The 144179-nt window shown below is 42.4% G+C and overlaps 1 protein-coding gene across 1 annotated transcript; it reads left to right on the top strand.

The window, feature by feature from the left end:
* The first annotated feature begins 67081 nt into the window (after positions 1 to 67081).
* On the top strand, positions 67082 to 136260 carry NOX3 (NADPH oxidase 3). The gene is given in 14 exon segments (XM_004601096.2): positions 67082 to 67126; positions 67762 to 67857; positions 67971 to 68081; positions 70034 to 70118; positions 81384 to 81529; positions 84352 to 84533; positions 88824 to 88953; positions 95976 to 96068; positions 101159 to 101412; positions 107012 to 107171; positions 122041 to 122187; positions 126109 to 126183; positions 126185 to 126234; positions 136134 to 136260. Coding segments are annotated over 14 exon segments (1701 nt in total).
* Positions 136261 to 144179: the final 7919 nt, after the last annotated feature.

Raw genomic sequence — 144179 nt, 5'->3', positions numbered from 1 at the left:
TTTCCTCCTTCCAGAGAGATCTCCCAACTGAGGGGAAAGCATGGAAAATAATCCCATCCTCTTCTTCCAAGGTCAGAGAAAAATCTGAAAGTTTTCCCAAAGCAAATGAGCTGGAAATGGACCTGTGACCTGAGCCAGTTCAACACTCCCCCCCCCACACACCCTGTTCTCCATGGGACTAGCCTGGGAATGTTTGTCAGCCCAGTTACCTCCATTGGTTTCTGCCCTCAGCCTCAGATGAGGTCAGACCTCAGCGACTGTTCTAGAAGTGATTACTCCATTCCATCTGGATTGCCCTTTCCCTTTCTCCTCAAAATATATCATAGATTCACTTTCAAGACCAAGAAGATTTAATTGTTTAAACCAAAGAGGTTTATTTACTAAAAGTTATAAATATCACTAAACACTGCTTTTGCTACATACCACCAATATTAATATAAATGGCATGTCAAAACTGAAGAGGCAGTTCAACTGATTGAGCACCTGCTTAGCATGTGTGAGTTCTGGGCCTGATCCCCGGCACCACATGGTCCTCTGAGCACTGCTGGGAACAATCCCCAAGCACAGAGCTGGAAGAAATTCTTGAGAGCCATCCATGCATTCACACAATCAAAATTTAAAAATTCCCAAAATCCCCTTTAAGAATTTGCACGATTTGATAAGCTGATTCTGAAATGTGTATGAAATTGCAAAATCCTTTGAGTAGCAAAGTCAATTTTGAAATGAAATAATAAACTAAAAAAGTGCATTGACTTTAAAATGTATTATCAATACACAGTACTAAAGCCAGTGGATTGGGGGAGCAGAGACATAATAAAGTGAGAAGGGCAATTGCCTTGCACGCAGCCTTTCTGGATTCTATCTCTGGAACTCAAATGGTCCCACGAATCCTGTTAGCAGTGATCCCTTAGCACGGAGCCAGAAGTAAGCCCTGAGCACTGCTTGGTGTGAGCCAAACAGCCACTGTCAAAAAAATAAGACAGTGTGGCATAGGCATAAGGATAAATATATAAAACTACATAATAAAAGAGTCCAGAAATAGTTCTTATAGTTTGTCAATTGATTTTTCAATACATGTGGCAAGATAAGTCAACAAAACATGGTTAACTTTTAAGCAAACGTATATACACACATATGTATATAATTGTTGCTCACATTTGATGGGAACTTATTTCCATAATTTCTAAAGAACTCATAGTTTGATAGAAGAAAATCTACTGGAGATTGACCAAAGCATGTGACACCTCCTTTTAGAGAGATATACAACTGGTAAGTATGTAGATATTCATTAGAGCTAGCCATTCAGGAAATACAAATGATACTACATTCCAACTATGTTGGCAAAAATTATAAAAGATGAACAGTACAAAATTTTCTGTTACTCCAGTGTATAAAAAAAGCTAGCCATATTTCAAACACCGTTTGAGGATCGTTTCAAATGCAAGAACATACACTTAATCATGCCATCCCAAAACCCTTCTTCTCTGTAGCAGTGAAGAAGTGTTTCTGAGCACCAGAAAATATCAAGAATATTCTGGATAGCATGAAAATATTAAGAGAATTTAAAATCAATTTTATGCTAAAACATCTCTAAAGATTAAAAAAATATTCATATTAACCCCAAACTAGAAACCAACTGTGCACCAAGAGGTGAGTAAAAGGGGGTGGGAGGGGGGAGGGAAATGGTAAAACCATCTGAAGGTAAACCGCTAAGTCATTGAAAATGTCCTACAATTAGCCTCAAAGCGCCGCTGAGGGGCCAGGAGGACTAGTCAAAGGTTGGAACCTTACCACGAGTGTGTTGGGGGCAAAGGGCAGTTAGACAGATAAGAGACCAGTTTGATAATAGTAGGTGGAAATGATCACTCTAGACAAAAACTGAGTGTTAAAAGTAGGTAAAAGAGGGGCTGGAGCAATAGTACAGCGGGTAGGGCATTTGCCTTGCATGCGGCAGACCCAGGTTTGATTCCTAGCATCCCATATGGTCCCCCAAGCACCGCCAGGAGTGATTCCTGAGTATATGAGCCAGGAGTAACCCCTGTGCATTGCCGGGTGTGACCCCCCCCAAAAAAAGCAAAAAAACAAAAGTAGGTAAAGGAATATACAGGGATATACATGATAACCTTTCGGTATCTGTGTTGCAAACCATAATGCCCAAAAGAAGAGAGAGAGAGTGAGAGTCAGTGAGTGAGCAAGTGAGCAAGCAAGCGAGAGCAAGAGAGCAAGAGAGCAAGAGAGAGAGAGAGAGAGAGAGAGAGAGAGAGAGAGAGAGAGAGAGAACTGTCTGCCACAGAGGCAGACAAGAGGGAAGAATGGGAACATCAGTGGTGGGAAAAGTACACTGAGAATGCACAGGCGTTGGAACATCGTATGACCAAAACCCCATAATGACTAAACTTTGCAACTGTGTATCTCTTACTGTGATTCAATCAAAACAAATTTGATTAATTTAAAAAAGAAAAAATTTTAAAAAGCACTTCTGATGCTCAAAGGAATCAAAGGAATTATGTAACTGAATGCATGCAGCCAGCCATGGAGCACCACAAACTGTAGGACAAAGACGGACAGTCGTGGCAGAGAGAGCAGCAGCTTCCAAGGTTCAAAGCGAAGGATGGAATTAATGCAAAAAAAACCCATAGGGGAAGTTTTCTAAAATATACATTTTAGAAAAGTGTATATTTTTGTTATGATTATTCTTAGCTACTTGCATTTGTCTAACAAGTCTCACAATGGAGATGTTACTGGTGCCCGCTCAAGCAAATCGATGAACAATCGGATGACAGTGTTTACAGTGCCACAGTGCTTGCATTGTCAAAATTATACAAAAACAATATCGGTCCCATTGTATATTATTCTATCAATGATGCTTTTTTTAAAAAGGGGTTGGAAAGAGCCAGTCGTCATTTATAAGAAATTTTGCATAGAGGAAATTGCTCTTGTTTTCTGACCTTTTGCCTGCTGCTCTGTCAGCCCCAGTAAATCTTGCGTCAGGCTAATCCCACTGGGCCTGTTTTGGAATAGGTGACAGAACCGCTCACCACCAGGTGGGTCGCAGCAGCCTCCAGATCCCCTGGTGCCATATTAAAGGTTCCTGAAGCATGTCGCCATCTATGCAACTCTTGACATAGCCCCTCAACAGATCATCTGCTGCTCAGACATTCTTGTCTTTCTGTGAGGACAGGCAGAGAAGACAGAGAGCGACCTCCAGCTTAAGATCGCTCAGTGTCTTCCAGGGCGGTAACTCTATGGACTTCTCCACCACCACCACCACCCCGCCCAGTACAACAAGAAAACTAGAAAATCAGTGAGAAAAACACATTGGAGAAAAGCTCGCCAAGTTGATAAGTGAAAACAATATCACAGAAGAACTGAAGACATGAACAACAGCAGCAAATCCTCAGACAGTGTCTTGAGTGACTCTATGATGAGGCTGTTCAATGAGTTCAAAGAAAGATAGCATAGGTTGTAAAAAACTAAAGCACGCCGAGGGGCGCGCGCACTCGCGGGCTCTCCAGGAGGCTCTCTCTCACCGCCCGAGCTCGGTGCCCTGGAACCACTGTGTGTGGCTGTCAGTCAAGGGCAGGCGACGGGAGGAAGAAGGCAAAACTAACTGGTTGCTCGATCAGTTTATTTCATTCTCTCTCCCTGCTTCTCTCCCGGCTCTCGGTCTCTCTCTGGATCTGTGGATCTGGCCCCCCAACCCACTCTTACAGCCTAGTTAAATCTCCTCAGCATGAGGGGTTTGGGGCGTACACATAGGTGTGGTCACAATCAATAGGGTAAGGTTCCTTTCCCTCAGCGGATGCTTCTCCTAGGACTTAATTCTCTTTCAGCAGGAGGATCCACCCAAGGGCGGAGTCCCATGAGTGTGTTTCTCTTCTCCTCAGCCAGCAAACATATAAGAATTCATAATATTGATCATTTTGTATGGACACAATAAGAGATGCATTAAAGCTTATAGAATTGCTCTCCTGGGGCCATCTCAATCTCAGACTACAGTGCTCAGGCCAGATCAGTCTTTTCTATCCCTAGAAGGATCCTAATCTCGTCATTACTTTTGGATCATGACAGCATTTGTCTATGATCAAGCTCTTAACTTATAGTTAAGAATTAGGCACTTTAGCCAGGCCTATCTCGATGCCAGGGTAGCACATAACTCACCGCTTGCCCTGGATCCGTCCCGTCCCTCGTCGGGACCCTGCTTTTGGGGTGCTAGGAACTGAGGGCAATTTAGGCTTAAGTGGAGAAAGCAGATGCCCGGGAGGGAATAATATTCGAGGCCAATTAAGTCCCAAGTTACAAAAGCATAATATTGTCTTCTCGTGTCCATACAAAAAGGACATTACTTTAAAGTAAATTACTCAAAAGGCACAAGAAGAGGAGAAAGGCAATATTAACTTATATAATATAAATTCAGTATCCTAGGAAGGTCTGACCTTACAAATTAGCAGAGTCAGATTAAGGGAAAGCCTCGGATTAACGGTTTTGGGGAAGAGAGCATGGAGAAGTGATTACAGCTAAACAAAGGGATGGGAGAGATTTGGGAACACCTTGATGGGTGAGACTGGGTTAAGCCTAAACTCTGGGAAAAACCGGGACAAGCTACTCATGGCAAGGAAGGGGGGAGAGGACAAAGTAATGTCATCCAACAATAGGTGGTCAGTGAAGCGCAAGAAAGTTTAAGAGTTGAAACGAAAAAACTGCTCTAGTCAGAAAAGACAAAATGGAAGACCATGAAACCATGATAGGTAATATGGGAAATTCAACAGAAGCTGTGAATAGCAGAATAACAGAAGTTGAGCAAAAGATCAAGGAGCTCCAAGTTGAGAAAGAGGAAACCACTAGGAAACAGCAAAAGGTGGGAATAGTCTGAAAAGAAAATTAAGCACATAACAGAGAAGTAAGGAATGAGTTCAAGAGAAATAATATAAGAATCACGGAGTCCCTGAAGAACAGGAAGGCAAATGTAATGAAGAAACAATAGTTAAAGAAATCATTGATACGAATTTACCAGAGTTGAGAATTACAGGCACCATGATCCAAGAGGCTCAAAAGGTCCCAGTGAAAATAAGACCCCAGTTAGGAAAAATCTGAAACTTCTATTCAAAATAAAAAAATTCAAAGATAGAAACAGAATATTGAATACATCAAAAATGGAACTGACATACAAAAGAAAGCTTGTAAGATGTACAGCAGATGTATCAAATGAACCCCATGAGCAAAAAAATACATGGAAGGATATAGTACAAAACTTCAATGAAATGAACACCGCACCAAGAATACTCTACCCAACTAGATTATCATTCAGATTTGAAGGAACTATACAGAGCTTCATGTACAGGCAATGGCTTAGCTAATGGGGTATATAGTTGTCCTCTACTAAATCAAGAAAGATAAAATCATGTGGAAATTAGCAGTGTAGTACTGACTGTAGCACTGTCAGCCCATTGTTCATCGATTTGCTTGAGCGGGCACCAGTAACGTCTCCATTGTGAGACTTGTTACTGTTTTTGGCATATCAAATATACCACGGTAGCTTGCCAGGCTCTCAGTAGCTTGCCGGGCTCTCCCCGAGATGAACAGAGGAATCGAACCCGGGTCGGCCGCGTGCAAGGCAAACTCCTTACCCACTGTGCTATCGCTCCAGCCCATGTGGAAATTAATCATGAAAACTCTACTTTTATTGATGTATTTTCTGATAATTTTACTCCATTCCTTTAAGTTTTATTGGACCAAGTGACTTAAAATAAATTTGTCATGTGTTTGTCCAGGGGACAGTTGGCAGGTGGGAAGGGCCCTGGGGATTTAATGGAGGAAAGGGGATATTGGTGGTGGGACTGGGGGTGGAATATTGTATGCCTGAAACAGCTCTTATGAAACTTTGTAGACCACAGTGTCTCAATAAACATTCCTGGAAAAAAAGAAGTTATAAACAGTTGAGCTATAGAAAAAAATTATTTTAATTGCTCTAGTTTCTATCTATTAGTCTGTGTTCTGAAATGCAATTTATCTTTTATTGAACAGGGAACATCAAGTTATTTAAGGCAGAAGTTAATTATGTGGAAATACCTACAAATTATATAAATAAATGTTACAATTAGAGTACTTTTCAGTAACTGGTAGTTTTTTAAGATACATTTCCAATGTACATAGAGTATTAATGGATGCTTTTCTTTGTTGTCATTTATTAGGTAGTTTAATGTAGCTACACAAATGTCAATATTTCTACTTATAATTCAAATTCATTTGAATTATAACTTCACTTAGAGCATCCTAATTTTTAGAATCAATAAGTCATTGCTTTTTATATGTAATTATTATTAAAATAACATTGGGATACTCCCATGTTTACTCTTGTACAGTTTTACTTCTAGAAAATTACATCAAAATTGAAAATTACTTTCAAATGTTCAGAATTGAAAAACAAATTTACTGATAGTAGATTTACGGGATAGTTCAGTGGATAAGGCCTTGCATGCAGCTGACCTGAATTCAATCCCACATATGGTCCACTGATCCCTGCCAGGAGAGATCCATGACCACAGAACCCGAAGTAAGCATGAAGCACTTCCATGTGTAGCCCAAACTCTTTCCCCTGCAAAATTTTTTAAAAACTCAAGATAGATAGGTAATTTAGACAACATAGATTAGATAGATTTTTTTCTGTTTTGCTTTTAAATTCATTGTGATCAACCCTTAATTTTAAGCACATTTTCTTCTTGGCATGAATGCTAAATTTCAGTGATTGATCTTATAAACAGATGAGAGAAAGTAAAAGGACACTGAGATAAGCTGATGACATTTCCAGATAATCAAGCCTAATATAAAAGTAACATTTGAATGGCAAATGCAGAAGGAATCAAATTCAAAGGTAAAGTCCAAGACTTCCAATAGCCTGCACTGAATCTGAAAAGAGAAACTTGGTAAATCTTGATAAACCTGAAATTTGACAATTATTAAACATGGTCAGCCAAAAAGACAAGCATGGAAAATACATGCATGCACGTAAATACACACACATACACAACACACACACACACAGCACACATATGCGCATGCACTAGTTTGTTATCAGGTTAATTACAGTAATACTGAATTAAGCTAAATAAAACCAGTTTTTCCTTGTAACAAGACTTCCCAGACCATACCAATCTGCATTGTAATCCTTCTTTTAAAAGCACACCCTAAGTTTTGAGTATGAGTGCTTTTATTATGCATTAGTTACCAAAATGTAAAACAATCCATTTGAACACTGTCTTAAAATAGTATCTATTTTCCTTGGAAAACCCTTCCTTAAATAGGTGAGCAAATTTCTCTAATCCACATCCCATTTAATCTTTTTTTATTTTTTCACTTTGCACTCAGGAAGTACTCCTGGTAGTGCTCGGGACACCATGTGGGAAGCTGGGAATCAAACCGGGGTCAGTTGCATGAAAGGCAATCGCCCTACCCACTGCGCTATCGCTCCAGTCCCCCATTTAATCTTTTAATAGGTATGTAGTTCATTTGTTCTGCTCAGTGAACGTCAGAAATAAATTAAATATTACACTGCTTGTTTTTTGAAATAGCCTTTTGGAAAGTGTTTCTTTAATACATGTATATGTGAAATTCACTTTCAACAAGTAAATAATTATAAAGTATATGCATAGAATTTATCTGATTCTGAATGACTGTCCTTTTTTTTCTAAGCCTAGGCAAAGCTAGTTCGATTTAGATCAAACAGACACTCCTGTCTCTCTACAAATGGACACGTTTTTTATCCAGAAGCAGTTGTTAGAAGACAATTCTCTGTGGGTCTCTTGAATTCCTGAACAGCTTATGACCAAGGCATCGGTAACATTTACTAACACTTGTCTTTTGAAGCACATTCCCATAGCAAACAGCCTTGAAAGATAGCTTCTTCCCGGCGGCCCCAGGGCTTCAGTCAAAAGCTGGACAAATTTGCTAACAATCCCCTTCAAAAGATCAAATCCTTTCAAAAATTGATTCTTATGCTCCTTTTAAAAGGCTGTGGATTTGGGGGCCAGAAAGATAGTACAGCCTTGCAGGTAGCCAACTCTGCCACACAAGATCCCTTTAGTACCACTGGGTGTGGCCCCAACTCAAAACCTATCTAAGTAAATCGAATCTCAAGGATTCTCAATCATGAGACAAAGACACAACCTGAGCGCCTCACAGGCTGCTCTACCTCATGCCCGTGGTTCTCAGGGTGCAGTGGGATTCCTGTGACCATCGTATTCCAGAGCCAAGAGTAGTCTCCTGCCTTATCTCGAGGCCGGGACGCTCCAACCTGCACGCATCCCTGACACTGCTACCTTATTAGCTTGGACGTAGGTTTAAAAATCTCAGACTTCATCATTCTTGGCACACGCCACATTTATAGTAGGTGACGTTTTCAGGTGAACGCCTTCCCATTTAATCGCAGGAAAGGTTTAAAGATATCTGCGAAGGGTTGAGCAATGCATCATGGGGGAAGTGGAGGAAGCATTTCTCTATTTTTAAAGAACCGAATAGAGTATTGGATCCCAGGGACAACCAACATAAGACACAGTGACAAAATCTGAAAGAATATGATAGACGTAAAATTCAGAACAAGGGCCCAGCTGTGCCCTTTAAATTGTTTATGGAGTTTACAAACAGACGAGCTTGGCAGGAAGCCAGAGTCTGGGAGCGTCTGGGCAAACATATCCTATAGGTCTGCAGAATAAGAATCTAGAAAAAAAAACCAGTTTTGTGTATTTTTAGTAAACTTTGTTTCCATTGCCCTGGTGTGATCAGAATACATCCTGAACACTTGCAATTTCATGATAAAAGAATCTGACAGGTATTGTGTAGGGAAAAATTGAAAACCACAACATTTCAGAAAAAAAAATGTCCTGCAATTAGAGAAATTTAGTAGCACCATCTACGGTCAAGAGTTACCACTTAATAAGATATAGCTATTTTTTCTTCCTTTCGTTTATTTTATTCTTTAATGACAAAGCAAAAATCTCAAAATTTTGAACTATATTATTATTATTCAGTGGGTGGCAAGCAGAACAATAGCCCATAAAATATCCATGCCTTAATCCTCAGAACCTATCATTAAACTCAATGCGGCAGACCCACAGATAATGTAATTTCATTCAATGTCATTTTCTTGTAACGTGGATGAGAAGAAAAAAATTCGGTGATACTGAACAAATTGACAAGATGGCATCATTTGAGAACCTGCCTTCCTCAGGTGTGTTAAATTCAGTTCCCAAGGACCGATGGAGCCAGCAAGTGAAGCCCTCCTGTGCGTGCTGGGGCACACCTACAGGTGTAAGAAGGTGACAATCATTAAAATAGGAAGATTACTCTGGGTTATTTGGTCAGACCAGTCTCATCATACAGTCTTTAAAAACAGAAAACTTTCAAGGACCCGCAATATAGCTGAGCAGTAGAGGTACCTTCTCTGCGAAGGGTCCTAGGTTTGATTCCTGGCATTGCAAAAGCAAACAAAATGATATGGAAACCAAACCAGAACAGGGTGGGGAAGGGAGGGAAGGGAGAAGGAGAAGCAGGGGAGGCAGTGGCAGGGGAGGGTGGGGAGGGGGGACACTCAGGGAGGGGAGGGCAGGGAATGGCAGGAGTGTGAAGGGGAAGAAGAGGGGATGGGGGAGAGGCAGGGGGAGGGAGGGGAGGGGAGTAAGAGGGGAGAGAATGGTAGAGGAGTGGAAAGGAGGGAGAAGACAAGGAGGGGGAGGGAGAGGAAGGGCGGGGTGGGGGAGGAGAAGGGAGAGATGTAGAAGGAAGGGAAGGAGAAGGGAGGGGAGGGGAGAAGGAAAGGGAAAGAAGAGAGGAAAGAAGGGAGGGAGGAACAGAGGGAGGGAAGGACCAATCTCTCCCAGCTAGAGGCCGTGAGGATGTATTGAAGGGAGCCAGGGAAGTGTGAAGGGGATCACTCACCTTTGATTGCTGGAGAGGCACCTGTGTCAGGAAGTGCATTTTTCCCTGCAGCCTCTAGCAAAGAGTGTCACCCCACCACAGTGTCCATTTCCACCTCTGAGATGAAACAGAAGACAGCTCTAAACTGAGCTGCCCCCCACCCCAGACAGACAGACTGCAAAACTACAGAATTGTGAAGCAAAGCGTGATGCTCCTTTAATTGCTAAATGGGTGGCACTTCGTGATAGTAGAAGCAGAAGCCGAGTGCGAACACCCGCTTCCCGATCAAACTGCTGATGGACAAGTTGCCGGACGCCTTCATATTTCAGGATTCATGCAGAGGTGACCCAACGTGCCGAAGTACGGAGATGTTGCCAGTTTTTAATTTAAGTGTCATTTATTTGCCTACAGACATTTGTCTAGCAAATGAAATAATCTGATGAATAATTAAAATGTTGCTATTTGATACCTTTTCAATTATTCAATAACAGGAGAGAATAAAAATATCATCAACTGAGAGTTTAAATAAATACCTCTGCTGAATTTGTTTAACTTACACCACGACCACAGTGTTGAGGCTGTGGCCCTACAAGTGGAGACTGGAAACTTCCCTTTGAGCCATTCTTTGAGGCCTTACACATGAAAGAGGCCTTTGTAGGATAGCAAAGTGAGTATTTGAGATAGGTGAGTATTTGCAGCTTGCCCTGCAGATAAGCAAATCCTTCTAGAAGGATCTTTCTTGATACATTCCAACAAAGGAAGCTGTTTTTGGAAAATACAAAATTTTCATAATGTAAAAGGGGGATTAGAATATTGCAACCTGTGTTTTAAGGAGATGATATACATGCACATGTGTATATATGCTTACATATACATGCATCATTAGTCATTCATAGCAAGATTATTAACAAACTGCAAGAATAGTTCTAAAGAATCTCAATAAGAGCTTATCTCTAAGGAAGAGTAAGAGATTTAGGAAAATGGCATGTATCTATCTGGTAACCCTGAGTCAATACTTAGCTCAGGAAACATTTCAGAGATATTAATAAAGTTTTCACTCTGTGATTTCTCGCCCAGAGCAATGACCAGTTGTGATGGTCCCCACTTACCTTCATCCAAATGGAGAAGCAGAGTTGTCTTTGCCTGTTTTCAGTCTTTTGACATCATCAACAGCAACTTGAACAGAAAAACTAGTTGTAAATGGTTGTAACTCCCTAGAAAATGTCCGACTGTGGTAGAACCAACAAGAGCCATGCCTCCTCCCAGGAACACTTCCGCTCTGATGACACACCCTGTAACTCACTTATGGCAGAACTTCCAGGGAACTAATGAGAAAACTCATAGAGTCATTTTTTTTTAATCGACAGTTCATTTTTTTTTTAGATATACCTGGACAGTGATAGAAGTAAGTCAAGGCAGAATGTAACACCAAAGGCCAAGTCCTTTTCAAGAAGGCAACATAAAAACCAAGACAAAAAAGACTTCATACTTGAAAAGTCTTTCAGATCACAGTTCCTTTGACCTTATCTTAGAGTTATTTCCAATGGAGTTTGTCTAGACTCTTGTAAGATTTTTTAAGAGCTTAGATTTCCCTTGGGGAAAGGACTGATGGGGTGACTGAGCCATACTCAGCAGCACTCAGAGGACCATGCAGTGCTGGGATGTAGGAATTGGCCCGATCGCAATGCAAGTGCCTTAACCCTGTAGTCTGTGGTCTAAGGTTTATGGCCCTCTTGCTCAGTCCCTTATACTCTGCATGTGGGTGGGTACTGGGAACCTTGGGATAATGGTGGAGGCATCCTGGCGCTCTGGTGGTAGCGTCGTGTAGCAACATAACAACTAGAAAACAGTAACATTGGTATGTGTGTGCACAATAACCCAAACATTTTTCACTGTCATCCCGTTGCTCATCAATTTGTTCGAGCAGGCACCAGTAACATCTCTCATTGTGAGACTTATTGTTATTGTTTTTGGCATATCCAATATGCCACGAGTAGTTTGCCAGGCTCTGCCCTGTGGGCTCAATACTCTCGGTAGCTTGCCGGGCTCTCCCAGAGGGGTGGAGGAATCGAACACGGGTCGGCTGCGTGAAAGGCGAACGCTCTACCGCTGGGACAGAGGTGGAGGGTCTTTGGCACTTTAGGGATGGAGAAGAAAGTACAGTAAGAGTAACCCGTAAAGGTTAACACTATGGTACCCACGTTACCCAAATTACATTGCGTTTTGTTTTGTTTTGTTTGGGGGCACCAGCAGTGCTCAAGCTCTACTCCTGCCTCTGAACTCAGTGGTCATTCATAAGGGGACTTGGGGGGTCATAGGCATGCTAGGGATTGAACTCCAGTTCACCACATGCAAGGCAAGTAAAGTGCTCTGACCACAGTACCATTACTCCAGTCCCCCAAACTACTTTTATCACTTGTATCACTTGTCATCCTAATCGATTTGCTTGAGTGGGCAGGTGCCAGTAATGTCTCCATTCATCCCTGTCGCATACTAGTGTAGCCCAATGGCGTCTGCTCACTCCAGGAACACAAAGAGCCTCAAATCGTTCGCACAGGATCTTGACAAAGAAGTCTGACCATCTCGTAGGTGGGCGGCCAGGAGTTCTTTTGACGTCCTGTGGAATCCAGTGAAATCATGCCTCCTGCATGGCAGAGCCTGGCGAGCTATCCATAATGTATACGATATCCAAAAAACAGTAACAAAAATGGGCATCATTCCCCTGGATTCCCAAAACGACATTGTTAAGCAATTCAGAAAGGAGAGTTTTAATGTAATATGGCAATTCTTATTAACATAGCACTTTTGAACAATATTTTTATAAAAATATAACTCATCTGTTGAAGTCTGCTTAAAATACCATTCAATAAATATTTATTATGCAAGTAACAGCACCTCATTCTTTTATTTGAAGAGCTTTATTAAGACATAATTCACATATCAAAAAAATTACCCATCTAAAGTGCTTCTAAAGTAATCTTAGAATATTTTGAGAGTTCCATACCACCAGTTTGTCTAGAAAGTTTGCATTATTACAAAAAGAAACCTGTTAATAATCACTCCACTGTTCTCCCTTCCCAAATCCCTAAACTTATAAACTGCTTTCTACTTCTGTGAATTTGCCAATTTTAATATATGATATATGATACATGTATACATACATATTCATAAACACATACATATATGGAACCATACAAGAGATGCTTTTATAACTTACCTTTATATTTAACAAACATTTTGAGATTCATCCATGTTGTACTATGTATCCTTATGTCAACCCTTTTCATAGATTAGTAATTATCTATTGTGTGGCAATAGATTACCATGTCATGGCAATGGATTTTTTACCTTTTCTCAATTAATTGGCATTTAGGTTATTTCAACTTTTGGTCATCATGCATGATGCTGCTACTATGATCATTCATCACACAAGTTTTTGTGAGGCTATGTGTTTTAATTCCTCTTAAATGTACACTAGGAGTGGAATTGATGGGTGTAATAGTAGGGTTAACACTTTGAGGTGCTTCTAATGTTTCCAAAGTGACTGAATGATGTTGCATTAGTACCAGAATTGCCCCACTCATCTTCATTATATGTGAGATTATATCTTTTCTAGTGATGCCATCCTAGAAGACATAAAATGGCATTGATGTGGATTTAATTTTTATTTTTATAATTAACAATTACATTGATCATTTCTTCATGTTCTTATTACCATTTCCATATGTTGAGGTTCTATTCAAGTCATTTATTTATTGTGTTATCTATCTATTCAATTATTGAACCACAAGAGTTTTTTATATACTCTGAATATAAGTACCTTACAAGATAATCTGCATTTCCTCCATTCTGTGCAATATTATTTCACTCTTTTGATATCTTATTGAAAAAAGCATTTTGCTTTCTATTGAATTATCTTGACTTATCTTGTCAAAAATCAATTCATCATAAATATAGTGGTTTACTTCTCAACTCACTTCTATTCCACTGATCTATATGTTGATTATTGTTTTTACCTGCTAGCTATTTAATAATTCTTAATGAGATCCATGAATTTTATTGCTTTTTTAAAGATACTGAACATCTGATGTCTTTTGCATTCACTTATATATAACTTTTTCAACTATATTATATAGTTTTTCAGTGCATGGACTTTACCCCTTCACTCTATATTGCTTCCATTCTGTTTATCATTTAAAGGTTACTTATTATTTCATAGAATGACCTTTTAAATGATTACTTTCATAATTGTATTGTCACTGATAATTGTATTGTCACTCTGACTTTTTGACCAGTTAATTCAAATTATTATGCAGAAAAATTCCTTAAAGATATTGTTTTTACTTTGACTGCTAATATATTACAGTACCCAAAGTATTGAGTACTCTATAGACAAGTAATTTGTAAATGTTGGATGAATAAATTTTACTGATGATTAATTTATTGTAGATTATGAGAACTGACTGACTGACCATCAATATTAATTCAAAATGACAAGAGATGTTGAGAAAGTCACCTAAGGAGAAGTTGCTGAAGACTTAAAATATTTATTCCCTGACTTACAAACAACCTTTAGTTGTATAGCCAATACTGTAGCTTATCAATTGATTTTTCCCCTCCAGAAACTAGACATTCATAGCTGTCAGCAGCATAGATATAAATGGTCCCTTAAACCACAACAAAAATTAGCAATTCTTTCTGTGCAAATCACACAGCAAACATTTCAGATAGTTTTTCTCTGTTACAGCTACTCAATTCTGCATATTATCCAACAAAAGTAGCCACTGACAATACATAAACAAATGAGCGTGCCTGTATTGCAACAAACCATTGTTTATAGAAGTTTCAGGTTTGGTCAATAAACTGTAGTTCATCTACCACTGTTCTACCATGACCTGCCTAGAACACAGTGCTCTCCCTCCAGACTTGTAGCACTAAACCAAAACAAAATCTCTTTTCCTTATTACTACCTAGAGTAGCCAGAGTTCATCTCTTTTAGACCTTCAGTTGAACAAAAGGAAAGCAGACTCAGCTAACTTTGTCTTTGCCAAGCTTAAGAGTACCAGACTCAGCCAACTCTACCTTTGGTGAAGTTTGACTCCTGGGGAAGCTGGGTTTATATGACCTGAGGCTGAGATCCTAACTAAGTTCTGCTAAAGCTACTGTCTCATGATGGAGCAGAGTTCTATAAACTTGGAGCTTCAAGAATAGGAATTCATTCTCTCACAATTCTGAAGATTAAACTTGCTGAGACCAAGGTGTCATCAGAATTCATCTCTTCTGAGACCTTTCTCTATGACTTGAAGACACAATCTTCCTGTACATTATTGTGTGTGTGTGTGTGTGTGTGTGCGCGCGCGCGCGCGCATCCCTGAGATGTGTGTGCGAGTGTGGAAAGGTCGGACTGCAGCTGAATCTCACGTTCCATTTGCTCTCAATGGAACCGACATCTCCGAATGCAGCAGCTCTGTGTACCTGGGTCAAGAACTCAACATGAGGAACAACTTGGTGCCAGAACTGCGCAGGAGGAAGAGAGCAGCCTGGAATGCCTTCAATAACATTTGAGAAGTGGTTAAGAGGACAAAGAACCTCCGGCTCCAGGCACATATTTCCGACTCCATCATTCTTCCTGCACTAACATATGCCTCAGAGACCTGGGCCCTATGCAAACAGCATGAGAACACTATTCGGGTACCCCAAAGAGGAATCAAAGAGCTATGCTAAGAGTATCATGTCTCACTCAAGTGAGAAACGAATCCAGAGTTCCGACCTCCATCGACAGTCAAGAATCAGGGATGCTGTCTCGTTTGCCAAGACATCAAAAATCAGGGCCGAACACGTAATGCGATTCAGAGACAACCGCTGGACTAGAGCTATTAACAGCTGGATTCCACGGGACGTCAAAAGACCGTGTGGCAGCCCACCTAAAAGATGGTCAGATTTCTTCATCAAAATCCTGAATGAATGGTTTGAGGCTCTTCCTGTTCCTGGAGAGAGCAGATATCATTGGGCTACACTAGCATGCGACAGGGACAAATGGAGACGTTACTGGCACCCACCCGAGCAAATAGAAGATCAACGAAATGACAAATGATACAAGTGATATATGCGCGTGTGCATGTGCACACACACATTGGAATCATCATAGGATTTTTTAAATTCTATCCATTTCTTTTACAAATCCAAGCTCAAATACAGTCACTTTCTGAAGGAGTAAAAGGTGGAACCTCAACATATGACTTTGGACTGGACACAATTTAATCCATTATACCTTCTTCAAAAGAAACCCAGGATGTTAAAATCTAAAATATGCCCCTAAATTACCATTTTCCTTTTGATCACTCATCTTTCCATCTTTACTGGCCAATTCTCTTCTCAGGCCCAAATTACCTGGGTAAAATATGAATTTTTTCCTATCCTTATCTATCAGAACAACATGCTCACTCTCTCAGTTTCTTCTGAATTTCTCTATCCTCAAAAAATATATTCATAAAAATGAAGAGCTTTAGAGTCTAAAGTGGCATCTAATGAATATTTTTTTATAATTTAGGTCCTATTTGGAGTAATTTACACTTGGAGTGGTCACTCTATGTACAACAGGCCAAAAATTTGTCTGTTTTACTGTTAGGAATAGTAACACATTAACATAGAGCTTTACCCTTAGAACAAAGATATATCATTGCTTTTGATCCCCCAGTAGTCTGTGAGTAATATAAGACATGACCAACTTTAAAATAAAGATACATACCTTAAATTTCCATAATTTGCCAAGTCATCAGGACTCCATTACCATCAGAAAGATCCCATCTCTGATTCTTGATATTGCTCAGATGGCCTGATCTTCCTTGTATATGATGAAAGTTAAAAGTATGACACTTAAGACTGAGAAAATAAAAATAAGGTGAGAGTGGAGGATGGATTTGACTAAGGAGTCATAAACATGTTCTGTCTTAGGTGAACAAAGAACAGATAAGGAAGGTAGGCTGCAAAAGTCAGTAAGTGCCCAACTCCAAACAGGAGTTGGAAAGGCATACTTCCTTTCCACTCCCTGTAACTATTTCTACTTGACTGATGGTCACCAGACAAAATCTTGAATAGCATCTTAGGGGAATAGCTGAAAAAGAATATCTACAGAGTTTCCTAAACTTGTCCAAAGCCATTCATTGTGAGGAAATACGGAAAAAGTTCACCCAAAGATCTTATTGCCCCTATAACCCGGGCGAAGGAGGCTTAGACAGCTAATCCAGATGCACCCCACTCCTGTACTTAACATGAGTCCACAAATATCAAGCACATGGGATTCTGGGTCATCCTACAGCCAGTTTGTAGATGAGACCATCTATGGGAGGTAGACCTAAGAAGAAATCTTCACATCAGAACAGCGTATTGAAAAGAAATTGTTACAATAATTCACCTACTCCGTATTTCCAGGAAAGGATTTTTTTCCCAAAAGGGCACAATACTTAAATTGTTCCAACCCAGTCTCTGCCCTTGGGACATGGTGCCAGACCACATTAGATTGTGAAGCTCTAATTTGAAAAAATGTTTCTAATTCAGATCCTACAATTCCCTTTAGCAAATTTCTTGATATTATTTCTCATTATACTTCTGCTTGACACTATATATGATCCTACCCTTCCTTTTACCCTTCAGATGGCATTCAAGATTTATTATATCTCTTCAATTCATCACTTAGCTAGGACATATAAGCATATTGAGTCATCTTGAGCACCTTTTTCAGGCTTAAGTCCTCAATATGATCTCTTTAGCACTCTTTAGCACTCTTTCCATGAAAGAACTCAAAGATCAGAAGAATGTTATTGGTATATTGGAGGAGAAACAGGAGACAACAAGGACTTAGCCCAGGGCCCTGTATATATATATATATATATATATATATATATATATATATATATATATATATTTTATATTGCATTTATTCTACCACTGAGATATTTTCCCATTCCCGGGATGAATTTTACAGATCACTTAGTATAAACACTAGCTGATGTCTAAATCCCATTTACCCAGCAGGCCAATGAAAAGAACTCTAAATTACTACTCAGCCCCCAGATAATTTACTGTTTTGCAAGTCAGCCCTTCCTTAATTTGGACAGTGTAGATGTGTTTCACTGTGTTTAATTTTTGTTGTGTTATGTGCAGGGGAGAAAGCATGGTTTCTAGCCACTGTTTTATGGTTTGAAAATCAAACAGAAAACTACCTTCTATCCATACAGCCAGCCAATTATTGCTATCCTCAAGCTCATTAAATACCCTGTAAGACTCTTGCTGGATGATCCGGAGCCGCGGCATGAGAAGCAGACCCTCCGCGCCTAAAGACTGTGATCCTGAGGTCTCCTAACCCATTTTGGCACCAGAGCGGCTTCTTGCAACCATGCATTTTGATTGTGAACTGAACGGCCGCTCGGACTCAGTCTTCACTCTCAGCAATGAAGAGAAATTATTAGATGATGCCTATTCAGCAGGCCTGATTGTAGGGGAAAATTTCCAAACAATAATAGTGAGTTCTGTATGGAAACATGGAATGTACTCAAAGTATATAGAGAATAAAGGGAATATCATTAGCTACTTAGGTGGGGTGGGAGGGGGGTGTATTGGGGTTCTTGGTGGTGGAACATGTGCACTGGTGAAGGGATGGGGGTTTAGTCAGTATTTGACTGTGACTTAAACCTGAAAGCTTTGTAATTTTTTTTCATGGTGATTCAATAAAATATTTATTTAAAAAAAAAAGACTCTTGCTAAAGAGAGAAAGTAAGGGCATGCACTGGGTTTCACTAGGAAACAGCAACTTGCTACTTCTCCCTCACCAGTTTCAACAGAACACATAACAAAACATCAAAGATCCATTTCCAAAAATTTCATTCTCTCAAATCTTCCAGTCATTTCCAAGTTTGTTCTTCCAGGAGAACCTATATTTTGCTTTTTCTCTATGATTTACCTATCATAGTTCCCTTAAGTCCCTACTAAGTGATGTTTAGAAATGTGGCTTGTAAATTTGGACAAAGTGAATGTCAGAATGAGTTAATCCTTCCTAACAACATCCTATAGTTTACCAGAGACCATCAGTAACCAACAGGATTAAGTACCTGATGGTACAAGCATCAAATAACCTAGTAGTTGAAAGGATTAACACTTTGAGATCTGAAAAGTGGTTTTAACTCTTTTAAACTAAAACTTTTTTTACTTAAGGTCCCATGCTGAAGAATAATAGCAATATGTCTTAGATTCTTGAATAAACCTTTATTTCAATGTTGAAGTCATTCCTTATATGTCATTTGTTTTGGGAGAAGACTGGCATAAGCTACACATCAGCTGGCTAACTTGTCTTTGCATCTGGAAAGTAGGAGATTTATCCTAAGCGTTCTCCTATGATTATTCATATTCAAGGGGGAAAAACTCTTCAGTAATTCTCTAAGCTTATTACTAGAAGTAGCTTTAGTCTTTTGATTGAGAGACTTATTAACTCAGCTACCTACCAACACAGAACTTCTCAATCCACCCTGACTGATCAGATATGAAAGATCTTTCAGGAAGAAAATGCCAGTCTTAACTAGGTACCCTCACCAATGTAGCATTTACAAAAGATGATTTCTTCTCTGTTGGTCACTATGATTTCAAACCCACTTCTAGCCTCTTCCTAGTCTTCCCATCATGGCATATAAAATACCATGGCAATTCATACAATCCCAGATCTGATCTTAGCACCCTACTCTTTCCTCCTGATCTTGCTGGATTCTTCTTTCCAAAACCAGTGCTTACCAGCTCAAAGAGCCCCAAAGGTTCTATTTGCTTCCAGAACGTAAGTGAAAATGTCCCCTGGCAATCAAAAGTCTTCTCAAATCACTTTATCCTTCCTTAACTGATCTGTCCTTCCCCAAAGTTCTTGATGAATCTTCCCATTCAGACAAAGCTAACCATTGTACTCATCTCCCAGACATATTTTTCACTCTAGCTTTTAAAAATGCATTTCTAATGTGGTAACATTATTTTTAATTTTATATGTTTCATGTGTATAGCACTAGAATTCAGCATCTATATTCATTACATCATAACTGTCACTAAGAGTCTAGTTTTCAACCATTACCGTGTAATTGATTCCCTCTAGTTTTTTGACCCATCCATCCCAATCCCTTTCCCTCATGTAACTACTATTACATTATCTACAAACAAGTTTATTTTATTTCATGTATTAATTTGCTTTATGTCTTAGTAGGCTACATGTGACTTTTGTGGACTATGTCTTTCTCTTTTCAACTTATTTCCCTGAACATGGTATCTTCAAGTCCCACCATGAGGTCACAAATGGTGCACTTTCAGCTCTTGATGTCCTTTCTGCCTGGAATGTTCTTTACCACTTCTTTCTGCAGAGCGTAAGACAGATACTTCCACAAAGAGTTCATTGATGCTCATTTGTTGATTTCTCCATCTGACGTATCAGCAAAGCTGCCTTTTCCTTATGATATTTCTCTTGTCAGGCTTGTCTTATTTTACCTTATCCTACCTGATTGCAATACCCCGCTAGAACTCCGAGTCCAATATTTCTCAATAAATGCCTCTCTGATGGCTTCAACGTTAGCAGTGAGGATGGATGCTAAGCTCAAAAAGCCAAAGAAAGGAGCCAAGAAAGAATAAATGTTCGATGGCATACTTGTATGTTCTTTTTAGAGCAAATGTCAAACTTTTTAGATCTTGACCTTAGGCAGTTCACCAAGAGACTTCTGTATCACCATATCCTTTGTATAACATACATGTTGCTGTAAAAAGAAACACTTTTTTTTATTATTTTTATTTTTTTATAAAACGTGTTTGCTCAAGTTTTGAGATAAGTAAACGGTTCTGGTCATTTAATATTTCACTTATCGCAGAGTCTCTCCCAACTTCTACTGGGGCTCTTGCATTCCTAAAAACATTTAGGTGCTGTTCTCTTAAAGTTCTTGGGGATGGTTGTTACAGAATATCAGTTTGCCCTTGAGGGAAATGGGAGTATTCATGTCCTACCAAGAGAACTCTGGGTAAAGTTCCTTTCCTGCTAATTCCCAGAAGACACACACACACAAACACACACACACATACACACACACACACACATTCACACACAATATTGACATGGTACTTCCAGGAAGAATTCTATTGTTCCTGATGCCTTCTCAGTAACGACAGAGGAGCAGAGGAAACACAAAGAAGCTCCAAAAGTTAATGATGGTGCTGCTATCCAGGGTGGCAATAATTGAGTTTTAATGTCCTGAGCTGGTGCTTGTCATAAATCCTTTATATGTAAAACTGGAGCCTCTGCAAAGCAAGATTAATGGTTTCAGTGTATATAATATTTATTAAACCTCTTTTTATGTTGCTTGGCAATCTGTGCTTCCATCAAACAAGTTGAAATAATTGACATTTAGCACATCAACCTGCTTTTGACTGAGAAGCATGACATTCATGTAGATAGTAAACATTTGGCAATTGCTGTAAATGTCTCCAAATTTAACGTCATGACCTTTTCTCAGGTAAATGTTTTTGGATAAAATGTAAATAATGATTCACTGTATGTCAAATACCACAGTAGGTCAAATACTGTGCAATGTCAAGTTTATCGTCTTGTTACCCTCTAGAGGTTCATAGATTGGTTGACCTGTTGCATCCTCCAGTAAGTTTATAATAAAACTCACTAGTGTTTAGTATAACTCATTGGCTTTCCAAACTTACACACACACACACACACACACACACACACACACACACAGGCACACGCAAGCACACACACAGAGTGTTTCTGATTTAGAAGCAGTACAGTTTGGTTTTGTTGTTTCATTAAATGAAACTTGGCATTTAAAAAAAAAATTCCATGCTCTTTTCTCGGAAAATTAATGCTATTTCAGATATCTCTCAACACAATGGTATGGACATGCCTTAGAATCTCTGAGAGTATGTTGTGACTTCAAATGATCAAATAGGAAATAGGACTAGTGGATTCAAAGGGCCTCATTCTTTTACCTTATAATAGCTGTGGGCTCATCTCCAACCACATAACAAATGCTAATGATATCAAAGCGTAATGTAACTGCTACGGATCACATGTCTCTGTAAAATTCATTTTCATTTATCAACAAGGAAAGAATCACTCATATTAATAGTCCAATAGTTTCTTCCTACTGCACTACCATATTTACTTTCCCAAAGAGGGGATAGACTTTTCAAGTGATCGCTTCATACAAATGAAGCACAAATTTTTTTCACACATTTTGCCTGCCTTTAATTTAAGAAACTAGCCTGACTGGAGCATTTTGTAACCATTGAAGTAATTCAATTTTTTTTAAATTTTGAAACCATTTATCTTTGCAAAATATATTTCTAAAACATTATGTATGTAAGTTAGAAATAACATTTTCAAAACATCCCCAATTTTTTTAATACAGTTAAATCCAACATGAGTTATTTTTTCTTTTTTTTTTAAGAATTTATCTTTTCTATAATTTATTGAATTTTTAATTAGTGAGTCACAGTGAGGGTACAGTTACAGATTCACACATTTTTGTGCTTGTTTTACCCTCATGCAATGTTCGAGAGCCCATCCCTCCACCAGTGTCCATTCTCCACCACCCATGAACCCAGTATCCCTCCCACCCCCTATCCTATCCCCCCCACCCCACTCCGCCTCTGTGGCAGAGCATTCCAATTTGTTCCCTCTCTCTCCTTTTGGGTGTCATGGTTTGCAATAGGGGTATTGAGTGACCATCATGTACAGTCTCCAGTCTACTTTCAGCATGCATCTCCCTCCCCGCTCAGGATTTCCAATCACATTTTACTTGGTGTTCCCTTCTCTATCTGGGATGACTTTCCCCCAGCGTGTGAGGCTAGCTTCCAAGCCATGGAGACAACCTCCTGGTATTATAAACTACTACTCTTGGGTATTAGTCTCCTACTCTGCCATTTTATGTTCCACAGATGAATGCAATCTTTCTATGTCTGTCCCTCTCTTTCTGGGTCATTTCACTTAGCATGATACTTTCCATGTTGATCCACTTGTATGCAAAGTTCATGACTTCATTTTTACTAACAGCTGCATAGTATTCCATTGTATATATGTACCGAAGTTTCTTTATTTTTTTTTAAGAAATATTTTATTGAACCACCGTGAAAACAAGAAAAAAAATACAAAGCTTTCAGGTTTAAGTCACAGTCAAATACTGATTAAACCACCATCCCTTCACCAGTGCACCCGTTCCACCACCAAGAACCCCAATACACCCCCCTCCCACTCCACCCCCCATCTAAGTAGCTAATGATATTCCCATTATTCTCTCTATATATTGAGTACATTCCATATTTCCATATAGAACTCACTATTATTGATTGGAAATTTTCCCCAACAATCAGGCCTGCTGAATAGGCATCATCTAATAATTTCTCTTCATTGCTAAGAGTGAAGACTTTGAGTCTGCGCGGCCGCTATTGCGGCCGCGCGGTTTTGGGTTTCTAATATTTTAGCTCAGTTCACAGTCAAAATGGATGGCTGCAAGCATCCGCTCTGGTGCCAAAATGGGTTAGGAGACCTCAAGATCACAGTCAATAGGTGCCACGAGAAGCAGACCCTCCGCGCCTATTGACTGTGATCCTGAGGTCTCCTAACCCATTTTGGCACCAGAGCGGATGCTTGAGCCATGCATTTTGACTGTGAACTGAGCTACAACCTCGTGCAGCCCAGGGAGGGATTATTTTCCCTCTCCACCCCATTTTTCTGAGCGAAAATGGTGGCAGCGGCAGCAGCCACGCAGTGAGAGCCACCCTCTAAGACCCCTCCACCAGGAGGTAGGACTTTCTTTAGTGACGCAGCCTGTAGGTGGTCCTGGGAGGGGGGGCGTTCCCGGCGCGCCTTCCGCCCAGAGATGAACCGCGAGCTGCGCCACGAGAAGCAGACCCTCCACGCCTACCAAAGTTTCTTTAACCAGTCATCTGTTCTTGGGCACTCAGGTTTTTTCCAGATTCTGGCTATTGTAAACAGTGCTGCGATGAACATATAAGTGCAGATGTCATTTCAACCGTACATTTTTGCCTCTCCAGGTTATATTCCCAGGATATATTCCCAGAAGTAGTATTGCTGGATCAAATGGACGCTCAATTTCTAAATTTTCTAGAAGTGTCCATATTGTTTTTGAAAGGGGCTGGACCAGTCAGCATTCCCACCAGCAGTGGAGAAGGGTCCCCTTCTCTCCACATCCTCTCCAACAGCGGTTGCTTTTGTTCTTTTGGATGTGTGCCATTCTCTGTGGTGTTAGGTGGTATCTCATAGTTGTTTTGATCTGCATCTCCCTGACGATTAGTGATGCAGAGCATTTTTTCATGTACCTTTTAGTCATTCGTATCTCTTTCTTGGAAAAGTTTCTGTTCTTTTCTTCGGCCCATTTTCTGATGAGGTTGGATGTTTTCTTCTTATAGAGTTCAACTAGTGTTTTGTAAACCTTTGATATCAATCCTTTATCGGATGGGTATTGAGTGAATATCCTTTCCCACTCTGTAGATTGCCTTTGTATTCTGGTCCCTATGTCTTTTGCGGTGCAGAAACTTCTTAGTTTAATGTAGTCCCATTTGTTTATCTCTGTTTTCTGAAGTAATTCAGTTAATATATTTTCATGGGATGATAGAAATAGTTATAAATTTATGTTTTAAAAATAAAATTAAATCTATTTGAAAGTTTTGATGCTTAGAAATAATAAATGGTCAAACTTTTAGAAAGGATTCTGCAGGGATCCTTTGAACAATCAGTAAAAAATAATAATAATAGTAACGGTATGGCAACACCCTAAAGGAGAGAGAGAGTAAACAGGGAATCTGCCTGCCACAGATGTGGGGGTGGGGGGAAAGGGAGGGAGTGGGGAGAAGTGGCAGGGATGCTGGGATCATCGGTGGTGGAGAATGGGCACTGGTGGAGGGATGGGTACTCCATCATTGTATGACAGAGGCATAAGCACAAAAGTTTGTAAGTCTGTAAGTGTATCTCACAGTGATTCATTAAACTAAAATAATAATAATAATAAAATAGTAACGATATAAAGATTCATTTCATTTTCTTATTTTCATAATACCAGATCACAGTGAAAACTGTTGAAAGCTCAAAGACCACTTCTTACAATTTGCTTGGTTTAATCCATGGCGAGCTTTATTCCTAGAATTTCTCTACAACATGTTCAAACACTTGTCCCTGATAGTACAGAATAAAATAAGAATCAAGTTCTCCTGCCACTGAGAGATTCTGATTCTCCCACCCTCTTCACAATTCATTTTAATTTAAATTATAATATGTCACCTCAAACAATAGCCTGATAAAAAAATTATCTAATTCTCATGTAATTATCAATGCCTAAAAACAAAACATACCTTGCATATATATTAGGTATCTTATGGGAATACTAAGACATTTGATTTAAAATTATGATGATGAGGCTGGGTAGATGTCTCAAAAGACTAGAGTGCCCTTTTGCATGTAGGAACCCAGGTTTGATCCCCGGCACCACATAGTCCCCAGTATTATTGGGTATAGCCCTAAAACCAAAAACACAAAAATAATACTCTGTCAAGCTCTTCTATCCCCGTTTATTCCAATCATACTCTGAAATGTTTTTTACTTGTAAGCATCTTTGATCTCCATAACACTATGAGGCATCCATTATTAATTCCTTTTAACAGAGGAAAAAATTGAAGCAGAGAAGTCAATAAATTTGCTTAGATTAAAAGCTGTTGTTGAATACAATCATTAAAAGGATTAAACTTATAAGCACATTGACAATATAAAGTTCCATGGTAAAATTCTAAGTAAAATATGCATTTATATGTGTATAAATAAATACACATGTGTGTGTCCATTGCTAAGATCTTTTTACGTGCTAATCACCAAAGCACTTTGTTGAAATATACTTCTTATGGTTCTGACCCTAATCTGTCCAATCAAGATATGCCTGGGCAGGGTCATGGACTCATCAATAGGTAGTTCCTATGAACACTCTGGGTTAAGATTATCTTTAGTGTAACAGAATATTTCAGGGAAGTGATGCCCTGATTAATGAGCATAAGGTATTAAAATATAAAACCAAGTAACCTAAAATTTTTCAAGATATAGTGATTGTTTTCGCAAATAAAATTCTAACCTTTGCACACTTGGGCATCTTTGAAATCTTTCTTGTCACCAATATGCCAGAAAGAGAGGTTCTGAATTTCCACTGTTAATTCCTGATTTAGACCATTGAACTGCAATGCCCTTTGAGGTTAAACTAAATTTTAAATTCAATTCACTTGAAGGAGTTCATTGATGACCTTTGAGAAATCAATTGTATCGTAACTGAGGGAAAAACAAAAGATGGTCTTGCTTTCCTATAAACTGATGACCTTAAAGGGAATATGCTATCCTCCCAATTTTTGGCAGACACCACCTTCAGGCACTGGTCTGACAACAGTGTACCTCAAACTTCATCTACGGTTGGAGATCCTTTCAGTTAGAAACTCTTAGTCTCTCCAAGGGTGTCATGAATGAATGCTGAAAGATGACTGTGTCTTTGGTACTCCACCAAAACATTTTTCATCCAGCTGGAGTGATAGTACAGTGAATAGGGCATTTACCTTGCATGTGGCCAACCCTGGTTAGATTCCCACCATCCCATACAGTCCCCTGAGCACTGCAAGAAATAATTCCTGAGTGCAAAGCCAGAAGCAAGCAACCCTGTGCATCACCGGGTATGACCCAAAAAGCAATATATTTATATATATATATGTACATATATATATACACACATACATACATATATATGTGTGTATGTGTGTAGTACACATATATACATATATACCCATATGTATGTATATTCACATACATATATATTGCATGTTTTTGCTTGTTTCTTTTTATTTTGGGGGTTTTTATTTTGGCTTGTTTGTTTGTTCGGGGGTCACACCCAATGGTACTCAGGACTAGCATCTGGCTCTGCATTCAAAAATTACTTCTTCTGGCAGTGCTCTGGGGATCAAGTGGGATACTGGGATTCTAACCCAGGATGGCCACATGCAAAGCAAGCACTCTACCCACTGTACTATCTCTCTGGCACAAATTTTGCATTTTTTAAAAAAATTTTGCCTCACCCGTTCACTGCTTTAACTTACTGGATACAAACTAACATGACTTTTTAATTGAAGTCTTGGTGCTTACAACCCAAGTTTGATCCCCAGCAACACACGGCATCCAGAATCACACTGGTGTTAGCCTGGAAGGCCCCAGTGCCCTGCCAGGATGGCCCCGGGGTCTTGACACCACCAGGCCCAAGCAACAGTACATCCTCCGGCCTTACCTTGAACCACATGCTTGACTCCAGGCCCCTTAAACACCACGTGGGAGATTCTTCCCATCTGTATTTTTAAATCATTTTTTAAAGGGGTAAAAGTAGTTTGCATGGACACAAACTTTAGTAGAGGTAGTCATGGAAATAATTCTTGGAGGTAGAGATAGTAGCTGTCAATGAACTACGCAGCTGCACAACGGTTACAATGGTCAGATCTTGGTCTATTCCTGGACGTACTGACCTGGTTTCCATTACGTTTCTTGTCCATTCCCATGGGCCACCGGCATGGCACACTGCCCATGCTGAGAGCCGCCTCCCCGGAGATCCCTGTTCCCAAGTACATCCGGTCTCATAGACCCAAACCCGGTTGCATCAGTGAACTACAGACGATGGTGGTCCTTTCCTATCACTTGCAATTGATTGTAACCCCCAGCTCCCAACATTCGCAGCGTTTATGAGTTTAATAAATCCACCAGTGGGTCCAAGAGTAGAGTGGAAAGTTTAGAGGGAACAAAGAGATAACTTTGATTTTGTGAGCTCAGCATGAACTTGGGGGGAAAAAAAGAACACTGGTCCAGGAAAAAACACCAGGAGTGTTCGATAAAGGCGCCTTTCCTGTGTTTTCAAGGTTTGTCTGCGACCCTCTAACTCCTGTGGTCAGAGTCGTAAACAACGACTCCTGTGGTTCTGACTTCTGTCTGCGTAGCCAGCTGAGTCAAACACTGCTCCTCAGGATAGCCTTATATAAATAAGTGATGGCCAATATATTGCCAGCTTCTGCCACCTAATAACATCATGTATTTTTTATGTATTGTTGGGATTCCTAAGTTGGAGACATTTCCATTGAGATGGATAACGGTGGTGCTCTTTTATTTTATGCACTTAGCCCCTTCTTATTGAGAACTTCATTCATCTTGTGTTTTATAACGGTAAATGCCAAAGAGGTGTCTCTCTCTCTCTCTCTCTCTCTCTGTTTAAAAAAAAATCTTGTTTGGCTTCTAATGTACTTGCTACTTCTATTTATCCCCTGCTTAGACATTTTTATTAGGATAATTGTTTGGGGAGAATAAACCAAAAACTGGAATCCAAGTGGGCCCACGGGCCTGTGGAGTAGATTTATGAGCCAATATGAAAAATATGTACTTTGAAATGCAGTCCCCAAAGTCAAAAAGGATTTGATGTCAGAATGTTTTTAAATCATTTTCTAGAGGAGATCTGATACAAGTGCCTGGAGACTCGAAGGTTCCAACAAATGGAGTGAAATTTCAGATTAATTTGCATTGATAGCAAGGAGTATTAGGTGATTTAACCATCATTAGTTTCAAATTGTTGTACAGATTAGAGCGCTATTTTATCCTAAATGCAAACACAATGGCACAACACAGAACTGTTAGTTAATTGTTTTAAATAGGCTGTAATTTTGAATATTTCTAGCATGACAGATTTTCTCCAACCTTCTGAAGTAAGCCAGGCTGCCAGCATTGAGAGTACGTACCCGTCAGAGTAGTCACACAATTACACACAGTGTGGGAAAGAAGTGGGTTTTCTGCAGTCGTAAAGATGCGTTGACATTCTAAAATGTTTTCTAGCTTACTGGCCATCAGAGACAGAAGGACACTGAAGGAAATGTGGTCTGGCACCTTTCTTTCATACTGGACAAATTGGACTCTGTTAGTGGCTTCTCGAGCATGGCTTGTGGCTAAGGCTCCGGAGGTCTTTGGCTGCCAGGACCTCTGCTCGGGGCGGGAAGGGAAGCTGGAGCCCACCCCTCCGAGGGGCCCCAGGGAAGGCAGCCAGGCATGTGGGCAAGACTCTCTGCATAGCTCTCTTCAGGGAGCTTGGTTTTAAGTCTTGTTGTTGGCCATTAGTGGGATTACCCGACTTCGGAGGCAGTCCCTGGCTGTGACTGCCTAGCTACTGGAAAATGGGGAATCTGGGTGGAGGAGGCCCAGTCCAAATCCAAGCAGGGTTGGAGGTCTCAGCCCCGGGTCCCACACACCTGGCTTCCTCTGCCGGTACCTTCATGCGTGAGGCTCATCCAAATGTGTGGAGAGGTGCCTTGAGCATGGCTGAGAGGACCAATGGGATGATGATGATGATGATGATGATGATGATGATGATGATGATGATGATGATGATGATGATGATGATGATGATAGTGGCTTCTCATGTGGTGCAGATGATCTAAGATAGCAGGCCTCTGTCTCCCACTGCAGTGAGCTTTCCACCAGACTGCGTCACCGCGACATGGCCATTGTAAAGCAGAGACTTCAGGTCTACACAAAATTACTTTGAGGGACAGTTAAAGAATACATCAGTACTTAAAGGAAGGTGATGTTCATACTGTTTCAAATGAAGCTAGATATAAACCAAATTTCTTCTGTGTATTCCTAGCACTTATACTAAGTGCTCTTTATTTATATGTGTTATTATGTGTTTGTCAGTAGTGTGTGGAACTTATTTGTATTTTTTTCTCTCAAAAAAGAAACTATTATGATTTCGGTAGCATGATTAAAATAGTGTTAAAGTTTATGTCATCTATGTACTACACCCCACCATGACTAAAATGCCCAAGACCCTCCACCATTGACCCTATGTCACCCAGAATCCACTTCTTCACCCCCCTCCCCCACCCCAAAGCCTCCCTCACTGTTTCATGAGCCAAGTTTTGCCATCTAATGCCGAGTGTCTGTCATTTTCAAAACTATGTTTTAGGAGGTATTAATTTTGATCTTTGTAAATTTCTTTCACTTCAAGTGTAGCCATTTGAATATTTTGTTGAAATGTGGAAAGGAAGATTTTTATCATTTGATAAAACTTATTTTGCCGTGGCTTACTCCATTAAATCTACACATTTCATATTAAACCGAAGAATGTGATGAAGACTACCAGAATATGGATCTAAAAGGACAAAATGATTCAACATGCTTAAACCATTAACAAGAGTTGAAATATCTTACAGTTGCTAAACTTTAATGAGCACTTACTCTGTGCCAGATCCTCATGAAGAATTTTATACATTTTTTTCCCATTGAATCCACAGCATAAAAACACAAGGTGACTATTGCTTCGATGTACAGTTGAAGACAGAGAAATACAGACAGGACCTGGTTGAGGTCATTTTGGTAGTTAGTGATTGGAGGCAAGCTTTGACCATTATAGTCGTATTCCAGACTCTCTTATTAACCTTTCTGCTCTATCTACTATGGAATATTTCTTGTCCTAAATTCTGCTGCCTGTAATTGGTGATTCAATCCTGATCAAAATAAATGCCAGCAAATCTGACTCAGAAAACAATATAATCAAAAAATGTGATTTTACTGAAAGCATTCAAAAGCAACTCATTAAAAGCTCCACTTGGAACAGATTTTGGGCCAGTCCATCTTCAACTATGCAAATAACAACTCCATGAGATTTGAAAGCTCTTTTTTCCAATATCCTCAATCAATCGCCTTCAAATTCTTATGCAAATGAATTTACAGCTATGTAAATGCCAACTCACAGCAGAAATGCAAACCTGATAAATCTGTAATGAATGCAACCCTTATTAACGGGTCTGTGGTTCCAATGAGAAATCTTGTAATTTATAGCAATGGCTTAATTATTCCATTTCTCGTATCTGGCTACCATAGTGACATCAAGTTTGTACTTTGTCACATGGGTGACAGCACAAGTACTCATAGAGCTGTTCATTTTTAATTCATTTGTACTTGGAGATACACTGATGGGTATTCTCTTGCAATAACATTATGGAATATAGTTATGAATCACCGGGGCATTTACTTAATGACACAAATAAAAACATTAAAAAGAAATAAATAAGGTAGACAATGAAATACAGCATACAAATAAACAAAATGTTCTTATCTATTTGTAATCTTTGCCTTGTTGCCTATATATTTATCCAATTGTAACGCTTTTTTAGTTCATATCAGAGTAACAAATGCCATCACAAGTACTCCATACATGATAAGGTCATTGTGAAGGGGGAATGATAAACCTGAAATTAAGCAGAGTAATAAGCATGCCTGGAAATTTCTTCAGAGTTCCCTTTTGAAACATGTGTATTAAATACCAAAGAATGGCTTCATTTTCTAGTGTTATTATTTCAAGTAAACTTTTCAATGCTTTACTTCAAAATCTAAAATAATGATAATAAGGTGCTTTATAGAGTGGTAGCCGTAAGTTCTTACCTTTGCTGTATCTTGAAGGGTTGCTTGGTTTTATAGATTTTTAAGGACACTGGTTTCAAGTACCTGTGTACTGTATAACACGAAATCATATTTATTATGCCAGAAGAGAAAAAGATGTTCCCATCTAATTTGATCTACATCTTCTAAACTCAAGGCCACAATAATGTAGAGGTTTCTTTCACTTTAACTTATTATGCTCAAAGAGTTACATCTTAGATACCTCCAGCATAACAGGAAATGTATAAATGTATCTTAGCTTATCAGTCTTCATGTTTGCCCCCATAATACCATGAGTATTGTTCCATCTTATTGCCTGTAATTGTCTACTTATTGCTTTATGCCCTCTCTTAAATTATAAACTCTTAGAGATGGTGATTGCATTTTCTTCTTATTAAATCTTTACATTTCTTTTGGAACCTTAATGCCTTGAATAGAGTAAACATGCAATTTCCATTTGTGGGAAAAGAGAAAGAAGGAGGGAGGGTGGGAGGAAGGGTGGGAGAGAGGGAAAGAACAAGAGGAGGAGAGCGAGTAAAGAAGGAAGAGGGGAGAGAAGGAAAGGGAGAGAGGAGGAAGAAATTCTGATGACTCTTCATAAACTAAGAGACTTGTAATCCTAGCAATGGCAGACAATAAAGGAAATATGAAAATTCTAGATTAAGGTAGTATTCACCAAGAAAAGACACAGTGTGTTGTTGTTATGGAATCTAGAAACAATTACTCTGATTACAGTGTACTTGGAGTTACATTCAATTAATTGAATCAAGCATGAGATCAAACCAATCTTCTTAAATAATAATTTTAATTATCTTAATAATAACTTAAAACACTCAAGTAGATGTCTAGTATGGATTCAAAATTAAAATTCCCCTGAAGAGATAGTATAGTGGTAAAGGCACTTGCTTTGCCCACAGCTGACCTTGATTTGACCCCTCAAACCTCATCTACTTCCCCAGCACTACCATAAGTGATCTGTGAGCACAGAACCAGGAGTAACCCCTGAGCACTGATGTGTGGCCCAAAGAAAAGCAAAAGAAGTTGTGAGACCACCCATTCATTCCTCTTCATTGAGGAAATTTTCAGAATTTTTCCAGATCTGTTAAACACTTTCCCTCCTCTTGAAATAATTGCATTGTTCACAGGAGCCAAAACCTGAAAGTATAAAACAGACCCTCATGAGTACACTAAATACAAGCATTTAATAATATAGGTAATATTATCCATCACTTAGTAACACTTATTATGTATAAATCAATGTGGTGTTATATGTGCATTATTTTACTTAATACTCACTGTACATTAAACTCATCATTAAAATTCCCATTTTATAGCTGAAAGAGGCTCAGCTCAAAACAACTGAAAAACATGCCCAAATTATTAACTGAAAACTTGAGCCAGCAGTCTTTCTGGCTCAAAGTTGTTTTATGACCTTATACATTGTTTTTCTCAGCTTCCTTTGACTGCCTGGTTGATATTTTGCTTTTGCTCTAATTTGGGAATTTAAACCCAGACCATACATATCTCAGGTTCTACACCCTGCTTAGCATTGAGTCATAGCCTCAGTTTCTTTCTTAATCTTTTCAGTACATTTCACTGGTTGCAAACTTTATGCCTGGAGCCATCCGAAGGCGTACCTAAACACTGATTTGTTTTGTTTTTAATTTGTCTCCATATTATTTAGAAACAGGATGAGAGGGTCAAATGGTAAAGATGATTATCTGGTGAAATAAAGTTAACAATCAATTTTAAACAATAGGGTCGTTTCAGATAAAATTATTTTCAGCGTTTCGTGGAAGAGACAAAAGTGGAAAAAGTGAGTTGTTTTGTGTGCTTGTTTTTGTTTGTGTTCTCAGGTCACACCCAGTACTGCTGCTTTGGGCTCCTGGCTGAAGGTTGCTCCCAGAAGTGCGGTGGGAGGTGGTGGGGGGCTTGTGGGGGGGTTAAATCATACCCAGGCCTTCTATATGCAGAACCAAGCCCATAGTACTACCTCTCTGGCCCAGAGATGCCAGTTTTGGAATGCTGGCATGACTGGATATTTATTTGAATAAATAAAAGAATTCATAACATTAAGGTAAAGTCCTTAGTTACTACTTTACTTACGTATTCATGTGAATGAGTACAAGATGATGTACATAGGAGCAGGCAAGAGACTAAAATGGGAGCTTCCGGTTTAGTTTTTTTTTTATTTACCTTTAATGGAATCACGGTGAATTGCAAAGTCAGAGTCATTCATGATTGAGTTTTGTGCACACGGTGCTCCAATACCAATACCTTTGCCAGTGCCCACTTCCCTCCACCACTGTCCCCAGATTCCCCTCCCGGGCCCCCACCTTCTGCCCACTGCTCACTGCCTTTACGGTAGGCACTTTCTTCTTTCTCTCCCCCACCTGCCACTGCCTTTTTGCCATTTAGGCACTTTGGTTTACAATACTGTTACTGATAGGGGAATCATACATATCCCTTGACCTTTAAGCATCCATCCCTCTCCAGGGTGTCCACTTCTTTTGACCATTGTCATAGTGACCCCTTCTTGACCTATCCCTTCTCCCCCTGTTGGCGAACTTCCTACTGAAGATCAGTTCTTGCTTTCTATAACAGAGTGTATTTCCTTTTTGTTCTTCTATTGCATTTCCTTGTATCCCACATATAAGAGAGATCATCCTGTGTTTGCTCCTCTCACTCTGACTCTCTTCACTCAGCATGATAACTTTCCAGACCCATCCTTGTAGCAGAAAATTGTTTGACTTCATCTTTTCTTATGACTGAATATATTCCATTGTGTATGAGAATGTCTTTTTCTGATTATCTCTTCTTGAGCACCTGGGTTCTTCCCAGATTTGGGCTACTGTGAACAGTGTGAAATGGAAACTTTGTCCTGTAGGCTGTGCAGACCAATGGAAAGACCCAGAATGGCCACCTAGAGTTCATGAGCTACCATCACCACCTTCCTGGTCACTTCTTATGACAAGATTAGAAGTTCTGTTCCTTTAACTTTGTATTGTTTGGCAGAGGGAGTTGCTGTTGTTTTTATTTTTGGCAAGCCCATATATGGAGTTACTCAGGAGTTACTCTTGGTTCTGAGCTCAGGAGTCACTCCTGACATTATTTAGGGGACCATAATTGGTGCCAGGATCTAACCAGGGATGGATACACCCAAGGTAACGTCCTAATGGTTGTATTATCCCTCTGGTCCTAATATTTTTTTCTTTTTGGGTCACACCCGATGATGCACAGGGTTACTCCTGGTTCATGCACTCAGGAATTACTCCTGGCGGTGCTCAGGGGACCATATGTGATGCTGGGAATTGAACCCAGGTCAGCCGCATGCAAGGCAAATGCCCTACCCACTGTGCTATCACTCCAGCCCGGTTCTTATTTCTTAAATGCTTGAATCCATTTTCTCCTCTCCACCTCAACCACAAAAACCTTAATTCAGGACCTCACAATTTCTTCCAGGAATTAGTGCTCCCTAACCCCCCTTGATTTTTATACCCAGATCACTAATTCTGTGTCTAATCTTCAGCTTTCCTGTCATGAACACTTCAGGATAATGAATTCTGCCTCACAGCTTAGCATATGCCTTTAGAGAAAAGACAGAGTTCAGCACATAGCATAACATAGGAAGAACTTAAACATTAGCTTTGCCAGGGCCTTTCTTGAAGTTTTATGAGCTAACAACATGTTTTCATCTCCCAAACTATGACAAGAGTTAATCTTTTCAAAAATGCACATTTCATCGATTCAGTCTGGTTCTTTAGAATTTTTTAGTGATGGGGCCTGAGAGATAGTGCAGTGTGTACGAGCCATGCCAGGCACACAGCTGGCCCCAGCTTGATCCCCAACACTTCATGATCCCCTGACATCAGAAGATTCAATTATGGGGGTCTCCCAGCACCACCTGGGTGTGCTGGTTAGTCCTCAGAATTGCTGGGATGAGGGAGCACCACATAAACCCCCAGTCCAGGTGACCAAACATTGCTGTGAGAAGTCCCTGGCCTCCTTAATACTGCTTGGGAGAAGGTCTTCTCAATTTATTTTCATCTGATGTCTTATTGTTCCCAAGACAAACTCCAAAATGCTCAGTCAGGTATTAGTTCCATGGGAAATACATGTGTTGATAGGTTAACTTAATTTTTTTAAATAAATAAGCCTCTCTAGTGTGCCTGAAACTATTCTAAATGTACAACAACAGATGGTAACAAAATCTGGAGCTCAAGATAAAATTTCAGGAGAAGAGATAGGGTTCAGACACAATCGTGGCCATGGTTTCAGATTTCTGATCAAGAACATGAATTGTGAGTGGGGGAAATGAGTCAAGAATGAAACCTTTGAAACCACCAACATTGAAAGGGCAGTAAATAAGTGAAGAAGCGTCCGTGAGGGAAATTGCAAAGGGAAAATTGGGAGAATTAAGATGGAATTAGTTGAGGTAACCATTCAAGTCAAGGGCAGAGAAGGGAACACCAAGTAAAATGTGGTTGGGGACCCCGCGTGAGAAGAGAGATGCGTGCTGAAAGCAGACTAGAGACTGAACACAATGGCCACTCAATACCCCTATCACAAACCACAACACCCAAAAGGAGAGAGAACAAAATGGAATACCCTGCCACAGAGGCAAGGTGGGGTTGGGGGGGGACGGGATTGGAGGGTGGGAGGGATACTGGGTTCATTGGTGGTGGAGAATGGACACAGAGTAGGAGACTAACACCCAAGAATAGTAGTATATAATACAAGGAGGTTGGCTCCATGGCTTGGAAGCTGGCCTCACATGCTGGGGGAAAGGCAGCCCGGATAGATAAGGGAGCTTTATTTTATAGTCTCTGGATCTTGGCCATTGAGATTACATGGTGCGGGGTGGAGGTGGAGGAGGGGGTGGGTGCAGATTGTGGGTGTGACTGCCAAGCTACTGGAAAACTGGGGATCTGCGTGGAGGAAACCCAGTCCCGATCCTAGCAGGCTTGGAGATCTCAGCCATGGGTCCTGCATACCTGGGTTCCTCTGTCAGTTTCTTCATGGGTGAGGCTCGTCTGAGCGTGACATCACTTCAAGTTATGTTAAAAAGTAAATCTGTCAAGGCCAAAAAACAGAAATTTTTTCTTTTAATTGTTTTGTTTTGGGATACACCTGTCAGTGCTCAGGGATTACTCCTGGCACACTTGAGAGACCATTTGTGGTGTCAGAGGTTGAACAAGATTTGGCATGTGCAAGGCAAGCACCCTTACCTCACTATCTCTGCAACCTCAAGACCAGCAATTCTTACTCAATTGATTTTGGCATAAATCTTACATTGATGCCTTTTAATTTTTATTTATTTAATTTTAATGTTACCCACTTTATTGTCATACATTAACCAAAACCACTATATCATAAATGAGAATCTACAAACAATATAAAATACTGGTATGTGAATTTTTTAAATGATAAAAGACCTATATTTTGTATATATTCTTGTGAAGTTGGCTTTCTTTATTCAACCTTATATTTGTTTTTCCCCATTCGTTTATTTTTAATTGGATCACAGTGATTTACACATTAACAAAGTTGTTCATAATTGTATTTCAGTTATATAATGTTCCAATACCCATCCCTTCAACAGTGAACTTTTCCCACTACTAATGGTCCCAGTTTCCCTCCCATCCTCCTCCCAACCTTCAAACATCTATCTGCCACTGAAGCAGGCACTTTTATTCTCTCTCTCTCACTTCCTCCCTCCCTCTCTCTCTCACTTTCTCTCTCTTTCCCTCTCTCTCTCTTTCCCTCTCTCTCTCCCTCTCTCTCTCACTTTCTCTCTCTCTTTCCCTCTCTCTCTCCCTCTCTCTCTCTTTCTCTCTCTCTCTCTCTCCTTGGGTCTTATGGTTTGCAATACAGATAATGAAAGGTTATCAGGTATATCCCTTTACCTGTGCCTTTCACCCCACACGCACTCTTGTGGCAAGCTTCCAACCATTCTATACCTCTCCCTCTCCTTCTGACTCATTTCACTCAACAGAATACTCTCCATGTTCATCCATTGATAACTGATGCTTTTTTGTAGCTTCAAATGTGATTCTGATTTACAGCCAGGTTTGCCAACCACTGTCAAAGAAGGAAAGAAAGAAACCAAGCATGGGTTTTCAAAGTCACTAAAGAAAATCATAGTACTTGTTGCATCTGGAGACTTTTAGTGACATGTTTGCTGCATGTACACTGCCCCGTGCCCAGGAGCTGAAGTATATCATCTTACTGTAGCCTTTTAATATTAAAATATATCATACAAAATATGCGTAAGTGCTAAAATGAAAACAAATAGTATGTTACCTTTTATCCCCATTACACAGCTATGAAAAAACAAGTCTCAGAAAAGTTAGTATTTTAACCAAACTAACAAACTGGTAACAACAAAGTCAAAATTCACAAGAACCAGGTTCAGTCTCCAGTTGATTATATGCCTAAATCCACTGCCTCGCATTTAAAATCATCAATTGCACCAAAAAAGCACTATGACTCACATCACAGAAAAATCAGACCATTCTTTCTCACGACTATGCAGACAAAAAACTGGAAGTGAAAATTTCAATCTCTTACAAAGCTAAAGTGCAGACTTTACTAGAATATTCAGCACGTTGTTCATTTCCAGAGAAATTTATATTGGACTAACTATGTGCTGTGGACATTTTGTTACCAGATCCGGCACAATCCAGATACTTCACTTACTTCACAAGACAGACAATTAATTCTGCTTAAGCTAACCCTGAACCTGAATGGCATCTCTATTCTACCTTTCCAAGTGACCCAAAACTGAGTGGCTATAATGACATAAACCTAAATAATGATTTAGTAGCACAATTACCAAAAGTGTAAATTGTTTCCCTAAATTATCTGCATGATAAAAAGTCTTAAATTTGCATCTAAGAGAAAATTTGTCAATGGTTCAGGACAGGTGAGCAGAAGAGTAACCACCCATTGCCCTAAATTGTTATGCATTAAAAATAGAACAACTAAAATTCTTTACATTGCACAATCATGCACACACGTGTACACATGCATGTACACATGTCATGGCTGTCCTCTACCAGCAGACAGAATCTCAGTACAAGGAAGAGCTGAGAGTTGCCAGGATCTGCCAAGATAACCACAGCATCAGAGTCTAAATAAACAATGAATGGATACTGTTTTTAATTTGTAAGTGACAGGATGAAGAATATTGTGGATTTTCCCCACCAGACTGTAACAATATTAAGGTAAATCAAATTTTGCACCTCATTTATTTAACAATGTCGTTTTTCACTTGCTCTAAGGTTTTTCAGTCTCACTGAATACAAGACTAAGCAAATCTCCCAGAACTTATTTTTGAGAAGAAAAAAAAAAATGGTTAGCTCTTGAACACTTAATTATAATTGGCTACGCTTCTTTTCTTTTATTAAGTGATAATTTATGAAAGACTACTTCAAGATCATCGAAAATGCTGCCTTTGGAAAGACTGAAGCGAGGAAATATGTAATCACTATGTCATGTAATCAGAATATTTAATTAACGTGTAATCATAAAAGAAGAAAACAATCTCATAGCTTTAGAGCCCCAGCATCAACAGGACTCTACTTTAAAGGCTATAGGTGCTTTTAAAATGTTTTTTAGTAGTGATGACATGTTTTCTAGTAAAATATTTGCTCCGTCATTATTTGATTGCAATAGGAAAATTTAAACCACGGCCGAGAATTTAGGACTGAAAGAATCCTGCATCTGGTTTTCGGATCAGTCACACCCCCCTCACAGTGTCCTCACTTCCCACGCAGCCCCTGTCACTCTCCATCCCAAATGTTCCACGAGTCACAGCCTCCTCCACCCACCCGTGAATCCCCACTTTCTCGTGACTCTTGTGTTGCTATTTAAGATTATCCTTCCAAACCAAGTCTCTGTAATTTTCAGTTTCTGGTTATAGTTTTCCTATAGAATCCCAAAAACACATAGAAATGCTGTCTTAGAAACTCACCAGGGAAGGTGTATGTATAAATTTTGTTTATCAAATAACGATAAAACCCCAATCAAGAGAGGAATTGAATATACAGTCATAGAGATTGAGGCTAGAGAGATAGTGCAGTGGATAAGGCAGCTGCCTTGCATTGTCACCAACCCAGGTGAATTCCCCAGCACAGTATATGGTCCCCCATTCACTGCCTGGAGTAATTCTTGAGCACAGAGTCAGGAGGAAGTCATGAGCACTGCCATATGTGCCGAGAGAGAGACAGACAGAGACAGAGATACAGAGAAAGACAGAAACAGAGAGAGAAATCATAGAGATAATACCCAGAATTAAAACAGCAAGCATAATTCAGAATTAAGTTACGTGTGTGTGTGTGTGTGTATTTTCCTATTCATGAATATAAAGTGCTTTTGTTTGTTTTTTATTGAATCACTGTGAGGTACACAATTATAAAGCTTCTCTTGGTTGGGTTTCAGTCATACAACGTTCTGACACACATCCCTCCATCAGTGCACGTTTCCCACCACCCAAATCCCCAGTTTGCCTTCCACCCCCTCCCACATCACCCAACCCCACATGCCTCTATGGCAGGAACTTTTTCCTCTCTCTCTCTCTCTCTCTCTCTCTCTCTCTCTCTCTCTCTCTCTCTCTCTCTCTCTCTCTCTCTCTCTCTCTCTCCTTTGGCTTTGGGCATTATGGTTTGCAATACAGGTATACTGTGAGGTTATCAGAACACAGGTGGTTAAAATCTCCTTGGATTCCTGGATGGAGATTCTTTGAGAGCAGGTCCCTAGGATGATTGCCAGATGATCGAGCATATTTTCATCAAATGACTAAGAAAGAGAATATTGCCTTCTCTTTGTGCTGATTCATTTGATTTCCTTCTCTTAGCACTGTCCAGTTTCAAGTGACTAGTTTTCTAGAGAGTTCTTTGCCTCTTTTTTTTATGAATTTTTAGTACTTTCTTGTATTAAGTATACAAATCCTTTCAGTTATACTAGTTAATTTGTCTTTGAATTTCACATTAACCACAAAACATTGATTATTATATCACTATATCACTGTCATCCCATTGTTCATTGATTTACTCGAGCGGGCACCAGTAACGTCTCCATTTGTCCCAGCCCTGAGATTTTAGCAGCCTCTCCTTACTCGTCTTTCCCAATGAGTGGAGGCTCTTTCAGGGTCAGGGGAATGAGATCTATCATTACTGTATTTGGCATATTGAATACACCATGGAGAGCTTGCCAGGCACTGCCATGCAGGCGGGATACTCTCAGTAGCTTGCCAGGCTCTCTGAGAGGTAATTTCCTTTTATGATGGTGTGTCCTGTGGCCACTTTTCGGGCCGCGCGGCCCAGGAATATGTACACTCGTGCATGAGGCTCGGCCTGATCGTGTGAAAAGCGGCCCGGAGCATGGCGGCGGTTGGGTGGTGGAGGTTAGCTGCCAGGACTGGGTCCCTTGGGGCGGAGAGGTCTCTCACCCGACCGCCCTCTGATGACTTAGATGAAGAGACAAATGGCTTTGAAACAAAACTCACAAAGAAAATGTGGTAAGAATATTACTATCAGTACAGTCAAATTTATAAATTCTATGTTGTAGGGTTGTGGATTTATCCATTGCTTAAAATTTGTTTTTCTATTTGCAGTTGAAAATTGTGTCTTCTGTACTTTGTTTTTTGATGTTTTGTTTTGGGGACACATTTATGGTGCTCATGATCTATTTTGGGTACTGTCCTCTGGGATCACTCCTGGCAATGATGAGAAGTTATATGCAGAGCTGGAAATTAAACCAGGTTCAGCCCCATGAAAGGCAAGAGTCTTACCTCCTGTACTGTATCACTCCAAGCCCTACCTTCTGTATTTTTTTCTAGTAGGTTTAATATCTTGTTTTTCACTTTCAGGCACTTAACTCATACAAAATTTGTTTATATCTGATGAAAAGATACCTAATTCCATTTATTCTCATACATAAAGTTGTTTTTCTCTTTTTCATATATTAACTAGTACATTTTCTGCCCATTGAGCTGCAATGACATCAATAAGACAAGTCTGCTTCTAGACACTATATATGTACTATTCAACAATTTGCTCTTACTCCAAAACCACATAATTTTATATTGTTTCATACGACATCATACGTATATTTAATTTTTTAAATAATTTTGATAGAACAATTGTTCTTTCTTTGCTTATGTCAATTCTTCTAATTTTTTAATGTCCTAGATACTAGGAGATCTTTTATTCATTTCAATTTTTCTCAAATTCAAAAAGCAATCTTGTTTTTCTTGTTTTGGGTTTTTTTTTCAGTTACATTGAACTTAAAGATTGATTCGTAGAAAATGATATCATCATTACTATGATTTCTCATTCATGGAAAAAGGATACCTTTATATTAATTGAAGCCCATTTCAATGTTCTTCAGTGAAGTTTTTGTCTCCTTGAAATCTATCACTTCTTTTGATAAATTCTGTAGTAACTTTAGTAAATAGTAAATATTTAGTAAATAAATAATAAGTAGGTTTGCAACGTATTGTAGCAGCTATGATAGCTTGTCATTTGGTTCAGTCATTTATGTAGCTGATCATTTTCTGTCTACTTTTCTCATCACAAGTCTATATATTGTGGTGCTATTAAAATTGTTTAAGTTCAGGAGAAAAAATTTAAAAAATTATTGGATGATTATAACAGACTTTTTCCATGTATTTTTAATAGAAATGTTTTTTAATTTTATCATGAAGTGTAAGATGTGCTGTGACTTTGACAGATTTTCTTCTTTAGTTTCAGTTTTGTGCCAGAGAGATAATAAATATGAAGTTAAAGCACTTAATGTGATGGACCCTGGATTGATCCCCAACACAGGGTCTCCGAAGCACGGCCAGGGGTCAACGGCTGAGCACAGAGCCAGGAGTAGCCCCAAGTGTGGCTGGAAAAACTAAAAAAAAGAAAAATGAATTCCGTTTTCTTCCTACTCCTAGCTTAATAAAATCTTTATCATAAACGATTATTGACCTTTATAGAGTGACTTTTCTCCAGCTATGGAGATGATTACATGGATTTTATCTGAATTCACTAATGTAGTGAGCAAGATTCAGAGATTTTTTTCTTATCTCAAAGAAAAAGTCCTTGCTTTTCTAAAATGAACACAGGCTTGGTCCTAATAAATTTATTAACCACCCTTATGTAATATTTGCTATTATATTTCCTGCAAGTTCTATATCAGTTTGAAAATTGCAATTTTAATTATAATGCCTGCAATTTTAAAGTTTGATTATCAAGATTATACTGGTATGGAATCATTTTTATAAGATAGAGATCACTTCCATAGATCCCATAATTTTTTAAAATATTCTGAGCTTATTGTCTTATTAACATTTTAGACAGGGTAGAATTTTTGTTCTGTTAATTCATTCCTTTGATCATTGAATTCTTTTTTATTTCTCCCTAATTAAACTGCACTAATTCATGGAGGTTTTTTTAAATTCTATATTTTAGCAATTTTTTCCAAAATTTTATAGAACTGTTCATGATCTACTCGTGTTTAAAAATTCTCAAAGTGGGACTGGAGAGAGAGTAGAGAGGATAAAGAGATTTCTTTGAATGGTTTTGTTTTGATCCGCAGCATCACATATGGCCCCAAGTACCACCAGGAGTGATCCTTGAGCACAAAGCCAGGACTTACTTATGAGTACTGCTGCCTGTGACCCAAACCTTATCCCCCACAATTTTCTATGCTGATGAACTAGTGGCTTTTTATTTTGCTTGTATCACTATTGTTATATAATTTTACGTAATTATTTAATGGACTGGAGCGATAGCACAGTGGGTAGGGCGTTTTGCCTTGCACCCGGCCAACCCAGGTTCGATTCCTCTGTCCCCTCAGAGAGCCCGGCAAGCTACCAAGAGTATCCCACCCTCACAGAAGAGCCTGGTAAGCTACCCGTGGCATATACGATATGCCAAAACAGTAACAAGTCTCACAATAGAGATCTTACTGGTGCCTGCTCGAGCAAATCGATGAACAATGGGACAACAGTGCTACAGTGCAGTGCAATTATTTAATGACTATTTTTCTCTTAACTCTGAATATTTTAGTAGCATTTACTCAAATCTCTCAGCTTTCTCTGTTTTTTTCTGGAACTATTCATTGTGTTGAATATTAGAGAGGATTATTGTATATAATCCCACGAGTCCCAGATTTGAAAATAATGGACTTGACCAATCTTTATTTATTTTAATCCTTATATAACCCTTATCTTCGTTCTTCTACCCCTTCATTATTTTTAAGCAAATCTGTCTTACCAGTGCATCCATACATATTTCAATATGTATCTCTAAAGATAAGCATTCTTAAAACTATAACCATAGCAACCTTTTTTACCCTCCTCCCAAAACTGACCTACTTCGTTCAATTTTTCTTAATATGTCATAGTTTTTGTAGTTTCATTTCCAATTAATTTTATTAATATATGTGCATTAAAATACTAAATGTATCTTATATTTCTTTTTCTTTCTTCATGTTTTTATACAAGTTAGCTCGTTTTTATTTTATTTAGACCTCATAAAGTGTGAAAAAGTTTCTTTTCTTCAACATTTGGTCTTTTTTGTGTGTGTGATAGCCATTTATATCAGTATGAAATAATTTCTTGGTTTTTTCTCTATTTTTCTAATACTAAAAAATTATTACCACTTTTTCATATGCCTATCGGCCATTTCAATTTCTTTGGAGAAGTGTCTGGCCATTTTTTTATTGTGCAAGTAAAAGTTTACTTATTGATCTTTATTAATTCTTTTGTATATTTTGGATATTGATCTCTTGTCATACATAATGTTATGCAAATATTTTCTCCCAGTCTTATCATTTTGATGCAATTTTCTTTTCTACACTTTTTAGTTTGATACACTTTTTATACTTTGAATAAATTGAATTCAATTACAAAATAATTCATTGTCTAGAGTTTGCTAAATGTATTCAAAAATATAAATAATCTTCTACACCAATTTCCTGAAAATCAGTTTTTAGATCTAGAAACCCAATCATATAAAGGTTAAATATTTTGTTTAGCAAAAGTGCTTCACAATGCTTTCTACAATAAAGAGATTATAATGTCTGATTGCTCTGTCTGTCTGTCTGTCTGTCTGTCTCTCTCTCTCTCTCTCTCTCTCTCTCTCTCTCAAGCTAGTCCTCAGCTAGAGATCAAAAATGAAATCTACCAAGTTGCCTAGGTCCACTAAGTTGAAATGATCTATGGCTAGTATTAAAGATTGTAAAACAATCATTTTAAGGTTTTACTATTTCCTTTGCCAATATACATCTAAAATTGGACTCTTAAAAAAGAACTTTCTCTTCATACATTATTTGGTTATTCTGGGACAGTTCAAACAGAAAAATTGAATAAAAATGTAAAATTATTTATGTTTCCTCTTCATTTTGCACTTTTCAAATAATGAGTTGGTATCCCAACAGTTTCCAAAAATGACAAATGAGGTGTGGTTTAGTCTTTTTCGGTATCCTTGTGAACTCCTGTTTTGTCAGTGGAGATTCCGTAGTAGCTTATTTAAAACGGGAAGGAGACAACAGCTGCCTCGAGAATGAAATCTACTGCTTTCTCTTTACCCACCTTTCACCCAGGGAACAGCTCCTGGGAGATTTAGGGTCCATGAAAGTCTGTGAAGAGTGAGTCTCTGCATGGCACTGAAGCTCATATTCTGCCAACCCCACAAGACGACCACCAAGCTGCCCCTGGACTTTGCCTGTTCTGCATGACATGGGGATGGTCTCAGCTGCCTGATTTCTCCATGAGCCATGGACTCAGGCTGGAAGGAGGAATTGATCTTTGCAGCAAAGAATTCAGGTCATGGAGGTTGTTGCCTTTCCCTCTCAGAAAAAAATTTCAAGAGGAGACAAATAGTAAAGTATAACAAGTTGACTGGAATATAAAGGGAGAGAAGGGAGGGGGTGAGTTTAAATACATCATCAAGAGAGAATATGGGTAGGCTGGAGCAATGGCACAGGGGATAGGGCGTTTGCCTTGCCACAGCTGACGTGGGTTCAATTCCCAGCATCCCAGGTGGTCATCCCGTGAGCACAGCCAGGGGTAATTCATGAGTGCAGAGCCAGGAATAACCCCCATGCGTTGCCAGGTGTGACCCGAAAAAGAGAGAGAGAGAATATGAGTAACTGTGTACCTCACGGTGATTCAATGAGAGAGAGAGAGAGAGAGAGAGAGAGAGAGAGAGAGAGAGAGAGAACATGGGCTTCTCCAGAAAGGAGAGAGCCAGTGCACAGCCCAGTATGAAAGTATGAAAGTCGACATCTCAACTGGGGCCAGGAGGGTGGAATGCTCAAGGCATCCCTGGGGAAGCACCATGAGTCCTCTGCTAAGTGTATATAGTTTCCCCAAACTGCCCCCCAGGACTCTGCTGAGGTTGCTAGGGTGATGACCAAGGGGAGAGCTAGGAGAGGTTGATGGTCTTCTCTGGATACTCTTTGCATGGCCTTTGATCCAGAGGTAGAGTCTGGCCTCCTGAGAGTTCAGCCACCTCTCCTCTTGAGCTGAAATTTTGCATCTCGATGGTTTTCTGAGGCTCCTGAGCCAAGTTCTCAGTGTCAAAGTCCTCCATGCCTGCAGGCCAGTTTTCACTGATATTACCAGGGGATGCCTGTCTTCCAGCCTGCAGCACATGCATGTAAAAATACTTCATAGGATTTTTTTTATTGATTCAGATTTTGCCCTTAATTTATTTTGAAGGAGTGAAAACTCTTTAGCAATTTGGGGTTTCCAGCCTTCTTGCCATATGTGGCCTTTGATTCTTTCTTTGCTTTCTGGGGTGATGAAAACTACAAACCCTTTCAAGCTTCTTGTTCACTCCTGGATCCTGCTATATCTCACCACAAGGAACCAAGGTTGTTCATTGCCCCTTAAGTTTCTTTTCAATTCTCCTAGACCCATTTTATGAACAGTACTGGAAAATAATCTTTTGGATAAATACACATTAAGGCTTAATTCTGATGCTTGAAGGTCAAATCCATAATTTCAGTTTAGTTTTATTGATCTCACATCTGTCATTTTTCTCTACATTGAAACATTGATTCCCAATGACAACAATATAAATTCTTATTCTCTTTCTCCTCCATGAACACAATAGTTCTCAGAATAATATTACCACTAAGAGAATGTCTTAGATCTTTCTGAGCCTAAGTATGTTCTTTAAAATGTCATGAAATTATTTTACAAAAATAGCTTAGAATAATTTCTTTCTGCATAGGTATTGTTCTTTTATTCCTAATAATTTGGATGGAAATTGTTCCATTTATTATCTGTGGGCCGTCTTTCTTCATACTGTATCTTGTAAGGATTCCTATTTGTATCTGTGTGGTCATATCTTGGTCTTCACCCCATTTTAAAGTTTTGCTTTCCCTGGGATATTTTCCAGAGCCTCTACCAAGCCCCAAGAAGTCCCATTGGTTAGGAACCATATTTACTCTCACTCATGGCTCCACCTTTCCATACTGGTTCCAACACTCAAGGTGATTTTTTTCCATCCATAGTATGGTATCTTGTTTTACAAGATTCAGAAATGGCTTACAAGCAATGCAATTTCTGTACTGTCTGAAGTTTCCATTTCTATTGAAAAGGAGGATCAAAGGACAGGGAGACTACCATTGGCAGAGATCCTGGTGCCCTCCATGGGGGAAGCTGGCATCTTCTCCAACGTGAAGGATCAGAGGTGAATTTCACCCTGGAACACAGTCTCATACCACTGCTCTCTGTATCCTCTTCATTGCATCTCCCAGAAGTTTTTCACTTCTCACCATATACCTGGTTATGTATTTCTTTTGAAACAATGAACCTAGGTATTGTGATTTACAATACTAGCCAGATTGAAGTAATGCAAATCTGCTACACCATACCTACCACCAGTTGAAACAAATTACAGGATTTCATATTTTCTTATAGCTGAATAATATTCCATTGCATATATATCATGGTTTCTTTATCCATTCCTCTTGGGCACTTGGGTTGTTTCCAGGTTTTGACTATTTTGAATAGTACTCTAACATAAGTACAAAGAAGGCAAAAAATTTTTAAATTGAATCATTGTGAGATACACAGGTACAAGGTTGTTCATGATTGGGTTTCAGTGATACAATGTTCCAACACTCATTCCTTCATCACCAATGTCCCCTGTTTCCCTCCTACAATTCTCCCCACTCATCTGCCTCTGTGGAAGGTACTCCACCTTTTTTCTCTCTCCTTCCCTGTCTCTCTCTCTGTATCTCTCTCTCTCCCTCTCTCTCAAGCATTTATACTATTTTCCGCACAGATTGACATTCCCAGCAACAGTAGGTAAGAGTTCCTTTTGTACCACATCCCTTCCAGCAGTATTTGTTCCCCATCTTTTTTATTTATGCCATTCTCATTGATTTGAAATAATATCTATTGTCATTTTTGTCTGCATTTCCTTAAAAAGAAATATGAATAATTTTTTGCATATCTATTGGCCATCTGTCTGTCTTCTTTGAGAAAGTGTCTGTTCAACAAGTTTCCCTTTTTAGATGGGGTTGTTTAAATTTTTGCTGTTAAGTTTATGAATGCTTTGGAAATATTAAATATTAGTTCTTTATCAGATGTGTGATAAAGGAATAGTTTTTCCTAGTCAGTAGGTTGACTTAATTCTAGTCATTGTTTCTTTCACAGTGCAAGGCCTTTTGTAGTGTGATAGAGTCCCATTTTCTTATTTTAGCTTCTGTTTTTTTAGCCAATGGCATTAAAATGTTGAAGATGCCTCTGAAGTCATTACCAGAGAGTCTATTACTGATGTTGTCCTCAATGTATTTTATAAATTCGGGTTTAATACTGAGGTGTTTGAATCATTTGTATTAACTTTTATGTGGGTGTGAGATAGAGATCCAGATTTCTTTTCCCAATGGGGTTACCTGTTTTCCCAGCATCATTTCTTAAAGAAGTTTTTCCGTTACATTATGCATGTAGGTTCTTTGTTGAAGATTAATTATCCGTATATCTGAGCATTTGTCACTGAGCACTCAATTCTATCCCAAGAGTTTGCCTTTGTTCCAACATCACGCAGTTTTGATTTCTCTAGCTTTTCAGTATAATTTAACATTGAAGAAATAAAATAAAAAGAATGTTCTTTATTCTCAGCATTTGTTTCATGCCCCTAAATTCCATGGGAATTCTTATGGAGACTGCATTGAATTTGAATAGTGTATTGGATAGGATGGTCATTTTAATAATGTTAGTTTTTCCAATCTATGAACAAGGAATTTGTCTTTACTTCCTTAGATAAACTTTCATTTCTTTTAACAATGCTTCATAATTTATTTTGTAAAAGTCTTTTACATCCTTTTATATATCAACCCAGGTACTTGTTTAAGAGGCACAATTTTGACTGGAATTGTTTTCTTAATTTCTTTCTCTTCTAGTTTGTTGTTTGCATATAAAAGTGCAATAGATTTCTACATATTGATTTTGCATCTTGACACTTTACAGCTTAGGTTTATTGTTTCTCGGAGTCTTTCAGTGGTGTCTTTCAGGTTATCGATGTATTACAAATAGTGGTAGTTTGACTTCCTTTTTTCAATTTGAATCACTTTCATATCTCTTTCTTGCCTTACTGTTATAGCAAGGGCTCCCAATACTTTGTTAAATCATAGCAGTAAAACTGGATGTTCCTGTTTTATGCCTGGCCTTAGAAGAAAAACTTTCTGTTTTTTGTCAATAAGTATGATGTTAGCTACTGGTTTGCCTTTACTGTATTAAGGAAAATTCCTTCAGTTCTCTTTTTTTTTTTTGACAGTTTTTATCAGTTGGGATTGCATCTTGTCAAATGCTCTCTCTGACCATATAATTTTTTATCTTTTCTATATATTAATGTGGTATCTTATATTTATTTGCACATATTGAACTACCCTATATCCCTGGAATAATTCTCATAGTAATCATGATGTATAATCCTTTTGATGCATTGTTGAATTCAGTTCTCTAAGAATTTGTTGAATATCTTTGTATCTATGGTTATCAAGAACATTGATCTGCAATCTCTTTCAGTGATGTCTCTGTGAGGTCTGATGCTTTCGGTAGCACTATAGCACTGCCTTCCCATTGTTTATCAGTTTGCTCGAGCGGGCACCAGTAATGTCTTCATTGTGAGACTTGTTGTTACTGTTTTGGGCACATCAAATACGCCAGGGGTAGCTTGCCAGGCTCTACCGTGGGTGTAGGATACTCTTGGTAGCTTGCCGGGCTCTCCGAGAGGGACAGAGGAATCGAACCCGGGTCAGCCGTGTGCAAGGCAAATGCCCTATCTGCTGTGCTATCACTCCAGTACTGCTTTTGGTATCAGTATAATATTAGTCTCATAGAAAGAGTTGAGAGAATTCCTGTTTCTACAACTTTCTGGAAGGGCGTGATAAGGATAATAAATAGTCTTCTTTGAAGGTTTGAAAAAAATTATTAATCAGCCCATTTAGCCCAAGGTTTTGTTTTGAAGGAGATGTTTAATTGCTGTTTTAATTTTTGTGTTAATAATTAGCCTGTTCAGGTGTTCTGCTTCCTCCTGTTTGTCTTGGGAATTTATTAGATTGCAAAATTTATCCATTTATTCTAAGTTCTCCAATTTTCTGGCAGAAGATCTCTTGTAAAACAACTTTGAAATTCAGTACCTGTTGGTTATGCATTTCTTGATATTTAAAAATCGTTGGCAGCACTTTTATAAATACAGTAAGAAGTATTGGGGGGGTCCCTGAATCTAGACAGGCAACAGACCTAGCCATAATTCTCAGAAATCAAGTTCATACAGATAAGTTTATACAAAACAGAAAATTTGGGTAAAATTTGAATGTTTTTCTCATCCAGATATTTGTTTACTTGTAATCACCTTTGTAATCTAAGCAATCTAAATTTTTATGTTGACATATATCCAGTTTAATGCAAGGTCATTGTTTCAAAAGAATTTTTCTTCTTAGCATGGACTGGAGCAATAGCACAGCGGGTAGGATGTTTGCCTTGCACACAGCCAACCCGGGTTCAATTCCTTCGTCCCTCTTGGAGATTCGGCAAGCTACCAAGAATACCCCGCCCACACAATAGAGCCTGGCAAGCTACCCGTGGTATATTTGATATGCCAAAAATAATAACAAGAAGTCTCACAATGGAGATGTTACTGGTGCCCACTCGAGCAAATCAATGAACAGGATGACAGTGCTACAGTATTTAATCCAAGTCTAGTATAATTTTGGTCTTATGGTTGATATTCATCTCTTAGTCATCAATAGGGATACTTCTTACTTTCTAGATCATGTGGTTTCAGCTGATATGTAAGTCCAACAGACCTATTCCATTGCATGTTTATCTGACACTACCTCAGAGTGCTACTTTTCCTAGTTCGTCCTTTAGTCAGTTGCTCTGAAGAAGAACCCTATTTATCTCAATTTTTCACCCCCAAACTTCTTAAGTGCTTGATTTTTTTTTAATTGAATCACCATGTGGAAAGTTACAAAGCTTTCAGGCTTCAGTCTCAGTTACACAATGCTCAAACACCCATCCCTTCACCAGTGCACATATTCCACCACCAAGAATCACGATATACCTGCCCCCTTCCCCCCACCTCCCCAGCCCCCCACCCCGCATGTGTAACTGGTAAATTTCACTTTACTTTCTCTTTACTTTGATTACATTCAAACAAACAAAAAACTCCAAACAATAATAGTGAGTTTTTTGTTTAAGTGCTTGATTTTTTAAAGCAGGAATGCTTATTAGTTTCTGATTATTTTCATTTTTTATTAAAGCACTATGATTTACAATGTTTTACATAATTGAGTTTCGGGTATACAATGTTTCGGCACCAATCCTACCCTCAGTGTCAGCTTCTCTCCACCAAGGTCTCCAGGTTCCCTCCCACCCCCAACACCTGCCTAATTGACAAAAGCATTTTTAAATTTGGCTGGTGTCGTTTGGAGCTCATGCTTTCAGTACTGTTGATTCTGTAGTTTGGATATAGAGCTGTCCCACCCTTCCAGTCCACCAATATACCTGAGGCCCTTGCCTATCTGCCTCTTTTAACATTATAACATTATCACTTAATTTCCTTATTTCCCTTTCCTTCTCCTTCCTATTCTCTGGGATCAAGGGTCATCTATGTAGCTCCCTCCACCCTTAACAGCTTGCATTCCCTCATCCAATTATTCTTTATACCACAGATAAGTGAGGTCATCCTGTGTTTGCCCTTCTTCTGATTTACTTCAGTTAATATGATAGCTTCCAGTCCCATTCAAGTAGCAACAAGTTGCATGATTTTGTCATTCCTTACAACTGCATGGTATTCCATTGTTTATATATATATACCACACCTTCATTATCCATTCATCTGTCATTGGACACTTAGGTTGACAATCATGTTTTTAGCACTTTCTTCTTCTATGTATGAAACATTTCATTTTTCAATTTTTAAGAGGCTGTTTAAAGCTAAATTTATCCCCTAACAATCTTATTTGTTAGCTAAGGAGAGCAAACTTTTACAAATATGATATTTTAAATAAATCATAATTTATTAGCTATGCAAATATAGCAAATACATTTAGATACATAGTTAGAGACTAATTACAGTTCAGAAAGGTTAGAAACTGTAATATTATTTCCTAGCTTGGCTAATATAATATTATAATTGGGGTTGCTTTGATCATGTGGAATGTCAGAGACAATAATTTCTCAAGCTTGACTGATTTTGAAATTCGATGTTGAGAGTATTAGCAGCTTCATATAAAATGTGGTGCTGTCCACAAAATTAAAGGAAATTATTTTTGTCACCATCAGTTATATTAATTTAATTAGGTGTATATTCAGCTTTTTTTTTCATTTAAAAGTAAAAGCAGAAGAGTCGTTGATAAAGATCCTAAAAAGAGAGAAAAAAACCACTTTGATATTTTCACTCCCTAGGGAGGAAGTGCTACTTTCTTGAATCTTATTCTCTCTTACATTGTAAAAATGTTTAAGGCTTTCTACTTTCTGGGGTTTCAGGGACTTGATTGTGCGTCCCAGGGTGTCAGTCCTTAAAAAAATTCTCCTGGGCTCTCTACTGCTCTGTTGCCAGAGGCTCCCACTTTGCCTCATGGACTTTTGGTCCTTCCCTGCAGCCCACCCTCGCCTGGTGTCAGGGGTCAACTTTTGATACTACTACCAGGACCCTGTGCCCCTGCGTATCCCGCTTTTACAGGACTTCTCACTCTCACAGTGACCCTCTAAACCAAGGGTCCATTAGAGCTTTCCCCTCAACAGATGTACTTTCTTTGCCCCAGATTGTGGCTCATGTCTTAGTTCTTGTTTTTCATTTAAATGTGTTTCCTAGTTTTTTTTTGTTTTCTTTTTTTGCTTTTTGGGTCACACCCGATGATGCACAGGGGTCACTCCTGGTTCTGCACTCAGGAATTATCCCTGGCGGTGCTCAGGGGACCACATGGGATGCTGGGAATCGAACCCGGGTCGGCCGAGTGCAAGGCAAACGCCCTACCCGCTGTCCTATTGCTCCAGCCCCGTTTCCTAGTTTTTTAATGGTCAATTTAAGGCAGCATTATCCTGGGGAACCCCCGAGCAGCATTACTGGAGCATTGAACTGTCCAAACTGAGTGACTACGTATTTCCAGGAGCCCCAAAGTATTGCTTACAAGAAGCCAAATATTTACATTAAAATAAATAATAGAGACCCGTAATTAAATCTCAAAAGAGATCAGCTAGCCAGAAAAAAAATTCTCGGGTATACCAGTCCAGAGCTGAGACTTTGGGTGTGATCCGGGGAGAGGGGATGTTCCCACCCTTCCAAAGCCCCAGCTGCCACGTTCACACCCAATATGAGGCCGTGCCTAAGGCCAGAATCCACTGCCTCACGGATGGGCTCCACAGAGATGCTGTCGACAAAAATTTCAGGAGCACTATTGGGGGTTGGGGGGGTTGGTTGAAAACTCAGGGCCTTTTCAGAGACACACCTCCTTACTTCTGGAAGCCCTGGCAGCCACCCACATTCCACTGCAACTGCCATGTCAGCTCACTGCCCAGTTAAATACTCTGTATCTTCTGGAGCCAAACTCTACAATGCTAACATCCCAGCAGGAGGACGCCAGGTTGGACGGGAATGTGATGTAGAAGCCAACGAAACTCAATGAACAAAATCACCAATACAGAAGGCCCAGCTAGCAGCAGCGGCTCAGTCAAGCCTCAGACAAAGGCTTAAGGACTTCATGGTGAGACACAAAAGATTTTCACTAACTTTCTTGCACCGAAGTATTTTTGTTCATTCCATGAGCTATTTCGTGGTAACAAGCAATATAAAATAAATGGTTGAGGGCCTGCTATGGCGGCAGGCTTGAGGGGGTGTTGGGGAAATGAGACAATGGTGGAGGGAAGGTCACAGTGACGGCAGGATTGATGTTAGAATATTGAGTGCCTGGGGGCCGGAGCGATAGCACAGCGGGTAGGGCGTTCGCCTTGCACGCAGCCGACCTGGGTTGGATCCCCGGCATCCCATATGGTTCCCCAAGCACCGCCAAGAGTAATTCCTGAGTGCAAAGCCCCTGAGCATCGCTGGGTGTGACCCCCCCAAAAAAAAGCAAAAAAAAAAATATTGAGTGCCTGTAATAAATCGTGGCATATTCGATATGCCAAAAACAGTAACAACAAGTCTCACAATGGAGACGTTACTGGTGCCCGCTCGAGCAAATCAATGAACAATGGGATGACAGTGCTACAGTAACAAATGCATCATGAACAAATTTGTAAATGACGGTGTTTAAAGAAAGTGGAAAAGAAGAAAAGTAATAAATGTGGGGCTGGTGAGCTAGTACGATGGGACTCCATAGAGGTCATCGAGATGAGCACCTGGAGATAGACCGGGGATGACTCGGGAAGGATGTCAGCGCGACAGTGAGGGGCCTCATGAGGACAGGAAGGAGAAGGCATGTGGGCACACAGCGGAGGTGGAGGGAGAATCCTGCAGCCTCGGGCCAACGGAAGAAGAGCCAAGGTGCCCTCAGCCACAGGGAGTAGCAAGGAAGACGGAGTGGGGTTCGCCCTCAGAGCTCCTGGGAGATCTTGGCCAAGCCCACAGACATCTGAGCACCACCAGTGGACATGAGCAACACTTGGAGTTTTAGCTTCAGTTCGGTGGCCCCCGGGCATGGCAGTCCCCAAACAGGGGAGCAGGCCTTCAGGGACCGCCCCGTCCCCCGCTCCCTCCAGCATCCTCTCCTGTCTGTCCAGTCTTCACTCTTTTTTTTTTTTTTTTTTTTGCTTTTTGAGTCACACCCGGCGATGCACAGGGGTTACTCCTGGCTCTGCACTCAGGAATTACTCCTGGCGGTGCTCAGGGGACTATATGGGATGCTGGGAATTGAACCCGGGTCGACCGCGTGCAAGGCAAATGCCCTACCCGCTGTGCTATAGCTCCAGCCCCCAGTCTTCACTCTTGCAGTGTCCCACGATCTGCAGGGCACTGTGTAGTTTGGGGCGCTCTGTCGGTACCTGTGCTCCCATGTTTGAATAACTCTGAGAACTCTTTCTACGGGTCGAATTATCCTTTTGTTTAAGACCCCTCCCTTACACAGCTCCCTGGAAAACTCCCCCCACTTTAGGGAGTGGATGTCTACCCGTGCTAGCAACAGCTTCAGCGACAGCAGCTCCCCTCAGCACTGACCAAGCAAGGCTGAAGTCGCTCCTGGGTAAGACAGGTCACAGCTCACAAACACCTGGTGGGGAGCAAGGCTCATAAGGCTTGTGGGGGTTAGATGTTGACCACCACGTGCTGCCATAATCACCTGGTCAACACCATCTGAGACATTGCGGTGAAGGTGTTTCTTAGATTTAAGCAAAATTTGAATGAGTAAAGCATATCTCGCCCACACAGCAGAGCCTGGCAAGCTCCCCGTGGTGTATTCGATATGCCAGAAACAGTAACAAGTCTCACAATGGAGACATTACTGGTGCCCGCTCAGGCAAATCGATGAGCAACAGGATGACAGTGACAGTGACAAAACGTATCACCCTCTGTGATGTGGATGGGCCTTGTCCAATCAGTTAACGGCATGAGGAGCAACATGTGAAGGGCCTCTAAGGAGAAAGAATCCAGGGCCTGAGTGAAAGGAGAGCAGGTAAGGCATTTCTCTTGCATACACTCACTTCAGGTTCAATCCCCGGCACTCCATATGTTTTGCTGAGCACCTCTCATTGTGATCCCTGAGCACAGAGCCAGGAGTAATCAATGAGCACTGCTGAGTGTGACTCAAAAATAAACAAAATATTAGAAAGAATTACCAAGATCATGTCACTCTGATGGTGCACTAGCAGTGTAAGCGTAAAACAATAATATTAATAACATAGCAAACCATGATACTTCAAAACAAAATTGATTAGAGCTCAAAAGCCTGCCTCAGTTTCCAGCTTATTGTCCTGTGTGACACACACTAAGACTCTGACCCGCCTCTCCAACCTGCTAAGAGATCAGTGTTTTGTTTTTTTTATTTTTCTTTTTGGGTCACACCTGGCAATGCACAGGGGTTACTCCTGGCTTTGCACTCAGGATTTACTCCTGGCAGTGCTCAGGGGACTATATGGGATGCTGGGAATCGAACCTGGGTCAGCCGCATGTAAGGCAAACGCCCTACCCGCTGTGCTATGACTCCAGCCCCGAGACCAGTGTTTTATGTCTCTAGACCCCACAATTATCCGAGACATGCCCTAAAATGAATACTGTGTGTGGTGGGTGTATGTCCCATCAGATCTCTTTCTTGGGGGAATCCTAACACTTACAAGGCAGAAGGAAGAACTTTCTAGAAAGCAGGAATACATCGAGGTGTGACCAAGCAAGAATACATTGAGTCGTGGTGAAATTGGGTGAGGTTAACCCCCAGCGTGTGCGGGGACATACCGCGTGAGGAGCAGAGCTTCAGGCCAGCCTCCCCCAGAAGCGAAGAGACACGTCAGCAAAGGAAGAACAAAGCTCGGTCTGAGTCTCAGCCAAGCAGCCACTAGCCCGGCTGCAGATTGGGAGGGACATGAAATGACTAGGAGCAAACAGACTTGGGGGGCAGTGCAGCGCACTGAGATTTAATAAAGGCATGGAGCACGGCACCTAGGCGGACTGAAGGGCGTGTATGTGCATTGCGAACTCAGCCTCTGCCCTATTCATCTTTGGGGGGTTAGGGGACACACCCGCTGTGCTCAGAAATCACTTCCGTTGGGCTCAGCAGGGACCATATGTGGTGGATCAAACCCGGGTCTGCCACCTGCAAGGCAAGTGCCCTCCCCACTGTACTGTCTCTCCAGCCCCCGTCATTTATCTTGGCATTCCTGTGTCTAGCATGAGAAAGAGTAGTCAAAAAAAGTTGGTTGATTTAATGAATAATTTTAAGGATCTGCGGGGGGGGGGGGGGGTGTGGTCAGAGAATTAATGATAACCCTGATGTGTCTATATCGAAATGACTTTTTTTCTGCTTTTGGTCATTTTTCCGAGTTTTACACTTCTTCTCGCCCATAGTCATATCTCCCTGTGACTCTGGAGGGCCCAGCCCCGAACTATCAGGGCTGCATAGCTTCACCCGACATGTTTGGGAGACTCAAAAACAACTAAACAATAAAACAGCTCCTAGCATACCTTTCTCATTGACCTAGCATACCTTTCTCATTGACCGGTGAGGATCTAATAGCTTAGCGGAGAGAGGCTCAGTCCTGAGGGGCCTCCGGAAACAGCCACACTCCAAGCTCTTTAAGAGTGAGGTACCCAAGAGGCTGGAGCAATAGCACAGCGGGGAGGGCGTTTGTCTTTTTTTTTTTTTTTTAATTTATTAATTTTTAATTAGAGAATCACCGTGAGGGTACAGTTACAGATTTATACACTTTTGTGCTTATACTTCCCTCATACAAAGTTTGGAACCCATCCCTTCACCAGTGCCCATTCTCCACCACCCGTAAACCCAGTGTCCCTCCCACCCTCCCCAATCCCATCTCCCCCCCACCCCACCCTGCCACTGTGGCAAGGCATTCCCTTCTGTTTTCTCTCTCTAATTAGCTGTTGTGGTTTGCAATAAAGGTGTTGAGTGGCCGCTGTGCTCAGTCTCTAGCCCTCATTCAGCCCGCAACTCCCTTCCCCCACATGGCCTTCGACTACAATGTAGTTGGTGATCGCTTCTCTGAGTTGACCTTTCCCCGGAACGTGAGGCCAGCCTCGAAGCCATGGAGTCAACCTCCTGGTACTTATTTCTACAGTTCTTGAGTGTTAGTCTCCCACTCTGTTATTCTATATACCATAGATGAGTGCAATCTTTCTATGTCTGTCTCTCTCTTTCTGACTCATTTCACTCAGCATGAAACTTTTCATGCCCATCCACTTGACTACAAAATTCTTGACCTCCTTTTTTCTAACAGCTGCATAGTATTCCATTGTATAGATGTACCAAAGTTTCCTCAACCAGTCATCCGTTCTGGGGCATTCGGGTTTTTTCCAGATTCTGGCTATTGTAAACAGTGCTGCGATGAACATACATGTGCAGATGTTGTTTCGATTGTACTTTTTTGCCTCTCTGGGATATATTCCCAGCAGTGGTATTGCTGGGTCAAATGGGAATTCAATATCTAATTTTTTGAGAGTCGTCCAAATTGTTTTCCAGAAGGGCTGAACCAGTCGGCATTCCCACCAGCAGTGAAGAAGGGTCCCTTTCTCCCCACATCCTCTCCAACAGCGGTTGCTTTTGTTCTTTTGTCTTGCATGCGGCCAAGCCGGGTTCTAATCCCAGCATTCCATATGGTTATCTGAGCACCGCCAGGAGTAATTCCTGAGTGCATGAGCCAAGAGTAACCCCTGTGCATCACCGAGTGTGACCCAAAACAAACAAAAACAAAAAAAAAAGAGTGAGGTACCCTATAGTACAGTGGGTAGGGTGTTTACCTTGCATGTGGCAGACCCAGGTTCAATTCCTCCACCCCTCTCAGAGAGCCTGGCAAGGTATCTTGTCTGAATGGCAGAGCCTAGCAAGCTACCGGTGGCATATCCAATATGCCAAAAACAGTAACAACAAGTTCATAATGGAGACATTACTGGTGCCTGCTCGAGCAAATCAATGAGCAACAAGATGACAGTGATACAGTGATACTCCCTTTACCAATTCCAGACCCTCCATCATATAAAGCCCAGGCTTCTGGGGTCAGCTCTTAGGATAAGCTCTTGGCTAATTCTTTTATTTCTCTCACCAAAAACTTCAGAGCTGTGTAAGTGTCAGCGCAGTGAGTAACAGAAGGGGATGACCTTAAACACTTCATTTGGGGGCGGGGAAAGGTTGGGTCCTACCTGGCGGTGTACGGGAGATACTTTCGGCTCTGTACTCGGGGAGTAGCCCCTCGTGATGTTCAAGGAATCATATGTGGTGCCCGGGGTCAAACGGAGGTGGGCCCCGTGCAAGGGACATGCTTATCCCTTGAATTCTCCAGTCCTGAATTGCCCGTCTGTTTCTCCACTTGCCACTCATGTGACTTTAGTTTCACTCCTGGCCTCACCGGCTCTGTTCTCTTTGTAAAATGAAAGCACTTGTCATCCCCCAGGTGTCCCTCGGTCCTTGAGAATTAGGATTCTTCACAATGTGAAGTGAAAGGAAAAGGCTCTGCACCCCCTCTTCACAGTGTTTGTCTGATGATCCCCATGCCATCCCTGGCACGGCACAGACCTCTGTGTCCTGCCCCAAACCCCCGGCTCAAAGCTAGAAGCAGAGTAGCCACAGTGTGAGTAGCAACAATGTGACTCCAACATTGAGTAGCAACAGTGTGACTCCAACATTCCCCTCCAATGAATTAAACTTAGTTTATAAAGCAAAAAATTCATATGAAGGGCCTGCCTGTGCGTTTGGTGGGTGCAGGTCTGTGCAGTTGGAGGAGAACTAGGAGGAACGCTGAGGACGTCAACCCCAGTTTTGTCCGTTTCTTGTTAGCGCTGATTGAATTTTCATAGAAATCTTGTTAGGCACCAAGTAAACATACCTCCTTCCTAGACTTCCAGTGATTGCTTTTGCTTCCTTATTTTGGTAAATTGTGCATTGTTTTGGTTCAGCTTCCTAAGGCCCTTTGTCAGCAAAACGGATCTTCAGAGTTGTAAGAGTGCAAATATTGAGAGTTGAGCAGAATAATAACAAATTGCACACAGGATGACAAATGAGCTGCAAGTCGTTTCATGCTACAAGAGCCCGCTTGGAACCTGTTGAGTGACATCACCATCCTTCAGCACAGTAAGCAACGCCCGGTCCAGCTATTTCCATAGCTGATGGCTTTGTTTGTTGTTTTTCTTAAAAAAAAAAAATGACATAACCTTTGCTTGAGCTTTCTGTTCTTTCCTGAACTCTGATCAAACAGTCTGACCGCTTGGCAAACTACCTTGAAGGCTCTAGAAGACTCAAAAAGTAAATTTTCCAGCTTGTCTAAGAGGATCGTGAAAACAGAATATTTCAATAGATGTTCATTTGCTCTCCTATTTGCTCCCAGAAAAATTCATGACTGTTGCAGGAAATATTTATTTATAGGAAACTTGTTTTATGTGCTCTCACCCTCCCCTGTCTATTAAATCAAGCGGGTGTAATTCATTGTCTGATTCCTCAGACCTTCTCTGCAGCACAGAGCACACGGAGCACGCGGGGCAGGAGCAACACGGAAAGGCGGCTTTGAAGTGCTCTCCTCAACACAAATATGTGTCTTCAATATTTAGTTGTTGTGGCAGGAAAACGGCAACAAATACATGAACTGTAAACCATCTGGCTTGAAATATGTTCAAATATGGATGCTCATCTTGAAAAATGAAATCTATGGAATTCTGGCATCCACTTTGACTTTTGAGAGATGAACAGCTTGGCTATGCAAAGGAAGGATTCCTAGACTAGCCTTCTTCAACTTTAAATTTTCCCCAGCTCAGAAGTTTAAATGATTCATGGCAGAGACCAGGAAACTTCCCTCTGGCTTTGCAATTTGAAGGGGCTGTGGGCGTGGGGGGGGGGGGGGGTTGAAGCACCAATCGCCTAAAAGTCCTGCAAGTGTCTCTCTGTCAGGTTTTGTCCGGAATCATCTTAAAGTATTAAGAAACAGAGACGTGGAGGCATTTCTGCATTTATTATTTAACGTTTGGTAAATTCCAAGGTGCACCAGACAATCAAAAACATATCAAAGCCTGCTGATGCTAGCTTTCACCGGAATCCTAAATCAAAAAGTTCAAACTAGCGAACAGAAGACTTTGAACTGTGCCACTTAGTTTGAAGCCAGAAATGCTGAGCCAGCCGCTCTGCTCCCCTTTGAGCAATGGTCCCTGGGCGAGACAGCGTCGGACCCTGCAAAAAACAAAAACAACAACAAAAACAACTTCTCCAAATGCCTTTGAGAAGGGGATTGGAGAAGAAGAAATTGCTACAGAGAAGAAGAAATTGCCAATGCAGAAGGAGAAGGCAGAGGAGAAAGGGAACCAATCACAGCCTGAAGCCCGCAAGACCAGTGCAGATGTGACCACAGCAGAAAGAAGACCGGAGTTCAGGAGCTTAGCACAGTGAGACACTTAGAAACAGAGAACTTCAAACTCATGTTCCACCTCCTCTTCTTTCCCACGATGGAATTTTGGACAAAATCCAACTTGATCCATGTCCCCTGATGAATTTTCCCCAGAGTAAATGCTTCACCCAGGTCTCCCTTTGCCTCTCTAGTCCACCCCATGCTATGGACCCTTGGACACCTCCAGGAGGTGTTCACCATGAAGTGATTCTTTCCTTGTTGTGCATATGTTGGCCTCTCCCTTTTATACAATAAACTTCTAAGTAACAGAATCCGGGTCTCGATACCCACAAAGTCAAGCATTGTGCGATCCAGGTGGTGGCCTGAGATTGTGAAATTTTGGTGAGCAAAAGAAGCATGGACCATTGGACGTCCACCAAGTTTGTAATGAAAAGGTCCCTTTAGACAGCACATTTATTGAAATAAAAATAGGGTTACATAGCCCAGCAAAAGGTTGATTGGTGATACTTTATTGTTTTTTTTATTTTAATGTTTATGTTTTCTTGACTCATCTAAGTTGACTTTCCTTTGTAAAATGGAATATATTTAATATATGATTTCTTTCATTTTATTATATAATTATCACAACAATCTCCCCAAAACAACCATGTAAGAATTTTACATGATATGTGTTTGCATTCTTAAATGTATTTATTTCTTTCCACTTTAATATCCAGTCGTTTAAGGTGCTTTTAGGAAAAGGTGAAAGCATGTTTAATGCTTAAAATAGGGAAATTAGGCATGCTATTTTTATTCTCTATGAACTCCATTATATCTACAGGGAATTTAGATTCTAGTATGCAGCTGTAAAAACTACTAGATGATCAATCTTTCTCTTGAGGATCAAAGTCTTTCTTTGTTGGGCCAACTATTAAAATAAGAAATCACTGTATCACTATATCACTGCCATCCCATTGTTCGTCGATTTACTAGAGTGGGCACCAGTAAGGTCTCTATTACACTCAGCCCTGATATTTTAGCAGCCTCTCCTTACTCTTCTTTCCCAATGATTGGAGGCTCTTCCAGAGTCAGAGAAATGAGACCTATCATTACTGTTTTTGGCATATCGAATATGCCACGGGTAGCTTCCCAGGCTCTGCCGTGAGTGCAGGATACTCTTGGTAGCTTGCTGGGCTCTCTGAGAGGTATTAATATATCTGTAACTGTATTTGAGATATGAATACGCTGTGGGGAGCTTGTCAGGCTTCCCGAGCGGGCAATAGACCCTAGTTAGCTTGTCAGATTCTCCAAGAGGGAGAACTAGGCTATTAAATGTCTCGGGAGTTTGGTTTTATAGTCTCTGGATGTTGGCCGTTGATGGGATTACACAGCACCGGGGGCAGTTTCTAGGTGTGACTGCCTAGCTACTGGAAAATGGGGGATCTGGGTGGAAGATGCCCAGTCCTGATCCAGGCAGCCTTGGAGATCTCGGCCTTGGGTCCCGCACACCTGGGTTCCTCTGCCGGTTCCTTCATGCATGAGGCTTGTCTGAACATGTGGAGAGTGCCCTTGAGCATGGCCTGTGGCTGGGTTCAGGAGGTCTTCAGCTGTCGAGGCTCTACTTGGGGCAGGATGGGGAAACACATCCCATCCCCTCCGAGGGGCCCTGGTGGAGACAGCCAGGCGAGGGGGCAAGAGACTACATCATTCTCTTCTGGGAGCTTGGTTTTATAGTCTCTGGATGTTGACCATTGATGGGATTACATACCTGAGTTCCTCTGCCGGTTCCTTCATGCGTGTGGAGAGTATCCTTGAGCATGGCTCAAATAAGAAATAACAAAGAATTATAAATAGAGTGAATTCAGTCCAGGAATGGTATGTTGGTAGTGTAAAGTGTGTGATCATCTATACAAGCAGTGAGCCTGTTTTTTAAAACATGTTTATTTTTGTTTCTTCATATTTTTATTATAGAAAGCTTTTTGTTGGGGATTTTTAAATTTTATTTTATTTTTATAAAGTTGTTAACAATAATTTATTACATTCAATATTCCAACACCAATCCAACTACCACTATACCTTCCCGCCAGCATTATTTTGAATTTTCCCACCACCACTCAAGCCTACCCCCCAAAGAGGTCCTAAATAATTTAATTTGTATTGTATTGCTAAATAATTTATTTTGTATTGCTTGTATTTCATTTGCATTTCCCTAATGATTAGTGATATAGACTATTTTTTCAGAAACCTTTTGGTCTTTTGTATGTCTTCTTCAAGGAAGTCTCTCTTCATCTCTTCTCCCAATTTGTTATGGACACAGATGTTTTTTCTTGTAAAGTTCTACTGTTGCTTTATGTACTATGGATATCAGCCCTTTATCAGATGAGTGGTGGGCAAATATTTCCTCCAAGCCTGTGATGTGTCTTTGTCAGAATCCTCTCATATGATCTTTGAATACAAGAGAAATAAAAATCTTGACAAGTCCGACAAAAATGAGCTAGGAAGAAAAATGGTGAAGTTAAGCCATAACCTGTGCTCTATTAATACCACTACCCTCAAGTTTTATACAAATATATATACACAAATAATATCTGCGCTTTAACCTCATGCACATGTACATATTCAAAATGAGGAAATTTCAGAAATGTCACATCACACTTCAGAAATAAAGAGGGAGAATTCAAAGATGTGTTTTTAAACCTAAGCCTGTTCATTATATTTTTACTGTGGCACTAGAAGTAGATAAAATAATTTTCAACGAACAGTGACCACACATTATTATTCAACAATCTATGTCCCTCATTCTTAACACTGTAGAAAGGAGTACAGAAAATTTCAGCTCTTTCTCACACTCGTTGAATCTCAAATAGAAAAGACTATATAAAATTCTAGATGTATTCTCTCTGAATTAATTTTTAGAACCCAACAGAATAAGACCTGTAAGATATGTAAATCCTAAACACTTCAGAAAGAACAGATCATTTCATCATGGAAGATTATTGGCTAAAGGAAATGAATATGAAGACTTTATATCTTTCTATGACTCCTTGCTTAAGAAGCTACAGAAGATATTTTACTTACTCTGACCTCAGGTTAATGCTGCCCAAATATCTGTACTTTGATATATTCCAGAGAGGAAAATTGCTGGAAAATAATTTATTTTCCTAAAGAGAAGCACATTGGCTCCATTATTACTGACAAATCTAAGATTTCTCCCATAGAAATATAATTTCATAGACATGTGAGTGTGTGTATCTGTGTCAGGGGAACTGGAGGGAAGGCAAGAAGCAAATTGGAGATTTGAAGAGCTATGAAGATTAGTTCTTTTAAATGAATGTGGGAAACCTGCTCCCCCCCCCAAAAAAAAAGTTGAGACAGGCAGACTAGATGAGGAGTACAAAGCTTATCTAGTCACAAAATACTTAACCCAGGGTCTCACATATGCTAGGCCTGTGTTCTACCACTTGAGTTATATACCCAAACCCTGGCTCTACATGGTCCCCCGAGCACCACCAGATGTAGCCCTCAAGAATATCCAGGCAAGGGGCTGGAGCGATAGCACAACGGGTAGGTCAGTTGCCTTGCACGCGGCCGACCCAGGTTCGATTCCCAGCATCCCATATGGTCCCCTGAGCACCGCCAGGAGTAATTCCTGAGTGCAGAGCCAGGAGTAACCCCTGTGCATTGCCGGGTGTGACCCAAAAAGAAAAAAAAAAAAGAATATCCAGGCAATGTCCCAGAGACACAGCAGCGAATCCCGGAAGACACCATAGCTCCAAAGGTCTCTCCGGGCACCATACAGGGACAATTTCACTGGGGCACCCCAGATGGAGCAGGTGCAGTCTCTCGCCTACTCTAGATAGAATCCCAGCGACCAAGAGTTTTCACAAGCAAGGCCCAGATATGCGGGTTCCAGGACTAAATCTCCAGGCCACATGGCAGCAGAGGACCTGGGCTGCTCCTCCCCGGGTCCCCATCCATCCAGCTGACTGGCTATCCCACTCACAATTTGCCTCTGGGCACCATTTTAGAGCACTAACGGCCCTGGCCCAGAGATTCCCAATTGAATCCCCAAATGTATTACTGCCATACAGAGATGTCTCTGGAACCCAACCATTTACACTCTAGGTATTTACAATCGTGTCCATGCAAGTTCTCATGATATTCAAAATGAGCAACGGAAAATAAATTACCTAGCATCTGCCCGTTGCAGGTAGGTTTGAATGGTGGTAGGAAATTTCGAGCAAAACATAATGCCGAAAATTAGAGATGAGAGTATTGGGGATATTGTCTGCCATAGAGGCAGGGTGAGGACTGGGATGTGCATGGTAGAAAATGTGCACTGGTGGCGGGATGGGTGTTCCATCACTGTATGGCTAAATCTCAAACATGACAGCTTTGTAACTCTATCTCACAGTGATAAAATTTTAAAAAAGAAATTAATGTAGAGTTCATGCCCAATTCAATCAGCTTAATCAATGGCTGGGCAAATAGAAGTACTCCTGCATTATTAAAAAAGATGAAGAAGAAGAAGAAGAAGAAGAAGAAGAAGAAGAAGAAGAAGAAGAAGAAGAAGAAGAAGAAGAAGAAGAAGAAGAAGAAGAAGAAGAAGAAGAAGAAGAAGAAGAAGAAGAAGAAGGAGGAGGAGGAGGAGGAGGAGGAGGAGGAGGAGGAGGAGGAGGAGGAGGAGGAGAAGGAGGAGAAGGAGGAGGAGGAGGAGGAGGAGGAGGAGGAGGAGAAGGAGGAGAAGGAGGAGAAGAAGAAGAAGAAGAATGTCTAGGCAGTGGCACTAGCAAGCTGCCCAAGCACCACTTGGAATATCAAAAAAATAAATAATTAGATCATGTACCTCTTAAGAATCTAGATATTTTAGGGGCCAGGGATGTGACTCAAGTGATAGAGTGCATTCCTTGGGCAAGACCCTGGATTCAATCCCTGAGCCACATGGCTTCCTAGTACTACTGAACTGGTCCCACAAAAATAACTCATATGATGAAAATAAGATACAGGTTGTAGGTGTTTTTAAGTGATCAATATGGAGAAACCTACTTGAGAACAAAGTCTACTACTACCATTTGTAGTCAGGACCACTTACGAAAGCACTGAGCTCGTCAGGAAACAGACGGAGCAAGGGAACTCAAGGGTCCTAGTCTATCTCCTCTGTGGGAAAGAAAGAGTGAGATGGGATAAGAAAGTGAAAGGGAGTAGATTAGGTAGCTTGAATCATTTTAATAAGCTCTGACTGCCAGTATGGTCCTAGTCCATTACCTGGCCCTGGGGTGACACGGGGCTGAGAGGAAGTTAGATTGATGTGTGAGGATTTCCTAAAGGAAATGTCCTGGAGGCTGGGCTCTGGACTATTTGGTTTGTTTCCATTGATACAACAGTGCCTACCAGAGTGGTCCCAGTCACTGTAACATCTGGAGCTTATCTAAAATCCGCATGGCAAAGCTAGAATCACTAAGTAACCAAAAATCACTCCCAAATCATTATGGATCAAAAGACCGGCTTCAACCCATGGTACTGCAAGGGAGATTGACACAAAAGGCTTCCTTGCATCTAACCCCACCAACCACCAAACTCCTTCTTCAAAATGGCTGTGTTCTCTAGTACATGATTTTACTTTAGACAATTTTATTTTCTTCATCCCCTGAAATATTGCCTAATTCATATTTATTTTCCAACCCTCTGAAAATTTTTTCTTAAAGGGACGTTGCGAGATTAGGGTGGAAGGGTTAGAAGTAAAGATGAAAAAATAAGCAAAGCAGAAGCAGCTCATATGAAGTGTTTTGCTGTATCAACCTTCAACAGTTAGGTTATTTCTCAAATTTACATAAAGACTTATTATCATCTTGACTGCAATCATGTAGAAAATGAATGGGGTAGAAAGTACATGAAGATAATTTAATAAAATGAGCTCTCTTTTCTTATGAAATCTTTGAAGAAAGAAATCATTAGACAGAGACTTGCCTTGTATTCACCCAAGTCAGGAGACACATCAGATCCGTGATGTGCCTTTGGCAAGAAGTCCTTAATTAGAAATTCCTCGAGAGCTGCTCCCAATAGGGGCTTCCTCAAAGAGACAAAATAATTTAGCAGAGAAACCTTGACTCGGGATACTGCATCCAGGCATAATTTTGCAAAAGAGCAAAGCTCTCAAAATGAGATGTTGGGTTTTGAATGAGGTGCTCTCCATCATATTAGCAGTAAGTATCATTCCTGCTATTTGACTTTAAATATCTATATGTTGTTCTATAGTCTGGTTTGGGGGCAAGTTGGGCAAGATGACTCATATCATTCTGGTTAAAAAACTAAAATTTGTTGGGAAACATTCAGTTGATATATTTAATTTACTCTCACAAATTCATGTAAAGTTGTTTTCCGATTCAGTTCATTTTTAATTATTTTTAAAGTCAAGTGGTTTGTTTTTGCATAATGTATGAATGTTTCTCTAAATCAGATGAAGTCTTTGAATTAGACTATGAAATTGGAATTTTTTTTTCTGGAGTACTTTCTGAGTTGTTTGTTTTTTAAAAAGATTTTCTCCTCCTTGAGATCACATACTAAAGAGTATAGCACTGTTGATTAGAAGGTTTTGTACTTTTCGTTAAATTCTTCAAAGTATGCTCATATGTATTCAAAGTAATTTTTAATAATTTCACAATTTCTTACCATTATAATCAATGTTGAAATTATGTGAAGGAAGTACTGGGGGATGATTCTGACAACTATTGAGACTCTCTTCATTTCACTTTTAAAGAACCCCAAGTGATTTTGAATGGAAAAATAAAAAGAGTAAAGACAGATATTATTGATTGGTTCTCTTTTCATCCTTCTCTAGCTCCTGTGGGTGGGAGTGAACTTATATCTGTTCATCGACACATACTACTGGTATGAAGAGGAAGAATCCTTCCTTTACACACGAGTTATTCTGGGGGTAAGTATTGTTGGTGACTGTGACCATCATTTCAGAAAACAAAGCGCATTCTATGTCCCTGATTTTCCTCAGTTTTCACTGGATGTTTCTCGTGTATTTTTGTTTATGCTCAGTCAACACTGGCTTGGGCACGAGCATCGGCAGTGTGCTTGAACTTCAACTGCATGCTAATCCTATTACCAGTCACCCGAAACCTTATTTCATTCATGAGAGGGACGTGTGTGGTGAGTACTAAATCATTTGAAATAATTCCAGTTGTTATAATTTAATAATATGAGTGCCATTGAAAACAGGGATGTACTTTTCTTTGATATCCCCAATATTCCCGTTTCAACCGAGATTCGTTTCTTTCTAAGGGATGACCTAGTAGCTAAACCTGAAAACCAGAAATCAGTTCATCAAATTAATTTGATCTCTTACCATTTACCCTCTCATGACGCCGGGCTCATTGCTTACCCTTTCCCAGACAGATGTACTCCATCTGAGAAGCAGCACAAAGATAATTGGCCCGAGTCGTGACGGTAGGAGAACTACTTGAACTATTACCATGTCTGATTGAAAGGAGACAAATAAGCAGTTCAGACACATTCCAATTAAGAAATGTCACTCTGATACCTGAGTCCCAGCAATCAAAATCAAGCTCGTAGGTTTTACTGGGATTTAGTCTACCCATCCCAGCCAAATTGAGACATTTCCTAATTCTACTAATTGTACTCTTTGAGTGTTTTGTTTCCTGCTAAAATGGGAAAATTTTCTCTATAGCAAAAAATTGAGAACTTCAACAATATATTATAGGGTTATCCTCATAGTTTCATTTTTTAATAAAAGTAGATGTCAATGAAAGGAGTGCCTTTCTTCCTTCCATAAAAAGTAATATGCACTGTAACAATGTAGTCCCGTTGTTCATCAGTTTGCTCGAGAAGGCACCAGTAACATCTCCATTGGGAGACTTGACATTAGTGTTTTTGGCATATTAAATACGCCACAGGTAGCTTGCCAGGCTCTTGGTAGCTTGCTGGGCTCTCCGAGAAGGATGGAGGAATCGAACCCAGGTCGGCCGCATGCAAGGCAAAACGCCCTACCCACTGTGCTATTGCTCCAGTCTGGGAAAAAGTTTTATATATATATATATGCATATATATATATATAATCAAACCATAATGCCCAAAAGGAGGACAGAGAGGGAGAGAGAGAGAGAGAGAAAAAGAAAGAAAGAAAGAAAGAAAGAAAGAAAGAAAGAAAGAAAGAAAGAAAGAAAGAAAGAAAGAAAGAAAGAAAGAAAGAAAGAAAGAAAGAAAGAAAGAAAGAGAGAAAGAGAGAGAAAGAAAGAAAGAGAGAAAGAGAGAGAAAGAAAGAAAAAGAGAGAGAGAGAAAAAGAAAGAGAGAAAGAAAGAAAGAAAGAGAGAGAGAAAGAAAGAAAGAAAGAAAGAAAGAAAGAAAGAAAGAAAGAAAGAAAGAAAGAAAGAAAGAAAGAAAGAAAGAAAGAAAGAAAGAAAGAAAGAAAGAAAGAAGAAAGAAAGAAAGAAAGAAAGAAAGAAAGAAAGAAAGAAAGAAAGAAAGAAAGAAAGAAAGAAAGAAAGAAAGAAAGAAAGAAAGAAAGAAAGAAAGAAAGAAAGAAAGAAAGAAAGAAAGAAAGAAAGAAAGAAAGAAAGAGAAAGAGAGAAAAGTATTTTCCATAGAGGCAGGTTGGGTGGGGAGAGGAGAGAAACTGGAACATTGGTATTGGAAATGTATGTTGATGAAGGAATGGGAGTTGGAACATTGTATGACTGGAACCTAATCCTGAACAACTTTGTAACTGTGTATCTCACTGTGATATAATTGAAAAAAAGGTAATATGTAGACTACTAGAGTTACATCACTGAGGACCTGGAGGATTCTCCTCTTTATTTTCCATAGATGTCAAGGCAGGAATTTAGCAAGTCTTCTGTAGCTTTGGCCTTTAGCTAGGGGACTGCTAGCTCAGTCATTTGTACTGATTGAAAATGTGAGCAATGTCCATTTGGTTGTGCCTGTTTGATTCATTAATGATTACCTATTGTGGAGTCACAAAGACAGACCTCTAATCATTTAGGAGCCAATCCTGTTCCCTTAAACCTCGTCATACTGCTCTACTATGATTTCTCCCCAAACAAGACTTGTGTTTGTGTTTGTGTTTGTGTGTGTGTTACTCTAGTGTTGCCGAGGACCATGGAGAAGACAATTAGACAAAAATCTTAAATTCCACAGACTGGTTGCCTATGGGATAGTCATCAATGCAAGTAAGTGCCTAGTATTAACTACATAATAGATCTTGCAATCTTGTGTGTGAAACTTTACAATTTATTTGTAATCCCACACATGTAATCCCTTAGGGCAGAAAATCTTTGTCCTCTCCCTGACCAGGTCAATCCTAGTACTGTAGCACTGTCGTCCCATTGTTCATCAATTTGCTCCAGCAGGCACCAGTAACGTCTCCATTGTGAGACTTGATGTTACTGTTTTTGGCATATCGAATATGCCACGGGGAGCTTGCCAGGCTCTGCCGTGTGGGCGGGATACTCTCAGTAGCTTGCCGGGCTCTCCAAGAGGGACGGAAGAATCAAATCCGGGTCAGCCTCATGCAAGGCAAACACGCCCTACCCACTGTGCTATTGTTCCAGTCCTACATCAATCCTATACAAATGATTTTTTTTATTTCTGATTTACAATTGAGGTTTGTTTAAGTTGACCAAGGAAAAATTTATGAAATTTTATTTTCATTGTGAATAGTTAAGCTAATACAATGATAAATATCTACTACTTGAAAGATGAACACTGTATTATTCAATCTAACTTGAGTCAAAAATAAAATTGACCTATACTCAAAATCTCATCACAATAGTAGGAAAATAACCATTAAATGGTATCATGGGCAGTAAAAAGATAAAAGGAAAGCAAGATCTTTGAAACAACACTCTGAATAGTATCGAGCTAGTGGATATAAAAGGATCTTGAAAAGATTTGAAGCTTTATAGGCATATAAAGTGTTATTGCTATTTCTTGAATTAGAAAACAAGTGAATTCAAGAGAAAAGCACTGGAAATGAGAATTGAAGGCCAAGGTCAGACTCGGGTGAGGAAGAGGAGGGGAGAAACCAAGTGGCTTGCAGTTATGTTGGTCAACAAATACATGAAATAATCTGGCCAATGGAGTTTTCAACCAGGACTATTTCTCCCAGCTAATTTAACTATAAAATGTTTTCCTCATTTGTTTTTATTCTCTCATGCATAAGAAATAGCAGAGTAAAAAGAACACTCAAAACAAATATGGACTTAATTAAGCAACAAGACATGACAGACGGTGCCCGGGTGCCAATTAATACAACTCTGAGTGTGTGGTGAGACATGCAGAGAGATTTTCCCCAACGACTGTCTCCGGTGCCAGATTAAACCAACCTGGGAAGTGTTTGCAAAAGGTCTTTGTAATTTGTTAAGAAATAAGGGTGAAAAAGGCATTCTGTCCTAGAGAAAGGCAGCCAAGGGATGGAGGTCAGAGAACTAGGGTAATTCATCTTTGTGTTCCAAGTCCAACAGGAGCGCTGAGTACACAGAGGTGCCAATAACCTTTGATGAATTACTGAATGCATGACGGAATGAAGACTCAGGAAGCAGATTTCTGCTCAAAAATGGAGGTCTTTCCTTGATATAAAATTAGAATAAGGATCCCCAGAGAGTACTGAGTTCCCTGTGGTGGGCAGTGGAATCCAGATAGGCCATAGAAAAACTCTTCGTGGAAGAAACTCAAGGAAATTCAAGGTTTTCTTCAAAGCCTTAAGAATCCTCAATTCCTGTGTTCAAAGAGTAGTAAAACATAGGAAATGGTAGGGAAGAGTATTATCACCATGCAATATCTCTAAGACAGAATTAGACTCTAGGAAGAAGCCAGAAAGATATAGAGAAAAGGAACCCCAAAAACCAAAAACAAAACAACAGCTTTGGAACAAAAAAGGAATCAAAGGATAAAGAAAATGTACTTTTATGAAACCTTGGGATATAATATATATATGTGTCACCATAAATACATAGTAAATTATATGGATTGACTGTTTCCCCTGTGCAAGATAACCTCATAGGAGCTAGGACCTTCTGAAACAAGTGCGGTCAGTTGTGCTTCAGACTGCAATATGATTTAGCAGGGGCATCAGTGGACTATCACCCAGTTATTTTATCCCCTGCTATTGGTTAGTAATGATCTCAAATAAGATCCCTACACCATTTTCTCTGTCGAATTAAACAAACAAAAGTGCAGAAACTAACTCTGCACAGACTAACTCAGAAGTGGATCTCTTGGAAGTCTGCAGAGGACAAGATAATTCACTAGAAGTTTACAGAGAAGGATCAGATCCAAATTTAGCTTGGTTGGTAAGCTAAGCTCATGGATCCCTGCCCACTCTTTCTATAAATTAGCTCTTGAGGGGCTGGAACAATAGCACAGCGGGTAGGGCATTTGCCTTGCACGCAGCCAACCCAGGTTCAATTCCCAGCATCCCATATGGTCCCCTGAGCACCGCCAGGAGTAATTCCTGAGTGTAGAGCCAGGAGTAACTCCTGTGCATCACCAGGTGTGACCCAAAAAGCAAATAATAATAATAATAATAATAAGCTCTTGACTTTCCCTCTCTACTCGTGGTCTTTTGGGTTTTTTGTTTTGGGGGTATGGCAGTGCTCAGGGCTTACAGATCCCTGATTCTGCACTCAGCAATCACTCCTGGTGGGCTCAGGGGACCATATGGGGTACCAGGGATCAAACCCAGGTCAGCTTCATGCAAGGCCCTACCCACTGTACTATCACTCCAGACTCTTTCCTGTTGGTCTTTCATTAGTTCACGCCTTTGCTCCTATTATGCCTTCTCCTGAAATGCTCTTGTTTTTCTTCTTCATTGAGTAGGATGGCACCAGATCGAAGATTCTCCCTCATCTCCTTCTCCTTCAGCTGCCACAGGTGACAGGCCAAAGCTCTAAGTAGCACGATGTGAAGTCAGTTCCTAGCACAAGTTTCTCCTGATCACCTAGACTCTGTTATGATAGACTTATGGGATAGACTCTGATGGGATGGATTGATGGGATAGGCTCTGATATGACAGAATTATAGGATAGATTAATGGGATATGCTGATGAGATGGACTTTTGGGGGATAGATTCTTATGCAGAAAACATATGGGATAGTCTCTGTTGGAATAGACTGTTGGAATAGACTGATGGGATAGACTCTGATGGGTCGGACTTATAGGGTAGACTGATAAGATAAACTCTGATGGCAGGAAGGTCTGAGGCTGCCTTTTGCACCATGTCTTCCTAAGGCACTGGCACATAAGGAACAAACTTTATCAAACCTGTGGAGGAAGAGGAGAAAAAGGAATCATAGCTAGCAGGCAAAGGAGGGAGAAAGAATTCTGGGAAATCTTCAAGACATGACCTCACACCCACTCATTGGAGAAACCAAGAGCCATTACCCTTGGGGAGAAAGCAGAACGGGCAGAGGGCAGGATGGAGAATCAAAATGAGGCAATCATCTGAGGGGAAAGATTCACACGCTGCTGAAGAAAGAGAGCAGGCTGCTTCCCTCTGCTCTCTCCTCCACCCCAATCGCTGGGACATCCCAGCATTATCTCTGGTCCTCTTCTGCTTGAACCCTGACTGCTTCCCTGGGCTCTTTCAACATCTCCCAGGGCTCCCACCCACGAGGGGTCAGATGCTTCTAAGCAAAGCTCTCCCCCGCGCATAACTCCATGGCAACCGTCAGTGATGCTGTGGTCCTCTCCCATCCACGCAGAGGCAGGAGGCTCGGAGGAAAGCTCGCAGCTTCTCCCAAGCCATGACAACGCCATTATTACATTACATTTCACATTAGCTCAGAGATGTGTCTAGCAACTGCAGTTTCAGGAGGGAAAAAAAAATGCGAAGCCCTGGTTCCATGGATATGGAACCTTTGCTCTTCACGGGTGTCCTTCTGGTGTATTCACTCGGGAGCAGCTGCAAATGTCCCCGCACTTATTTTATTAGCCTGGCCCATTATGCTGCTTTTCAAATAGCCGACTGGCTTAATAGAGGTGTGTAACCTTGGAAGAAGTGCATCCACATCGAAGTTTGCGTGCCAGCCTCTAATTTCTCATGCGTCCCTCTCTAGGTTGAACTGCAGCCTTTAATTGGTCGAATCATTAAAGGGTGTAATTAGAGGCTGCTGGAAGTAGGCTGGGGAGGAGGAGGGAAGAAGCAGACAATGGTGTATGGAATCAAGGGCATCACAGGAAACCAGTCACAGAATCTCTTCTTCTTGGCTTTCTGCCTTTCTGCTTATGATAAGAGCTAACAAGCATCCTCCCTTCCTCCAAAAAATCATCTTCAGGGACTTATAGAGTGAGTAGAATTAAAAATATCATCATCCTAAAGGTGCACCACTCTTATTAATGTCTATCCTTCTGAACTCCCCAGTCCACAGTAGACCTGGAATATTCTACCCGTTGAACAGTAATTCTTGAAGCCCACAGTTCTTTCCAAGAGGAGAGTTAAGAGTGGACTGGTCAGCTCTCGAATGCAAATGCCACCAATATATTTGCTTGTGTCCATGAATATATAGGGATGCCCAGGTAGTTTCTGATAATGTGCTAAAATTTATTTAGAACATATATATATATATATATATATATATATCAGGGCTGGAGTGATAGCACAGCAGGTAGGGCGTTTGCCTTGTACACAGCTGACCTGAGTTCGATTCCCAGCATCCCATATGGTCTCCCGAGCACTGCCAGGAGTAATTCCTGAGTGCAAGAGCCAGGAGTAACCCCTGTGCATCTCCGGGTGTGACCCAAAAAACAAACATATATGTATCATATGTTATATATATATTGTATATATAACAGGGGAAGGTTAAGAAGAACAAGCTGCATTTAAGGGTTCTGAAGAAATGATTTGGAGACCTCAGGGTCAAGTAGAGCCCCGAGGACCAGGTTCTTCAGAAGCTGAGCCTCAAAAATGATTGCTCCAGGCCCTGAGAGTTCAGAAAAAGCTCTGTTCCAAGGCCCGCCCAGCACAATTGCATGAAATTGATTGGATGCAATTTACAAATGAGTAGCAGGCACGCTACAGGGGTGCAGGATGGAGAGCAGAGAGTGAAAGCTGGGCGCCAGGTGCTAGCCGCAGAAGTGTGGCCAGGATTTCTCCTGCGTCCTGTTTCCCTCAGGCGGCTTAATTAGGAGGCCACAACTCCAACATGACTCTTATAGCCGAGCAGGCAGGAAAGAGCAAGAACCGACCACATTTCTAGGATTCTCACTCCATGTTGCTTTCTTTCATCTCCCAAGAAATAAAAGGGAACGAGAGGAAAGAAAGGACCTTTCTCCAGGCAACTGGCGCTAATTGTAGCCTTCATGATTTTTTGATTCACTCTTCCATTAAAAAAAAAAAAAGCCTCCTTATTTGAACTCAGAAGTTCACTCTCCAACTAAACGTGCATTTGTAGTGCATCCAAGATCACTACTCTCTTTTAACTGTGAAAGGACCAGGGTGAGATAATAAAATTGTGGCAAGGTCCAGTTTAGCATCTTTCAGTCCAGAGCATGTGAGGTTTCTAGAACAGAGTACACTGGCTTCACAGATGTAGAAGGAGGAGAATATGCATGGTCAATGGGACTGAATTTATCACACAAATAAACCCTTTAAGCCAGGTCTGGTTTTGTAAAGATATTCTTTACCATTGAAACTGCTCAGCAGATCTCTGCCAAATGAAAAGTATCCCAGTTAAATTCACCTAGCAGCTGGAAGGGGCTTGAATATTGTCTGGCTTTAGTTCATCATTCCCATTTTGCAGATGAGAAGACAGGGCTGGGAAAGGTTCGCTGAGAAGTTTGCCCTTCATTGTTCTCTCTGCCCCATAATAATATCAAGTTTAAATGACACAACATGACCCTGATGAGCAAGAAAGGACTAAACCCTTCTCATTATTTCCCCCAAACTTAAAGCAACTGCCAACATCCACAGAGATAGCCTGATCGTTCATGTCAAAAGAACTGAAAATGAGGCCCAGAGTAGATAGTATTTCATGAAAAGTGGTTTGTCCTTGAATTTTGTTTGTAAAATGTCACTGTCACTGTCATCCCGTTACTCATCGATTTGTTTGAACGGGCACCAGTAACGTCTCTCATTGAGAGACTTATTGTTACTGTTTTTGGCATATCAAATACGCACGGGTAGCTTGCCAGGCTCTGCTGCGCGGGCTCGATACTCTCAGTAGCTTGCCAGGCTCTCCGAGAGGGAAGGAGGAATCGAACTCGGATCGGCCGCGTGAAAGGCGAACGCCCAAGCGCTGTGCCAGTGCGTATAATACTAACGTTGTTCATTGTGAAGTCTGAGTCGGCTGTTGGAGGTTCCTTCCCAGGTTTCTCTCCCTTTCCTCTTTACTTCCCATTTTGACAGTCTTCGTCGGTCCCAAGCTGACCTCAAAGCCTTGTGTTGTGTCTTGTGCTATCCTGGTCCAAGTCCCTGCTCTATAGCGAGTGTCTGGGGCTCATGACTCGCCTCTCAAAGCCCATCACCCCCACCCCAGCCAAGTTCTTGCGATCTTTGTCCCTGTGGTGTTGCCGTGTGGGTGAGAAATTGGGAAGTGCTGCTCTCCTGCTCTCCCCAGGGAACGTGTGAGGGGTCAAAGAGAGTGTTCCCTCAAGACCCGAGAGACAACACAGCAAGTTGAGCATCTTCCTTCCATGCAGCCAACCTGGGTTCGATTTGCCGCACCCCGTACGGTTTCCTGAGCGCACCAGGAATGACTCCTGATCGCAGAGCCAGGAGTAAGCCCTGAACACCGCCAAGTCTGGTCTGAAAACAAAACGAACAAACAAAGGAAATTTCTTCTCTTGCATCCTACTTCCCCTTTATAGATTTGCTATCTCTGCCCCTTAGTTATTTTCATTATCTCTCTGCCTGGCTACCCCTTATATTGGTAAGTTTAACAATGTCACTGTCACTGTCACTGTCATCCCATTGCTCATCGATCTGCTCGAGTGGGCACCAGTAACATCTCCATTGTGAGATTTGTTGTTGCTGTGTTTGGCATATCAAATACGCCACGAGTAGCTTGCCAGGCTCTGCCATGCTGGTGAGATACTCTTGGTAGCTTGCCAGAGGGATGCGAGAGCGTGGAGGAATTGAACCTGGGTTGGCCACGTGCAAGGCAAGGGCCTTACCCACTGTGCTATCACTCCAGCCCAAGTTTGACAATGACCAATCGAAAAGAACCAATAATATGTCAATTGCCTGAAGCTCTTTCCTCCCACCCTCCTCTACCTCCACAGCAGTTAGGCTTAGAGGTTTGCCCGGCACACGCCCAACCTGTAGTTTATACTTCCTGAACCACATTTCACCCTGTATCACTAGTACATCCCTGAGGCTCCTGAGCACTGCTGGGTAGCGCTGGAGGCTCCCAATTCTAGAGGGCCCACAAGTGCCACGTCCTGAGATCCTTGTATCAAGATGGCCCAACTGGCCAAATATTGTGGGGATTGGCCTCCAAGCTCCCTGAGCACCATTTAAGAGCACTCCCAGAATAATCAATTAAAGTAACTAAATTTTCTGGAGGAGAGAAGAAAAATATAACATCTGAAAAAAAATCTTCATATCTTCATATTTCCCCCAATAGCTCTCTAGTCCCAAGACTTGGTAACCCAAATACTCTTCATTTTAAGTCAAGATCACAGTAAAATTAAAATTAGATCTATAAAGAAATGAATTTTCTTTTTTTTTTTTTGCTTTTTTGGGTCACACCCAGTGATGCTCAGGGGCCACTCCTGGCTCTGCACTCAGGAATTACCCCTGGTCATGCTCAGGGGACCATATGGGATGCTGGGAATCGAACCCAGGTCGGCTGCGTGCAAGGCAAACGCCCTACCTGCTGTGCTATCACTCCAGCCCCGAAATGAAACTTTTTGACAAACAAAATGGACACTGTTTAGAGGATTTTTTTTCCCTCCCTTCTGAGAAGTCCTGAGGTAAATAAAATAAGACACTCTACCTTTTATCTTTTCCCGTGAAGGTTGGGGTTGATGAGGGAAGGCACCCAAAGCAACGGCATATTTTAGCCTTGAATCTGAAAGTGCAAATGAAAAGAGAACTGGAAAGAATCATTTTCACCTCAGGAACTCCCACTTGAAAAGTGTCTCGGGTTTTCCACGGCTTTATGAGTTTCTTCAGCTCTGTGCTGGGAGTCTGGCAGGAAGAATAAATAAATAGCTCAATATCTTGGCTTATTCAATGAGTGTATTTAAATTTAGTTTAACCGTGTCAAACTCTCATGTGGAAATCAATCTAATAGGAAATAGATTGTGATGAGCAAGTGGTTACACAGGAGAAGAGGGTAGAAAGACACAGAGGAATCCTCTCGCTCCCTCCTGTCTGCCCCCCCCACCTGGATCACGGACCGGCACGTCCATCACTGCTCTTGATGTGAGCCGTGTCTGTATCTGTAAAATGGGAGCAGCACTGGGCCAGGGAGGAAAGCTCAGAGATGGCTCAGAGCAGAGAAAAGGAGGATAAAAAGTGAGACTGGGAAAGACATACTTACAACAGCAGCAGTAAGAACTCTGGGGCTTGGCATCAGACGTGAGTTTCGGATGCCACCGGACTAGTCAGAGACGCCCAGGGAAGCAACGGGATTTAGCTAAGGCCAGCAGGGAAGGCAGCGTCCAGAGTCTAGCAAGGCATCACAACTGCTGACTAGTCACGCGAAGCAATACGACTGAAAGGTCAGAAACACGGGGACCTAGAGCCAAGTAGATAGGGTTTTAGTCCCCTCCAGCCTCCCCCGCCTCACTTACGAAGGACTATGAATTTCTTGCCTGATTTTATATCCCCACTCCCACCCCCAGGGATTCCTTTTAAATATTACTCTCTTGGGAATCCTCCCATTCCTGCATACAGCGCCCCGGGGTATTTCTCTAGGCTGACTTTTTGACAAGACAGTACATTCCTGTCCCCGAGTGAGTTCAAGCCAGTTGCAAGGTGTGCGTTTAGAATTCTCATGCACCCTCCCCACAATTCCATCCTCCTCGCCTCCCCTTTGCTCCCCCATCTCTGCCACATGCGTTTCTTCCTTCCGTGCCTTTCATGATTCCTTAGGCACGTACAGGCAGAGACACATAGACCATTCTTGCTTTCCTTTCTCTGCTGCACACCCAGGATGGCTGCTTTCTACCTTCCCGTTCCGTAAGCACACGGAGAGCTTCCTCATTTCTCCTTTCTGTTTGTAGCTGTGCTCGCCGCTATAAATAGCTGTCCGTTGGGTTCCTGAACTAGTCTTCTTGGCGCTTGCTGCCTTGATGTTGCTATTGATTTTGTTGAGACAGCTCCAAGTTTGAACCAGGGCTTGGGGGAGGGTTTGTGTGCGCTCTTATTTGGGGGGCTCAGAGCACACAGACCTGTGTTTAGGGGACCATGTGGTGCTGAGGATTAAACCTGGGCTCCACCATGCATCCCAATCCTTTGAGCCACCCCCCAGTTCTTGTTCCACTCTTTATTTTTGAGTTTCTCCCAGTTGTCTTCTTATAAGCATCTTCCTGCGTTTCTTTTTGCTGTTAATTTTGCAATGGTACTGAGATCTGTGTGTTACATATGCTGTGTTCTTGCCTCACACCCACCATCAGAGTCACAGCGTCCCTCCCACTGTCATCCTAGGGTCCCTGCCCCCTCAGCTTCCCTAGCACCACCAGGTCACAGCTCTATTCACAGGTTTTAACTTGCCAGGTCCATGGGGCTTGAGCGATAGCACAGCGGGTAGGGTGTTTGCCTTGCACGTAGCCGACCCGGGTTCGATTCCCAGCATCCCATATGGTCCCCTGAGCACCGCCAGGAGTAATTCCTGAGTGCATGAGCCAGGAGTAACCCCTGTGCATCTCAGGGTGTAACCCAAAAAGAAAAAAAAAATTTGCCAGGTCCATTGAGAAACACGGCCATCGAGAAGTCTCCATGACCATAATGTCCAGGAAACGCTCTGATCAGGGCAACCTTTGTGGCCGTGTCCCTTTTGCCTTTGTGGAATTGAAGCACGCTTCCCACAAGGTGGGGTCTGGGTGGGCCTTAAAGCATGAGTAGAACTTGGCAGAACAGCTACGAAAATGGCTCTGACAGAAGGATTTGGGGGTCGGAAGCCAAGAGGTTCAATGGAAGCTGGCGTTTCTCAGAAGTCCCTGCTGGGACATTTCCCCCTTTCTCACCACCGTCTGCAACGGATGACCATAGAGGGTTGCAATGCGTTGGATGTGACTTGCAGAGGCTGAATGACAAGTTGCAACTTCTTCTACTTCTCACAGTTTTTCAGAAAATTAACCCCCACTCCCACCCCTTGCTACCCCCCCCACACACACACACACAAAAACTGTTATCAACTGGGAAATTATCTCTACCCTGAGTAATGAATTCTCATTTCACACTTGAATCTAATCCCACCGGTGGTACCTACTGGTCTCCCAGCAGGATCCCTGCCTCGTCGTCACTGTGTCACTGCTCACTTCCCCGTAGATGTCACAAGGCATCAGAACAACTGCAGCTCTGGCTCCCTTGGCTAGATGGTACATGGCCCCGAGCATGGAATTTAGACATCAAGAATGCCCAGAACTGGAAAACTCAGCTTCCTTCTTCCGAAGAGACTGAGGCGCAGAGACATTTTACAGTGGGTAGAGCCCTTGACTTGTACACAGCTGACCCGGTTGGATCCCCAACACTCCCATCTGGCCCCCTAAGAAATATGCACAAGTATACAGTAAAGTGCATAAAGGAAGAATAGAAAAATATATCTAAAAGAGAACAAAAGCTATGTCTTCCCTGATATCTTTCATAGAGAATGAGAAACAGAGAGACAGTTTTGTCATAGGCATAAATATCTTTGTGTGACATAAGAAGTTATTCTATAATAATGCTTTCTGATTTTTCAGGAAGAAGCTATCTCTCATGTAGTGTCATGTAGTGTCAGTTTTTCTATCTTGTTATTATTATGATGATGATTTTGGCTTTATTGGGGGGGTCACACCTGGCTGTGTTCAGGTCTTACTTTTGAGTCTGTGTTCAGGAACCACTCCTATCAGAGCTAGAGGACGTCTGGGGTGCTGGGGTTAAAACCCGGGTTGGTGTATGCCTGGCAAGTGCCTTATACACTGCACTATCTCTCCAGCCCCAAGCTTTTCTCATCTTAACAATGATCCTATGTTTATAAACTATGGTAAAATGGTTTTATGAATTATGTTTAATAATGGAATGTTTATAAATTATGGTGAAATTTCATTTCCTAATATAATTTTGATTTATTAATATGATTCAAATGGCATTCCCATGGGTCCGTCAGACTGTCTTGGTGGAAGCTCGGGTTCCACAGCCTTGAAGACGTTAGGGATACTGCACCAGGAAACCCCTCTTCCTTGGGGAATGGGGATAAGGACACTCACTCACAGAGGGTGAGTAATTTTGAATGGCCCTGAGGACTGATCAGGCAGCTCATGTCGCTTGGGGTCTCCTCTCCTGCAGCCATTCACATCGTGGCACATTTGTACAACCTGGAACGCTACCATGCCAGTCAGTCGGCAGAAGTGGGGGGACTTCTGGCTGTACTTTCTAAACTCGGAGACACCCGAAATGAAACCTACCTCAACCCCATCCGGACCTTCCATACGGTGAGTTGTCAGTATGCTACTATCTGAGAAAATCCATCTTTTTCTATCCTTTTGTCAAAAAAGGTGTTTCAGATGTGTGTTGTTGCTTTTACGGGGCACATCCAGTGATGCTTGGGACTTACTCCTGGCTTTACCCTCAGGAACCACTACTGCCAGGGATCCATGACCTAGGGTACTTGGGGATTGAATCTGGGTGGACTTCATGCAAGGCAAATACCCTACTTGCTGTACTATCACTCTGGCCCTTCGAATGCTTTTTGAGAAAATTCCAGAGGAGCTTGGACCAAAATGGCAATATTCTTTTCTCCTTTTTAAAAAGAGGTGGGTTTTATTCTACCACAGATGTTAAGAGATATGACCAAGAAGAAAAAAACAGATACTCTTTGATTAATGTAGAGTAGAGAAATAGTAAATCCACCTGAAAAGGAAAAGTAGAACCTTGTTAAGACACTAGTGTTTTCCATTTTAAAAGGTGTTTATGATAGATTTGACATTTTCACAGATGTTACAGAATCATAAGGAATGTGACGTGCCATCAAAATCCAGAGATTATTGGATAAATTGGATGTGCTCATTTTCAAATTGCAAATTGTTTTCCAGATCTTTTGTCCTGTGTCATATTTTGATACACTATGTGAATAACTGGATTACCAACTCAGATACTGGCCAAGGGTATTAATTTCATAATGAAACCAGCATGGATTGTGACATCATTAGTGTTAATTAGTGTTAATAATATCTATATGCCTAGAGTGGCGGCAGAGCCCTAAAAATTACCCACTGAAATACACTTTAGGGTAGATCCAAGCTTTGCTTTCCTTAATTCCTCTTTTGACTTCTTTCCTGATTGGTCTAAACCATGGGCTACACATGTACATTCTGGAATATGCGATTCAGTATGCTAATAATAAAATAATTTGTATTGACCAAGAAAAATTCTCAGGCAATATATTATGAAACTGAACTCTTAGCATTCTCAGTTGGGCATCTCTTTAAGTGATCACTGTGCCTATACAACTTATTTGAAGCAAAGTTTAAATTCTCTTTTAAGAATACTCTTCCAGGAGCTGGAGCGGGGAGGGCGTTTGCCTTGCACACGGCCGACCCGGGTTCGATCCCCGGCATCCCATATGGTCCCCCAAGAACTGCCAGGAGCAATTCCTGAGTGCAAAGCCAGGAGTAACCCCTGAGCATCGCAGGGTGTGACCCAAAAAGCAAAAAAAAAAAGAATACTCTTCCATGCTATGTCCTTGATTATATTAAAATGAGTTTCAATACCAGAACACTAACCAAGTCAATCAACAGTTTTTGCAGATGATACCACTAGAAGCAGATGTTTTCTAGCTATCAACTAAACTCTAGATGCCCTATGCTTGTGGGACTATTTTGGGGATCACCCAGTTGAGTCACAATATCATATGGGAATTTACTGGAGTTAATAATCCCAGCAAACCTCTAGAAAGTTCTTGATTACATGCAATCAAGAATGAATCTCAACACTTTGAAGAGACCATAGAGTAAGAAAGTATTTCTTATACTTTAAGACAATTTAACAAGATGATTAAACTGCTCCCAATAGAGTTACTTTACAATTTTAGAAGCAATATATGAGGCAAGCACTAATTAAGTTCCAGAAACCCTCTAACTCCGGGTATTTGGAGAAAGAGGAGCATCAATAACACAAAGTGCACATTATAGAATCTTTCTGGAGAGATGCAGAGGGATTATTTTAGAGGCTACATTGCAACTCAAACCAGTCAATCAATATGTTGCAAGAAAAGCAAGTGTGGGGATTTGATTTAATAAGCAACAAAGAACGATTTGGAATTAGTACATCATATGCTGTAAATAGATTTCCAAAATGCCTGAGTACACTTGAAAAAAAAATATTTTAAATGTCTTAGACATACCCTTTTCAATTTTATTCCCACTGTCTCCTCTCTGAAGAAGAAATAAACACGAAGAACTAAGTCCCTGTCCAAATTACCTCGAGATCTCAAAGCAGCCCAAATTAATGAGATTTTACTGACAAAAGATATAGTTGAATTTATTGAGCTCCACAACAGTAACACAATGCATGAATACTAATGACTTCAAGAGAGTATGGGAAATTCACCATAAAAACAAAACGCTTTGTGATTCCTATTCTAAAGGGCTACTTAACTGTCCCTGGAACTCACAGGTCAGAATCTGGGCTGCTTGGCGGTGTCTACCAGATAAGAATAGCTGCGTGGTTATTGATCACTGAGGATTTACAGAGTCTTATTCCAAGCCTCATGAGGTGGCTTGAAAGAAATGCAAGTCATGGTTCTTCCAATTAAAAAGCAAGAGCAAAAAATAACCTCTGGGGGACCAAGAGTGTGCAGCTGCTTTATTAGGAAAATCCCCCAGGGACCTCTCAAAAAAAAAGTGTTTATTAATGCTAAAATACCGTGAAGTAAGGGGTGGGGAGAATCCACCACTTTTATTTTAAAATTAAACTTGAAATTGAGGTTTCCATTGAAATGCTTTTTCTTCTCATGCACATTTATCTGTTTTCTTCATTTGAACCTAACAGCAGAGTTTTGGCATAAAAACTGAAATTTAGGGTCATTTAAAAATTTTTAAAAACTGTCATCCATGAAATGGCATTTGATGAGATTTGCACAAAGCCATTGTCCACCATCAGCTGGGGTCAGGGAAAGACCCTCCTTGATTGAGTGATAGCATCTTGAGGCTAATAAATTTTGATGAGAACATCTTGAATTGCTCCCTAATTGAACTGGCCCTGAAATGAGAAGTCAGAACAAACATGTCAGTGTCAATATGCTCGATTCTTCTAGAACACAACCACTGAGTTGTTAACCACGATTGCGGGTGTTACTGGCCTCGTGATCACGCTGGCTCTCATCCTGATCGTGACCTCCTCCACCGAGTCCATCAGGCAGGCCTCCTACGAGCTCTTCTGGTATACACACCATGTCTTCATCATCTTCTTTATCAGCTTGGCTCTCCACGGAGCCGGGTAAGTCCAGATGGTCCTGCAAGTTCAATGTCTAATCTCTGTGAACCTCAAAATAATCTTAGAATGTTCTTAAGATGGAGAATTGGATGCTAAGTCAGAGACCAAAGGACTGTAGAAGGCAGGGAGGAGCCCACTGGCTGCAGCCAACATCCAAATTGGATGCTATTTAGTTGAGGACCAAAGAAAGAACCTGTAGAAGGCAGCGGGGAGCCCACTGGCTGCAGCCAACCCTGCTTCAGACCCTAGGTGATAACTGACCCTAGGTGACGAAGCTCTATACTTACTTTTCTACTGAGTTCTGTTGGAGAGGCTTGACATATCTATGGAATCGCGATAGACGCTGGGACAACCATCAATCTGTATTTCACTTGAACTCTACTCCTGCTGCTCCATTTATGTGCCATGAACCAGGACATAGATTTTCTGATGCCCAGATGCTGGTTCCTTTTTGTTCAAAGGAACAAAAAGGGAAGCCAAAGCAGAGCAAGGGACAGCGTAGAACATGTCCGTCTAATCATGGCTCAAGATCCAACTCTGGTCACTCAGCAGAGAGACCTGTGCATAATCTAATTGTTTTTACCTCCATATCCCGATCTGAGTTCTAGGGTGCTTTTTCATTGCAGCAACCCCCAAAAAAAGGCTATTCTGTCATTCAGCATCTGCCTGATACTCTTCCTCTCCTCATTGAGACCTAGAACTGCACTTCAAGACAGCCCCTTAAGTAGAATGTGATCCAGTTGTTGAATGTGCTAGATAATTTGTCACCAAGTCACCAATGGATATCTATAAGCTAGTTTGTCCCATGTTATAAGTTTTGTACCATGCCAATGGTATTGTCTCATTAATTGATGGCTTTTATTTTTTCCCTTTTCACTATTTTCAAGTCATACTTACATATGTGATCATACTGACCCTAACAGTCCCAGCAAATAAAACTATTCATTAATTTGTGAAGAAGAAGACAGGTGTTCAGAGATGAAAGTGACTTTGTCAGAATCCCAGGATGGGGGCTGGAGCGATAGCACAGCGGGTAGGGCGTTTGTCTTGCACACGGCCGACCCAGGCTCGATCTCCGGCATCCCATATGGTCCCCCAAGCACTGCCAGGAGTAATTCCTGAGTGCAAAGCGAGGAGTAAACCCTGAGCATTGCTGGGTGTAACCCCCCAAAAAAAGAATCCCAGGATGAACCCATGATAGGGTCTTCTGGTCCCCAAACTCCAAGCTTTGTGGTTGGACTGGAAGATACAATGAGACTTATAGCATAGATATACAAAAGTGTGAAGCTATACTCCTCAAACTGTAAAGTCATAGCACAGGTCTGTAAACCCATAGTAAATCCTTGAAATTTCATTTTATATAAAGGGAATTTTTTAAGTTACTGAAAAAGAGAAAGAAAGAAAGGAAGGAAGAAAGAAAGAAAGAAAGAAAGAAAGAAAGAAAGAAAGAAAGAAAGAAAGAAAGAAAGAAAGAAAGAAAGAAAGAAAGAAAGAAAGAAAGAAAGAAAGAAAGAAGTTAAGAAAGAAAGAAAGAAAGAAAGAAAGAAAGAAAGAAAGAAAGAAAGAAAGAAAGAAAGAAAGAAAGAAAGAAAGAAAGAAAGAAAGAAAGAAAGAAAGAAAGAAAGGAAGGAAGGAAGAAAGAAAGAAAGGAAGGAAGGAAGGAAGGAAGGAAGAAAGAAAGGAAGGAAGGAAGGAAGAAAGAAAGGAAGGAAGGGGAAATTTCAAATGCTTTAATGTACAAACTCAAGGAATTTATTTGTATAATATACTGTACAGGAATACTACATATTATTATAAAATCTGAAAGTAAGGAAACAGTTTAGTCTTTCTAATTAAAAATTAAAATACAAAGAAAAAAATTTTATATTTTGACTTTGGGGGCACTCCTGGCTTACTCCCAGCTCTATGCTCAAGTATCACTCCTGGCAGTGCTCAGGGGGGTAAATATCAGATATAAGAAATCTAACCCAGGTAGACTGTGTTCAAGGCAAGCATCTTATCCCCTGTGCTACCTCTCTGGTCCCAGAAAACTTAGTCTTAAGTAAAATGTCTGAAAAATATAAACAGCATCCTTGCATAAATGCTTGGATTCAAATGATTTACTAATTAAAAGTGCTTCAAGTAGAGGTTCTGAAACTTCTTTAACTCTACTGCCTGTTTTTTCAGAAAGAAAATTACTCCTGAAACTATCTTCTATAAGCCAATAGGAGGCTGGAGAGATAATAGTACAGTCGGTAGGGTGCTTGCCTTGCATGTGGATGACGGGTTCAATCCCTGGCATCATATACAGTCTCCCGAGCACCCCCAAGAGTGATCCCTAAGCACAGAGCCAGGAGTAAGCACAGATCACTGCTAGGTGTGCCCCCTCAACCAAAATAATATAATAAAGCAACAATACTGAGTAATTCAAAATCTAAAGCAAAGGGTTCTTCAAATGTGTGATCTCTCATCTCTTAGGCTGACTTTGGGTATGGGAGGTGGGGGGGATGGGTGGAACAGGTGTGTAGTCTAACAGTGCTCCCAGCGAAATGCTCAGTTCTTCCTTTCTCTGTATTCTTCACTCCTGGCCTGAGATGTGACTCTTTGTAGAGCACAGAGAGGGTCTTCGTTCCCGCCATGCCTAGATGAGCCTTCCTTCCCCGCATCTGCCACCATTGTGCGCATCCTGGAGGCAGCCTTGGAGGAGCCCCAGAGGGTTCCAACAGGCAGGGGTTCTTGGAGATGTTTTTTCATATCCAAATAACATTTCCCAAGATGAAATTTGTTAGTCATTCTAACTTAGTTGAAAGGCTTATTTTGGGATAAGAGCCTCATTTAATCTTCTCAGCTTGAAGTATTCTACAGCTACTGTTTACAGCAAAAAGTAATTTGCAAATTCTATACAAAATGCCAAGTAAAGTAGGATTATTGGAATGTGTTAAAACCCACTAATCTTCCTATTATGGGATGGCATAGATGAAGACATAATTTTTTTTTAATTTTTAAAAAGATACTGTCTTTGTTGAGGGCTCTGAGGCTTCTCTCACAGGAAAGCCCAGGTGACTGCAGCCAGAGAGTGAGGGTGTAAAAGTGGGCAGATGCTTTCCTCCTGGCTCTCTTCTATTCTTCTCCTCCGGTAGCCACTTGTCTAGGTTCCTCGTTTACTCGTGGAATGTCCCCAGATTGTTTTGCTCATCTAGCTCAAAGGGCTGCAGTTAAATTGGAACCGTGTCTGTGACACCTGGGGACAAAGGCCCAGGTGTCAGTTCTCATGCTGTGTTTCAGGATACTGGTGCTCCGCAATCCCCACGGGACCTGCTGTTCCGTGGATAGACACGAAGACTCTGAGCCTAGGAGGTGCAAAAGCAAGTTTGTTTATGAGCAACACCTTTCTCTAAACCAGACCCACGTAGTTTCTTCTGGAGTACCCAGGAATGGAGCAGCTCTGCCTAGACAGCGACGGACAAACCATGGAGTATGTCAGAAGCCAGTGTGGCACGAATCACAGCAGAATGTTGAGACTCCTGGTCCTGTGCTCCTTCTTCAGTATCCAGCTCATCAAATATCTTTTCTTTTTATTTTATTGAATCACTGTGAGATAGTTACAAGCTTTCATGTTTGGGTTACAGTCACGCAAAGATCAAACACCCATCCCTCCACCAGTGCACATTCCCCACCACCAATATCCCCGGTATACCCCCCACCCTCTCCCACCCTCCCCCTGCCTCCATGGCAGACAATATTCCCCATACTCTCTCTCTCTAACTCATCAAGTGTCTTAACACTCAAGCCCTGCTCAAACACTAACTATATCCTGGTAGTGGTCACTGGGCAGGGCACCATGATTATTTAGGGCACTTCTAACGTATTCACTTGAGAACAAGTAAAAAACAAATCAAGAAGGGCAAAAGTTAGATAAAGCTGCCCCGGACCCAAAGAGTACAAAGTTAGCCAATTAGTCCAAATCAGCAATCAGGATGAGAGGGAGCCTAATTAAATTCAACAGTCTACAGAAGGATGTGTTCAAACCATTTCTCTTCATTATGAATTCTCTAATAGAGACACTTTCCATTTAACACAGCCTACCAGACAGGGCCTTGTCTTTCCTGGGGATCTTCAAAGTGCCTCGAAGCTTCTGAAATGCCTGTTTTCAAAGATACGCAGAGAATGAATGACAGCCGGCATTTCCAGGCAGTGCAAATGTTCTTTTAGAAACCCGCATTAGGATGTTGTTTTTCAGCGGTATCCTGAGACTGCACAAAACTGCCTTAAAATTAAGGGGTTTGCCTTTGTTTTTATTCTTTACATGGCCAGTCGGATTGTTCGAGGCCAAACATCAGAGAGTCTCTTACTACACAACGTTACCCGCTGTCGAGAACGCTATGCTGAGTGGCAAGCAGCCAGCCCGTGTCCCCTGCCTCAGTTTGCTGGCAAGGAACCCTCGGTAAGAATAAACCCATTAGATTGACTAGAAGTAACACAGGGACATTGGTGAAGGGTCTGGAACACACGGGCGGGGGCTGTCAGAAGGAAGTAACAGTATGCAAGTATGCACCAAAGCAAAGCTGTGAGGCTGGAGAGATAGTACAGTGGGTAGGGCACTTGCCGTACAGCCCTACCGATGGCAAGGTTCAATCTTTGACATCCCATATGGTCCCCTGAGCACCAGCAGGAGTGATTCCAGAGTGCAGAGCCGGGAATAACTGCTGAGCATCGCTGGGTGTGCCCCACCCCCAAGAAAACTCCTCAAACAAAAGCATAGCTGTCAATCAAAAAAGAATGGGGGTACAGGGAGGGAGGAAGGTCAAACCACAGGTGACACAGGGACTTGAGGTGACGTAGGGTCATGAGATTTTTGTGGCAACAGTGTGCAGTAGTAGCTTCATACACCAATACCTTGAACACTATAGTAACCCTATTGGCATAGTATAACAATAACACACTGTAGCACTGTAGCACTGTCGTCCTGTTGTTCATCGATTTGCTCTAGTGGACACCAGTAACGTCTCTATTGTGAGATTTGTTGTTACTGTTTTTGGCATATCAAATACGCCATGGGGAGCTTGCCAGGCTCTGCCATGCGGGCAGGATACTCTCAGTAGCTTGCCGGGCTCTTCAAGAGGGATGGAGGAATCGAACCCAGGTTGGCCACGTGCAAGGCAAATGCCCTACCTGCTGTGCTATCACACCAGTCAACAATAACACATATTTTTAAATTAAAAAAAAAAAGCAAATAGGCTATAAAAACTAATCCAAAAAAGCAAGGTAGAAAACAAATTTATAAATTAAAAAAAAAATTAAATGAATGAATCCAGGAACTTGAAAAAAAATAGCGTCTCTAAAGTTGGACTAACTCGAGCTTTGCTCGGCTGAGAGAGAGCAGCCATGTCACCACTAGGCAGAAGCCGTCTCTTTATTAAGTGTGCTAATGGGGAAATCGAGTTATGGATCATTTTAGGAGAGGTTTACTGCCAAAAGCACTCTGTCGGTGGTGAAATGTGTGCTTCTACCTCCATTTGAATGTGGCAGTCTGGTGGGCTGGGTACCCAGCGCACTGCAAGCACCAGAATGTCTCGGGGGCAGTGACAAGGCCATTTGGCTCCCACCCTCAGCTCCCGGCCTGCCCAGCAACTGTCCTCTGCTTTACTGCCGCCTCCGTCCTGAGGATTAATAGCCTCGAGTCTCCCGTGAACCTTAAGCACAACTGCCTGAGAATCCTGCCCTTCTTATAAACCTGCCTGCTTTCTCTCTGCAACGTTGGGGGCTGCAAGCAACGGGAGTGTTTAAATGCATATTCCGCCTCTTCTAATTAAGCTCCCATCCCTGAAATAATGACAATGTTCACCCAAAGGAGACTTAATTAATTAGAGTGGGGGATAACATCCACAAGATCGCCAAAACAAGATTTCCTGGTACACTGCCACCATTACCGTCCGTGGCAGAAGGACCTGCCCAGGGATCTGATACAACAGACCTTGGGTTGCTCAGTGATGTTTGAAAGGAAATAAATAAAGCCAGTGGACTAAAACTCGGAGGAAACAAAGTGCTCAGAATCCACATCATTAAAAAAGAAAAAGAAAGAAATGATAGTATGCACGTAGTGGGGTTTAGGGAAACTAAGCCATCAGCATATAAAGAATAAATGGTTGATTTTTTTTTCAAAATTCTTCCAATATACTCAATTAAGCACTGGATTTTAAGAGTGGAAAGTGCTAGGAGGGAGGTTTAAAAATGGAGAGAAGGGGAATAGCTGTGCCATTAGACTGTGGTTCCTTTAATGGCCGGTATAGATTGTCTCTGTCTTACACGCCACTATCAGTAGCTCCGACCCAGCCTGCATAGCAATGAGGAACATGAATGCCGCTCTAAAATTCTCAGCTGCGGCGTCTCCATAAAAAAATCAATACCCTCCCACACTTCATGCATACAGACCAGAGCCTGCACCCAGCAATGGATGTTGGCATTAATTATCATTAAAAGGGGGGAACTTACCCATCTTTCTGCTCGCCCTCCCCGGCTACACCTCCCTGCACACCCAAACTCATGTTGGCAGGCTTTCCCATTATTTTTAATGGAGCCTGATTCAGCTCGTGTGTGGGCCACGCAATTACCGCTTGGCTGAACTGTGCGATATTCCCTGTGATGTCTCAGAGACACTGCATCCAAAAGGCATCCCAAGGACAGGAAGAGTGCGTGGGCCTCGCTGCTGCACCCCAACTCACCCTGGTCTCTGCAGGACCCCATCTCCCCTTCTCTGCCTCTCCTCAATGGGTGGGCATTTCTGTGGTGTGTTGCGCAAGGGAGGATGTATCACTTCCCCTTCATTGCCGTGTGCACTGCTCCGGTGTTGACATGGTGGAGAGAACCGTGTGCCTCAGCTCCTGTTTTAATGGCACTGTTCAAAGGCTCTGGGACCGGGCACACCACAGCCAGCAGAATAGCACAATCGATGAGTCACACCGACGTGGGTTTCATCTGGGGGCAGAGAAATATGATGTTTCCGCTGTACTATCATAAGCACACGGTGGCATTATGTCTGAAAAGCACCAGGTGTGCCTTCCCTGGCCCGTGGGGTACTGCTGGGCTGGGGTGTGGCTCCGTGGCAGTGCACATGCCTTGTGTGGCTGAGGCCCGGGCGTGTCCCCATCACGGCTGATAACGCCAGTGCACCCCCTGAGCACCACTAGCTGTGATCCCAAAGCAACAGAAACGCTACTGAAGGGGCCAGAACTTGAGGCCAATAGGGCATGAGGCCTACCTCAGAGCCCAGAGGCCTCCTTGCCAGAGGCTGACCTGGGTTTGATCAATGGCACCCCATATGGTTCTCTGAACCCACTAGAAGTGATTCCTGAACCCACAGCCTGGAGTAAGCCCTGAGCGCCACCAGAGGTGGCCCCGAAACAAAACAAAACAAAAGGTATTAAAAATATTGCTTAAAAAAAAATGTAAAACAAAGGGCCGGACTGATGGTACCGTAGGTAGGGTATTTGCCTTGCATGAGACAGACCTGAATTCGACCCCCAGGATCCCTGATGGTCTCCTGAGCACGCCCAGGCTTCGTTCCTGAGCACAGAGACAGAAGTTACCCCTGAACATCACAGAGTCTGCTTCTAGGCCGAGGGTCAGCTTCTGGCCTGACTCCCTGCCACCGGCCTCTGTCTCCCTACACCACTCTCCGACCAGCAGGTTTCATCTCTGACTTGGACAAGCAACCCTCGACCTCCTAATGTCCCCTGAATAATCCCGGGTCAGCTTGCCCTCCCCACCTCAAAAAAAAATAAAACCTAAATAAATAAATGGCACCGTAGCATTATAGCACTGCAGTCCTGTTGTTCATTGATTTGCTCGAACAGGCACCAGTAACGTCTCCATTGTGAGACTTGTTGTTACTGTTTTTGGCATACCGAATATGCCATGGGGAGCTTGCCAGGCTCTGCCATGCGGGTGGGATACTCTCGGTAGCTTGCCAGGCTCTCCAAGAGTTACGGAAGAATTGAACCCGGGTTGGCTGTGTGCAATGCAAATGACCTACCCACTGTGCTATCACTCCAGTTCAAATAAATAAATAAATAGATAAAAACGTAAAGCAAAATTGCACTGGTGGTTTGGAAAACAGCCGTGACAGATGAACTCCATGCAAGGTTGTCACAAACCTCCCATGGAGAACAAGAGCAAGAGCCATGAGCAGATGAAAGCAAGGCACAGTGGAATGAGTCCTGTCTCACTGCCTGCACACACTCTCATCCCCTTCCCTCACACATGCCTCACCCCTGTATCAACTCCAGATCCCTAAACTGCCCACCTCGGTCCCCAGTCAAAGGATACCTGGTCTTTCTTAGTCAGAGCAGCAGCTAAGTGGGTCAGAGAAACAGCACCAGAGCTAAAGCACTTACTTGCCTTGCATGTGGCTGACCCTGGTTTCAACCCCAGCACCTCTTATGGTCCCTCAAGGACCACCCGGCAGTGAGCACAGAGCCAGGAGTAAGCTCTGAGTGGCCAGGTGGGCTCCAAAAACACAAAAACAAAAAATAGCAACAACCCCCAAATCAGCACTTTATTTCATTTACGGTATCGAGTTATGTTAACCATAATAAGGCTGAGACTGGAGAACATTCATTAGGAAGGGAGAGCTTACACTGAGCGGTAATTCAGCAAACTCTTTCCAGTGGCTGTGACAGGCGTGGTATTAGACACGAGGCAGACTCAGAACTGTGTATCCTGGGGTTGGACTGATAGCACAGCCGGCTGGGGGTCTGACTTGCACATGGCCAGTCCAGCTTTAGTCCCTGGCAGCCCAGACGGTTGTCTGAATCCGCCAGGAGTGATCCCTGAGCACAGAGCCAAGAGTAAGCCCTAAGCACTGCTAGGTGTGAACCCTTTCCCCCCCCAAAAAAAAAAATTTAAAAATCAACTGTACCTCCTGTGCCTGGAAACCTTATTGTTTAGAAAAAGAGGCCATTCATAAACATGCACATAAAATAAAATCAAAGACATCATGTTTTCAGTCTCTAGGAGCAATGAGAAACCCGGAGCGAATATGGGAAAAACAAGTTTCATTACTGCTGCTTTTAAATCAACATAGTTTTATTCCTATCATAAAAATACTCTCTGTACCATGACTTTCTGAGTACTTTTGGAGAGGGAAAAATAAAGCTAAGAATCCACAGGGGTTTAAAAAACAGTTTTAAAAAAATAAAAAGATAACCCAGAGTATTTTAGCCTGAAAGAAACTCAGACACTAAATAATTCCGCTCTTCCATTTAGAAGGTGGAGATATTGAGGACCGAGCAATTGTACAATGGGAAGGGTGCTTGCCTGGTACACAGCAGACCCAGGTTCAATCCTCAGCATCCCATATGGTCCCCCAAGCACTGCTAGGAGTAACTGAGTACAGATTCAGGAACAACCCCCGAGCATTGTCAGGTGTGGCCCAAAAGACAGTTAAACAAGAAGGAAGGTGGAGAAATTGAGAGCCAGTGAGCTTTCATGTCTTACCTGTTCTCACCAAGGGCTTTCCTGGACAACATCCTAGCTCAGTGATCCTGGTCTTACATTTGCATGGCCAAACTTCCACATCCCTTCTGCTCTCTGGCCTCTTTTCTTTATCCGTGGCTAACTAAAACCCATCATGGCCATGGCGTTGGGTTTGGGGGTTGGGGCTGGGGCTGGAGAAAACCCCAACAAACCTCCACTATAGTTATCTATGTGAATAAAGCTAAAATATTTAAGAACTTGGGGGGAACTTAAAAGACAGTTTCCAGGGGCTGGAGCTACAGCACAGCGGGTAGGGCATTTGCCTTGTGCACTGCCGACCCTGGTTCGATTCCCAGCATCCTATATGGTCCTCTGAGCACCGCCAGGGGTAATTCCTGAGTGTATGAGCCAGGGGTAACCCCTGTGCATCGCTGGTGTGACCCAAAAACAAAAAAAAAAAATTAAAAATAAAAAAAGACAGTTCCCTCCAACTCTCCTATTTTACAAAACAGAAAGTTGGAGCATTAACTGGTGTGCCTCAAGAAACAGGGTGAAGGGGCTGGAGAGATAGCACAGCGGGTAGGGCGTTTGCCTTGCACGCGGCCGACCCGGGTTCAAATCCCAGCATCCCATATGGTCCCCTGAGCACGGCCAGGGGTGTTCCTGAGTGCAGAGCCAGGAGTGACCCCTGTGCATCGCCGGGTGTGACCCAAAAAGCAAAAAAAAAAAAAAAAGAAACAGGGTGAAGGACAGTAACCCCAGGCCAGAGCCCAGGTTTCCCAGGGCAGCTCAGGTTCTCTGAGGTGTGACCTCTTCAGGAGTTCCTCACTCTGGTCTCTCCATCTTAGCACAGCTGGGGGAATCCTGTCCACACTCAGCTCTGACCGTTCCTCTCCCCCCCTTCCTAATTTCCAATGCTCCGGGAGCAATTTATAAACCAGAGTAGAGATAGAGGTGAGGATGAGTAGCTTACATTCTCTATCCCCACTCCACCTACAGAGAAATAGAATCCATTCTACTTCATCAATATGGAAAAAATAAGAGACCACGGCTGATTCCCTGCCACCCAAATGAAGTGTGCGATATCTAAAATGTTCTGAAAGGGAGAAAAAGATAATTTGCCAGAATACCTAGAGAGTCTGTGAATGTTTCCGCAAATAGTTCTCTAAGCTCCTCTGGGAAGAATTGCATTATTTCTATCATCGCGGTAAATACACCAACCTGATTTCCAAACAGTTTCTGCTTCATTCTGGCCCATATAGTATAGATGAGTCCCGCAGACAATCTATACTCAGAAGAGGTTGGCCCCAGATACGGTTTTTTAAGAAGGAACATGTTCAATAAGGCAAACTCTCTTTGTGTTGAGGCTTTATTTCTGAGCTGTAAAACTACATTAAAAGGTTGACAAACAATTCTATGTTTTACTGTGAATAACAGAGTTATCACACTGTGATAGCTAGTGAGTTTTGTGTGGATATGTGGGGGGGGGGGCAAGGAGCTGGGGGAAGGTGTTTCTTCTTCTCCAAGTTGGGTACCAAAAATATGACTATAGAATGTGGATTATATCTTTTTAATTTCCCACATTCTGTGTTGTCTCAATAAATGTAGATTTGGAAGCCTTTGATTTGGGCTGAGTTTGGGAGCATTTACAACCCTATGATAGGTAACATAAACATCAATCTGCTTTTTTATTTCTTTGCAAATAATTCAATTCTTTCTAATTACATAAAGGCCTCATTGATCACGTAAGCATAAAAACCAATACAGAAGAGCTCAATCTCTTAAGTAAGCTTATGGACTTCAAGGAATAATTGAACGTTATAGCATTTAATGAAAGGAGACATCTTTGTTGTTGATAACTGGTCCAAAGTTAAAGAAAAATGTCTAAATGTTTCATATTGTTCCCCATCATGTTCCATATTGATTTGGCTCAAAATGAAAATATTCTGATTCTATTTTCATGTCCTCTCTTCTCTCTGCTGCTCTCTGCAGGCTTGGAAATGGGTTTTTGGCCCCGTGGTCTTGTATGCATGCGAAAGAATAATTAGGTTCTGGCGATTTCAGCAAGAAGTTGTCATTACCAAGGTATGCATGTAGCTTTATGTCTGAATAAAAGCCTGAGTGCAGATGAAAATTTTTTATTAGCCCAAGTTTTTAATTTGCCATTTTTATTGCAGAACTCTCTGTAATTTAGAGGCTCTTCTTCTGTTCTAATAATTGCTTGTATCCGCACATCTTTCAGTGCGGCTAATTTTTCTGAAGACAGGGATCAGGGCTGCAGACCAGTACACAGAATTCCGCAAGGGGGTGTGGTGCGGCGCGGGAATGGCCCGAGTGTCTCTTGATTTGCGTCTCCATTGACGAGAAAGGGAGCAGAGAATGGAGCAGGCATTATGTAGGTCACAGTAACCTCCAAAATCATTCCCTTCCACACATAATCACTCTGACTTTGAAAATACAGAAAAAATGCGTCCACACTTACACACACACACACACACACACCTGGAACTACTGAAAAACATATTTTTTTTAGTCACGTTCAGAAACCAGGCAGCAGACAGGGCACTTGCCTTTCCCCGGGTCTACTGGGGTTTGATCGCTGACACTGCACAGGAGTCCCTGAAGCATGGCCGGAAGTGATCCCTGAGTGAAGGAAGAGCCACGTGCAGGCTGAGCACAGGAGGGTGGGACCCAACCTCCCCACCAAAAGAAAAAGAGCCACTCAGCCTCAGAGCAAGAGAGGGTCTGGGGGGATCAAACTGGAGAGGATGAGCCAGTCACTCCCTCTTAGTGAGAGCGTTTCATGGTGCTGTCACTCAGGTTTGCTGTCCCTCCACACAGCTCCCCTCTGTGCTGAAGGACTATGTAGCACTGTCGCACTGTCTTCCCATTGTTCATCAATTTTCTCAAGCGGGCACCAGTAACGTCTCCATTGTGAGACTTGTTGTTACTGTTTTTGGCATATCGGATACACCACGGGGAGCTTGCCAAGTTCTGCCATGCGGGCAAGATACTCTCGGTAGCTTGCTGGGCTCTCAGAGAGGGACAGAGGAATTGAACCCGGGTCGGCTGCATGCGAGGCCAACACCCTACCCGCTGTGCTATGGCTACAGTCCCTGAAGGACAATAGGAGCAGATAAACAAAGAAGAGAGTTATGGGCAGCTGAAACATTAACAAACAGACCCCACCCGGGCTTTTTCCCGTGACAAGGAAAAATTATTCTCTGCTAACCAGACCTATGTCTCCTTGCCAATAAAGTAGGAACAAAATATTCAATCCCCCGAATCATCTTGCTGAGAGCACATACCCAGATGTCGCTCTGTATTTCTGTTTAAAGCTGTTTCCTATATTGCTGGTTTTGAGTTAAGCACCGACGGATATCAAGCTGCATCCTAAACCAGCCAGTCAAACTTCTACCATCTCAAAGCTGTTACTAAGGAGACAATTTCACAGCAGATTCAGAGCAAGGATAAGCATGGAGATGAGAAACAGAATTAATGATTAAACTGCTGTGAAATATTTGTCTGAGTGGGTTCCTAGGGCTCCAGGACCACGGCACTAGATTTTGTTCATTTTTATCTTGTGCCATGAAGAAGCCATGGAGACCTAGAAAAATTCTGAAAACAAAAACTCTAAGAAGGGAAATGAATTCATTCTCTTGTCTAAGTAGCTATTGCTCCAATAGCATAGCAGGTAGGGTGTTTGCCTTGCACACGGCTGACCCAGGTTTTATTCCTCTGCCCTCTCAGAGAGCAAGGCAAGCTACCGAGAGTATCCCACCCGAATGGCAGAAACTGGCAAGCTACTAGTTGCGTATTCTATATGCCAAAAACAGTAACAACAAGTCTCACAATGGAGACATTACTAGTGCCCGCTTGAGCAAATTGATGAACAATGGAACGACAGTGTTACCGTACTACAGTGTCTAAATAGCAAGTTATAACACTCTCATAAAAGTAAGAAAAGCATTTGCTGGAAACCTCTACATCTAAAACTTGGAACCCAGGCAGGAGTCACAAAGAGAGATGAAGATAAAACAGAACATTTCAGAATGAGTTTAAATATTGGTTTCCCAACCCCAAGATTCTGAGAACAGACTAGTGGATAAAGGTACATATACACAGTGGAATGCTACTCAACAGTAAGAAAAGATGAAAGTGTGCAACTTGCTGCTATATGGATGGATCTAGAGAGTCTCATACTGAGTAAGGTGAGTCAGATGGAGAGAGACAGACACAAAATTATCTCTCTCATATGTGGGATATCACTTGTATCACTTGTCATCCTGTTGATCTTCAATTTGCTCAAGTGGGAACCAGTAATGTCTCCATTTGTCCCTGTCGAGTGCTAGTGTAGCCCAATGGCATCGCTCGCTCCAGGAACACAAAGAGCCTCAAACGGTTTGTTCAGGGTTTTGATAAAGAAGTCTGACCATCTCATAGACCGCATGCGGTCTTTTGACATCCTGTGGAATCCAGTCGGTAACAGCTCTAGTCCAGCGGTCATCTCTGAATTGCATTAAGAGTCTGGCCCATCTGATTTTTGACGCCTTGGCAAACGAGACAGCGGCCCTGATTCTTGATCGTCGATGAAGGTCGGAACACTGGATTCCTTCTCTCACTTAAGTGAAATGTGATATTCCAAACAGAGTTCTTTCAATTCCTCTTTGGGATACCTGAAAAGCATTCTCATCCTGTTTTCATAGGGCCCAGGTCTCTGAGGTGTATGTTAGTGCAGGGAAAATGGTGGAGTCGAAAAGACCATCCTCTTAACAACTTCTTCAACGCTCTTGAAGGCATTCCACGCTGTTCTCTTCCTCCTGTGCAATTCTGGCATCAAGTCATGTTGAGTTCTCGACCTAGGTACGCATAGCTGCTGCATTCAGAGATGTTCATTTCATTGAGAGCAAATGGAAGGTCGGGGACTAGTTCATTTTTAATGAACATTGTCTTGGTGAGATTCAGCTGCAGTCCCACCTTTCTACACTCGTGGTCGAAGTCAGCCAGCATTTGTGCCTCTTGACTAATGTTTGGTGTATTAGAATGATGTCATCAGTGAAGTGGAGGTGGTGTAGTTGCCGACCATCTATCTTCACTCCCATTTCTTCCCATTTTGGTTGTCACATGACGTTCTCAAGGGTGAAGAATTTTGGTGAAATGGTATCACCCTGCTGAACCCCTCTCTTTACATCAATGATCACTTCCTTGTAGAATGGTGAGATCCTGGTGGTGAATCCGTAATACAGCTCATGGAGAATCTTGATGTACTGACTTTGAACACCCTGTTTGGCTAGGGCTTCTATGACTCAACAGAATCAAAGGCCAACTTTAAATTGATGAACGTTAGACAGAACGACATCTTGAACTCTCGTGAAACTTCAATTAGCATGGTCACCGTGAGATATGGTCAGTCATTCTGAATCCTTTTTGGAACCCGGCTTGCTCGCACGTTTGTCCTTTGTCTAGTGTTCTGCATATTCTATTCAGGATGACTCCAGTGAACAACTTGTAGAGGAAGGATAACAGGCAGATCGGGCGATAGTTCCTGATATCATGGATGTCTCCCTTCTTGTACAACAGAATGGTCCTGCTGGTTTTCCATTGGGATGGAAACTTGAATTCGGACAGGTAGTGTGTGAAGTGCCGAGCCAGTGTATTGATGAGTATCGGCGGCAGATTCTTCAGGTCTGACCTTGTCTGAACTGGGTGCTGTACACATCTTTACCAACGAAATGGTGTGTCGGATTTCAGAAGGGAGAGTGTTGGGGATGACATATCCATCCTGCGGAGTTTGGTATGTGAGCAGGTGGACATGACTATCAAAGAGATCCAGTAGAAGTCGTGAATAATCCTCTCCATTGCCCTTCTAGAAAATGTGATAGATCCATCAGGACGTCGGAGGGCAGTCATCTTGGTCTTGTAGTTGGTGAAGGACAGGCGAGCGTTGTGAATAATTTTCCCAGCTTCTGCTACATTGGCCAACACTGCTGCTCTTCTCTCTTTGAGGGATATGGGATATGTGGGATATAAAGAAACATAGTAGGGAAATAACAACTACCCCAAAACAATACCAGAACACAAGAACTGGTCTTCAGTAGGATGATTGCCACTAAAAAGAGTGGAGGTATGACAAGGAAAGCAACACTAAGACATTGGTGGAGGGAAGGGGTCACTCTGGAATTGGGGGTGCTGAAAGGTGGTAAAGTGGTTATGCGTGATTATACTGTAACCAAGTAATAAAGGGGAGGAGATGAGAAAAAGGGGGGAGGGAAATGCCTCCACAGAGGCAGGAAGTGAGGTGGAAAGAAAACTGCAGATAGTGATGGAGGAAAGTGAACACGGTGAAGGGATTACTGTTGGAATACCATATGCCCAAAACGCAATCATGAGTAACCTTGCACTTCATGGTGACTCAATAAAAACATTAAAATTGAAAAAAAGATTGGTTTCTACCCAACATTCGTTTCACCAGAGATGAAAATATCATGCCGAGCATTGAAATGAAGAGTAAACTAGAGTTGCATTTTTTTTCAAGAGGTAGAGATAAGGTTGTGACAATTTTAATACTAAACATATGAAATGTTATGTATGATGCATTAGTTTATAGTCCTTGGAGTCTGCCTGACTGGGCAGCTACCCAAAGCCTGGCCACGTGGGGCAGAGAGTCATGTATCAGGGATCTCCGTGTTCCTGTGTGCATCTCGCCTAACTTCAGAAAGAACATCAGAAGCAGAGCGATTTCCTGCTGGTGTTGCCAACCCAGCTCTGAAAAGGATGTCGTGTACCCCCAGAAACTCCTAGCAGGCAGTTTACATACTTTAGATCTCCAAAACGCTGACTTTAAATTTCAATCCTCTTTTTTTTTATTTCATTTTGTTTTCCCTGCATTAAAAAAAAAAAAATCGAAGATTGGAATCTCAGCTCCTTCCCCATCAGTGCTGATCTGGTCTAACTCAATCCAACCCATCATGGCTGTGAATGTGACCCCAGGTGTTACCTCGATGTACCCCAAAGCTTTGGAAACTTGGCAGGGAGCCACTTTGCACGCCGGGATGTTGACTCTTCCTTGTGAGGGAGTGTCGATTGATTTGCTCTGCTCATTTTTAAGCCTGCGGTGCCCTGCTCTGTGGCATCCTGCCTGAGTGCCAAGACAAGGCTCTCTTTCTCCACTCTAGGTGCTGAGTCATCCTTGTGGAGTCCTAGAACTGCACATGAAGAAGCACAACTTCCACATGGAGCCCGGCCAGTACATCCTGCTCCAGTGCCCGGCCATCTCTGCGCTGGAGTGGCACCCTTTCACCCTCACCTCTGCGCCCCATGAGGACTTCTTCAGCGTACACATCCGGGCAGTGGGAGACTGGACAGAAGCTCTGTGCAAGGCCTTCGGGGTGGGAAACCAGGCCCCACAAGAGCTGCGGAGCCTGCCAAGGTGAGAGCCCACCTCTGTGTACCTAAAAGCGATGTTATTATGGGACCTGAGAGACAGTACATTTGGTAGGGCACTTGCCTTACATGCGGCTGTCAAAAGTTCGATCCCAGCATCCTAGATGGTCCCCCGAGCCCACCAAGAGTGATTCCCTGAGGACTCCTGGAGTAACCCCATCAGATGTGGCTTAAAATTAAAAAAAAAAACTGAGTGATATTATTATAAAGGTAATAATATTTAATAATAATAATAAAGTTAATAATAATAATAATAAAATTAAGGTGCAGATGTGTGCCACAAAATTCAGCGGTTCCACCTGGTAAGACCGAGTACATTTTGGAGGGCTGGACCCATAGTACAGTGGGTAGTGCGTTTGCCTTGCTAGTGGTCAACCCGGGTTCAATCCCCAGCATCCCATATGGTTCCCTGAGCACCGCCAAGAGTAATTCCTGAGTGCAGAGCCAGGAGTAGCCCCTGAGTATCACTGGTGTGACCCAAAAGGGGAAAAAGGAAAAAAGAAAGACTGACTACATTTTTCAAAATTGAGACTCCATCCAAAAAGTCTAATATAGGGGCCACAGAAATAGTACAGCAAGTAAGGTACAGGCCTTGCACTCAGCTGACCCAGATTCAATCTTCAGCCGCCTGGACTCCCCGAGACCCTCCAGCCACCCCAGCCCGTCTCCTCCGCGCCACAGCTCCTGACCTGGCCCCCTAACTGCGGCCCGCCCTCGCAGGAAGACACTGGGGGCGTGTCCGTATCTTAGTGGGCGTGGTCTAAAGTGGGCGTGGCCTAAATTCATTGTTACCTCAGCTCACTCGGTACTTGTATTTTTTTGAAAATTCACTTTTGCGATCTCAAACGTGCAAAATAGCCATTAGCTTAGTCTGACACTATAAAAGCTGTCAGTTAATAAGGGAACTTTAGCACGATCAGATTCAATCTTCAGGACCACAGATGGTCTCTTGAGCCCACCAGGAGTTTTCCTTGAGTGCAGAGTCTGAAGTAAGCCCTGAGCATCACTGGGCACAGCCCACGACCTCCAAAAACAAAGGGAATAAAATGTCTAGCAGTAGATTTCTGTAGCAATAAGAAACCTTGCTTTAAATCTTAAATGTTCATGAGACCAGAGATAGTACAGTGGATAAGGCATTTGCTTTTCACAAAGCCGACCCGGATTCAGTCTGGCATCCCATATGCTCCCCAAGCCAAGAGGCATCCCTGAATGCAGAAATAAGAATAAGCCTTGAGCATTGCTGGGTGTGGCCCCAAACCAACAACAAAACTCAATTCAATTCAAATGCTCATCAAGGTAGACGAACAAGCTGGGGAGAAGGAGCATTTTTTTTGCTTCCCCAGCTCAGAAACAACCCTGGGCTAATCTCGTGTCATCTGCAACGAGACAGTCCTGTGAAATTTATTGCTGCTCGCCCCGCTGCCTGAGACCCTTCATTATATTTGGGAAGTTTGCCTGGACTTCCTACGGATACTTCGGGCTCAGAATTAATGCGGCAGGTCCCGGACACTGGAGGGAGAGCTAAACAATCGCAGCACAAAGCTCATAAATGACAAAGTGAGCGAGCGCCAGCACAGAGCCTCGTGTCCTCGGTCTCTCCGGCCCCACACATGCGTATGCAACAAGGATTAATTAAGCATCAATCTGTGCCACGAATACAGAGATGGCAACACGTTCTTCCATTCTCTAGGACTTTCAGAGGTCTGGGGAAACTGACCTCGACATGCAAGCAAATGATTTCATTTTTCTAGCAGGGAAATGTACATGCAACAGGGTATAGGCCTGAGAAGAAATGTTTTGTGGATTCACTTCCTGGGTCTCTCTTAACGAAACACCAATACAAATTTGGGGGTGGGGGTGTTAAACACCAGAAATGCGTTCTCTCACAGTTCTGGGTCTCTGGGTCTTGCCTCTAGTCCTGGGATCCCTGCTTGCCACAGCTGCTCCCCCATTTCTGCCTGTCCTGCGGGTGTTTCCCTTCTGGTGTTGGGGTATCCTGTTGCTGTAGTTCCCTATTATAAAGACCCAGCCCTCGAGGGTGAAATATCCCCCAGTTTCTATATACATGCATCATCCCTTAGTTAATTACACCCATATTGACTAAATAATTTAAACTAAGGTCAGATGGGTTCAACACCTCAACAATTCAATCCACAAACACGTCCTGTTCAGGAGAGTTCAGGCACTGGACAGAAATGCCTCCGTAAGTCAGCATCCTCTGCCCCTCTAGTTAACGGAAACCTCACGTCTATCTCTCTTGCTGCAAGATTGCCCAATCCAAAGCCTTTATTTAGGAATAACTGCACACACACACACACACACACACACACACACACATACCCATCCACACAGATGCATGAGTGCAAACACACAAACTGTTGGGGAGAAAATGTTAGGAGTTGAATTTTGAACGGTTAGCTTGGAAGCAATAGCACAGCAAGTAGGGCATTTGCCTTGCACACAGCCGACCCAGGTTCGATTCCTCCGTCCTTCTCGGAGAGCCCGGCAAGCTACTGAGAGTATCCCGCCCGCATGACAGAGCCTGGCAAGCTACCCATGGTGTATTGGATATGCCAAAGACAGTAACAACAAGTCTCACAATGGAGATGTTACTGGTGCCTGCTCGAGCAAATCGATGAGCAACGGGATGACAGGGACAGTGACAGTGACAACTTGGTGTAGTATCCCACTTTTTGCATTTAAGGATGCACATCTGAAACTTACATTATTGTATAATGCAATGCTACTTCAATAAAAAGGACTATTTGATATTTCAAAAGATGCACCCAAAGATTTTCTCTTCCATCACCTGTGGAAGGCAGAAGGAAGTCCCAGCGGCTAATCACTATCGAAATAAATTAGGTGGTGGAACTATAACACACCCAGAATATAACTTCCTGAGGATAGAAATTGTCCCCTGTATGCCTGGGGCCTCCGAGCAGGGTCTGATGGTCGGTCCTGGGCAGAGTGGAAATCTTTGATGAGGAATGGATGCTCTCAACGGGACCATTTATTAGTAACAAATGGGACGTTGCCATAAATGTAAGACACAGACCCTGATCCTTTCCTTATCCTTCTTTCTCCCCTTCTATGGGACTCTGAGCAGAAACTATGTAGTGCTTAGTGTGCAGAAAGAGACATGTAACTTCAGTCGATCGTGGGTCAGGAAGAATGTATGGTAACAAAACATCAGCACGCAAGTCAAATGGCAGAACCCTGACTCGCCCTCGAGGAGCTTCTGCCTTTTTGTCCCTGGGAACAAGCCAGGGGAGAAAGTTCCACATTTCAGAAGGAAGAGCTCATGCTTCAAATCAGGAGTGAGAGTTGATCCGCATGCACGCTCCTTCCCTGCTTCTTCCCCTCCCCTCTGCATTGTCTGAAGGCAAGTACCTTCCTGCAGATTCCAGGCTAGCTCCTGCTCATGATGGATACAGGTTTCCCTTCTACCCACCAGCCTTTCCCTTCACAAGCTGACTGACATTTCACCCCAACCCCAGCAGACACGTAGAAAGGGCTCCTGGCACTCAGTAAGCTTTCTACCTGGAGGGTGTGGAGTGGCTTTTGCTCAAGGCCTGTGAATTTGTGGTTGTGGAGATCTCTCTGGATGTTTCTGCCTCACCCACACTCACCTTGTACTTCTGGTCTTGTTAACCTCCACCAAGAGCAGCGTTAGCCACTGTTGGTCCCTCTTATCTTGCACGTGGCTGACCCTGGGTTCTCTCTCCAGCTCCACTTATAATACCTTAAAACACCACCTCCAGGAGTGAACCCTGAGCACAGGGCCAGGAGTAAGCCCTGACTACTACCAGTCGTGGCTCCCAAACCAAAATAAATCAGTAAATACATACTGAAAATGAAAATAAAACCAGTGTCAAGTAAATTCCAAATAGGACTAATTACAAAAGCGATGAATAATAAGACATTGTAATCCATAAGTAGCTTGGGTTTTCCTTTTTCCCCCCTCTCTAAATTCCCCTTACCTACTTGTTTAAGAGATCATCTATGGAGGGCTGAGAGACTAACCCTTTCTGGTTAATGACCTTTTTATTTTTGTTCTTCCATTTCCATATATCAATATGTAACAAAGCCTTATTTATTAAGATTAACTCGAGGAGAGTTCATCTGAATTGTTAGAAGGCCTGGCATCTGGAATCTTTTTAAATAAACCCCATTGAACTTTCATGAACACAGAATAAACCCAAATGGGCCAACCTCGGGTACCTTCACCCCGCCAGCCCGCAGGGAATGGTATGAATAACTTAGAACCCTTTTAATTAGCATATCTTTGTTCCTATGTAAATGTGTGCTTTGGGAAGAGCGGGAGGTTATTAAATAGTTCTGCCAGCTGCAGTGGTTAACGCTCCCCTCCACAACGTATTCAATACACGGTGGCTGAGTGCTTCAAGCCGTGTCTTTGCGCAGCCGGCCATGTTGGGGTTCCTGAGAGTGTTGGGTGGACACTCTGCACCCAAACCAAATCTGCAAAGTGTCCAGCCCGCTGGGGACTGCTGGCAGACCAGAGCATCCTAAATCACAGAAGAAGGGATCCAGCCATATCTCAGGGGTCCAGACAGGCTTTCTGCTGCAAAGGGAGGGAGGGAGGAATCAGAGGGAGCACGGGGAGTCAAGAGCTCACTTGATTTACTGCTGCCAAAACCCTGGTGTGTAGCAAAAGCAGGAAGGTGTGGCTGAGGGTGTGAAATGAAAGCCTGCAGCTCAGACGCCAGTTTTTTTCTGGATGGCATTAAAAAGGATCGCCATGGATTCCATGAACAGGCCATATCCTCGTCAAGAAAACTGTGCCAAAGACAACACATCGATGCCACCTCTAACCCACTAATGATCACAGACTTGGAGTTTGCATCGTCGGAGAGAATGAGCAAGGTCCACGCCACTGACAGATTCTGTGAAAATTGCCTTGATCCCAAAGGAATCGCTCCTATTAGACTAAATGGAGATGAACATGCAAAGAGGTGGCACCCGGCAAACAAAACTGTGGGAGATGGCATTAGCCCAAGGACAGAAGCACCATCTAGACCGCCTCCGGGCTTCTGCCTTTGTCCTCTGACCAAGGCTGCTAGAGCTGAGGGAGAGGAGAGAGCGTGCAGTTCTCTGCTCCCAGGCTATCTGAGGCTTGAAGTCCACACAAGTGTCTAAGAACTGAAAGGGGAGGGCCCGGAGCAATAGTACAGCGAGGAGGGCACTTGCCTTGCTTTCAGCCAACCTGGGTTCGATCCCTGGCATCCTGCATGATCCCTCAAGCCCTGCAGAGTCCATAGCAATTCCTGAGTGCAGAGCCAGGAATGATACCTGAGCATCACCAGGTGTGACCCCCAAAACCAAAAGACAAAAAAGGAGGGGGGGCAAAGAAGCTTGGCTCCTGGGAGGCAGAAAGCTCAGGGATGAGAGCCTGGTTCTCTCTGCCATGAACGACTCACTGGCCAGCTCTCAGATCATCCCTTCTAAAAAGGGCAAATGCTCCAACTGGCCCCATAGGGCAGCCGGAGCTCCGAGTCAGCCTTCTGGTGCAGAGCTTTCAAGGGCCTGGTGCTGGGAGTGATGTCCGTGCTCTGCTCTAACCACAGGCTGGCAGTGGACGGGCCATTTGGAACACCCCTGACCGACGCGTTTCACTACCCAGTGAGCGTGTGCATTGCTGCGGGGATCGGGGTCACGCCATTCGCCGCTCTTCTGAAATCTCTCTGGTACCAGTGCGAGTCCCAGAACCCACTGAAGCTGAGCAAGGTACAGAGGGAAAAAAAAATCATTCGTTCACCTTTCGGTGGATTTGAAGGTTCCACGTCTCTTCTATCTATCATCTGCCAATTCTTGGGGAGGATTTTAATTAACTAAGAGGGATAAACTCCAAGCTCCTTAACTACACTTATGTTCTTAAAAATCTCCATTCAGTATTATATTTATGAGAAGGGTTATGCCTAATCTTGTTAAAGATGACAAGACATAAATTTTATTGCTTCATTGCCATTACAGGACATGTAATTGCTCATGTCAGTGAAATATGGATGGGCTGCAAATGCTTACGTGAGAAGGGCTGAGGTCGGAGATTCACAGGCAGCCTGGCCTGCGTCTCTCCAGCCTGGTACTTGCAACTGTGGCTGCAAGTGTACAGCTCTGTACCTTCCTCCCATGGGCTAGCATCCTCAGCAGAGGCCAAACGGTCACCCCTGGGGGTTATCAGTCCACTCGCTTGAGGGTTGCTCTCTAGCTCCGAATTTCCCTTTGGTCATTTCTTGACTGTTCTCTGCCTCTTCCCCCACTCTCTGTGCCCCATCCAGAGCCTCTGAACTTGAACCCTCTTTGCCTCCTAGAGCATAAGGCAGAAGCAGCCACGCTCATGCCATGCAGTGTAAACTCCGGAGAACGCGGGTCATCGGGCAAGCCTGGGTCAGGTCCGGGTTCTGCTGCTGCTTCTCTAGTTGACACCTGGGTCCAGGTTCTTCATTTAGCAAAGGAAATTTCTGGGTGAGATCAGCATGCCCCAAAGTGTGTTCTATGGAACAGGAGTCATGGGTTCTACTTAAGAGAATTCTGTAGAGGAGGGATCACTAAGAAAATGCTGGTTGGAAGAATCGGTCGGGATGGGAGGTGAGTGCCAAAAGTAGATAAAGGACCAAACATGATGACCTCTCAGTATTGGCATTGCAAACCACAATGCTCAAAAGTAGAGAGAGAGTATGGGGAAAATTGTCTGCCATGGAGGCAGTGGGAAAATGGGAAAGGGGGATATACTGGGGATATTGGTAGAGGGGACTGTACACTGGTGGAGGGATGGATGTTTAATCGTTGTGCGATTGTAACTCAGACATGAACGTCACTGTCACTGTCACTGTCATCCCGTTGCTCATCGATTTGCTCAAGCGGGCACCAGTAACATCTCCATTGTGAGACTTGTTGTTACTGTTTTTGGCATATCGAATATGCCACGGGGAGCTTGCCAGGCTCTGCCGTGCAAGCGAGACACTCTTGGCAGTTTGCCAGGCTCTCCCAGAGGGTCATAGAAAGCTTGTAACTATATCTCATGGCAAATCATTATTTTAAAAAAGAGAGAATTCTGTAGCCATGTGAGTTAAAATGTAGCTCTGGTACCTAGGAAAGGCTGTCAGGATACCTGCCTTGCAAGCATGAGGCCAGGAGTCTAACTCCCTGGTGCTGCCTGTGTGTCCTGCGTGAGATTCAGGAACTTCTGTGGTCTGTGACCCTCAGCACCATCAGTGATTTTGGTGGCACGGCACCTAAACCAGGTGTGCTGAGCACCACAGCCCAAGGGCGCAACCACAGCCAGGAATGTAACCCGCCTGCCTCCCAGCACCACCCAGTGAGCACCACCAAATGGTGTGCAAGCACACACTGCAGTGTGACCTCAGGCATCATAATAACATGAAAACGGCAAAGGGAAAGAGGGGCAGGGAAATGGCCCTACCTGTCCCATTCAACAAACTCACGTCATCAACGCACCTCTAAGTGTGCAGAAAACAGCGTTAGGTTGTCCCAAGTCTTGTGGGCTGTAGACCCTTTCTTTTTTTTGGGGGGGGGGGTTGGGGTCACACCCGGCGATGCACAGGGGTTACTCCTGGCTCATGCACTTAGAAATTACTCCTGGCGGTGCTCAGGGGACCATATGGGATGCTGGGAATCGAACCCAGGTCAGCCGCGTGCAAGGCGAACGCCCTACCCGCTGTGCTATTGCTCCAGCCCCCTGTAGACCCTGTCTTTGCCTGATGTTAGGAACGGCATTCCAAGAATGAGAAATGGTCGGCGTAGACCCTCTCTAAAAGGGAGGCCTCCCCAGCTGAGAAGTGAGACTAAAGGAGCTCCTGTCTTGTGACTTTCCAAGTGACGGATGTTTTTAACCTACATTTTCTCGCTGGATTTTTGGTGAATTTTTTTCATGCCTAATTCCACTTTTGCTAATGTGGCTATGATAATATCAATCTTTATGATTTGGGTGTGTAAAATGACTGTTCCTTCATCACCACCCAAGCATCCAAGACCTTCCACCACAGTCCTTATGCCCCTTCTGGTCTCCATCTTCCTCCCACTTTTTTCTTGCCCCCCAGCTTAGTGAACTCGGTTTTGGAGTCCAAGGTTCATCCTGATTTAGTGTTATCTATCTTCTTGTTTTGTTTCACTCTATCACAGATGAGAGAGATCAGCCAGTATCCATCCATCTTGCTCTGGTGTATTTTGTTAGACACGATGGACTTCATTTTATCCAAATTGCAGGAAACTGCACAATTTCATCTTTTCTTAAAGCTATATGGTTATTACCCCCGCCTCTTTACCCATTCAACTGTCATTGGACATTTAGGCTATTTCCATATGATTATTATACTTTGTGCTATGATGCAGCCCACTGACATCCCTAAAGGTTTAACTACATGTTCTGTCTGCTCTGGTGGCCGTAGCTAAATTCCAAACTGGGACTCACAAACAACTTTGCATTCCTCACGGCTCCCTCCGGGAAACCGGGATCCCACACCAAAGGCACCCACAAACTTGGTATCTGATGAGATACGAGATCCTGCTGCTGCTTTAGAGGGGGCGCTGAGCACGAGCCTCCTACGACAGCAGCAGCCTGGGTACCACTCTCCCATTGGAGGGGACCCACCCTAAGGTCTCATCACCTACCACAGTCCCACCTCCCGCCACATACCTTTACCCTGGATATTAGGTTTCAACCTGGGGACACACATCCTCACTCTGTGGCACAAACCCAGCAGAGCAATTACTGTTGAATGTTTGTGGCCCCCATAACAAGATGGTGAGTGCTCAGTACTCCCAGCTGTTTCTTTCCTCCCTTCCTCCCTATACTCAGTAGAACACTTTGTAGAGATGGCTCATTCCGGTTTCCGTTGTGCTAAGTCACATGGTCACGGCACTCTATGAATATGTATTCCGCATTACCCAGAACACGCCCACATGGCCAGGACAGCCAATCACATCCTGGCACCGCCTCAGCCTTCTCTCAGCCTCTAGACCACCGTGCTCCCTCTACTACACCCTCAGGCCTTCTTTCCTGCATTCACAAGATCTCTCTGAGCTCCCTGAATGTGGCTTCTCCGGGGTGATACATGTGTGGGTGTATCCAGAGAGAGACGTGTGGATGCATATGTACACATGCACATGCGCACACTCGATCAATTCTGAATGAATCAATACGTGAATAAATGTCTGTGTGCCCCAAAGAATGAACCAATAACTTCTACAGTTCTTGTGAAATTCTAGGAAGCCAAGATGAATCCTTTCTTTGATTTAAGCCAAAAGACTATTTGTTGGGTCATTTTCTAATTAAACTAATACAGTCCAATTATTGTATTACAGAAAGAAAAAATTCTTAGAGGAACCAACAAACTCTTAGTATCAGCTCCTTTATCATTATCCTAATCATTATTCCTAGGAGAATCGTATGGGGCCTCCCATGGCTGACTACAGTGGGAAGGCTAAGAAGATACCCCAGGAAGATTGACCACTAGTCCTGAAAAATAAAGATAATAAAATTAGAAATAGGGGCTAGAGTGATAGCACAGCGGGTAGGGCATTTGCCTTGCACGCAGCCGACCCGGGTTCAAATTCCAGCATCCCATATGGTCCCCTGAGCACCGCCAGGGGTGATTCCTGAGTGCATGAGCCAGGAGTGACCCCTGTGCATTGCTGAGTATGACCCAAAGAGCAAAAAAAAAATTAAAAATAAAAAATAAATAAAATTAGAAATAAAAGAAAACTGTTTTCAGAGCTGGGGAGATACTGAAGAGGTTAAAGCATTTCCCTAGTGTGCAGCTGACCCTCTGTTCAATCCCCAGTACCACATGGTCCCCCAAGCACTGCGAGGGGTGACTCCTGAGCACAGAGCCAGGAGTATCCATGAGGACTGCCAAATGTGGCTCAAAAACAAAGACAGCAATAACAACTATGTTTTCTTAACTGTCACAAATTTGGAATCATATTAAACCAACACTCTACTAAAAAAATAAAAATAATGGCAGAGGTGGGGGTGTGGCACCAGGTGTACAGCACATGCCACGTATGTGTGAGACATGAGGCCCTAAATTCAATCCCCAGCATCACGTGGTCTCCCAAACACCCCTCCCAGAACTCCTGGGCATGAACCCTCTCTCCATAGGAGGTTAATTGTAGGTGGGAAAAGGAAGCTAAAGAAATTGAATCACAAGATCACTCAAGGCTCCTAACTTCCTAGCTTTGCAAAGGGTAGCGGAAGTGAACATCTGTATACAATGGAATTCGTTTATCCAGGGCTGCCCAGCTGCTGAGTCAGGAGTCAGGACAGAGGGAGGGCTTCTGTTTGGTTTTGTTTGGGGACCACACAAGGCTATCCTCAGGGGTTACTTCTGGCTCTTCACTCAGGAATTACTCCTGGAGGTGCTTGGGGGACCATATGGGATGCTGAGAGATCAAATGCACAAGGTCAGCCATGCACAAGGCTGTACCCAAACCTCTGTTCTGTCGCTCTGGCCCCAGTGGGAGTGTTTCTGATTTCAGGTCTCTTTTACATAAGAGGGGAGGTTTCACACTATTGAGCATTTAGGCTGAAAATTACAGATAAGATATCCACTTCCTTAGAGCTAAAGTTTAGGCCGTTTCTCTGATTAAAGCAATGCTGTATTGAAAACAGCTATGATTAGGCCTAAGTAACTGATATTTTCCAGGGCCTCCCACTTGCTTTTGAGACCTAAGTAATGCTCCTCCTTCCACTAAGACCATCAGAGAAGCAGCACCTCTTTCTCTCACAGTGTCTTCACCGGTTTGGACAATAGTTTTCCTAGTGTCCTCTAATAAGCAAAGGGGGAAGGCAGCCTGGGGGGTTGGAGTTAGAGTGTGGTTTGCAGCAAAGTGCCCACTCCTATAGACTATCCTGTGTCGCAAGTCTATAATAAAGAACCTGTTCTGAGCACTTTCTTAGCCATTACGACTGAAAATTCAACCTCTCAGCCTTTCTCCTCTACCTCTCCATTTTCAGGAAATTCAAGAGAAATGGGGGACGGAAGGGGGTCCTCAGGTAACCCATAGGATATTTCTTTGGAATCATGTGTTGCTCTTTCTAGTCAAAGCTGATGCTTACATTTCTCTCTCAGGGTGTTTTATTGCTTCAGGGGGTGAGAAGAAAGCTTAGAAAGAGACCTGCCCAATGGGACTGGAGCAATAGCACAGCGGGTAGGGCGTTTGCCTTGCATGCGGCTGACCCAAGTTTGATTCCCAGCATCCCATATGGTCCCCTGAGCACTGCCAGGGGTGATTCCTGAGTGCAGAGCCAGGAGTAACCCCTGTGCATTGCCAGGTGTGACCCAAATAGCAAAAAAAAAAAAAAGGAAAGAGAAAAGAGACCCCTCTAGAAGAGGCTGAAGAATATTTGACACCTACCAATACAAAAAAATAAAAAAGGGAGAAAGCAGTGCCATATTGGAAGGATATTTCCCTTATGGGGCGAGAGCCCAGCTCCAGCCAGGTAAAAGCAGAGCTGAGAGCATAGCTCTGAGACACGGGACAGGGCATGTGACTGGTGAGGAATTTCTGTGGTGTGACACTTGCGAAAGGCCCGTGCAATGAAAGCCCTCCAGTTCCTGCCTAACGGGCATGATTAATTCTACATCACACTCAATTTGTGAAAAGAGCTCTTGAAAAAAAATTAGGACGGTTTGCTTGTGCAAACTGTCAAAATGATGAATGAAATAGGTGTGGACCGGTGGGGAGGGGAGGGGGCGCTGGCTGACATAAATATATTGGTTTTCCACATTTCGCTTCTCCCTGATATCCCCACCGTATAGAACCAAGAGCAGGGCCAACTGCAGGATTGGGTTCATTTTCTTAACTGCATATGTAATCTTCAGACTATAATAAAATAGATTATAGCAAAACTGAGATCATCTAATTTCCTCATAAATTGTCTTCCTTCATCAGCTCAATAATATATAACTGTGATAATGGGTATTTATAGTGTGTCCCATGCAAAATGGCCTTTGGGTTCTTAACCTAATATAATAAACAGATAATTCAAATAAAAAGACAGCGGGGACCAGTGGGAACCAGGCAAAGAGGCCAAGAAAGGCAAAAAATCCATACCCGACTTACATATATTAATAAAACAAAGGGAGGCCTGCTCTCTTTTCTAATGAATGAAAAATGCTTTTAATTTAATCTGTTTCATTTGAGAAATTATTTACTTTCCCTTTTCCTCACACTGGAGCTCTGGCTAGTCCTGAAATTGATCACCATCGGGCGTGTTGTGATAAACGGCGCCAGGGAGAAGAACTGGCCCAGGTTGAGGGCCCCAGGACGGCTCACATGCTCCGCAGACCACCTCAGAGCCCCAGAACCCTCCCCCCACTGTCATGTGAGAATGTGATCCATCTCAATATTTTTAATATCTTGGTTCATGAACCCCCGTAAGCCATCTACCTCAACGGGGCCCCTGCAAAAGAGCTATATAAAATATTCAGTCAAAAATCTCCCTTCGAGAAGGCAGCTGGGATAGAGAAAGGATCACTAAGTCAGTGATGGCTGGAGGAATCATTCAGGATGGGAGATGTGTGCTAAAAGTAGATAAAGAACCAAACATGGGGCTGGAGCGATAGCACAGCAGGTAGGGCGTTTGCTTTGCACTCGGCCGACCCAGGTTTGGTTCCCAGCATCCCATATGGTCCCCTGAGCACTGCCAGGAGTCATTCCTGAGTGCACGATCCAGAGCCAGGAGTAACCCCTGTGCATCGCTGAGCATGACCCAAAAAGCAAAAACAAAAAAAAAGAACAAAACATGATGGCGTCTCAGTATCTGTATTGCAGAACATAGCGCCCAAAAGTAGAAACAGAGTATGGGGAAAATTGTCTGCCATGGAGGCAGGGGGAGGGCTGGAAAGGGGGGGGGGGTATATTGGGAACATTGGTGGTCGAGAACGTGCACTGGTGGAGGGATGGGTGTTTGATCATTGTATGATTGAAACTCAAACATGAAAGTTTCTAACTGTATCTCACGGTGATTCAATTTAAAAAAAAAAAACAGACCAAAAAAATCTCCCTTCATTTGCCTCCTCCCACCCCAAACTCATCACAGCCCCCTCCCCCATCTTCCTCTCCAGGAGGCTCTGCATTCAGTGCTCAGGGACATTTTTAATTCTGTGCCTTTTCTGTGCATGTACCCCTACCTTCTCTTCTCTTTTTAAGAGTGTTATTTTTTTTCTTTTTGGGTCACACCTGGCGATGCACAGGGGTTGCTCCTGGCTGTACACTCAGGAATTACTCCTGGCGGTGCTCAGGGGACCCTATGGAATGCTGGGAATCTTACCCGGGTTGGCAGTGTGCAAGGCAAACGCCCTCCGCACTGTGCCATTGCTCCAGCCCCATCAAGGGTGTTATTTTTGCTATCTTTGTGTTTTCCCATTTGACATGACTTTGGAATATTGCCAGTGTTCGTGCCTCGTGATCAACTTCATTTTATTTCATGTTTTTAGAGCATTCTGTAGTATGGGTGGCTCACAACTGAGGTGAACATTCTGTTATGGATGAACGTTTTGGTTTAGCTGTTATTGACGCTAAGTAAAGGGAACCAAGGTGTAAAAAAAAAAAAAAAAACAAAAAACCAACTCAAACGCTGTCTATGCCCCTGTTCTTGCCTCCCTGCGTCCTTGCCTAGACCCTTAATCCCCAGCATTATGGTACTAGAAGGGACCTCTTGGGAGACTGCAAGAGCAGCGTGAGACCAGATTCTGGGGCGGCAGCCAGCTCCCCCAGGGGAGAGCCCTCCTCGCTGGGAGCCTGCTAGCACCCCTGCCTGGGCACCCCACGGTTCCCCTCCAGAACCACGAGAAATAAACGAGAAGCAACCTGCTCCAAGGCGGGAAATAATGACTGCTGCCAGCCGGTCGTGGCGCGTTTCCAGGGTGTCAGGACTCTCTCCCCCAAGAGGATTTCCTCGCTGCAGAGGTGAGGGCCACAGCTGACACTGAGAACACCTCGGCGCTGCTCGATCAATAGTGGCTGCCGTGGTCCTGGATTTTATTTTGTCACGCCGGTGGCCGAGGCCACTCCGGGTCAATTCATTAGCGCACACATTCCGAGGCAAGGGTGTTGGCTCTCCCCTCCCGTGTCCCCTCCTTTCCCTCTGTCGCGGTGGCGGTGATTGGGGTCACACACCTCTTGGTGCTGGCAGCACAGCGCCTGGGCGTGGAGCTGGCCAGTTGCGATGCTGGACCGTGGGATGGGGAGTGGCGGTATTTTAGGGGGGCTGCTGCTAGGGGCTGCTGTGGTGCCCTGGGCCTCAGTGCCAGCACTTACACACACACGCGCACACACACACACACGCATGCACGCACACACGCATGCACGCACACACGCACGCACGCACGGACGCACGCACGCATGCATGCCACCTCTGGCTGCCACAGGCTGGAGATGGCGCGCCCTAGAATGGGGCTCAAGGCTGGCGATCCCGAACAACAGAGCTGCCGGGACCACTCTTGGTGCACATGAGAGGCACCCGAGATCGAACTTGCAGCCACACAGCTGCTGAGGCGGGGGCTTCGCCGTGGAGACAGCCCTGGGCTCTGAGCAGCTTCGCTAACGTGGCTTTCACATGGCAGCCTTTCCTGGCTCGTCCCTCAAAGTCCGAGACCAGCTTTCACCGTGATTTGTTAGTCCTGAAAGTGATTCCTTTCCCTTAAAGCAATTAACGTTCATGTCACATGACTCTTGGTTCTGCCACGGCTTCCCTGTGACAGAGACAGAGCACCACCCAGTGGCATCTCCCAGGGAGAGGTGGCACTGTGTCCAACCTCCATGCAGGTTTAGCGTCTCAGATTCTGGGGTACACACACACGGGCAGGGGTCGCCTGTCTCATCACTACCTGATGCCAGCTTCCCAGATTGCAGCCGGATAGGAAGAGCGGTCCCCTGCTCCGCTCAACGCCACCATCTCCGTGATTCAGCAGTGGCCGGTGGGAACAGATTCCTCCACCACTGACAACAACAAAGGCAAATGGCCCCTGGACTCCCTCGTGTAAGCAGGTGGCAGAGGAAAGAGAGTTGTCGCACCAGCCAACCTCTCCGAGCTTGCAGACTCCGAGCTCAGGCTAAGTATTGCCACATGCCGTGACCTTTCATCTTCACAATATGCTCTTGGGTTGTGTTCCTGTACTGGCTTGGCTTTCTTTCACCATTGTCCACATGTGGCCATCAGGCTCAGTTAAGTAACCTGCCCCTGGTCACTCCGTGTGGAGATGGCAAAGCGAGGACTCAAGGACTCACAGTGACTAGTCACTCTCCTGTCCTCATCCCAACTAACCCTGAGTCCTCCTGCATGATTTCCTTCAGATAGGCAGACAAATGGATAATATAGGTACACATAATATATACATATTATGTGTATATATATATATATGTGTGTATACACACACACACACACACACACACACACCCCTCTTGGAGAGCCCAGCAAGCTACCAAGAGTATCCTGCCCGCACAGCAGAGTTTGGCAAGCTACCTGTGGCATATTTGATATGCCAAAAGCAGTAACAATAGGTCTCGTTCCCCTGACCCTGAAAGAGCCTCCAATCGTTGGGAAAGACAAGTAAGGAGAGGCTGCTAAAATTTAGGGATGAGAGGAATAGAGACGTTACTAGCACCTGCTCGAGTAAATCGATGAACAACGGGATGACAGTGATAAAGTGATGGGTACACATATAAATAGAGAGGTAGGTAAACAGATGAATGAATAGACAGAGAGTTGGAAAGACTGATGGCTGGGTAGATACATATAGAGAAAGAAGTAGTCATTTTTTCCTATTGCATCATCATAAAATTGATTTGAGATCTAAAGAAACAGAGATTGGGCTTGCCTTGCAAGCAACCAACCTGGGTTTGACCCCTGGTACCATATATGGTCCCTCAGGGAGTGATCCCTGAACACAGAGGCAGAGATAAACTCTGTGCATTGGTGGGTGTGGCCCCAAAATCAAATAAATAAATAAAGCAGCAGAGATTGCATTTATGGATCTATTCTCTAGACATTGCGGGTAGGGCATTTGTCTTGCATGCGGCCAACCCGGGTTCGATTCCCAGCATCCCATATGGTCCCTCAAGCACTGCCAGGAGTATTTCCTGAGTGCAGAGCCAGGAGTAACCCCTGTGCATCACCGGGTGTGACCCAAAAAGCAAAAAAAAAAAAAGTGCTCCCCATCCTGTCTGTTGATGGAAGTTCAAGTTCTCTAGACTTCTTTCTGCGTGTGCCTATCCAGTTACAATAGGGAGCTCTGCTGAGTTTGGGACTATGATGTAGATTTTTAATTTTCCTTGTTTCATTTCTGGAATTATGGTAAAAGTCCTTTTTCCTACTGGCCCGAGATTGCCTTGGCCTGGTCCACTAGGTACTTTGGCAGAATCCGTGAAGAGGAACCCCCCCCCCCAACACACACACACACACACACAGAGGAGAGGAACACGGGGCTGAGATGGGGCTGTCAGGAAAGTCTCTCTTAGACTCAATCCCTGTGTGACAGCACGTGACTGAGTATCCAGAACGGGGTGGCAGTGAAGGCTCATGAGAGTCTTTAGGTACACAGAACCCCTTCACCTCATGGCACAGTTCCAGAGGGGTCCCCTGAAGCTTCGGGGGATCCATCCTGCCCCCAAGACTGGGGTGGCCCAGTCCTGCCCCAGGAATCTGTCTCATTCCTCCAAAAGCCCGAGCTTTCTTCGTTCCATTGAGGACTTTCTTTTTCAATCAAACCTTTGAAAGTCACCTTAAGGATGGCGGCCCTCTGATGTCAGCTGCAGAATTCTCAAAGCCCTGCTTTCGAGCGGGCGCGGGATGTTCAGGGTGCTTTTATTTTTGGAGACTAAGGAAGGGCAAGAGGAGGGCGGCCTGGACCACAAAGTGCAGCCTATTGTGGGGGACATGTCCCGGCCCTTCCCATCGGACCAGACACAGAGGTGGCTCTCCACGGCCCGTGCAGTGAGGATCCCTCATCATTAGCAAGATGAAAGAGAATCAAAGTAAATACCCTTTTCCCGTGTTCAAAGTCTCCTTTTCCGCCCGAAGCACTTCTCTGGGGCCTATTCAGTTTTCTCCTCCGTCGCCTCTCACAGCACAGCCGCGCAGTGTCACCTGTAAGTCAATTATAGCGCGAGACACACACAAAGCGGTTGCCGGGAGGGAGGGGGCAGAAGAAGGCCACCAGCCCCAGGCAGGCCGTCACACCGCTCGGCCACAGGAAAGTCAGGACAGGGACCGTTCTGTGGGGGGGTCAGTGTGGGGAGGTAGCTCAGATGCAGGCGTTATTGTTTTTCTTCAAGGAAGAGCACTGGGATTCGATTTTAAATCGAGGGGGTATTTTTAAACAAATACTTCGCCTCATGATTCATATATATATATATATATATATATATATATATGAGTTATTTTAAGCCTGTGCCTCACGGAGTGGAAAATAACAGAGAACCAGTCAAGGAAGGTGGTTCTAAGCCAAATGCCATCGTTTCAGATAGCGACCCTCAGAGGGTATCTAGGAGGGAAGGGCTGAAATTCAGTCCCTACTTTCCCCGTGAACACAGCAAGGTTTTTCTAAGATTTTCAATTTAGGCACAACACGAGATGAAAAGGAGGAAGAGGGTAGTACCGAGCCCAGGCCGGGATAGAAAAGCAGCCTTTTGGCTTCCGCTGCCCACTCCCCCGTTCTCCACACAGCCTCGGGGTGACCAAGTGCCATGATCTTTCCCAAGGGCAGGGTATCCCGCCCCCCCACATACACACACACTCCCTCATGTGGAAAGCAACTATCAACAATGGACAGCATCCATGATGGTCCTAAGCCCATCTTCAACCCTCCAGCCTTCCCTCGGACCCTGTCTCTTACTGCTTTCTCTCTCTCCTCCTTCCCTCCCTCTTTCCCTCCTTCCTTCCCTCCCTCTCTCACCTTCCTCCCTCTCTCTCCCTGCCTTTCTCTCTTCCTCTCTCTCCCCCTCTCTCCCTCCCTCCTTCTCCCTCCTTCCCTCCTTCCCTCCTTCTCTCTCTCTCTCTCTCTCTCTCTCTCTCTCTCTCTCTCTCTCTCTCTCTCTCTCTCTCTCTCTCTCTCTCTCTCTCTCTCTCTCTCAGGCACACCAACCTCTTAAATTCTCCCTGAGAAGTCCCACTCAAGGTCTCTTCCCGTCTGTTCCCCCCTTGATCTCTCTCCATCCCTATCTTCCATGCTTTTTATCTCCCTCTTCCGTCTATGTCCTCCATCCTTGATTTCCGTTCTTCATCTTCTATCATCTCCACCCTCCATCCTCAGTCCTTCTTCCACCCATCGAGCTCTAGACTTAGCCCCACGCCCGCCTCTTCCATGCCTTTTGTGTTGCAATCAATTTTATTCTGTACTTGGATCTCACTGTGGTAATAATCATGCCTTAGCTGTTATTCATAAAACATTTTTAATTCTGTGCTAATATATATTAAAGTTTACATGAAATAGGTAAGTCCTACATATGTAAAAATTCCCCCCCACACACACACACTCACACACTTTACTCAAACACTGTGGTTTACAAAATTTTTCCTGATGATTTATTACAGGGACTCAATATTCCAGCCCAAATCCCATCACCACGATCCCCACTGTCTCTAGTTTTCCCAACTACCCCTCAAGCCTGCCCCCATTGCAGGCCCTCAATAATTTATTTCTTTTCCTGTTCCCAATAAATTGCTAACAGAATGATCAAAAATATTTCCTCAGAAGAAAATTAGTGAAAATTGCTGTATCTCACCAGCTGTCTCTTTCTTCGAACACTTTACTTAGTAGTGTCCTTTCCACGCTGCCTTTTTTTATTTATTAAGCTAATAATTAATGTGTAGGGGTGTTTGCCTTGCACGCGGCCAACCCAGGTTTGATTCCTCTGTCCCTCTTGGAGAGTCTGGCAAGCTACCAAAAGTATCTCACCCGCATGGCAGAGCCTGGTAAGCTACCCGTGGAGTGTTCAATATGCCAAAAACAATAACAACAAGACTCACAATGGAGACGTTACCTGGTGCCCGCTCGAGCAAAGCGATGAGCAACTGGATGACAATGCTACCGTGCTAGTTATTAACATATGGAGAAACCTTCTACTGTCTACACTTTATCCATTTATTGTCTTCCAACCTCCTCAGAAGTAGAAACACATGAGGAGATCGAGTTTTGTTTCTTTGGCACTCATGTCCCAGAGCCAAGTGCACAGAGTGGGCACTCACCCCGTCTGTGCTGAACCAGCCAGAGAGAGGGTGTGCACCTTTACTGTACCTGTAGGGATTTACACACGGTCACCAGAAACCTCCAACTTGCAGTGGAGATGCACTTTATTTGGGGGCGGCGGGGGCGGGGGGGGGGGGGGGGGCTTTGAGAGAGAGTGTTTGTCCCGAGAGTTACATTCAAAGGCCTCTTCCAAGCAGGGGCTATGTACCAAATCTGCCAGATCTAGTTCTGGAGAGAAGGTCTCCTTCACCAGCATTTATCCTTTCTGACTGTCAATATTAGAAAGTCCTCCACAAACCTAGAGAGAAAGGGCAAGATGTTGAACCTTGGAATATCCCGTGATGTTTCTATTTTTCTCAGGAATCTGCTCTGTCAATGAAATCTCACCTATAAGTTGATGGTATGATTGGACATTTGCCGGCTGTGTGTGTGTGGGGGGGGGGGGGGGCAGGGGCGGGGGGAGGGGGCGAGCGGCGAGAGGAAATGTGGAAGAGACTGATTCTGATGGAGATCGGGACCCGCCCGTCCCACCCCAAATTTCACCCTGGGGATCAGCGGAGATGACTCTGGAGGGGGCCAAGGGGGAGGAAGAGTTGAGGGCAGCAGGCTGTCAAAGGGTGAGAAACATCCGGAGAATTAATAGCGCTATCCTGTGATTTTTTTTTTTCTAGATCCAGTGATCTGACGCCAAAGCACTATAGCTAACCCTTTCCGTTTAGCAAACACAAGTGACTTCTGGCCCCATGCCACGTTCTCAATGCAGAGAATTTTTTTTTAATGTTCCTACACAAAATTTTGTTACGGTGATTGTCACATAGCCGCCGCCTCCACCCACCAGCTTGCCTGGACACCGATATGTCTGGCTGGGAGAAACTTCTGGCCCCGGTGGCGGCTAGATTTACAATTATCATAATCCCCAGCCTCCAGAGGTCCTGGCTAGGGAAGGGGATTAGCGCCCCAGCCTCTGAGGTCTCCAGAGAAGAGAGTTCAAATCCCGAGCTTAGGTCATAAGTAAAAGATGAAGGGGGTTGGTCTAACGGTTTATCCCCTTCGGGAGCGGTGAAAGGCGCAGTTAGTTATGATTATTAACCTCATTCAAAGGCCGCACAGCCGGCGACGCCGGGAATTGATCCTCGTGCAGAGTTGCTGGCAGCAGCCCACGGGCTCCTGACTCAGAATTCACTCTGGGCCTTTTCAAACACAATGTGAATTTCTTCTAAAGAAATCACAGTGTGGGACGGTTGGCTGGCAGAGGGAAGCGTGTTATTTCGCAGAAGTGCCCATTTGGGCTCCAATAATTTCACGGAGATAAAGTAGCCTGTGATTATCAGCTCATTACGAAGAGAAGAACAGATCCGCTGTCTTGCCTGCTCTCTCCACAGGTGTATTTCTACTGGATTTGCCGGGATCCAAAGGCCTTTGAATGGTTTGCTGATCTCTTACTGTCTCTGGAAACACACATGAGCGAGCAAGGAAAACCTTATTTTCTGAGTTACCACATATTTCTTACAGAATGGGATGAGAACCAGGTATTGATAAGACTCTGAGAAGCCTCCAATTTATCTAACTCATCTAACAACAGAGCAAAGGGAAGAGGAGCAATAATTTCAATAATGAGCTATAGTTCTCGGGGAGCGTGAAAGACTAACATTTTTTTCTGCTCTTAAAAAGAAAGGAGAATGAAATGAAACCAGATGAAAACAGCCTATGGAGATGGAAGCAATAAAAGAAACTTCAGTTCGTTTACCGAGGCATAGAGGAGATTGGAAAACAGGGTGGTGTAGGAAGGCGATCTCAAGTTTGGAATGCCATGAAAAATTAAGGCACTGAAAGCCACACTTGTCATTTTAGTGACTTTCAGTCAATATTGATTGACTGTGAGGCTGCTTGGGATCCTAATTGATACTAATTTCAATCTTTGAGCTGCTCAGAGTCAAACAGAAAAAAACCCTGTGTATTACACTCAATATTTTGTTTGGTAAAATATATAAGCATCAGTAGAAAATAATTGCTATGAGTACATGATTTATCCAGAGTTTCCTTTTTCTGAAGACACCCTGAGATATTGTGTCTGTGTATGCTTACTCACCGAAGGTCAGGATGACCCGTTGTGCAGGTGATTTTATTAGTGAGATATTAAAGCTGAGTTTAACAACTATAATGAAAATATTGTGCAATGGTAGCCTTTCAGTATTGATAATAGTGAATGAAAACTACTATATTGCAAATCTTTTCTATCCCCTCAAATATGGAAGACAACAATGAAGTGATTAATAGATTATGAAACATTTGTTCTAAACAACAAGCCTGTAGCAGCTACTACTGATACTTACTTGAAGAAAAGTGTTTGCGCTAAGATTTGCTTTTGGTTACAGAATTTAAAAATTCCTTAGAGTCTCTCTCTTTCCCCCTCATGCTCTCTCTCAACCTTCACTCTCTCCCCCACCTGTCTTTTTTTTCCCTCCCTTCCCTCTTTTTTATTTTTTCTTATCTTTTTCTCTTTCTCAAACATACTCTCTCTCTTCCTCCCTATCCCTTCTCCTTCCCCCACCTCTCTCTCATACACACACACATTGGCACCATAGAACATCCCTATAATTTGATTCTTTGTACAAATGAATAAGACTTTACTTGAAATTCGAAATCTAAATTAACTCTCAGGTTTTTATTAGCAGCCAGCTTTAAATATTTATTTCTCTGAGAGAAATAGAAATATAGATCTGGGAACAAGACTTCAAACCTCTTAATAAACTAAATGTCAATTGTGCTTTCCAAATACATCTCTTCTTTATTCAAATGGGATTTTTTTTTTTGCTTTTTGGGTCACACCCGGCAATGCTCAGGGGTTACTCCTGGCTCTGCACTCAGGAATCACTCCTGGCAGTGCTCGGGGGACCATATGGGATGCTGGGAATCGAACCCCGGATGGCTGCATGCAAGGCAAACACACTACTCGCTGTGCTATCACTTCAGCTCCTCGAATGGGATTTTTGGCTAATGACCCACTTGGCAAAATACAGACACAACTTTAGTCTTTTGGTTCTAGAATCATGCTTGCTTTCTGCTACTGAAGTGAGTTGATCCCACCTCAACACTACTATCCCTATCATTAGAGCATTAAGGAGTAATACAACTGGAATTCTGCTTGGTTTTTGTCAAAATACTATCCTATTCCATCACAGTCTCTTCCAAAAGTATAGAAAACCGAGTTTCAGAAGACATGTGAGTTAAAATAGATATTTCTTCAATTTTTGCCTTGACATGTTGAAAATTCTTTAGATGCTCAAATTTTGGTTGGGGCAGGGGTTGAAAAAAATAATTGGTGCATTCTGTCAGGAAGGATTCAAGAGGGTGTTTTAGAAAAAAATGGTTCAGCTGAATTCGACAACCTCAAAGTGGCAGAATGACAAGAACAGAAGGGACAGATGGAAAGGTATTATAAAGGGCAAATCAACAGGTTTGGGAGATTAATTGAACACTAAGCTGAGAAATATGGAGCCGTAGTGAATTCTGAATGCTTGAACTTCAGGGATTGGTATCTCAGTGGTATTACCAATACAAGAAGGGAAGGTTACCTTATTGGCTGAATAATGAATGTCCTTTCTGGTCTGACAGAAGCCCTTTGCTCTGGAACACTCCATCCTTTTCTTCTGGCTACTGCTTTACTCCATGTCTTTATCCAAGTCGCCTAGCATTTTAGCCCTTCCCTTCTGCCTACTTCATAGTTTGCTCCTTCAATCCAGTCAAGCCTTCCCAGGTTCTCTGGATCAAAATGACTTAGGCCTCATCCACGCAACGTTCTCTTCCCAGAGTACTGTGTGGTTCTTGTAAATAAGTCTCGTGGTCTGCTCCAGGCCACGGTGGTTGTCCACAAGGATTGTGTAGATGTCTACAAGAGGGTCCTCCTCTGAGGAGTGTCTCACAAAACAGACACCCTCCACCCAGACTGTCTGCCTCGAGGCATCAGCCACTCAACATGGAGACATAAGGGAAGTGGCTAGTGATGTGGGGAATGGGATGTCATTTCTGTCACCAGACTCAGGCGAGGAGACTGAGGTGTGGCAGAGACAGCTGCAGTTGGTATTTGAAGATCATGCCAACTGGGGTCCTGAGAAATGGATTGAATTACCATGAGATTCAGTTACAGAACTTTCATGTTTGAGGTTCAGTCATACAATGATCAAACACCCATCCCTCCACCAGGGCATATCTTCCACCACCAATGCCTCTAGTATCCCTCCCCCAGTTCAACCCTCCCCCTGCCTCTATGGCAGATAATTTCCCCCAGACTTTCTCTCTACTTTTGGGCATTATGGTTTGCAATACAGATACTGAGAGGCCTTCACATTTGGTTCTTTTTCTACTTTCAGCACATATCTCCCATCCCAAACAATTCCTCCAACCATCCTTGCCTTAGTGATCCCCTCTCTATTCCAGCTGCCTTGTCCCCAGCCTATGAGGCAGGCTTCCAACTATGAAGCAATATTCCTGGCCCTTGTGTCTACTGTCCTTGGGTGTCAGTCTCATATTATGTTACTTTTTATTCCACATATGAGTGCAGTCATTCTATGTCTGTCCCTCTCTTTCTGACTCATTTCACTTAGCATGATACTCTCCATGACCATCCACTAATAAGCAAATGTAATAATTTCATCCTAATGGAAAAACTTGGGGGAGTTGAAATCCAAGAGAGGTGCAGAGATCTTAAAATGGAGATTGGAAAGGGTTTAACCCTGTAATCTGCTTTAACCCTGTACTCGGGGTTAACTCTTGAAGACAGGAGAGTAAGAAAAAACAAAATCTGATGTGCTCCCCCACCCCATGCTCTCTGCTGCCAGTGTCAGGTGCCGTATAATGATAGATTCAGCTTCACCCCAGAATTTTCCTCACTCCAGTCCAGCTCCAAGTTCCGTGATTAAATGACAGGGGGTCAAAGGTCAGGTTTGCTCTTGGAAAGTGTGGAGGAACAAAGGATGCGGCTTTGTGCTTACTTTCCACAAATCACAGTCACTGTGTAAGTCTCATGTCTTTGAAGCAAAAGCGCATGCTCCAGGATCATGGTCTTTTCAACCACTCCAGGAAGGGGCCTCGTTCCTATAGCACCGAGACAGAGTAGAAAAGCAAATGGGACAGAAGGCCTGTGGGAGAAGGCAGAACCCAGGAGCTCTGACAACAAGAATAAGCATGTCCAGCCCCATCCAAAAGGACAGTGGTTCAAGTGGAACACCTGGCCTGCCGTGTGCAAGGCCCCGGGTTGGATTCCTGGCATCACTCAGCACCACTGGGTGTTTCCCCCTTGCAGCAATTGCAACAAAAATAAGATTTTGCATATTAACTCTATAGCCGGATATTGCAACTTCATCCACTGCTTAGTAGATATTTCCTTTCCCCCTCCCATAACTAGCCACTGATAACATTGATGAATTTGTTTGTCTGTTTGTTTTATGTAGGCTATTTACATAGCTCTACACTGGGATGAAACGACTGATGCGATTACGGGGTTAAAGCAGAAAACCTCCTACGGAAAGGCCCAACTGGAACAAGGAGTTTCAGCAAATGGCTTACAACCACCCCAGGTAAGGCACTCGGGCTATATCCCTGCCCACAGCAAGCATCCAGAGATAAATGCAAGTTGCTGCTGATAGGGAGGGTTTGGGCATGCACGCTTGTTAGTCTGTAGTACAGAGAACCTCATTTCAAGACAAAACATTGTCCTTAAAATAGAAGGTCATCTCACTCGCCCCAAGGGGTGGGAAGAAAAAGAGAAAAGAAAAAGATGGCCCTGGGTTAGCTCAGAACCCACCAACTTCTGCCTGACCACTTCCATCTGACACTTGGCAATTGCCTTGAAAGTTTCCACCCTTACCACCAATGAAAGGTGACAGCTTGTCTGGAGAGATAGTACAGCAGGTAGGGGAGAGCACTTGACTTGCACTGGAGGAACCTGGGTTTGAGCCCCAGAAACCCATATGGTCCCCTGATCATGGCCAGGAATAACTCCTGAGTGCAGAGCCAGGAGTAACTCCTGAGCTTAAATGGGTTTGGCAGAAAGAAAGAGAGATATAAAGAGAAGGAAAGAAAGAAAGAAAGAAAGAAAGAAAGAAAGAAAGAAAGAAAGAAAGAAAGAAGAAGAAAGAAAGAAAGAAAGAAAGAAAGAAAGAAGAAGAAAGAAAGAAAGAAAGAAGAAAGAAAGAAAGATAAGAAAGAAAGATAGGAAGGAAGGAAGGAAGGAAGGAAGGAAGGAAGGAAGGAAGGAAGGAAGGAAGGAAGGAAGGAAGCAAGGAAGGAAGGGAGGAGGGAGGGAGGGAGGGAGGGAGGGAGGGAGGGAGGGAGGGAGGGAGGAGGGAGGGAGGGAGGAAGGGAGAAAGAAAGAGAGGAAGAAAGAAAGAGAGAAGAGAGAAAGAAAGAAAGAGAGAAAGAAAGAAAGAAAGAAAGAAAGAAAGAAAGAAAGAAAGAAAGAAAGAAAGAAAGAAAGAAAGAAAGAAAGAAAGAAAGAAAGAGAAAGAAAGAAAGAAAGAAAGAAAGAAAAGAGAAAGAAAGAAGAAGAGAAGAAGAAAGAAGAGAGAAAGAAAGAAAGACAAAGAGAAAGAGAGAGAGAGAGAGAGAGAGAGAGAGAGAAATTGTAGCTTGTTGATGACCTATTTCTTCAAGACATTCTTTGTGAGAAGAGTTGATTTCTAATCCCCCAACTGGAGAATCCACTTGCATCAAACTGTAAGTTAAAACTAGTCTGTCCAGCAAAGCAGATGAAAAGTGGTTAAGGTTGTGACAGCAACACAGGTAAGCCGTGGACAGGCCTGAGTGCTGACTCAGTCTCCTGTGTAAATAAGAGCAGAGTTTCCTGCCTTGCCTGCCGTGCGGATTAGATGAGTAGATAGAGAGAAGTGCTCAACATGTTTTGATTAATGTAGCAAATTGTGAGCTATTGTAATTCATGCCATGCCCACTGTCACCATTCCTGTTGTCACAATTATTTCATATCATAAATTTTGATGTAAAGGAGGCAAAGCATTTGCTCTGGGACCGCCAGCAAGGCTGAAGACTGTGCTTTTTGATTCTAGAAGTAACTATGTGATCTTGGACAGGGTCATTTATTCTAGCTATTTTACCTTGTTTTAAGGCATGGCTGTTCCAACACACCCACCACATTGCTTTCAGAACCAAGAAAACACGTGGCTTGTTGATAAGGGCAGAGCACATGTACCTAGTTACCCTTATGATTTCATGTCCCCTAAGCCAACTGCTGTTTTGAAGACCCTTATTCTAGGGCTACTGAAAGTCAGCATGGGCTCGTCACGTCATTGTTTCAAGACTCCCTTCTGAATTTGAGGAAGGAGCAGAAAGATGCAGAGGGTGTTCCAAATGGGCTGGAAGAGCAGGAGGACACAGAGTCACTGTCCACTGCAGGAACCTATGATGCAAGCAGAGCTGGAACTGGGTAGGGTAAAGGAACAGTCGTTGGAAAAGTTGCAAGGGGGGTCAGTCCTAAGACGTTAGAGCTCTTTCCCAGAGGGCCGCCATGAGGAGAGCACAGAGGCAGGATGGAGTCCCTCTTGTCTTCCGTGGCATCTCTCGGCAGTCAGAAGCATCTTTAGGGAGCACAGACAGAGCGGGGAGGTGTCCCATGGTGGTGGGCTTGGATCTGAAGAGGCCACTGGAATCTGGATCTTTTCTGAGGATGCCTAGGCCGACCCCAATCAGGACAGTTTCCTCTGAAAAAAAAAAAAAAGCAAACATCTAGCAGATGCAGGCAATCAGGTCTCCTGGTCTTTAACATATGCAGCTTACCTGTTCCATACCCAGGCAGAAACGCACAGCATGTCCATGAACATGAGTCAAGGGCGAGGTCAGACATAAGGTCGTTGCTCGGGGGTGGCATGAAGGGGGCGAGGGGAGGTGGAGCAAAGCCTTGGAGCCTTTCCATCCAAGGTAGAACAAAGATACATCTATAAATGTATAGAGATCCAGGAACCAAACTCGTGGAAGGATAAGAAGATACATTCTCTCTCTGCAGTGTATAGAGTTCTGCTGGGTACATGGCTTCTAGCTATTTTATTCACCTAAACATTTAGATAGTGCCCCCTCTTCTTTTTGTCCACGGTGCTCAGCCACCAAGAGCAGATGGCCGATTGTCTGTCTGCTGTTGGTTCTTTTTCCCTTTGGCTGTCTGAGTCCTCCTGCCCAGAAAATAGTGCCTCATCAAATGCTGCCTACTTCCCTAGTCTTTTTCCTGCCCTATGGAACACATTTGTACTAGTATTCGTCCTTTGGATCATGGGAAACCCACTTTTACCTTTTTTTTCATTCTGTTCTCTGACTCCAGTACAATAGTGTCCCATCTGATCAGGGGATCAGAGGATCATGTGAAGGCGGGGACACTAGACACCACGGCCACCTGTCCTGGTGAGCACGGTCTTCTAACCCTTCCCAGCAGCGTTTTTCAAAGATCAGGATAGAAAAGTCAATTCTACTTATCCAAACTTTAGCTATTTAAATGCTCTCCCCATGAACAACTGTTATCTCTTCCAGAGTAGAAGAGATTCCCCAAAGCTCAAGCCTCAAACACATCCTATACTGAAGCTTTATTTTAAATCACCTATTTGTAAATAGCCTTCAGCTCTAGAACACTCTGCCTGGTTGTCTAAATCCACCCCATCAACGGAATTAATTGCAGACACACATAGACCAAGCCCCATCATTCTCTTATCCCTGGAACTACAGGTTCCCTGGGAAGAAGTCGGGCTCAGTAAAGAGCTTCACACCACACCGCCAAAAGATTTTTATAATGACCTCCTTAAAATAATTTTGTGCTCTGCTGTGTAAAAGAAGATTTATGCTTAATGAAGCTTTTAATGAAGAAATCTCGGAAAGGGAATGCCAATAAAATCTAATTTTTAAACAAGAAAATCTAATATTGAGAAGTATTTCAATATCCTGGCCTTTGTCCAGCTATAAATGAAACACACAATCCAATTACTGTTCTGCACAAAGGACAAAGTCCCATTAATTTTCCTCAAGATGGTTATTAAGGAGATAAACAGTATGTTTTCCCCTTATTATGTCAAGGATATGTTTGTTCCCAAGCCCACTTGGCTACTCTTACAAGACAGGTCTGTCCTGTCATTAGCTCATATCTTTTGGCAAAGATGAGTCAGAAAGAATCGGTGGGCTTGTTCATGGCCTCAGAAAAGGGTCTTTGTTCTTGAGAATCTTTGAAGTTGGCTCTCAACCATTTCTATTCATCAGCGCAAAGCCAAGGATTCTTAGGGCTTACTCTTTTTAAAAACATTTACCTGTTCACTCAAAGCTGGAGTTTGTTCTCATTCTAAGAAGAAGGAGTTAAATCAAAAGAATAAAGGGGAAAGGGGACAAAACTATTTTTTTTATAGAACATGAAAAACAGCACCAAAAATAAGGCTTGAAGGGAAGCAGATCAAAGAGACTAGTGCAAGCTATAAAGGAACCAGAAAATTGCAAAAATAACAGTCAGAGAGAAACAAATTGGTGGGCATCAAAATGAATACAAATAAGGAAAAAGGAGGAAAATTAAAATGAGATCAAAGACAGAAAGTAGAAACCAGGAAAGTATATTCTGTTGTTTTTATTTGCAATTACTGTTCATGACGATGTCTGCCAATGTATGATCCAAATTCATACATTCGTTGAAATGTCCAAATTCAGATGCATGCAGCAACTATTGTGTAGTACTTAAGTTAGACATAGATAAGTACTTTAAACACCAAAACAATAAAATTCATGCTCCAATTAAAATATAGGTTAATTAAATACATGCCTTGATAGCATTTTCTAATTTATCAAAACGTGCATCTACCCAAAACTGGAAGAAGCTGTACTTCATTTTTTTTTAAATATTCTCAATATGTTCCTAAGTTTTAGACAAATGTTCAGAAAATCAGGGAATAGCTTCCAAGAAAGTAGATAGAATAAAAATAAATATATCTTTGTCACATCAAGCTACTTTTTTGATAAACACACATTGTGATATATTCCACCTTCTGGATTTGTGGATCGGTTGTTTTTAACACACTGAATTAAATGATTCCCTGTAGGATTTCACCTTTGGTCTTACACTTCATATACTGTTTTTAAGTTGGCTACTTTTTGACATGTCCACTAATAACTTCCCCATTCCTTCTAGGCATTAAGCTTTATGTAATAATTATCATAGAAACTTTCAAGGTTTGACCATTTTTTCATAACTCTGCTGAAAATATTTCTAATTATTAAATTAGAGTATCCGCATTTGTTAGAACAGTCAACCTAGGGATGAAGAAAGATACCCACACCTACAAGATTGGGGAGCTTATCATCCATAATGCATGGATGTATTTTAAACCAACTATTGTTTGCAGAAATGTAGAAATACCTGTCTGCTAAATTGAGTAAACGTGTCCATCTGGAACCACATTTGCTTGCATGCGCACCCTCCAATTCTCATTTGTACGTGCATATGCCCAAAATGTTTTTAAATGACATCTTTAGGAAATTGACATTCTGATAATAGCATCAGAACCCTCCATAGAACAGGATACTCCGAACACTCACTGTATAACTACCTTTCAGCGGACATAAAGAAAGAGATTGAAATGGAAATGTTATTTGTGATAAATGATGGTTTCATGAGAAAAATAAAGTCCCCATAGGCTTGTCACTGGGGCATTGTTAATATAACCTTTCTACCATGGGACACTCCATTTTCCAGTTACAGTCTAGAGTAGATTCCATTATAATGATTCAGCACCCTTGGGCCCAAATAGCATCAAATTCCTCAACAGAACCACACACCTTCAGTCCCACACACCCAGACTGAGTGTCAGAGGGAACAGCCCCCAATATTCCCAAGTACTACTTGAAAAATCTCCCCTTCCTGGCACCCCTAAAAAAAAAGGAAAGAAAAAAGAAAATGACTGGCATTTGTTTGTTTGTGGAGTCACACAAGATGGGCCTACCTTTACTCTGAAGTTTCCGTGATGCTATTTCACATCGTTAGAAATGGTTAAAAGAATGGGATGTTTCTGTATGCAGTAGTTTATAGCTTAGCATTTTCTCAGAGAGGAGAAAGAGACAGGGTTGGCAGGCAAAAGGGCTTTACTATTCTCCATGTGTCAGGGCTACAAATCACCTGCTTTTCTTTTTCTCCTCAAGAAAGTCCTCATAGGGGGCTGGAGTGATAGCACAGCAGGTAGGGCGTTTGCCTTGCACGTGGCCGACCTAGGTTCGATTCCCAGCATCCCATATGGCCCCCTGAGCACCGCCAGGAGTAATTCCTGAGTGCGATCCGGGAGTAACCCCTGTGCATTGCCAGGTGTGACCCAAAAAGAAAAAAAAAAAGAAGAAGAAAGTCCTCATGACCAGTAACTGCCCATTTCTCAGGCTTAGCACAGTAACCAACATTCCTAGTGAAAGGATGGCAAGAAGGAATGGTGGGCAGCTGGACAAGAGCACTAACTCTTGCAGAAGCAGATAGAATTGTTGGGGAAGGGGCGCGGGGGGGGGGTGGAGGGGCACATCGCAGCTGTGACAATCACTGCTAAGGGTATCTGTTACTACTCCGAAACAACGGAGCTATTGCGCTATTAGGCTGCAGAGAAAACCACCCGCATTGGCTGTCACAAATCAAGTGGGTGAAGGGTTAAAAAGGGGAAAAACATTTGGTCAGTACAATTATGGTCTGTGGTGATGGGGCAGGGGGTGGGGAATGATGTTGCACGAAATATAATTATGCCATGAATCATTTGGAGGCATTTTCTAATGGAAAACACTCTCCAGGAGAGATTAACCAAAAGTTGTGTCCATCCTACAACACCAACCTAGTAAGGGGCCCTCATCTCTTTCCTGCGCCTCCATAAATCCACGGGAAGCTTCTGTTTATCGATTTTATTTGCAGAATACACTCAGGGTCTAAAGTAATTTGATTTTTTTTAATGGGGGTTTAGGGTCTGCCCCTATAGGCTTATAACTTACCAAGCATAAAAGTCAGCACATAAAAACAAACATACAATTTAGAGAGCGCTGGGCTCAGGGCAGCAGAGGCTGGGAGGCTGGCAAGAGGGTGGGTTTGCTCTGGGGAGCCTGCATGTGCCCAAATATCTGCTGCCTGGAAATCTTTGTGACCTTTGGAACCCTGTGCAAGGCAGAACCGATTTTGAAAAATGCATCATTCCCGCAGAGCAGAGTCCTGTTGGTGTTCAGATGGCAAGCGAAGGAAAGGGGCATTTTCTTTACAGGTTAGCAGGGCTGAAAAGAATCCTGCCAAGGTTGGCCATCTTTGCCGTTCGTGTGAAAACGGTCCTCGCGGCAGTCAGCAGCTCCTACTGATCGATGCTGCTGCTAATGCTGCTCCTGTTCCAGCCCCCCAATGCCTGCACACGCTCGGGAGCCTGCAAGCCGGAACCTGAACCATAACATCTCCTGTTCTCGCACATCTTGTGCAGAGAATCTGGCGTTTTGCTTTGTTTTGAAATCCTAAGCAATCATGAGTCATTACACTTTATTGAAGATTTTTTTTTCCTTAACCAAGCCTCTTGGGGTTTTATTGCACTTGTCCATGACCTCGTAAAAGAAAAAGGAAAAAAAAATGGGGCAGGGGAAAAGCTATTTCTCAAGAATGCACAGGGCGCTAGCAACAGACTGGCCTCTCTCCACCTGCCAGGAAGGGAGATAATGAATGGCCTTTGTGAGTCGTTGTGGCCAGTGCCTTGCCAGGGACGGTTACCTGAATACAGAAAAGTGTGTACTTAGCTGTAGTAATGGCCACAGCTTCAAAGGCAGCGGGGTGGCTGTGAACTGTAGGAGACCCCGTAGCACGCCTGGCAGCAGCAACCTGAATCCTTTGAAACGGAGCCTTAAAGGCAGAGCATCAAAGGGCATCCTCGGGCTCGGTAAACAGTCCCCACGGCAGCGCACGAAAGGGCAATCCCAGCCTGTGGGAAGGGGCTGGTGGGCAACCACCTTACTGACACCTCCACGCCTGGGGAGCTAACACTGCCCACCACGGCGCCTTTGAACGGAGATGCAAGGCTCCCTCGGCCCCCACACCAGGCTGAGGAGGCAGAGGAGGGTTTTGCCTGACCCAGTCCAGATGCATTAGCCCAGGATGCAGACACCACACCAAGCACAGGGGAAGCCTGTCATCAACGCGGGGTGAGGGGTTAACAGCCGCATCCCCTTTTCTGTTCAGCTCCGTGCAGCCTCTGTAAATTCATGAGGTGTCCCCAGCATGAGGCTGAAAACCGGAGCATGCAGGCTATGTCTTGTCTGAATTCTCAAGGAGCGTTGAGAAGCTAGGGGAAATTCTCCCCAGAGATACATATTTTCTTGCGCAGAAAGGACATGGAAGGTTTGAGGCCGACAGTCAGCATATCTCAAGTTACCCAGCCACGAAGCGCTCTTCAGCATCGTCTTCTTCTTCCTCAGTTCCTGAAAGTGGCTTCGTTAAGCCCCCGACTCTGATTTTTCAGTGGGAAATATTTTCTGAAGAAGTGCTTTCTCCAATTGAGCCAGGGCAGTGATTTGGTTTTGTTTTGTTTTGTTTTAAGAAAAATAGCACTTAGGTAATTTAAATGCATCATCATGGACAAATGAATCCACTCGATAAGTTTCTTTGAAGTGAGAGCTTGAAATGCAATTGAACCATCCACTTCTACCATAGATGTTCCAGTCAGTTCTCAAACTCACAATTAAAGTGTGGATACAGAATATGTGGCCAACAACCACATATATAAGTAATAAGAATTATATAAATGATATATAAGTGAATAACTGTCATCCCATTGCTCATCGATTTGTTCGAGCGGGCACCAGTAACGTCTCTCATTGAGAGACTTATTGTTACTGTTTTTGGCATATCTAATATGCACGGGTAGCTTGCCAGGCTCTGCTGCATGGGCTCGATACTCTCGGTAGCTTGCCGGGTTCTCCAAGAGGGGCGGAGGAATCGAACTTGGATCAGCCGCGTGAAAGGCGAATGCCCAACCGCTGTGCTATCGCTTCAGCCCATATAAGTGAATATATAAGTAAATAAGATGTAGACTACATACACGTTTCCCAGTAGAAAACCAGTACTGATGAGGTACAGAGAACTGGTTCCTGGGGGCTGAGGAAAGCCCCTAAAAGTGAGTCACAGGACTTCAGTCTCAGCTATGGTCTTGCTAATGAGACATTCCTTGGTTTCTAGCTCAGGGATATATGTCTTAACAGTCTGCCTAGATGCTTTCTGCACAGCAAAGTATGAGAAATGTTGATCTGGGTTCAGAGGCTGGGGAAAGGCTAGATCAAGGCACATGTGGTCTCCATAAGACTTTGGCCCCTCCTGGCTTCCAAAGACCCCCTGACTCCTTGCACCCCCACATTGCTTCTATATTTGAAGACCCAGCAGCTGTGGTCACAATGCACTGAACAGTCCCTGGGCCACCCCAATATGTAAAATTCCTCTCCGATAGTTATCTGAAATGTCATGATTAAAGATGACAACTTTTGGCTGACTTCATTTTCAACAAATGTCTCTTTCCTCTCCAACTCTTCTTTTGAGCCTTTTCTAAAAACGAAAGTAATTCCAGCAGGAAAAATAAGCTAAATTGCTATTACTTTGGTATAAATTTTATTATCTACCAAAAGGCAGGGTTTAGCAAGATATTCATAACTAACACTTTAACCCCATTTGTATTGTGTTCTCTAATTTGGCTTTCAATAAAACACACCATGTAGTCTTGATTATCTTGGCTTTAGATGTGTGAAAAATGAGGTTCAGAGTCTTGTATGGGGCACAGGATGTGGCCTAAATGGTAGAACACGTATATGCCCCACATAAGAGAGGCCCTGAGTTTGATCCCAGCACTGTGGGCCACACTGCACAGTAGGGCATCTCTGGAAGTTGGCACGGCTCCCGCTGCTCCACCCAGCACTATGGGATGTCGCCCTGATTCTTAAAATAATAAACCAAGAAACAGAGTCTTCCCTGAGACCAGGTAGATAATCAGGAGCAGAATCATTTATTTCTTCAATTAACAAAAATGGTTCGATTATCTACTATTCACTGGGCACTGTGGTGGGATGACAATATAAACCAATCAGAGTAGGTTCCTGCTCTCAGCAAACTCCTATCCTGGTCTCCACCCCATGAAGATGCTACTCAAGGTCACCTAACCACAAAGCCAGCCGGTATGGCTTCCATCTCAAAACCCCCTTCCAACTCATCGAGGCCCCCACCGGCTTCAGATCTTCTCGGCACCACTGGCCGGGGTGATTCAGGGTCTAACAGTCCTCTGGGAACCTGTGTGGGAACAGGGTGATCAAAGCAAGACAAGAGAATCTAAGAGAAGAGGAAGCGGGTTGAGGAAACTCAATGATCAATGAGCTCAGTTGCAACCATTTTGCTCCTTCACTTGTCGTGCCTTGGCTTCTGGCCAGGCCGGCTCTGAGTGACACACTCCTTCCTTCGCTATTCCTTCTGCAGCAGCAGTATTGGCGTGTTCTTCTGTGGGCCCAAAAGTCTCTCAAAAACGCTCCAAAAGATGTGCCATTTGCATTCGTCAGCTGACCCCAGGGGGGTGCATTTTTACTACAATCAGGAAAGCTTCTAGACTTCGGAGATGAAATCACAGTATTGAGTAAGTGGCTACAGTGATAAAGGTCAAGGGTTGGAAAACTTCCTGTAAAATAATTGCGTTTACTTCAGTATTTAGCATGACAGGGGCCAATTATTTTAGGCTCTTTGAACCATATGGTCTGAGTCAAAACTAAGCAAGCTCTGCCATTTTAATCTCCACCACCGCCAAAGATACGTCGCTGATGGAGATGGCTGGGTTCCAAGAAAACTTTATTTATGAACGCTGAAATAGAATTTCACATACTTTTCTTATGTCATAAGATATTCTTTTGACTTGTTTCCAATGATTGAAAATTGCACAAGTCATTCTTAGCGGATGTGCTACCCCAATAAAATAAAAGATAGTAGTAGGCCAGGGGAGTAGATTGCTGATGCAGATATACGTCCTGTCTCCCAAACATGTTTTCCTGTTTGATGTTACATGCAGTATAGAGACTGCATGTAACAATATGATGTAGCTGCCTGCCTCGCAGTGTCCTGTAGAAGCCATTTCAAATTTCCATCACTCCAATGGCAAACTGCCTTATATCCATATCTGATCTTTCCTGCTTAAACTAAAGCTCCTTTGTTGCTTTTCTCATCCTCTGTCAACCTGAGAAATTACCCACAGAAGTTATCATTCATAAAAAATCTTCTATATACTTGAAAATGATAATAAAATCATCCTTTACTATCCTTTTTCTAGTTCAAATAATGCTGATTTCTTAACCTTTCCATCTAGGATATATATTTGAGCCTTTCAATCATTCTTGGTTCTCTTTTTCAAATCCATTTCCATTTCCCCACATCCTTTTAAAATGTGTCGACTGAAATGAAACAGTATGTTCTAATAGAAAAATGACTTGTATTATATAGAAAGTGATTTTTTTAGACCTTGTATCCCATATGTTTTCCAATTGAACTAAATTCCTTTTCTTTTCTTTCCCCTGACTTTTTTTTCTTTACTTTCTTCCCTTCTTCCTTTTCTATCTTTTTTTCTTTCTTCTATATTTCTCAGGCTCTCCTACATACTTTTGATCACTATTATATCTTATCTTTAATCATCTTGATACTCATCTCCAATTTTAGCTTTGCCCCACAAATACACAGGGAATTTTTCTTTAATAATAGGGCTAGTTATTCTATACTATGCAGCTGTTTTATGCCAATGTATTTATAATATATTCACTGCACAATATTTAAATTGTTCCCATGATTTTAAGAACATTTTGAAAGTTAACACGATTCCAAAACTCATATCTAGTTTAGGAACATCTACAGATTTAGAGGTACCTTGAATTTTTGCTTAGGTTTTCAATCAAGCTCTTGAATCCAAAGAACTAAACAAATTCTTGCACCTCCTTTTTGTTCTATAAGTCTCATGGATAGTGTTAACGATAACCATTGAAATGGTACAGCCTGTTATCCTTCCTTAGCTTACTAATAACGTGATAAGCACAATAGAGCAAAATACTTATTAAATTTCAAATTATTGCTTTATGAATGCCAATCTTTGCAGACTGTCACTATGTCATTTAAGAGAATCAAATTGGTCTGACATGATTTGTCCTTACAAAATCCAGTGGTCATTTAAGCTCTTTCAGGTATTTCTAAGCATAAGTTGATCATTTCTTCTTGCTTTGTCCTCCTATGATTTTGATATTAGTTCTAAGATAACGAGGATACTTCTAAAATATCCTCTACAGGAGAAGTTGAGTATATTTCCTGATGTCTCAGAAATTATATCTACTAACTCTACAGTGGAAATTTTTTTCATTATTACTTGATGCCTATTTTTTCAACTGTACTAATTTTGATAAACTTCAGCTATCTGCATATTTGCTTCCTCGTTTAATTTTGATTCAGACCTTGCAAGTAGAATTTTATATAATTAAATGTACAGATCTAAAATTTACTTTAGCAAGAAAATTAAATATGTTAATGCATTTTCTCTTGGCCATGTTAAATTATTTTTCTTTTCCCATTAGAAAATCAAATACATTCTTTAGTCATCTCATTTTATCTAATCTTTCAAAGTATACTTCTCCTTAAAAACAAAGTTTAATCTCTGCATATTTCCCTCAATTTTCGGTAAAACCTAAATGCTCACTTAAAAAACAAAGTGCTTGAAAAAGCAGATTTTAAAAAGCAGATTTTGATGACTTTTTTAATCTCTGTTATTTATATTCTTTTTTTTTCAGTTTAACCTGTATGCTACTTCCCTACAAATTGTATAAGAGCTGAGTATCACGATATTAAAAATACAAAACCAGCAGATTTGTTTCATATAGAAATAGCCAGGTAGAAGATGTTACTTTTTAAGGAAATTATCTATTCAGAAACATTTTAAATTGTAGCAAATCTATAAGTTTACTCAGAATTTTACAAGATTGATAAATGAACAAATAAATTTTAGGATATCTACTCTATATATCTATATATTTGTTACATATATAATAACAAATATTTATAAAGAGATATTTTAAGTGGGTAGAAATAACATGTTTCTCAAAGAACTTTTAAACATGCTAAAGATACCAATTTATTTCAAATTAGTTCATTTCAAGTTTCTTTGAAATTTTTTGAAAGGGTCGATTTTGTTTTCTCAATTTAGGAGTTTGTACCCTGATTCTCACACATGTGAGACATGCCTTCAACGGCTGAGCCTATCCCTGACCCTGAAGGAGTAGATATCCTAAAATTTATCTAAGGAGAATATACAAAAGAAAATTTTAAAGTGTAGACAATAAAATAAGGGAAATAAAGAAAAATAGAAAAATCATGTCTAGAATCAGTCTCATAAAAAAGCAGCCATTGAAGAACCAGAGAGAAGTTAAATTACCTACAAATGAACAATAAATCTGACAGCTGTCTTCTCAACACATCAATAGATAGCAGAGGATAACAAAATAACATCCTCAAAGTGCTGAAGAAACATAACTACCAACTGAGAATTTGGAGCTCAGCAGAATTATTATACAAAAGTGAGGGCAAATAGATACCGCCAGACAAAAGAAAACTGAAATGCATCTCCTTCGCCAAAACAACTACAAACGGAGACAGAAAAGGACTACGTAAATTCAACGATGATAAGAAAAAATAAAAAGTATTTTGCCCAAATCCCTGAGCACTGGTGGTAAAAGAGCATGATTATTTCATAAGGAATGTTGTTAAAATTAAAGCTAAGATACTCCCTAGCCATGGCGCTGGGCCCAGGCCTGGCTGTTTCTTGGCAGGGCAACCCGGAGGAGACAGGTGAGGCCCCCTCCCTGCCCCAAGGGACCCAGCCCTGGCAACCGAAACCTCCAGAACTCAACCGCCTCCATGTTCACGGCTGCTCTCCACACGCTCGGCTGAGTCTCACCCACGAGTGAATCTATTCCTGGACATCTCATACTTGACACCACTAATATACCAAGAGTAGCACACCACATTTGATGGGGTTTAAAGTAGAAGGCAACTAATCTTAGGGGGAAATATATTTATACAGATATATATATGTATATATATATAAGCACACAAGGCTCAATCTTTAAAATATTACTACTCTATTATAGAAGGGCTTCATGGCTCCTAGATGAAATACAACAATCTTCACACACTTTCCTCTAAGAAACATTTTTTTGTCTCACTTTTAGCGGATTATTCATAACAAGTAATACCAAGTAAATTATTTCGGTTCTGCTTTGGGGGGCAGTGTTTGAGTATCCGGATGGAAATATGGTGATGGGAAGGTGTAATGGTGGTGGGATTGGTGTTCAAATATTAAATGTAAGCAGCTATTGTGAAAAACTTTACAAAAATAAAATAAATTTTTAAAAATAAATAAGTAAAACTAAGACTCTGGACAATAATAATATGGAAGATGAGAGGTCGACTCTGGAATCAAAGCATTCCCAGATTCATATATTATACAGGAGGATAAAAGAAATATTGATTAAGTGTACCCTTTGTTCAAGTCTATAAATAACTTAAAAGAGAAAACTCAGCTCACCACCATTCCTTTTATTTCAACTTCTCTATTCTCCTATTGAGCCTAAACTACTAATCTGTTAGATTAATTGTCAAGTAACATGTTTTAAGAGCATGGATGTCGTGTTCCCTTGATTTGATTCATCTTTGAGAATGTCAACCTGCTGCTTTTTCACTGGCTAGAGAACTGGTTCCACAGAGTTTTCTTGGAACAGGAACTTTGTAAATATAAGTAGGTGTTTCAGTCTTTATTAATATGGTGACAGTGACTTGTGGGCTCAATTTTGTCAATTCCCCTCTACCTTTTCTTTGTCTGCATACCTAAATTCTCTATGGTTTTTTTGATCAAGTTCATAACTTGTTATATTGACTCTGTCACACCAATTTTTCTTGCATTACATTGTATTCTGAAGATAATTTTCTTCATTGTGGGAAAATATTTTTTATTGAACCCTGTGTACTTTGTATCCCTAATTCAGTGATATCAATTATCTTTATCTTTATTGTTCTTATTTCCACTCCATTCATTTTTCTAGTTACTATAAACTCATATCTTCAATTTTTCTGAGTTTTGTTACTTGCCCACAACCTTGCCTGAAACCCATAGAATAGTTTTATCACTATCACTGTAGCACTGTCATTCCATTGCTCATCGATTTGCTCAAGCGGGCACCAGTAATGTCTCCATTGTGACACTTGTTGTTACTGTTTTTGGCATATCAAATACACCACGGGGAGCTTGCCAGGCTCTGCCATGCAGAATAGTTTTATAATTTAAATTATTTCAAATATTAAAAATAAATATAAGGGTCAAAGCAATAATACAACAGGTAAGGTGCTTGCTTGTTGGCACATGGCCAACCCGGGTTTGATACCCAGCATCCTATATGGTCCCCCAATCACCACCAAGAATAATTCCTGAGTACCAGTAATAACCCCTGAGCACTACTAAGCATCACACACACACACACACATACACACACACAGAATTAAAAAAAAAGAAATACAGTTTATATATTGTATAGCATGTCTAAGAAAAGTCTGAAATAGCACCAGTATGCAAAACCTTTTTTGTTTTTTCAATGAAAAGTATAATTGTTTAAATTAAGTGGGGCAAGCAGATTATAAATGACTTCATACTGCTTTGGAATAGATTTGGCTACCACATGCCCCATGGGTTACCAAAAGGAAAAAAATCATTTTTTCTAATTTTTGGATTTTAGAATTTCAACTTAGGGGAGGATAGCAGACTTAGAATTTAGTTCTATTTATTCAGTAATATCTATTATATTCCTTAGTGTTTGAAATTTTTTAATTACTTCTACCTTTAAAATTGTTTCTTGGAATACTGATTTGTTCCTTAGAACTACAATATTCATTTTGATCTCATTGCTTTGTTTTTTATAATTTTTTTCTATTTTCTCCTTTCCTTAAATTAATGTTCTCATTAAACTCTTCATTACTTAAAGCAATTTTGAAGAATTACCTGCATTAAAATTTCTACGAAATTGAGAGTTTTTCCCCTTGTTCTATCCAGTATTATTTTTCCCTGGATCACCTTGGTATAGTTACTCCTTATGTTTTTTCACCTTGTTTATGTAAGTTGACTCTGCCCAGATATTTTATTGATTTTTCCACATTGTTGGCTACATGTTGGATGTTTTTTCCTCACTCTGTCTGAGATCATGTTTTGTCTTGTTTTATTTTTTAACTGTAAGTCTTACTGAAATATAATTTACATACAATGAAATGAACCCACTTAAAGGCATGATTCAAAAGCTTTCATATATTTGCCAAGTTGTGAGACATTACCTTGGTCCATTTCATAGTATTTCAATCACTACCAAAACAAACCCCATTTCATTATTAGTTATTTCCCCTAAAATCGAACCCCAAATCTGGGTAACCATCATTAAACTTTCTAACGCTATGAAGTTGTTGACTCTGGACCTTTTCATATAAATGAAATCATACAATACATGGCCTCATGTGGCTGGTTCCCTTGTTGTGGAAGAGGACTGAAGAGATGTGAGTACGAAGCTTGCCTTTCAATCCCCAAACTCCCCCAGGAGTGATCCCGGAGCACAAAGCCAGAAGCAACCCCTGGCACAACAATGTGTGCACTACGCCCCACCCCTCCCACACACACACACACACACTGTCAGTGTCATCCCGTTGCTCATCGATTTGCTCGAGAGGGCACCAGTAACGTCTCCATTGTGAGACTTGTTACTGTTTTTGGCATATGGAATACGCCAGGCTCTGCTGTGCAGGTGAGATATTCTTGGTAGCTTGCTGGGCTCTCTGAGAGGGGCGGAGGAATCGAACCTGGGTCGGCCACGTGCAAGGTGAACGCCCTACCCGCTGCACGCACACACACACACACACACACACACACACACAAATTTTTAAATGTAGAATATCTCAATACTTTTTATTTGTTTTGTCAAACAGTATTTCAATATTCCACTTCATATAGTAACGGCTTCTGCCACACTGCTGGGGGTTGCAGGGACGTCATGAATCATGCTGCTCATTGCATCATTTTTGTTATGGGTTATGCCTTGTCTTCCAAACCATAACTTTAACCTGGGTGTTTCATGTTTTATCAACTTTCCGGTTAGTCTAAAAGAACAGAAGCTGCAACAAAAGACTGTTAGAGCAGGGAAGTCCAGCTTAGAAGTTGTGCTGAGGAAGCCATATTTTTGGGGTTCCATTTTATCTTCTGTGATTATAGCATCTGTCTTTTCTCTTGGTTCACTCATCTAACTGGGCAGAGGAGGGAAAAGCATAATCCATATCTGTGAGGAGTTACTCATAGACTTTGATTTCTTTCCCTCAATGAAATATGAATTCGTTCTCCTAAAATATAGTCAGATCTGATTAATTCTTTCCCTATTTATCATACCTTCCCAAAAGAAGAGGGAAAAAAATGTAAAAATACCTTCATGTTTTCGGAGGAAGTAAAAATATTAGTTACTTGTAAGTGGTCCTTCAGAGGGCCAGGTAGAAGCCAAGTCAGACTATTGGACAGTTCTGCTCCAAAATCTTCCATTATTGGGGCACAACTTTTTAAATTACAATATTCTTATTTCTTGTTGTGACTATTGGTAAATGTGGGTGTTCTTTGCAATATAAATGAGCTCTCTGTAGTTGAAGGGTCAGAATATTCTCCAACCCGCTAATGAGACCGTTAGCTCCACAACTATAACTATTATCGAAGTCCACCATCTGCCAGATGCAAGTTTAACTCCTTTTTATTTTTAGCAGACACTAAAGCAGTTGACCACTTCTTCTTCCTTGAAATGCTTTCTTCCTATGACTCTGGTGACATATGACCTCTTCACTTTTTTCTCAGCCTTCGCTGTTCAGCTTAAAAAATGCCAGAGTGTCCTACGACTTAGTCAGAATTCTTTTCTTTTTCTGTCTATTCTCTTCCCTTGAGTAATATCATACATTCCCCAGGCTTTCGGTACCATCTGTTGGTGGATGGGTCCCAAATTTAAAACTCTAGCAGACTTTTCTGGATTCCAGTCTGTTCCATCCTGCTGCCTACTCTCCCAATGGCACTCAGCGTCTTGAATGTTACATATCCCTAATCAAACTCTTTGTTTTACTTCTCACAATTTGTTGTTACTCCCAGTTTTTCTTACTTCCGTTCATGGCACCACCATCTAGCAAAATGTCTAAGCTGAAAACACTAAACATCACGGGGTTTTTTCATTCCTCACTTTTTTTTCATCTGGTCTGCCAACCCCATCCCAAACCACTGCCTCGTCATAGCATTTGTTTCACTTTTCTATAAATATTTCTGGAAAACAGAAGTTATATTTTTGTGACATCCTGTAAGTACTAGAGAAATTTCTGGAGGGCAGAGAGATAGCACAGCAGACCAGGCGCTTGCCTTGCATGTGGCTGACCCGGATACAATCCCCAACACCC

The sequence above is a fragment of the Sorex araneus genome, chromosome 4 (assembly GCF_027595985.1).
Source record: "Sorex araneus isolate mSorAra2 chromosome 4, mSorAra2.pri, whole genome shotgun sequence".
NCBI lineage: Eukaryota > Metazoa > Chordata > Mammalia > Eulipotyphla > Soricidae > Sorex > Sorex araneus.
Note: the sequence above shows the minus strand (reverse complement) of the source record. Positions and strands in the feature narration are given on the sequence as shown.